The 144,179-nt window shown below is 39.7% G+C and overlaps 6 protein-coding genes and 1 pseudogene across 6 annotated transcripts; 5 read left to right on the top strand and 2 right to left on the bottom strand.

Annotated features, from left to right (window-relative positions):
* Positions 1-32,947: 32,947 nt before the first annotated feature.
* LOC149384675 (Pentatricopeptide repeat (PPR) superfamily protein) lies at positions 32,948-36,534 on the bottom strand. Its single transcript, XM_089625866.1, has 2 exons — positions 33,360-36,534; positions 32,948-33,120 (listed from the first exon to the last, which is right to left on the bottom strand). Exon 1 carries the CDS (start codon positions 36,419-36,421, stop codon positions 33,404-33,406), a length of 3,018 nt encoding a protein of 1,005 aa, XP_089481992.1. The 5' UTR covers positions 36,422-36,534; the 3' UTR covers positions 32,948-33,120; positions 33,360-33,403.
* A 7,765-nt stretch (positions 36,535-44,299) lies between these two features.
* On the top strand, positions 44,300-50,506 carry LOC149384674 (RNA helicase family protein). Its single transcript, XM_089627027.1, has 23 exons — positions 44,300-44,471; positions 44,548-44,677; positions 44,781-44,855; positions 44,975-45,064; positions 45,193-45,272; positions 45,360-45,429; positions 45,507-45,592; positions 45,820-45,889; positions 46,040-46,135; positions 46,228-46,333; positions 46,499-46,545; positions 46,640-46,723; positions 46,860-46,913; positions 47,189-47,289; positions 47,631-47,721; positions 48,142-48,306; positions 48,400-48,489; positions 48,826-48,897; positions 49,010-49,108; positions 49,281-49,367; positions 49,480-49,533; positions 50,002-50,081; positions 50,181-50,506. Exons 1-23 carry the CDS (start codon positions 44,368-44,370, stop codon positions 50,326-50,328), a joined length of 2,079 nt encoding a protein of 692 aa, XP_089483153.1. The 5' UTR covers positions 44,300-44,367; the 3' UTR covers positions 50,329-50,506.
* Positions 50,507-54,086: 3,580 nt separating this feature from the next.
* On the top strand, positions 54,087-67,894 carry LOC149384672 (sodium/calcium exchanger NCL1-like). The gene is made up of 7 exons (XM_089626123.1): positions 54,087-54,336; positions 55,611-55,823; positions 55,908-56,086; positions 56,640-56,761; positions 66,557-66,821; positions 67,077-67,391; positions 67,616-67,894. The coding sequence occupies exons 1-7, from the start codon at positions 54,087-54,089 to the stop codon at positions 67,862-67,864; spliced, it is 1,593 nt and encodes a 530-aa protein (XP_089482249.1). The 3' UTR covers positions 67,865-67,894.
* Positions 60,192-65,900, bottom strand: LOC149384673 (uncharacterized; annotated as a pseudogene).
* An 852-nt stretch (positions 67,895-68,746) lies between the features above and the next one.
* LOC149384671 (uncharacterized) lies at positions 68,747-70,531 on the top strand. The gene has a single exon (XM_089626122.1). It carries the CDS (start codon positions 68,747-68,749, stop codon positions 70,529-70,531), a length of 1,785 nt encoding a protein of 594 aa, XP_089482248.1.
* A 1,791-nt stretch (positions 70,532-72,322) lies between these two features.
* LOC149384670 (uncharacterized) lies at positions 72,323-72,790 on the top strand. The gene has a single exon (XM_089626120.1). The coding sequence runs from the start codon at positions 72,323-72,325 to the stop codon at positions 72,788-72,790; it is 468 nt and encodes a 155-aa protein (XP_089482246.1).
* Positions 72,791-84,598: 11,808 nt separating this feature from the next.
* On the top strand, positions 84,599-89,150 carry LOC149384669 (sodium/calcium exchanger NCL1-like). The gene is made up of 7 exons (XM_089626861.1): positions 84,599-85,111; positions 86,404-86,616; positions 86,701-86,879; positions 87,461-87,582; positions 87,689-87,953; positions 88,210-88,524; positions 88,749-89,150. Exons 1-7 carry the CDS (start codon positions 84,745-84,747, stop codon positions 88,995-88,997), a joined length of 1,710 nt encoding a protein of 569 aa, XP_089482987.1. The 5' UTR covers positions 84,599-84,744; the 3' UTR covers positions 88,998-89,150.
* Positions 89,151-144,179: the final 55,029 nt, after the last annotated feature.

The following is a 144,179-nucleotide window of genomic DNA, read 5'->3' as shown; positions in this document are numbered from 1 at the left end:
GTAAACCTCAGATACTCTCTCTCTCATCTCGTATTTTCACCCATCGCCGTCGATCTTTTTCATCTTCTCCGGTCTTCTTCTTCCACATTTCTTTTCCCCTCCGCGAACTCGTGACTGAGCTCGTGGTTCCTTGGTTTCAGCGAGATTAAGCGTTGATTGGGAGGAAGTGAAAGAGTCTCTGAGTGCTCTGAAATTCGTTCAAGCAAGGTAAAACTTAAAACTCCTATCAGCCTTGAATCTGAGATTAGGTATTTAGTTTTGGATATTTGAGGCTTTTCGTTGTGTTTCTCTCCTGGGTCTTAGTTGTTGATTTCCGGGGCTGAGATTGTTGTCTTGATGGCTGGAGTTCTCGTTTCAGATTTCTGGGTTTTAATTTAGGGCTGAGAAGTGTTTTGTGCTTTGGTTTGGTTTTATTGTCTCTCGTTCACTTATGGCCGTGTTGGTGTTTTTCTCTCTCTCTCGTCTTACTTATGACCTTTGGAATTCTGAGACTTTGGATTCGAGTTTCAGTTTGGTTTGATTGCTTGAATCTAAGCCTCGCTCTGGATATTTGTTCTTTATGCGTTTGTTTTTTCAGACTGGTTTAGTTGGTTTTGAATCTGATTTTTGGTTTGATTATATTTGTTTTGAATCTGAAATAAAACTATTGGAGAGGCTCTAACAGCTCAGAGATCAACACCGAGCTTAGTCACTATCGCCCCCATATTTTGCATCCGTGGCCGGAGTGGGTCAACTTGATGGAGCTCCTCCTGAGCAGAGGCTACTTCGGCGACGGCGACGAAACGCCTCTCCAAAATGGTGAATTAGGTCGCAGGGAATCAAATCTCATCCGTACGGCCTGCCTTAACTTCTCTAGGGATCGCTTCGATATCATAAGGTAATCAGTGAGACTTGTTGCTTCTTTGGCTTATCACACAACCTGTTTGATATTTTGCCTGAATCATAAAATGTTTGCTATGTATGTATAAAAAAAATTGTTTGCTAAGTTATTTCACCTTTTGAACCAATGCTTTAAGTCATATGCGTTGTGCTCTTCTTCACGACGCTTTAAGTCAAAGTCTCGAATTGTGTTCACCGTTTCTAATGCTAAACTCGCTATCATCCCAACGAGTCTTGTGACTTAAGGCATCGGCAGAAAAATTCACATTCCAGATATGGTATTGTCGGTTTTACCTCGTAGTCTTCCATGTATTCAATCCACCTCCACTGTCTCGTGTTCAAGTCGCATTACGTTACTAGATTCACCCTATTCGTGGTATTGAAAACTCTTTCTTTCTCTCTAAGATCCATTGGAGTCTCAACTGGTTCTTGACTTTTGCACATTCATCAAGGTTTTTTTTAATGTTTGTTTGTCAATTTCAATTCTGATTTAGTGAAATTTCTTTTACGGGTCAACCTTAGGACATATGAGTCTGACTCCCATAGGGAAAGGGCTTTGCAATCGAGAAATGCTGCAAACAGGTATGAATTCACACTGCTTGTTTTTCCCATAATGTTTAATTCTTGCATATGATTCGAGCTACTTTGTTTTTTTATTTATAAAAAAAAAAAATTGATTGGTCATACTTCCCCTAGCCGTTTTCATGGATCTATTTTTTTTAGGTATAGCAGTTTAGGTTGTTGGGCCGCCCTGTGTGTGTAGGTTTTTTTTTCTTGTTTTTGTTTTAGTTCCAGTCAAACGGTTGGGGCAGCTTAAGCAACTCTACAGTTTTCCTAAAAAAACTATATGTATTAATATTTACATATTTTTATATACTTTTGGCTTGAATTATATGTGTTGTTATAGTATATCAAAGTGATTACAGTGTTTCTTATTTTTGCTACTTTTTCATTACTGATATTAACTCTCTTATTTTGTCGAGGTGTATGGAGTGACAAGTTGTCCATGCCAACAAGCTAAAAGAAACACAAGATCCATAAGGTATGTTTCTCTCTTCATTTACAAGTTAATTTATTTGCCCTGTTATATATAGAATTTACTTATTTATTATCTCTTAATTGCCAAAAGAACTCTTTTTTCCCCCAAATTTTGTTTCAAATCATTGAATCAATAAGCTTTTCTACAAACTTCTACTCTCAAACATGTATGTTCTTTTGTACTAAAGAGATCAAGCATGGATGGTCTGTTTTCCATTGTGGTTGGGACTACTTTCAGCACAATCAGATACGTTGATCTCCTAGATAGATACTTTCATGGATTACTAAAGTGATTTAACTTTCATGTATTTTCAAGGTCTATTATTCTTTTATATATACAAACAAATTATTGATAAACCTCTGTGCCTGATCGCTTTATTCTTAGTTATCTCAGTCCTTACACCATGGCTAATAAGTATCCATGAATACAAATATTCATTGCATTAAACCGACTCATTAATTACTGATCTTGATGCTTCTTGTAAGTTGAAACTGTGAAGGATGCTTTTCTGCAGGTTATTATCAAATAAAAACATCCGCGTTATTGCAGCGTTTGGTTGCCCAAATCTAGACCGTAAAGTCGTCAACGCTGGGAAGCGTCTGAGGGCACATGTTGGCGTTGACGAAGGGGATGTATGTTCTTATCATCATCATCATAAAGGGGATGTATCTGAGCCCATATTGTTTGCTCGTTTTCCTTAAGTTCAAATGCGTTTTACTAGACTTGCAGGTCATGCAATTTGAGAGGAAACAGTGGCAGGGCCTTTGTGAAGGCACGTGAAGACGAGGAATCTGGGCACAAGAAGGGTATATCGTCTCTTTCCAAATCTGAGGATGGTTCGCACTTCATTACCGGCTCTCTTAATAAATCTGCCAAGGTTGGTGGTTTTTTTTTTTTTTTTTTAAACGATGTAATTTTATGTTCTACATAAAAAATCTCTAAGCCAGAAGGTTGACCTTTTTTTGGTGTTGTCTTGTAATTGTGATATTGATTTCAGCTTTGGGATTCGAGAACCCCAAAGCTTATCAAGACTTATACTACTGAGCGTCCTGTCAATGCAGTTGCTATGTCTCCGCTTCTTGATCATGTAATTGTTTTTCTTTAGCCATTAAGAGTTTGTGTTGTCAATCAAGCTTATTTCTTTCTTTAGTTTTATTTATTTATCCTGCCTTGAAATTCGTAGGTTGTTCTTGGAGGCAGCCAAGATGCTTCAGCTGTGACTACAACTGATCACCGTGCTGGAAAGTTTGAGGCCGAGTTTTACGATAAGGCAAGTTCTTCCATAAGTTAACTAGTTTTTGTCGTGTTGAAAAACTTGCAAAAACACTCTATATATTTCATAAGCTTCAGTAGATGATGTTATGATTTCGTCTCATCAGATTCTGACAGAATATATTGGAGGAGTCAAAGGACATTTCGGACCAATTAACGCTATTGCTTTCAACCCTGACGGTAAAAGGTATGTTCTCTTATTCTAAACCAGATTGTGTAGAAAAATGAGGTGACTTGTACTCGTGTTTAGATAAAGCTACGTTCAGGAAAAGTCAAATTGTCTGTTTGCGAAAGGTTAAAAATTAGAGCTGTTCCTATAGCCTTCGGTAAAGCTTTGATACTTAGCCAGCCCTTCAATAGACCAAATTGCAGACATTAGTGTTTACGTTCCATGTCATGGCTATATTAGATATTAAAAATGTTTGTTTTAAGCTTTTATGTCATAACTTGTTTTTTATATGGTTTCTCTGATTCTCTGCTCTCAAGGTTGGCGACCAAGATAAAAAGCTCACAGAGGGAATTAGACTTTATGTTGTCCGGTCCAGCCACTCTCCCCGGTGAAACTTTATTGCGTTTCGTTTAATTATTTTTTTTCATGTGAATGGGTATATTAATTTTGCATGCTAATGAACTGATATCAAAACATGCTTAATAGCTTCTTTGGCCAAGTATGCAATAAATTAGACATGAATTTTATTTGTATGACACTATAATGATATTGATTGATGATTTAATGGAATATGAGATTTATTTGGATATCATGTGTTTTTTTAGATATTCATTTATGTATTTAATTTTATATTTATTTAAATATATTTTTATTTTAAAAAATTGCTCTACATAAATAAGATGTAGTCTATATTGTTAAAATATAATTTCATGAATATAAACTACAATTAAAAAATGTAGTCTTCCAGAGAAAAGACTGGAGTCATAGCCAAATAGAATAGACTTCAGTGCAATAGATGACACAAAAACACAATAGTCAGTCAAATTCAATTAATTAAAACTACTTTCTAAAGTTGTAGTGTTTATGCACTCTTAACTTCAACAACTACATTTTAAAGATGTAGTCTTCAACAGAAAAAACTGGAGTTGTAGGCAAAGAGATAAGACTCCAGTGCAATAGATGACACAAAAACGCCGTAGTCTGTCTAATTAAATCAATTAAGACTACTTGTTAAAACTGTAGTGTTTTTTTCTTATGTAATTGAGTTATATATAACTACATCATAACGCTGTAGTATTTATAGATGAGACTAGTAAGACTACATCTATAAAATGTAGTTATATATTTTAACTACAGTCTTATAAAACAGATACACTACGGCCAAAAACTGGAGTCATAATCAAAGAGATAAGACTCCAGTGCAATAGATGACAGTCAGTAAACTGTAGTTAACTTAAAATGACTACGGCGTTCGGCAGTAGTTAGAGGCCAAATTTCTGGTAGTGAAGGCCCAATAAACTTGTTATGGTCGAGTGATTATATGTCATCATATGACAATGTCAAAAAATTTATTGACATAAATTTTATCCTTTGTCCAAAAGGACAAAAATACATTTTAGACAGTCTTTGTAAAACTTGTCTCGTTCTTGTTTTGACTTAGCTTCTAGTTTAACCATTCCTACTCGATATGATTTGTGATAGTGACCTTATGGATCCAAATGAACAAAGCTTGAGCTAAAATGCTTGGACTCAAAAGTTCACAAACCTTTTCGAAGTTTAGCTTAATGTCAACTAACTCCACTAAAGAGTTGACACTGAGAATCTCTCGGTTCAAATGAATTTCTTTTATACTCCAGAATTCAACTTAATTGTGATGAGCGGATCCACTGAATATTATCTATGTTTACCCTTCATGAATATCATCAGCTAGTTGAGATATACAAAAATTACCATTTTACCCTTCTAGTTGTTATTTCCTCAACTCCTTTGTCGCTTGTGAATAAGTTAGAAACAATGTATTGACGAGGAGCTAACAAGTCACATTGTTTCATCTAAAAGAGTCATGACTCAATTTGGACACTGGCAAATTCATTTATTCACATTCCAAGGAACAAAGCATGAGGTGATATACATTGCATTTTAGCAATCTTGTACATGAATTCCATATCTATGAGATCTTCACAGAGTTACTCATGACATCTTCATAACTTAGTACTTCACCAATAGGCCCTGTTAAGAATCACATAGTGAATCCGGATTCTGACTTTCTCAAATGAGAATACGTAAGCTATGAAATGGCATGTCTCATTTCAGGATTGAGGTAAGCATGATGCAATTTATACGTAGTGACTTCGAGACATAAGAGGTTAAATGGTTTGTTCTTATCTTGTCTCTAGAAATGCACTAGTCAATTCAGTACCTTCGGAAGATACCTAGAAGAACTGTAGAGTCTTAAATTCTCAATGTCCAATAACCAGACATCATAGGTTCTCCTAACAATCGTACTGAGATCAATAGTCCTTTGATCCTTACATTGTGAATATATTGTTTTAAGCAAACCATGAAGAGTTTGTTCATGCAAATCTGCATTTGTCTCTTCATATGTTGTTAGGTTTGTGTAAGGACTAAAGACGGTAGATTATCATAAAGCATCAAACAGACAAGGAAGAATGCATGAACGTTTCTACTTTTATTAATGATTCAGCAGTTGCAAGCAATAGCCTTCGTGAGACTTCATTACATCAAATGTACATAAGTAAAGACTACAACTCTTCTTGTGGGCACCATTGACAATAAACTCCCACTTGACTCATAGAAGATGTGTGTAGTCCTTCATGCCTAATCCCTCCCAATGCTGGTCGAAGACCTTGTTCGCTAGGGCCTTGGTGAATGGATCTGCCAGGATGTCCACCGTTGAGATCTTCTTCACCTCCACGTCTCCGCGCTGCACGATCTCTCGAATCAAATGGTATTTCCTCTCAATATGTTTAGAGCGCTTATGGCTTCGAGGTTCCTTTGAGTTAGCGACAGCCCCACTATTATCACAATAAATGGTCATGGGCTCGTCGACGTTTGGAACAACTTCCAAATACTTAAGGAATTTTCTAAGCCATACAGCCTCTTTGGATGCTTCACAAGCAGCCACATATTCTGCTTCCATTGTGGAGTCAGCAACGCAAGATTGCTAGAATCCTTATCCGCTTGAAAATCGAAGTCGGTATATCCCGTCATAGTTAGGTCAGTACCCGAATATGTAAGCATCAAGTTCCTATTTCTTCGAAGATACTTAAGAACATGCTTAACAGCAATCCAGTGCTCGGATCCATGGTTGGATTGAAAACGGCTAACTACGCCAACTGCGAAGCAGATATCAGGTCTAGTGCAAAGAATAGCATACATGAGACTTCCTATGTCTAAGGCGTAAGGAATTTTTCTCATGTCTTCAATCTCTTGTGCAGTCTTGGGAGACTGGTCCTTAGAGAGTGAGACTCCATGCCTAAAGGGTGTTTGGCCCTTCTTGGAGTCTTGCATCGAAAGGCGATCCATCACCTTATCAATATAAGATGCTTGAGAGAGCGACAAAGTCTGGTTTTTCCGATCTCGAAAGATTTGGATCCCCAGAATGTACGCGGCTTCTCTTAGATCCTTCATATCGAATTGCTTTTCCAGCCAGACCTTAACCTCAGATAACTTACCCACATCATTACCTATGAGTAATATATCATCGACATATAGTACCAGAAACACAACTTTACCTTCGTGCATTAACTTGTAAACACACAGCTCATCTATTGACTGCTCGAAGCCGAAGCTCTTCAAAGTTTCATCGAATCAAATATTCCATGACCTAGATGCTTGCTTTAATCCATAAATGGACTTAAGCAACTCACAAACCTTGGTCTCTTGACCTTCTTCCACGAAACCGCCTGGTTGAGCCATATAAATGCGCTCACCAAGATTGCCATTTAAGAAGGCAGTCTTGACATCCATTTGCCATATCTCATAGTCGAGAGGTGCAGCTATAGATAGAAGTATGCGGATGGATTTAAGCATCGTGGCTGGCGAGAAGGTTTCTTCATAGTCAATCCCTTCTTGTTGGGTATAACCCTTAGCCACAAGTCGTGCTTTGAACGTCTCGACGTTCCAATCCGGACCCCTTTTCTTCTTGTATATCCACTTACACCCTACGGGTTTAATCCCTCCAGGAAGGTCTACAAGTTTCCAGAATTTTTTGACATACATCGATTGCATTTCAACTTTCATGGAATGAAGCCAAAGGTTTGATTCAGAACAAGCCATCGCTTGGCTATAGGAAACAGGGTCTTCCATGTCAGAGACGGCTACGAGAGTGTCTCCATAAGACATGTACCTGTCAGGCTTTTGATTAGCCCTCCCACTTCGTCGAAGTACTACTTGACGAGATTCTGATGAGTGAGGTTGTGTTTCAGTTGGGGTAAGAACAGTTCTTACAGGTGAGGTAGAAGCTTCATCACCCAACTTTTCTTCAAGCACAATTTTGCTTCTAGGTTTTACATCTTTGATAAAGTCCTCCTCAAGGAAACGAGCATTCGTGCTAAAGAAATTATTATCGTCCTCGGGACTATAGAAAGTGAAACCTTTGGTTTCCTTTGGATATCCAACAAACAGACACAATTCTGACCTACTAGCCAACTTGCTAGTCTTTTGCCTCATCACGTGTGCAGGGCAACCCAAAATTTTGATGCGGCCAAGATTTACTTTACGGCAAGTCCATCGTTCATAAGGAGTACCAGGAACCGTTTTAGACGGAACTTGGTTCAGAATGTAAGCGGCTGTTTCGAGGGCATATCCCCAAAAGGAAAGAGGGAATGATGAGTAACTCATCATTGATCTAACCATCTCCATAATAGTTCGGTTTCTTCTCTCTAACACTCCGTTTTTTTTAGGTGTGCCAGGTGAGGTAAGCTGAGAAGTGATACCTTCTTCTTTAAGAAATTCATCGAACTCTCCAGACATATACTCACCTCCACGTGCATGTTGACTGAGAGGACCACATACATCAGAATGTACTAGTTCCAGCAACTCATTGGCTCTTCGACCCTAATCGGAGAAAGGTCGCTTAGTCATTTTTCCTTCTATGCAAGATTCACAGGTAGGTAGTGAACCTATTGCAGAGGCTTGGAGTGGACCGTCCCTCACAAGTCTCTTAATCCTGTCTAGACTGATATGACCAAGTCTTAAGTGCCAGAGATATGTTGATTTTATTAGATCGGAGGATTCAGATAGTTTGATCCTCTTTGGCTCCCTAACTAGATCATTATCTATTTCAGTGTCTAAAAGAGAAGGTTGAGTGGGATAAATGTAAAAAAGACCATTCTTCATACATGCATCAGAGACAAAAGAATTATCAAGAAACAAAATACGAATTCTATTCTTAATGAACTTTAAACAATAATCTTGCTCAAGAAGACGAGCAACAGATATTAATTCTTTCCAAAGAGGAAGGAATGAAATAAATATTATTCAAGTTTAAAGTGCGGTCTTCAAAAGACAGCGCATGGATCCCACAGCCTTCGCAGACACCAGGCTCCCATCACCCCATTTGAAACAGAAGTCGCCTTCCTCTAAGCTTTTGGTTTTCTTGAAACCAGTCAAGGAACAACAAATATGGTTAGTAGCAGCAGAGTCAAGAATCAACGTTGATACATTATCAGCTGCTAAGCATGCTTCAGTAATTAGTACAATACTATGTTCCTTTGCTTTGAGATAGGCAGGATAGTTCTTCTTCTCGTCCTTGTGAGGTCTCTTCTTAGATCCAGAGGCGGAGGCTTTCTGCTCAGTAACATGTGCCTCTCCTTGATTCCTCTTTCTCTTAGTGAGACCTTCAGCACTGTGAAGCTCATTCATTAGCTCGGTAACAGTGTACTCTAGCTTGTTCATGGAGTAGTTCAGCTTGAAGGTATCGAAAGATTCGGGGAGAGTTTCCAAGATCATATCTATTTTGATCTCCTCGTCAATCTCATATCCTAGGATTTCGATCTCATTCAGGTAACTAATGATCAGCATCATATGGTCCCTGACAGGAGTCCCAAGCTTCATGCGACAGTTCATAAACTGTCTGACTGCTTGTGCTCTGGCCTGATGCCCTTGCCCTCCAAACATCTCATGGAGATTGTAGATCATGTTCGCGGTTGTCTCAATGTCACGATGTTGCTGTTTCAGCACATTGTTCATAGATGCTAAGATATAGCACCTCACAATCTCATTGGATCGGAGCCAGGCCGCCAAGGCGTCTTTGTCCTCTTGAGTCGAATCATCATTCGTTTGAGGAGGACACGGGCTGATGAGTACCCATTTTTTCTTGGTAAGTATTATGTCGAGGTTACGTTTCCAATCTACGTAGTTCTCGCTTTCGAGTTTGTTTGAGGAAAGGATGATCGAGAGAAGGTTGAGAGACATGTTGCTGAATTAAGTTGAAACAAGTTTATGATTAGTCTTTGGTTTAGGATTTAAGTTTTTAAGATTTGATAAAATCCAAAGATGTTATAAACGAAATGATAATCTACTCCCTCAAGAGAAGGCCGCAAAAAATCTCCTTTTATAAGTAAATGACACATCATTAATGCTTAACCAAGATGTCAATACACCAATTTTGACTAGCCACCTTTTAAATTGGTTTGATCACTCACATCCTTTCGCAGAGCCTCAAGGGAGGATTACTATGGAGATAGTCTAAGTGTGCAACCAACCACTTAGTCCAAAAGGTCAACTTTGAAAAAAAACAATCCCCCAAGAGGAGGCCTTGCCTTCATCGTCTCACTCTCAGACGTAGCTCATTGAGCAATGATCGAAGCAAAAACGCCATGGAGTACTCCCATTGAAGAGAGGGCCACAAGAGTGACTCTTAGTCTCACGTTAATTGCTTCTTACATTAGTGTTGGGGATCGTGGGTTACAAATAACAAGTATAACCCTCCCACTTAGTTTTTGGAGTTGGCACATCGTCTTTATAAGTTCAGAAACAAATTTCCTAGTTATAGAGCGGTAGAGTGGACTACTAGATATGAATCATAGATCTTCATGTTCAAGGAAGAGCAGTGTTAGTGCATAAAGGCACAAGGTACATACTCGGACATTTTCCTATTTTCTATTCGGGAAAGTGCATGATGGAAGTGTGAACTTCAACTCACTCGAACACTTGAAAGTTTGAAATTACACATCTTTTATTTTTCGGCTTGTCTACGAGGAGACCTCCCACTCAAATTTTCAAGAGCATATGGATTTTGAACATATTTGATATAGATATAGTTTTGAAAACATTTTGAAAACTTATTTGATTTGGATGACAAAATATTTTCAAGTTTGAAAGCGAAAACGGTTTTTCAAAATTCAAACTAGTTTTGTAAAAATTCAATTTCAATTAAACTTTCAAAAATCAAAACATTTTAATCATTCACATTATGTTTATTATCTTATAAAAAAACAATTTTTCTCAAAGAAATTTTCTCATTAGAGTTCTATAACTCATGGTAGTGGGTTGAAAATCCGGAATTCTAAAAACTGGACTTTCGGAACAGCCGCGCACCTCGGAGTAAAATCGCCATAACTGGTGGCTCCGATTGTTCTTTGTACCTAAAACCAATTGCATTGGAAAGAGGACAAACAGACCTTTAATTTGATTCTAGAATCATTAAATTTAGAATTATTAGCTGAGAGTTATGCCACTTTTACTGCGGGTTTTCTCGAGCTCGAAGAAAACTAGAAATAATTAAAGTTCGGACTTTGAGTGCGAAAAACGAATCGAGTGTAACGGAACGTTTTAGGAAGTTTTTAAAGCTTTTATATGTGTTTTATTAACATGGTAATGACATAGTATAAAAGAAAATAACAACAAACATAAAACGAAACGAGTAAATAAACGAAACTGGCAAGACAATATAACTAGTCACAAAATTACTCGAAATTTTCTCAAACTTCAAAAACACGTTTTTCATTATAAAAAAGTAAAAAATTTTAGAACTGATTCTAATGTCTTTTAATAACATCCCAAGGTCATAGAAAATCAACATGATTTTTAATTTAAAGGCAAGAGCAATAAATTAAAAAAAAATCTAAGAAAACAATTCTAACTTGTCACAAAATTAGTCAACTTTCGAAAACGATTTTCAAGCTCATAGTTTTAATCACATGTGTTGGAATTGATCTAGGGTTTAAGAAAAAGTTTAACGCTTCGGTAAGCGGCGGAATTTTAAAAAATTTCTTTTACAAGTAAAACAGTTTTTACTAACCTAGACAAAGTGCAAGCACATGTAAATAAAAACTATTATGAGCTATGAAGTTTACTAACCTTTCTTGAAGCTTGAACTTTGAGAAGCTTTTGGAAAGTTTGCAACGCTCGTCTCCCCTCGCAGCATGTCTCTCTTTCTTTCCTCGGCAACTCGAGCAACCACGATAGTTTCTATCACTAAATCAATCGAAATAAAAGGAATCAGTGAGTGGGCACTTTTAAACACTACGACTTAAGAACGAGTCTTGAAGTCGCAGAGCTAAACTCTAGATCAAGTGAGGACCTAGGTGCCAAAACAATAAAATGAAATTGACTAGAGAGAGAGAGAGGAGAGGGGCGGCCAAGTTCTAGAGAGAGAGTCTCTCAAATCTCTTAAACTTGGATGAATGAAAGTGTGGAATGAGGCTCCTATTTATAGGAGAGGTCTTACCTTCAATAAGGTAGTTTCCTCTTCTATAGAATATCACATATTCATGAGCCAATTTCCCTTTTCCTTCAAAGAGTCACACGGCCAAGACTTGCCAAGCAAGTCCTTGGATTTGTTTCCTCTTTTATTTGCTTCTCTCTTGACTCATTTGGGCGCCCACCTTGGTTTCCCCTTAGGGGAAATTTGTTTCCTCTTTTTCTTTTGGCAAGTATCTTGATACATTTATGCACAAAATATTCTCTCTTTATTTGGGTATGTTGGGCGCCTATACCATCTAGAAAAGGCTTCTAGAAGCTTTTCCATTTGTTCATAACAACATGAAAAAGGCCCATTAAGAATTTTCAATAAAATTCTTATGAAATGAAATTAATCCACAAGGTCCAATTAATCTTATTATGGCCGAGTGTTACTTGTCATCAAATGACCATGTCAAAAAATTTATTGACATTCATTTCATCCTATGTCTCAAAAGACAAAAATACCCTTTTGACAATTTTCGTTCTTGTTTTGACTTAGCTTCCAGTTTAACTATTCCTACTCGATGTGATTCGTGATAGTGACCTCATGGATCCAAATGAACAAAGCTTGAGCTAAACACTTGGACTCAAAAGTTCACAAACCTTTTCCAAGTTTAGCTTAATGTCAACTGACTCCACTAAAGAGTTGACACTGAAAATCTCTCGGTTCAAATGAATTTATTTTCTACTCAAGAATTCAACCTAATTGTAATGAGCGGATCCACAGAATATTATCAGTGTTTACCCTTCATGAATATCATCAGCTAGTCGGGATTTACAAAATTACCATTTTACCCTTCTAGCTGTTGTTTCCTCAACTCCTTTGTCGCTTGTGAATAAGTTAGAAACAATGTATTGACGAGGAGCTAACAAGTCACATTGTTTCATCCAAAAGAGTCAGGACTCAATTTGGACACTGGCCAGTTCATTTATTCACACTCCAAGGAACAGAGCATGAGGTGATATACATTGCATTTCAGCAATCTTGTACATGAATTCCATATCTATGAGAACTTCACAAAGTTACTCATGACATTCTCACAACTTAGTACTTCACCAATAGGCCCTGTTCGGAATCACATAGTGAGTCCGAACTCTGACTTTCTCAAATGAGAATACTAAGGTGTGAAATGACATGTCTCATTTCAGGATTAAGGTAAGCACGATGCAACTCATACGTAGTGATTTCGAGACATAAGAGGTTAAATGGTTTGTTCTTATCTTGTCTCTAGAAGTGCACTGGTCAATTCAGTACCTTCGGAAGATACCTAGAAGAACTATAGAGTCTCTAACTCTCAATGCCTCATAACCAGACATCACAGATTCTTCTAACAATTATACTGAGGTCAATAGTCCTTTGACCCTTAGATTGCGAATATATCGTTTTAAGCAAACTACGAAGAGTTTGTTCATGCAAATCTACATTTGTCTCTTCGTAAGTTGTTAAGTTTGTTTATGGACTAAAGACTAATGTTTTATCATAAAGCTTCAGACAAGGAAGATTGAATGAACGTTTCAACTTTATTAATGAATAAGCAATTACAAGCAAGAGTCTTCATGAGACTTTATTACATCAAATGTATAAAATAGAGATTACAACTCTTCTTGTGGGCACCATTGACAACAACATGTACATGCATATCTTTGACCATAGCTCTGATACCATTTGTTGGAAGTGATCTAGGGTTAAGAAAAGATTTAACGCTTCGACCAAGCGGCGGAAATTAAAAATTTCTTTAAAACAAGTAAAACGATTTTACTAACCTAGACAAAGAGCAAGTACATATAAATTAAAACTATTAATGAGCATTATATGTTTACTAACCTTTGAGAAGCTTGAACGTTGAGAAGCCCTTGAAACGTTCGTCTCCCCTCACAGCACGTCTCTCTACTTTTCTCGGGAACTCGAGCAACCACGAAAGTTTCTATCACAATAATCACTTGAGAAAGAAAGGAATTAGTGTGTGGGCGCTTTTAAACACGACGACTCAAGAACAAGTCTCAAAGTCGAAGAGCTAAAACACTAGATCAAATGTGGATCTAGGTGCCAAAACAAAAACGAAAGGAAACTTAGAGAGAGAGAGAGAGAGGGAGAGGGGCGGCCACAAGGTCTAGAGAGAGAAGCTCTCAATCTCTAACTTATGTTAAATGAATAAAATGAGAGGAATAAGGCCTCTATTTATAGTAGAGGAATTACCTTCAACAAGGTAGTTTCCTCTTCTATAGAATATCACATATTCATGAGCAAAATTGCCTTATTTCCATCTTGAGTCACACGGCCAACTAGGCTTCTAGAGGCCTTGGATTTAATTCCTCTTTTGTTTTGCTTCTCCCTTGACTCATGTTGGCCGAAATCCCCTATTCCTTATATAGGAAATTTGTTTCCTCTTTTTTTTTGGCAAGTATCTTCATACATTAATGCACAAAATAATCTCTCTTTTTCTCCTTTGGGTTGGACGGCCACACATCTAGAATGGGCTTCTAGATGCTTCTTCATTTGTTCATGACAACATAAGAAAACGCCCATTAAGAATTTTCAAGTAAAATTCTATTAAATGAAATTAATCCACAAGGCCCAATAAACTTGTTATGGTCGATTGATTATATGTCATCATATGACAATGTCAAAAAACTTATTGACATTCATTTCTTCCTTTGTCCAAAAGGACAAAAATACCCTTTAGACAATTTTCGTAAAACTTGTCTCGTTCTTGTTTTGACGTAGCTTCTAGTTTAACTATTCCTACTCGATATGATTTGTGATAGTGACCTCATGGATCCAAATGAACAAAGCTTGAGCTAAAATGCTTGGACTCAAAAGTTCACAAACATTTTCGAAGTTTAGCTTAATGTCAACTGACTCCACTAAAGAGTTGACACTGAGAATCTCTCGGTTCAAATGAATTTATTTTCTACTCAGGAATTCAACTTAATTGTGATGAGCGGATCCACTGAATATTATCTATGTTTACCCTTCATGAATATCATTAGCTAGTCGGGATTTACAAAAATTACCATTTTACCCTTCTATTTGTTATTTCCTCAACTCCTTTGTCACTTGTGAATAAGTTAGAAACAATGTATTGACGAGGAGCTAACAAGTCACATTGTTTCATCCAAAAGAGTCATAACTCAATTTGGACACTGGCAAGTTCATTTATTCACATTCCAAGGAACAAAGCATGAGGTGATATACATTGCATTTCAGCAATCTTGTACATGAATTCCATATCTATGAGATCTTCACAAAGTTACTCATGACATCTTCATAACTTAGTACTTCACCAATAGGTCCTGTTAAGAATCACATATTGAATCTGAATTCTGACTTTCTCAAATGAGAATACGTAAGCTATGAAATTGCATGTCTCGTTTCAGGATTGAGGTAAGCATGATGCAATTCATACGTAGTGACTTCGAGACATAAGAGGTTAAATGGTTTGTTCTTATCTTGTCTCTAGAAGTGCACTAGTCAATTCAGTACCTTCGGAAGATACCTAGAAGAACTATAGAGTCTCCATCTCTCAATGTCTCATAACCAGACATCATAGGTTCTCCTAACAATCGTACTGAGATCAATAGTCCTTTGATCCTTACATTGTGTATATATTGTTTTAAGCAAACCATGAAGAGTTTGTTCGTGCAAATCTACCTTTGTCTCTTCATATGTTGTTAGGTTTGTTTATGGACTAAAGACTAACGTTTTATCATAAAGCTTCAGACAATGAAGAATGAATGAACGTTTCAACTTTTATTAATAAATAAGCAATTACAAGCAAGAATCTTCGTGAGACTTTATTACATCAAATGTACATAAGTAAAGACTACAACTCTTCTTGTGGGCATCATTGACAACAAGATCCTACCGGGGCTCAAGAGGTTCCGCACGCTGACTCTTAGCCTGAAGACAACTCTCGCCAGGACTCAAGAGGTTTCGCCCGCTAGCCTTCAGTTTGAAGGATCTAGGCGGAAATGAGGAAACCTATTTCATTTCTATGGAACCCAAGGCCTATAAATACCCACCTTGACACACAAACCAAGGTAACGAACATTCGAGCCCCGAAGCATTGCCTGAAGGTCTAATGAAGCTAGTTTCACTTGAAATTCACTCTTAAACACTCTAAAACCTCATAATTAATTCATCTCAACCCTACTAATTTTGAGCATTAGAGAGGTAATCAAAGATACTTCCTTTGAGTCCCTTTGAAGTTCATCTATGTTCTTCTCTCTTTCAGGCAATTCGACGAACGGGTTTCCCGGCCATCTACAAAGAGGAATCCAATCCTCAAGTCTTAAGCACCCTCGGCTCGAGCACGATCACTTTGTTCGGCCTCGGATCGAACCGCTCGCGCAGTTAAATCTTTATCCGAAAACGAGCGACAATAGTTTCCTAAACAACACCATAGGCTCTGTAGCCACCTACATAGGATTCTCGAATTTCACGAATTTCATTTTAGAGATGATTTGTCATTGTGACAACATACAGACCGGTGGTCGAAGTAACCCCTTGCTTGGGGGGAGTTACTCAAATCCTTGGTTTGTGTGGCAACTCCTATTCGTGGGAGACACATGGGGTACATTAGGCTGAGAGCTCAGGCGCTCCCTAAAGGCTTCTCCATGCACATTGTGTTTGGCAGCCAGATGATCCTTCATATCTTAGTTCGCGGCACGCAGGCGCAAACTTTGTCTTGGACATCTCATCCTTCGTCTATCCTGGCTTTCCACAACGCCTTCTCTTTGATCAAATCGGTCATGGGCCGAGCGTCGGGAGTTTCCTTCCTGGAAAGTGACAGATACGTTTCTTGTCTTGGGCTGAGGATTCGAAGACTTGGCTATATTCGTGACGGGGAATCCCCCGTTCTTAGGAAGAGAAGTCTCGATATCTTCAAAATCCTCAAGACCCTCGTAACTAGGATAGTCGTCATGATCCTCGTCATTGAGGTTTTTAGGGCCCTTGTTGGGAATCCCATCTATTTGTATAGGCTGTTTCACAGCCACTCGACTACGAAGCCTAGTATTAGCCTCTTGAAGCTCGCAAATATTCTCCTCCGTCTCGCAAATACATGTGTCCCGTACATTTCAAGTTGGAGATGGTGAACAACTCGAGCTCTCTTCGGGGAGAGACTCTTCAACACCATGCACTTGAGAGCGCAAGAAGTATTTGGAACTGCCCGCTGCGTTATTGGGATTTTTTGCCTCCCTCAGAATGTTCAGGTTGTTGATAGTTCATCTTTTCTCTAGTTCGAGAAAAATTGGATTTTCAGAAGAAGAAAGAAGAAGGAGATGGGAGGGATTTGAGGTTGTTAATTTGGAAAGTCATCTCCTTTTAAGACTTCGGGCGGTTCGACCTAAGGCCGTACCAAGTAGTCGCACTTGAACCGAGTTCGTGGTGAGCGCGAGTGCGTGCCTGAGCCCATCTTCTTTGGATGGGCTTGTTTTATCTCTTGGGCCCAAGTTGGGCTTTTTCTTCAGGCTTGGCCCAATGGGCTTTGACTTGAAATTCTTCCCAATTCGTGATGAACTTAATGATTTTGGTTTTCCGAGAACAACTAACAACTATTACCATTATTCAAGCATTCACATAACTCCATATTCATTCCCGCATTATTGTGTATTAATACCAAGAAATCAAAGATTGAAGTGAGACTATTCATGTATAAATAAATATATATATATATATATATATATATATGTACACATGATGACGCACAACAATTGTTAGCGTGTGGTTGCTATAATCACCATTAAGTTGTATTTCATGAGCTTGAACGATGTGGCGAGGCCCATTTGGTATGGAAATGGTCCTTTAGAAACATGGTTGGCCTAATTAAGGGCAAGAATGAGAATCAACAATCAGTCTCGTGTGAGATCCGGATAATCCAATAGGATAAATCAAATGACTGAAAAATCGAATTAGGCTGGAGAGGAGTCATCAGCTCGCAAGTAGATGACTGTTGAAATCCAGAGCGTGTCCTCTCAAATGACCCAAAGTAGCTATTTAATCATTTTACTATAATGCAAAAATGAGCATCTAATACTTATGTTTTTACGCAATATTATAGGTAAAAATCCATCAAGGGTAAAAATATTCCTATGTGTGATGAGAATGCAAGGGCAGCCTGACGCCACACTTTGTTAAGCTTTTAGCTTGACCCTCACTGTCTCAGGCTTTCCATTGCATTAGGAAAGTTGTAACAAATTGTCTCGACACTTAGCCTTTATGGAAAATAAACTTAAATAAGAGATTACAAAATTGAGTAGGTTCCTGGCGTCGGACGGGGGTCCTAAGGCGGCACACTATGTTCTTCTAGGTGGAGTTGGTCGTGGTCACCATAGGTGGGAGCTCGTCTCCGGGTCGGTGGACTGGGCTCACCATCTTGTCTTCTTCATCCTCCTAGGTCGTCTTTCTGTCCACGGCCTGCACGTAAAATGTTAACTATAGAAATCCCAAAGCTAATGAAAGCCCAATACACGAGTCCAAAATTGAAGGCCCAAGCCCGGTAGAAAAATTGAAGTCTTGGACCGCGCGAGTAACCCCAAGAACCTCGGACCCAATGACCGACCTCCCACGTGCCAAAGTCTCGCGAGTCACACACGAGTGCATCAAAGTCCCATGCGCATACCCTTTGGACGGGCAAGCCTCCCATGCGTCAAAGTCCAATGTGATGTCCTTCGGTCACGCCTGACCTCCCTCCCATCAAAGTCTCAGGTACCGAACCTCGGGCGAGCCGACCTTTCGTACACCAACGTCTCGCGGGCTGGTCGCCCTTGCATCAAAGCCCCACTCGCCGGCCATAGAGCGGACCAGCCTCCCACGCTTCAGAGTCTCAAGGAGTGGCCTCCCGTGTGCCAAATGCGTGCATTACAAAGTCTCACGCGCCCACCTTCCGCGCACCATAGTCCCGTGTGCCGGCCCTAGGGTGGGCTATCCTCCTGAGTCTCGCGGATTAGCCTCTCGCGCGCCAAACTCCCTCGTGCCCAAGTCTCGCTCGCCAGCCTCCCGTATGTTAGCCCTCAAGGAGGCTGGCCTCCCGCGTGCTAGCCCTCAAGGAGGCTGGCCTCCCACATAAAAACTCATGCAAGGGTCCTCCTCACCCCCAAAAGGCGCACGAGCCTGAAAAATATGGGCACTAATCTTGAAAACTGTGTCGTGCATTGACCCACCCAATTCTTGAGGTAAAGCTACTTTGAAAAAACATTGTCTCTCTCTCTCACCTCACACTTCTCTCTAGAGAACTCTCAAGAGATAGAAAATGACTCCACCTCATATTATAATCCGATTGATGTTGAGCGTTGGAGTGTGCAGCGGGAGAAAATCCTATGCGCCTCTTGGGCTCATTTCTCTCTATTTTCTCAAGCGATAAGGAGTTGAAAACCACTTTTTGACGAGACAAAAGTGACAAGGCAGGAGATTTTACCCCTCCTTTGGTCCATGTGTTAACATAAGATCCGTAACTAGATCGAATTGTGTTTGTCTCTAAGTGATAATCCATTTTTTTGGCATTAAGACGCATACAAATAACGTGGTCTCTACTTTTTTTTCCTAACAGCATCGACCTTGAACTTTCATTTTCTTACGAATTTAGTCATTTCGTTTATTTTTTTTTTTATATTCCATCTATTTTTCTCATATGACTGACATTATCCTTTATATCTAAAATAAATCCCCAAAATACTATAGTTTCTACAGTAATTCTTAATATACCTTTTAAATTTCTAAATTATCATATATATCTAAATGGAATTCCCCAAATACTATAATTTCTACTATATTTTTTAATATACCCTTTAAAATTAAATATATACGGACATGTGGATGTACTTTATTGTCACTTTATTTATTTATTTTTCCTCTCTTTTGTATATAATTGCGTTTGTTGTCAGGTTTCACTACTTACAATAGATTTATTTATGACTACTGGTTTATTTAATTTTATTTATTCATGAAAGTTGGGGATTTTTTTTTTACATTTTTTAAAATTTAGTACAGCACTACTTGGGTATAAATATAATTAGTCAAATCAACACTTTAATTCTAATTCACCTAAAATCTATAAATTAATGTTAATGTTTACTTACTAGAATTTTCATATTTTAAAGTTATAATGAGTGTTAAATTCAAAATGGTTAATTTGGACTAAACTTATATATATATATATATATATATATATATATATATATAAATCTTTCGCTAATTTTTAAACACGACACTTAAGAATTTAACCATTTATCATTTATTTTATATTATATATTTATTCATATATGTGACCAATTAACACAATTTTATTGCTAATTCATTAAATTAACTCATGATTAAGTTTTTAAGAAGTTAATTCTCTAACTATTTCTTGTACATACAACTATAAAAGCGTAATACAAAAAAAAAAAAAAAAAAGAGAATGAATTTATATATATATGGTCAAGTTTTTTTCCGCTATACATAAATATTTTTAAAGAGAAAGACATGTCATCGTAATGTTTATTTGGTTCTTTTCTTATTGTTATGCATAAAAAAAATCGAAATAACATATGTGTTGTTCTTTCAAATCTTAGTTTGTTTTCTTTTTTGATAAATAAAATTAAAATATATTATTTATTGTTAATTATTCATTTTGGATTAGGTCGAAAACTTAGATATTTATCCGAGATCTCTATGATAATAATGATAACCTTCCTAAAAAAACATAATAATAACCATTAAAGTAACAAATGTTTGTTGCAACTAGTCAATCGCCTATCTCCTTATAAGGATCTAGCCCAAGTTACATTTTATTAGGAAAATAGTCCACCGGGTCAAGTTAATTAAATTAACTGAAAACTTAATTTAATTAATTTCGGCCTGATCGACTATTTTCTTAATAAAATAAAACTTGAACTATTTTTTAAAAAAAGAGTGGGATATTGGACTACTAGCCTAATTGCCCCTTCAAGTAACTACTAGCATTTGTCATATTTAAAATGCCATTCAAATTTGAACATCATTATTTTGAATTTTTTAAAAGCTTTATAAATCTTAATTTGCTTTGCTTAATGTATACTCGTACAAGCAATAATTAATTACTCCATTACTAAAATAATTGAAGTTTTTTTTTTCTTCCGTACATCTAAAATTTTAGGCTATTTATTTATGACAATTTATTAACTTTTCTTTAGCTACATCATCTATAAAATTTATTGTTTATCATATTTTGCGCAATAAATTTTAAGATATTTTTATTTACTAAGAAAATAATAAATAAATATAAACCGCAAAAGACCCATGTGACTATTTAAATAAGGAATAAGTGATAAAATAACAAAAAAAATTCAATTATTTAATATTTTTAATAATTTTATCCGAATATTTATTTAAACAATCTCTCTCTTCACAGACACACAAAGAAAAAAAAAAGTTAAAAAAGAAAAGGAAACCGCCAATCGTTATGTCATCTCCATTTTCTCTAAAAAATTTATTCTGGTCTTTACTCTTTACAATATTAATTAAATAGGTAAAGAATAAAATTTTGTGATGTCCTCAGAACACTTGCCACCGTCAAATGTTCATATCAAAAACCTCTCGTCTCACTCTTCTGCTTCTACATCTCCCCCTCTTCACCATAATGTTGACTTCTCCGATCCAATTTATCTCTCCCGAGTGCTGGAGATTAATTGGGGGCTTTAAGAAAAATTTAAAAATTAGACATGTTAAAAAAAACTACATTTATAAATAAATGGATCAATATTTACATGTCTGATCAAACGTAGTGGATGAACAAACTAATTGCATAACCAAATGATAGTTACTCTGAAATTCTTAAAGCAACTCGTTCTGTAACCAACACAATCGCGCAACTATTTTTGATCTGATTGCCTATTCCAGAAAGATGAAGAAAGGAGAGTAAGACTCACGGAGTGACACTCGGAGAAGTCGGAGATGCATTCTGCGGTGACGAGAAGGTCACCAAGGGCGTCGAAAGCGTCACCGCCAAGGCCGAAATAAAGGTCGTCATCAACGAGGACGTCATAAATCAAATCAAAAATTTGATTGCTATTTTCACTTCACAAACAACAATAAAATTAATATGAACCAAAGCATAAATCAAATCAGGAATTCGCACTTATCATGAACTAAAAAAAGTTATTTGAGTCAGATCAGAGAGAGAGAAGGATCGAATGAGTTGAGGGCGGCATAGTTTTTGAAGTAGCAGTTGTGATTCGCCATGGATTGCACATCGCTGTCGTCGAAGCTGCCGTCGAAGAACGCATTGCCTTGCTGGATCGCGCTGCAGTTTGCGATTGCGACTCTCTGCAATTGCGATTTTTGATTTAGCGATTCATCGTCGGTGAATTGAATTGACCTCATCCGATAGGTTTACGCGCCGAGGTTTGGCAATCCGGCGGCCGTTCGAGCGGTGTTCGACGGACACAATCAAGATGAAGGGGACGAAGGATTGAAGGAGGAGAAATGACGATCGAAGAAGTTGTAATGTGGGAGACAGAGGATGAATATCCTATGACAATTTGGAGAAAATGGTATATTTGGTAAGTCGGGATAATATTGGCTATTACTTTAAATTTAAATAAGTTAATAGTTTGGCTATAATTTTAAACTCCTCCTTATGCATAGGCTAGTTATTACCAAATAAAAAAAAATATGATTCTTAGTACATGTGCAACACACGACAAATCACCAATTATAGTGTGATTTGTTCCCACGCTATTCTAGATGGAAAATATATAGTGTGATACAGTATCCCATTATATTTGTTGGTATGATATTGTATCACACACGCTATAACTTTTTTTTAAAATTTCTTTTATTAATATATTTAACTACCGAATATTTATATATATATATATATATATATATATATTTACAAAAACATGTAAATTGGCTACAAAAACACGTTGAATCAAAATTGAATTAAAATAAGATTGGTTACAAAATTAAAATTAAACAAACCAAATAAATATAAAACTAAAATTACTTAATTTAAACGTCATAATTAAAACTTAAATATAATTTAATAACCGGAGAATTTATTTAATTATTTATTGACATGTAAGAAATAATCTTAATTAGTTAATAAAAAAAATATACGAATTATAATTATTTATTATAATATTATTAATAAAGATGTTATTAATTTTTAATAATATAGTAGTGAAGAATAGTGTATTTTTACTGTGAAATTTGGTCTTTGGAAAAATATTTGGTGCTAAAAACATAATAAAATAGTGTGATTTCAACATCAAATTTAGTGTTAGGATCTCTAACCAATCTCTAGAAAGAATCGAAAGAGAATAGCTCTTATATTTCGGACATAAGAGCATCTTCAATGCAAGCAACTAAAGTTGCTTTATCACTTATTTGGCAATACCATGTCATTTTCATTTTTGCATTTTAATATTATGAGTTGTAATGATTATGACAAAGTAGTCAATTCTGGCACCAATGTCAACTATTTTTTAATATAAAAAAAATAATAAAATACTAAACACATCAATGTCTTGAATAGAGTGGGACCCACTTTTGGTGCTACCACCATTGGAGTATTTTTAGAGCATCTCCAATGCAAAGAGTTGTCCACCTTTAACACCTCATCAAAATAATATTATTTAATTGTATCTCTCTTCCACATCACTAAATTGGCAACTTTTGACAAAATCATTCCAATGCTAATTGCTTTAAAAGTTGCTCACCATAATTAATTTACCTTTTTTTATTGTTTACAATTTATTTTTTATAATTTAGATTCATATGATAAATTAAAAATTAAATATAATTAATTAAAATAGAAGATTGCACAACAACAAAAATTAAAAAAATAATGACTCATATAATCATAATTTTTTTTATTAAAATTAAAATCATAACATTCAAGACTTTAATATATTAGTCTTAATATAAGTACACATTCTTTCATGATCCTTCTTTTGCTCTGGAGTCATGTACGATGTGTTAACAATGAGATAATCCATATACTGCTTCATCCTACTATTTTCTTCCTCTTTCCCTCTTATCTCCACCAATTTCTCCAATGCTGCTGCTTTCCGTGTTTGAGCTTCTAAGAATGAAGCATTAGTATCGTGTTTGCCTTTTCTTTTTTCCTTTCTCTTGGCCGCCTTTTGGCCGGTCGGGCGAACTTCATGTACTTCATCATTACTCTTTTCTGGATTGGACGATGAACTATAAGCTCATGCTTCTGAAATTTTTGTTCTCTTTACACCTTCTCTTTGGTGAATTGCGTTCCATTTAGGCTCGTCCTTCAACAATCTCCAACAATAGTCAAGCGTAAAAGTAGAGTTGTTATTTTATGACATGTACATTTGGTGCGCATTCTCAATAATCTGTTCATCTGACCAACCACTATGGTGTGCTTGTTGTACTCGTTGATAACACCCATTAAAACGTGCCACCTTTTGATTCATCTTTGTGTTGTCAATGGTGCCCACAAGAAGAGTAGTAGTGTCTATTTATGTACATTTGATGTCATATAGTCTTACGAAGACTCTTGCTTGTAATTGCCTATTTATTAATAAAAAGTTGAAACGTTCATTCATTCTTTCTTTGTTTGAAGCTTTATGATAAAACCTTAGTCTTTTAGTCCATAAACAAACTTAACAACTTACGAAGAGACAAATGTAGATTTGCATGAACAAACTCTTCGTAGTTTGCTTAAACCTTTGGCTTGACGCCATGAAAGTTGAAATGCACTCGATGTATGTCAACAAAGTCTGGAAACTTGTAGACCTTCCTGAAGGGATTAAACCCGTAGGGTGTAAGTGGATATACAAGAAGAAAAGGGGTCCTGATGGGAACGTCGAGACGTTCAAAGCACGACTTGTGACGAAGGGTTATACCCAACAAGAAGGGATTGACTATGAAGAAACCTTCTCACCAGTCGCGATGCTTAAATCCATCCGCATACTCCTATCCATAGCTGCAGCTCTCGACTATGAGATCTGGCAAATGGATGTCAAGACAGCCTTTCTGAATGGCAATCTTGACGAGCGCATTTACATGGCTCAACCAGACGGTTTCGTGGATAAAGGTCAAGAGACCAAGGTTTGTGAGTTGCTTAAATCCATTTATGGACTAAAGCAAGCATCTAGGTCATGGAATATTAGATTCGATGAAACTGTAAAGAGCTTCGGCTTTGAACAGTCAATAGATGAGCCTTGTGTTTACAAGTTAATACACGAAGGCAAAGTTGTGTTTCTGGTACTATATGTCGATGATATACTACTCATTGGTAATGACGTGGGTAAGTTATCTGAGGTTAAGGTCTGGCTAGCAAAGCAATTCGATATGAAGGATCTAGGAGAAGCCGCGTACATTCTGGGAATCCAAATCTTTCGAGATAGGAAAAACCGGACCCTGTCGCTCTCTCAAGCATCTTATATTGATAAGGTGATGGATCGCTTCTCGATGCAAGACTGCAAGAGGGGTCAAACACCCTTTAGGCATGGAGTTTCACTCTCTAAGGACCAGTCTCCCAAGACTGCACAAGAGATTGAAGACATGAGGAAGATTCCTTACGCCTCTGTCGTAGGAAGCCTCATGTATGCTATGCTTTGCACTAGACCTGATATATGTTTCGCCGTTGGCGTAGTTAACCGTTTCCAATCCAACCCTGGACCCGAGCACTGGATTGCTGTTAAGCATGTTCTTAAGTATCTTCGAAGAACTAGGAACTTGATGCTTACATACTCAGGTACTGACCTGACTATGACGGGATATACCGACTCCGATTTTCAAGCGGATAAGGATTTCAGGAAATCCACTTCGGGATCTGTGTTCATCCTTAATGGTGGAGCTGTTGTGTGGAGAAGTATTAAGCAATCTTGCATTGCTGACTCCACAATGGAAGCAGAATATGTGGCTGCTTGTGAAGCATCCAAAGAGGCTGTATGGCTTAGAAAATTCTTTAAGTATTTGGAAGTTGTTCCAAACGTCGACGAGCCCATGACCCTTTATTTTGATAATAGTAGGGCTGTCGCTAACTCAAAGGAACGTAGAAGCCATAAGCGCTCTAAGCATATTGAGAGGAAATACCATTTGATTCGAGAGATCGCGCAACGCGGAGACGTGGAGGTGAAGTAGATCTCTTTTAGATCTATTCACCAAGGCCCTAGCGAACATGGTCTTCGACCAACTTCGAGAGGGATTAGGCATGTAGGACTACTCACATCTTCTTTGAGTCAAGTGGGAGTTTGTTGTCAATGGTGCCCACAAGAAGAGTAGTAGTGTCTATTTATGTACATTTGATGTCATATAGTCTTACGAAGACTCTTGCTTGTAATTGCCTATTCATTAATAAAAAGTTGAAACGTTCATTCATTCTTTCTTTGTTTGAAGCTTTATGATAAAACCTTAGTCTTTTAGTCCATAAACAAACTTAACAACTTACGAAGAGACAAATGTAGATTTGCATGAACAAACTCTTCGTAGTTTGCTTAAAACGATATATTCGCAATCTTAGGGTCAAAGGACTATTGACCTCAGTATGATTGTTAGAAGAATCTATGATGTCTGGTTATGAGGCATTGAGAGTTGGGGACTCTATAGTTCTTCTAGGTATCTTCCGAAGGTACTGAATTGACCAGTGCACTTCTAGAGACAATATAAGAACAAACCATTTAACCTCTTATGTCTCGAAGTCACTATGTATGAATTGCATCATGCTTACCTTAATCCTGAAATGAGACATGCCATTTCACACCCTAGTATTCTCATTTGAGAAAGTCAAAGTTCGGACTCACTATGTGATTCCGAACAAGGCCTATTGGTGAAGTACTAAGTTGTGAGTCTGTCATGAGTAACTTTGTGAAGTTCTCATAGATATGGAATTCATGTACAAGATTGCTGAAATGCAATGTATGTCACCTCATGCTTTGTTCCTTGGAGTGTGAATAAATGAACTGGCCAGTGTCCAAATTGAGTCCTGACTCTTTTGGATGAAACAATGTGACTTGTTAGCTCCTCGTCAATACATTGTTTCTAACTTATTCACAAGCGACAAAGGAGTTGAGGAAATAACAGCTAGAAGGGTAAAATGGTAATTTAGTAAATCCCGACTAGCTGATGACATTCATGAAGGGTAAACATATATAATATTCAGTGGATCCGCTCATCATAATTAGGTCGAATTCTTGAGTAGAAAATAAATTCATTTGAACCGAGAGATTTTCAGTGTCAACTCTTTAGTGGAGTCAGTTGGCATTAAGCTAAACTTGGAAAAGGTTTGTGAACTTTTGAGTCCAAGTGTTTAGCTCAAGCTTTGTTCATTTGGGTCCATGAGGTCACTGTCACGAATCACATCGATAGGAATAGTTAAACTGGAAGCTAAGTCAAAACAAGAACGAAAATAGTCAAAAGGGTATTTTTGTCTTTTGAGACAAATGATTAAATGAATGTCAATAAATTTTTTGACAAGTTCATTTGATGACTTAATGTCACTCGGCCATGACTTGATCATTGGGCCTTGTGAATTAATTTCATTTCATAAGAATTTTATTGAAAATTCTTAATGGGTTTTTCTCATGTTGTCATGAACAAATGAAGAAGCTTCTAGAAGCTCCTTCTAGATGAGAATAGGCGCCCATAATACCCAAGGAAAGAGAAAATATTTTGTGCATAAATGTATCAAGATACTTGCCAAAAGAAAAAGAGGAAACAAATTTCCTATGCTTGCCATAAGGAAATTCGGCCAAACAAGCCAAGAGAAAGTCAAAGGCATGGAATAAAAGAGGAAACTAATCCCTTGTGGATGTGCATGAGGTGGGCGCCTATGTTGATAGGAATGGGTAATAAAAGATTGCTCATAAAGGCTTGGAAAATAAGAGGAAACTACTTCTTTCCAAGGCCAACCTTTCTCCTATAAATAGGACCCACATTCCTCTCATTCTATTCATCCCACACAAGTTAGAGATTGAGAGACTCTCTCTCTAGACATTGTGGCCGAAAATCCTCTCTCTCTCTCTCTAGTTTATTTTCGATTTTTCTTGTCTTGGCACCTAGGTCCTCACTCGACCTAGTGTTTAGCTCTGCGACTTCGAGACTCGTTCTTAAGTCGTAGTGTTTAAAAGTGCCCACTCACTGATTCCTTCTTTTCGAGTGATTTAGTGATAGAAACTTTCGTGGTTGCTCGAGGTGCCGAGGAAAGAAAGAGAGACGTGCTGCGAGGGGAGACGAGCGTTGCGAACTTTCCAAAAGCTTCTTCAAAGTTCAAGCTTCAAGAAAGGTTAGTAAACTCTTAGCTCATATTGATTTTTAATTACATGTACTTGCTTCTTTGTCTAGGTTAGTAAAAACTGTTTTTACTTGAAAAGAAATTTTTTAAAATTCCGCCGCTTCCCGAAGCGTTTAATCTTTTTCTTAAACCCTAGATCAATTCCAACACTTTGTCCAATGATCTTTGCACTGTTTTTCTGATCTCTGTGGCTCTTTTCTTAGACGGTCTTTGTTGAAGTAGTCGGCAATCCGATTCCAAAAACTTGTTGATGTTTGGTCATTCCCAATGACGGCATCTTTAGACGTATTAAGCCATCCGCTTATCAGGAGTATGCTTGCTTCTTGGCTCCATTTCACGTTTTGTTTTCCTCTACGCCTCGGTTCTTCTTCATGTTGCATCACTGTGGTTTCCAACCCTTCTGCGATAGGTGTAGTTTGACTTTCGGAGACGGGTGTTGATGGTGTTTTAGGGGGAGGTGTTTTGTGGACATATGGTGATGTGGGTTGTGGAGGGGATCCAAAATTTATGGAAGGGAAAGAAGACATAGAAATTTGAAAATTTGGGTGCATCAAGTTTGGAAGTAGATAATTTGGTGAATTTTGTGAGAACTGAGAATATGGAAAGTTGAGATTTTGAAAGTTTGTAGATGAAGAATTAAGAGAATTGGGAGAATTGTGGCAATCCATTTAAGCAATTAGAGAATAGTGAGAAGAGTGATGAGAATGATGAGTTGTGAGTTGTAAATGGAAAGGAGAATGCTCCTTTATAAAGGATAGGAGTAGTGTAATATGGAGAGAACATCTCTTCTTGGGAATATGAGAAAATTAAACATGGTGGGTAGGAGTAGTATGTACAATTAAATATGGTGGATAAAAATAACAATTTCCTAGAATTGATAATAGTTTAAAAAATAAATAAGAAAATTGCATCATGAAAAAACATAATTTTTATTCATATTAAAATAATGCTAGACATTTTTATTAAATAAAGACAACAACATATAAAATTTAAATTTCTAATTAGAATTGTCTCCAAAACGAGACCAAATATGCTCTACCAAGTCCGCCTGCAAATTACGGTGCATGACTCTGTCGTGAATTTCTGTATTTTTTTGAAGTATCGTTTGAAAATCAGAAACTGGTCCTTGTGATACTTCAACCGTTGTGGTGCCGGCGGAACCTTCATCATAATTAATGTTAAGCATTCCTTCATATGTATCCCGTTCGTCCTCAACAATAATATTGTGCAATATAATGCATGCATACATAATATCTTTAAGAACATCTATTTGCCAAAAACGCGCCGGTCCTCTGACAATGGCGAATCGAGATTGAAGTACTCCGAACGCCCGCTCCACATCTTTGTGTACTGCTTCCTGGCATCGCACAAATAATTTTATTTTCTCTCCTTGAGGCAATGGGACAGTTTTAACAAACGTACCCAACTCTGGATATATACCATCTGCTAGATAATAACCGTTGTATTGTGTGCCATTTACGGTAAATTGAACTCGTGGAGCTTGCCCTTGTAAGATGTTGGTAAATAATGTGGATTGATTCAACACATTGAGATCATTATTGGATCCCGGCTCACCAAAAAATGCATGCCAAATCCAAAGATCTGCTGATGCGACTGCTTCGAGCATAATCGTTGGAGTACCATAATCACCTCGTGTGAATTGACCTTTCCATGCAACAGGACAATTCTTCCATTCTCAATGCATACAATCAATGCTTCCCAACATGCCAGGAAATCCACGTGCCTCCCTTATTTGAAGTAAGTGACGAACATCGTCCGCGTTGGGCCTTCGCATATATTGGTCACCAAAAATTTCATTTACTCCCCGGACAAAATTGACAAGACATTCGATAGCAGTACTTTCACCGATTCGAACATATTCATCAACATAGTCTACGGGAGCTCCATAAGCCAACATTCGAATAGCTGCAGTGCACTTCTGTAGCGGTGAAAGCCCTCTTCTCCCGATTGCGTCTCTCTGCATCTGGAAATACGTCGAATAAACACCAAGGGCATGCACTATGCGTTCGAATACATGTATACGCATTCGAAATCTTCTCCGAAATTGATCTTCTGTGTACACCGGGTTATCCGAAAAGTAATCGTCAAACAAACGCTGGTGTCCTTATTCACGACGCCTATCCAAGTACGCTCTCGTACTTTGTTGCCTTCTTGAGCTACCACCAACAATGACGTCTTTGTAGTACGTTTCATCATATTCTTCTGTACATTCTGCTATTATGACATCGTCTACATTCATATTTTCATAGGAATTATGAGAGTTTGATGAATCCATGTTTTGTGTGTAGAATACTATAATAACAATAGAGCAAAATGTAATAAATATATATGAGAGATTTTTTTAGAGAGAAATATTTGAGAATTGAATAAAAGGAATATGAGAATATAGTTTTCATTGAAGTAGACATAGTGTCATATATATAGCAATAATATTCAAATTATTTTTATTAAATTTCAAATTTCCTAAAATTGAAAATATGAAAAAGATTGGAAACATACAAAAAAATTGAGAATATACAATAACAAAATTGGGAAATATGAAAATAATTGAAAATATAAAAAAAAATATATATATATATATATATATATATATATATATATATATATAAAAAAACAAACCAGGATGAAGTCAAATAAAAGTAGTTAATGCATATTGCAACTACTTTTTTAACGTGTAACATTTGTTTTTTTTTTAGGGACTAACATTTGTTTTCAATTACTGTTGTTGTGTAACATTTTTCTTGCATGCAACAATTAACGTGAGATTACAAATGAAGTCATATAGAGTTGGTAGATGGAAGTTGGTGGATAGGAGTTGGTGGAGTTATAAAATAAAAAAAATAATAATAATAAAATATTCATTTGGCACCAGTGCCAAATTGTGAGCATCTGTCAAGGAATTGCCAAAATAGCTCCTTTTTTTATATTGACTCCAATGGGTAGACAACTTTGAGTGTCATCCATGTCACCCATATGCAACTTAAGTTGTCACCCGTTGGAGATGCTATTATGTAAGATACCACAAATATTGATATGGATAAAAATAAATAAACAATATTATTTTTTATGATGTGTAAAGCAACTTTAGTTGCTTGCATTGGAGATGCTCTAAGGAGTCAAGCCAAAGAACCATGTTGAGGTTAACACTATCGATGAGTTGGTTGGTTGACGTTCCAATCTTCCGTTCCTAATCCTCTATATATTCCAACATGTAGCCAAGACTCCTACTTTGACAATTGCAATCGACTTTGGGCCTCTCCTCTGATTGAGGTGCAAAGCAAATAAGTCAGTGACCGAAAAGAAAGAGTGCTATGGTCTAACTCTAACATATCGAGAAGCCACTTGCATACCTCCTTGGCTAGTCTACACTCTTGAAAAAGATGGTCCAAATTATCCCCCGCGTTCAGGCACAACGGATGGCAGCTAGGTTGGAAGGTTAGGTGAGGATTTCGACGTTGAATAACATCCTCCGTGTTCACTCTTCCCAAGGCAACTAACCAACCGAATAATTGAACCTTACTCATAATCGGAGACTTCCAAATGAGATCAGCAAAAGGCGTGATAGGGATGGACGCGCAGGAGGCTATGCTACGCCTCATTGACCCGACCAAAAACTCCATAGTGTCCGAAAGCCAAGCACGGCGATTAGCAATGCCCTCCCAGATCTCGATACCTTCAAGTGCCTCCAAGAGTTCGGTAGCTTCGGTTACTTCTCTCATCGTCAGGTTTCGAGGGAACTGAAAATTCCACGAAATATGATCATATGACTTTCTCCGGATCGTGAAACGAGACTTGCAACGGGAACCCCTTTGAGCGGGGATAGGCGCCGCAAGGCGAGAAAGCATTCAGCCAAAATGCACTCCCCACACCACTTGTCTTTCCAAAATCTGATAGATGTCCTATCACGCTCTCTTTAATTGCACTTGTACCTATTAGAAGCCTTCTTGAACCGCGGTCACCGAGCACTTACTTGTACCGTCCCCTATTATTTTTTTGTAGTTGATTGTGAAGGTGCATTATTTCTCTGATTCTCAGTCTAGAAAACCACCAAGCAAAAATTAATTCTCATCTGGATTAGTTTTTCTAATATTTTCTAGCCTTTTAACTTAATAAGTCCAAGTCTAAGTTGTTCTAGTCTTAGTAGATCTAACAATAATCGCACTAGGCATTTGAGAATACTTGAAAATAATATTGCACAAGGCGTTACTGAGACACTCGAGTTAATACTTATAATGGAATGTGGCTGGAAGTTTACCATGAACATGCTTGACTGACGCTCGGAGCAAGAGTCATGTTCCTTCAATGGCCACCGATGTAGTCAATCCTCGTTCTTTCTGAATAGCATTTTAAATGGACCGATCAAAATAAAGGATTTGTCATGTTTTAAAAATCTGGTTTAGCGTTTTCTTTTAAGTAAAAGGAAAAACCTTAAAATTCAATTTCCATTCACATGAACAATTCACATATAATAGTCATATTATTGAAATGTAGCCAAGGGTGCAAGATGATCCAGAATAAACAACTCACGTATTATGAAACATATGCAAAGAAAGGCAAAAAAAATAATAATAATAATAAAAATTAAAAAAGGAGAATCTAAAGATCAACACCATACTCCGTCCTCCAGGGTCAGTTGCATTTATCAAATTGCAAAATCATCCTTATCAACATATACTGTAGTCTTCACTCTTTCTTTTCGATCCCGTGCGACATATTGTAGATCCCTCTCCCCTGAAAAACAGCAAGCATTATAATTAAAACAGAAAACAGGTAATTATATCAGAATGTCTCTCATCAACAAGACGTAAAAATAAAAATAAAAATCGAAAGTGAATTGGACAACTTACGATAAGGAACAAGGAGGAAGCTGCGAAAGCAATGGGAATGGCAACAGATGTGACCTTATCAAGTCGTCCTTTCAGAGATGTATGCTTGTGAATGTTCTGGAACAGATTTTGCTGCTCCAACAGCTGCTCACGTGGCCTGAACGGTGGTTCCACTGCATCTACATTTTGCTGTACAATCCGGAAAAAAAAATAATAAATAAATAAAATAAAAAATTTAAACATAAAAAGGGGCCATTTTGCGTATTCAAACCCATACACACTTGAAGATAAGGCAAGCTAAGGAGGCATTGGAAAAAATATATACGTAAAATTGATGTCACCACTCATAAGAATAATCAATCCTAAACTAAGAAAGGAAGAATAAGAAGACATTTTCCCAATGTCGACATGGATTTGGAATAAATTACCTCACACACCAATTTTGCACAGGGAATTGAAACGGTGTCGCATCCTAGATATCTGGCTCTGAGCCATCCGTCAGATCTTCGGGTCCAGGAAGAGAATCATTCGACGCCGGGTCTGACTTGAAAGCGAATCTCATCTCCTGGCTCGCCAGGTTGGCGAGGTCGAGGCGGTTGGCACTCTTATAGGCGTCTACGATAGCCTTGTACAACGACTCGTTCTGCTCGATCTCTTCGTATTTCAACAGGCTGTAAATCCTCTTCACACCTTCAACCATGCCGGCCCGACCATAACACCGAACCAGATTGATGTTCGTCACCACATCCGGCTCCACACCCAAGTCCTGCATCTTCAGGAAGATGTTCAGAGCCTTCTCAGTTTTCCCGGCTGAACCGTACGCGTATATCGCCACATTGTACGCTGACAAGTCGAGATTAGCGTCCGCGTTCACAAACACTTGGCAGAACTCGAGGGCCAAAACGTGCGAGCCGACAACCGAGAAGACCGACGTAAAGATCGCTTGGCGAGCATAAGGCTTGCCTTGCTCGTAAGCCGATTCGAGCTGAGCCACTGCTTCGGTCGAGAAGCCTCCTTTTTTCAGCACCGTGAACAGTACTTTGAAAGTCCATTTATCGGGCAAGAGCTTCAGACCGACCATCTCCTGCAATAGCTCTCCGCACTTGCTTAGCTGTCCACTTGCAGCGTAGCACGACATGACCGAGGTGAACGAATCGCAGTCATTGACCAACCCTGAGCTCTTCATTTCCTCGGCCAATCGAACGGCTTCGTCAAAAGTCGCCGTGCTCTTGTAAAGATCCATCATGATCGCGAAAGACGAGTCGTCCGCGAGATTCCTCTCCCTCAGTTCTTCGAACAACGCTTTGGCCTCGGCCACCATTCCGAGGGCCGAGTAGAAGTGGATCATGGTGTTCGACGCAACGACGTCGGGACCGCATTTCAAGCCTCTCATTCTTTCGTACAGCGCTTTCGCTCCTTCCAAGCACCCGACTTTACCGTAAGCCTTTATCAAGGACGTCAAGACGATCGGGTTCGCCGAGAGCCCGGAATCTTCCATGTGGCGGAAGTACTTGCACGCTTCTTCAACACTTCCGGATTCGGCGAACCCATCAATCAAAGCCCCGTAGACAAACTCGTTCGGTTTCACTCCCGTTCTCAACATGTTTTGGTACACACCGACTGCATCCGAGAGCTGACCGAGCCGCGAATGGCAAGCGATGAGGGCCGAGAAAGTGGGACAGCTCGGTTTGAACCCCATTCCCTGCATTTCGCTCAGAAGCACTCTGGCCTCCTCGGCCGAGTCTGCCTTGGAGTACATCTGAACAAGAGAATTGTAAGTGCACTCGTCGGGCCATATCCCATGGTTTTTCATCCCCTTTATGAGATCCGACGCTCTGTCGTAAAGCTTCGCGTTCCCATAGGCTTTCACCATGATGTTGAAATCGACGACACTCAATTTCTGTCGCGCCGAATCTCTCTTCCCCAAGAACACTGCCTCGGCTTCAGCCCAGAGTCCCTTTTCGGCGTACGCGTCCATAACCGCTGCGTAAGTCTTCGAGGACAACTTCCCGCCTCTCTGGCATTTGTTGAAGAACGACTTTCCTTCGCCAACAAGCCCATTATCAATGTACATCTTCACCACGCCAGGAACGGATTGTGCATCGACAGGTGCCCCGGTTTTCTCCATATCCTCGATCACAATCTCCACGTCATGGACCATGTTCCTCTGACACAACATGTGAAGAACGACAGTATGTGTGACCACATCCGGATAAAGACCCACTTCTCTGATCTTCCTGTAGAATCCAAGAGCTCTATCGACGTCCCCGGCTTCAGCGTACAAAGACAAAAAGATGTTGTAGGTCTTCGTGTCCGGAGATACATGCTTCTCTTCCATCTTAGCCAGCAAAGCCTCGGCCTCGGACAATCGGCCGTGACTCCCACAAGTGAAGATCATCGTGTTGAAAGTGATGGCGTCCATAGCCACGCCAGACTTCAACATTTCCCCGAAAACGTTGGCCGCGTCTTGAAGCCGCCCAGCTTTTCCGTATAAATCGATCAGAGTATTGAATGTCGAAGTGAGCCGAGGCTTCTTCCGAGTCGAATCTTCGGTGTCGGGCTTGGGATTCGGATCTCTGCCACCTGTCCTGAAAAGCTCGGTGGACAAGAAATGCTTGAGACCGACGGGGTCAGAGCCAGATCCGGAACTATCGGCCATCGAGTCCAAATCAAGATCTTCAACCTCGACCCTTCCATCGCACCAGCCCTTGTAGAACCTGTGTGCCCTATCGAACTCTCCGCCGTTCTTCAAGACCCGGACCACAGTGTTCATCGTCACATCGTCCGGGAAAATTCCCCGGATCCTCATGTGCTTGATCCACAAGAGGGCTTCTTTCACAAGCCCGGATTTTCCATAGATGTCGACGAGAACCGCATACGTGTTGTTGGTCGGGAAAACCCCTTTCTTTGCCATGTCAACCCAGCAGAGTCTGAGCTCATCCCATTTTTGGGCTCGGCCAAGCGATCGGAGCACGACGTTGTAGTGGATCACGTTTGGGACATAGTCTTTCCGCGACTTGAACCACTCAAAAACCCGTACGATCTTTACCCAACTCCTCTGCTCCTTCAGAATCACGGTCTGTTCCTTGGCGCTCAGACTCTCGCCAATTTCGCCGAGTGTCTTCTCAATATCATCATCCGATTCCAGTGACCGCAAAACCAGAGGCAAAACCCCGCCGTACTTCTTCTTTCTGCCATTGACTCTGCTCGGAATAGAAACCGTTTTCGAGTGTTGACTATGGGCATTATGCCCTGCGAAAACCCCAGAACCTCTAGAGTCGGATTTCCGGGCACCAGGAAGATCGTAGAGCTGTCTCTTTGCTAAGTTGTGGTTATGGAGACTAAACCCTAGAAAAACCCCAGGTGTGAAATGAGTGAAGTGAGGAGTGTGAAGCTTACTTGGAGGGAAAGTATGAGTTTGAGCTTGCATAGAGGATTGGATACACTCTTGGCCTAATTCTCTGCATGTGTAGCTCTGGCAGCGAAGCATTGCCGAGTTTCGAATCTGGATTTTCGCGTTAGGGTTCGAAGGGTTTTGGGGTACGATACGAAGAAAAAGAAGAGCGTGTTTCACATTCCTCCAACACTAATTTTGGGTCATTTTTTTTTTATTCAGTAAATGTCGGAACTATATCGAATAACTAATTTTTGAGGAACAGATAAAAATTATGACTATGTATAATATTATATAGATCAAGGATCGAAATACCGTTATCGTTACCGTTACCATTCCGAGCTTCAGAATTTACTGATAACCCCTGGTACCGTAAAGAAATACCGGGGAAAGCAAGAAAAAAAAAATAAACTGGTACCGTTGAACTTACTGTTACCGTTGAGGAATACCGTCAAATATCGTATTTACCGAGAGGAATCTAGAAAATAAATATACAAAAACATACAAACTACGTAGGATAAAATTTATAAAATTAAAAATAGTGTACAATGTTTCAACACATTATCAAATTACAAACACAACAAAAACTAAGTTCAATAGTACAAAGTACAAACCAAAATGATAAAGTTCAACACAATCCACTAAATACTATAATTCAACAAATTCAACAAATGGTTGTAATTGGAAGACCCGTCATCATACGAGGACTCCGTGCCTTGAGGACCAGTTGATATCGATCTGAAGTTGTAAGACAAGTCATCATCGTCATTGCTATACGTAAATGACATGGACACAAACTCTAAAATTAAAAACAAGTCATAAGAATTTCGTCATAAATCAATAAACAAGTTCAACATAACCTTAATCATCACTAACTAATCAAAAAATTACAAAATAATTCGGATTAATTACAAAAAAAAATTAAACATGAACACAAACTCTAAAATTAAAAACAAGTCATAACAATTTCGTCATAAATCAATAAACAAGTTCAAAATAACCTTAATCATCACTAATTAATCAAAAAATTACAACAAAATTCCAATTAATTACAAAAAATTAGAAAACATGAACACAAACTCTAAATAAACACTACATTCATGTTCACAACTACCAATTTATACTTAATCTTCAAGAATTATCAACAAATTAAAAAAATTAAACTCAAAATCATCAAAAAACAAGAAATGGTCGGGAAACTCACCGGGATCTGGGCAAACCGGCAGGATACGGTGACTTTTGGCCTTCGCCGCGTCGGGAAGCGCTCGGGACGGCGGGATCCGAGCGGAATTTCTGGAAGTTTGGTCTTGCTCGTGTCGGAATTTCAGATCCTCTTTCCCGTCTTATTTTTTATTTTTTTGGGAGAAACCCGGGATTTATACCCGGTTTTTTTATTTTTTTTAACTGAACCGGACCGGGAAGTTGGAACCGGGTTCCTCACTGGTTCCCGGTCCGGTTCCCCCGGAATCACCGGAATATTCTGGTTTTGAACGTTCCGGTGACGGGGAGTTCAAAAAAGGGGGATCCCGACCGGTTCCCCCAGGATTTCAATCCATGTTATAGATGGCTGTCAAATATATATATATATATATATATATATATAGTAAATAATTAGTATGCTCAAAAGTCAAGAAAATGAGGAAAATATTTAATTACCTTATATCTATCATGTTGATCAATATACTCATAAATACATATAGTTAGATGAATGAAAATTTCATCCCGATTTCTACATTCACTCTTCTACATCTACACATCTCTCTCTCTCTCTCTCTCAAATCTCTTTGCCTACAATTATTAGTGTTGAAAGTAATTATTAATTTCGATTTTTGCTTTGATTTTTATGACACGTTATCAGCACGATCAGTCTCATCAGTAAGATCAACTCGGAGATATAGTACTCTAAACACTAAAATTCGTATAATTATTATTTATTGTATAATACCAGATTACTATACACGGCGGGAGGCTCTGTCACTTTATGATAATATGATGTGATTTACAATATTTTAACTTAATTAGTGTATGACATCATAATACTATATACGGGGAGACTCTATCACCTTATAGTAAAATGATGTGAACTACATCAAATAATATTTGTAATTAATATCAATTTTCTATACACAAAAGGTTCTGCCACCTTATAAAAAAATGCTATTAAATACAAATTTATTTTAACTGCTTTTTTTAATATTTTACTTTGATTAACTATGTCATTTTTATACTCGTACATTTACATCTTGTTTATTACACTTTGTTATACTTAACTATAATTAACTTTACCACAAAATTAATAAATATCAAACGGTAAATTAATAAATACCAAACAGTAATATAACGGTCATAAAATGGCTACATTTTATCTTATAAATACATATATATATTCAACTCATTTTAACCATACCAAAAATCCATATTTTCTTCTACCACATATATTTTTCTCACTCGAAATACTATTTTTCAGCTTACGTCTCGTTTGATTCTAGTTTTTATTGTTGTTATGCCCACGTTCTCAGTTCCGATAAAACAAGGTGCACGTCCAGCGAGCGATGCGTAAAGGTGCCAGTGACTAAGGAAGAAACTATCAAACTGCTCAAGCCTTAAGAAGACCCAATTACAGTCCTCCGAAGCGAGACACACGTTGGAGCATCGGACGAGAGATCTCTCGCTGGCCCTCCTGCCTTGGCCGGCAATGCCTCTCGGCTGGTCCTTCGGCCTTAGCCGACCACACACGCCCGACCGCCCCTCCTGCCTCGACCGGCTTGCCTTGATCGGCCATGACTCTCCCGACCGGCCCTCTTGCCTCTACCAACCCATTTTCCTTGGCCGACTATGACTCTCTCGATCGGTCCTTATGCCTCTGTCGGTCGTCTGCCTCGCTCGAACATAACTCTAGATCGGCCCTCCTACCTTGGCCAGCCATGACTCTCGATTGGCCCTCCTACCATCAGCCATGGCCTTTTGTGCGCCGGCCATGACTCTCGGTCGACCCTCCTGCCTTGGTTGGTCATGACTTTCCCGGTTGGCCCTCCTGCCGGCCATGATTCTAGGTCGGCCGTCCTGCCAGGCATAACATCTGGCCCTCTTGTCGGTCATAAACTCCCGGCCATGCCTCTTGCCGGCCATGATTCTCGACCTTACTGCGTTGGCCTCTCCTTGACATAGTCGGTCGGTCACTTGACACTGGCCATGGCTCTCGGCCTTGCCGCACCGGCCTCTTCTTGTCACAGTCGGCTGGTCACTTGACACAGTCGCCCGGTCACTTGACACCAACCGGCCTTCTTCTACCCCAACCGGCCGGCCCATTAACACATGGCCGGCCAGGCCACCTCCTTGCCACCCAAGGCAATGACTAGGAGTCCTTAACTCATTTGAAGCCTATAAATACCCCATCTCCGCGAGGGGGAGGGAACGAATTTATATACACCTAAAACTCTCATTGAGCCTGCTCTTGAGATTTCATAAGAATCCAACGCAATCACAATAATGTTGAGTTTCGGAGAGGTAAACAGAGGCAACACCTTTATTTTCATTTGATAGTTCATGTTTCTTTCATCTCTCAGGATCTACTACAATTGATGGAGCAAAACCTAGAGACTAAAACCAAAGCTCTAGCGAAGATTGGAGTTGAAGAGATTCATACCATTTGGACCTTAGCGCGGTCACAGCGTCTGGCCCTGGATCGAACCACGTTGGTTCTTAAGTGTTGATCCATTTTCGAGCATTAACATTTTGGTGCTAGAATGATGGGATTATCTAATAACAACCACGAATTTCCTCGACATCACCTCAGTCTGCAAACATGACAACTGACATCCCACAAACGACTTCTGGAGCGGCTAACAATCGAAGCTTGGGAGTGGCTGCCATTAGCCAAAATCCTTGAGCAAACGAGCTCGAGGTACAACTTGCGTTCCCGTGAGCAAAGGAACACCAGTACCCTCCCAAAAAGGAACACGAGCCAGCCACGAGCTCAAGGCTCTTAGGAAGACCGCGAGGCTATGGTGGAGGAGATTGACCGACACCTTACTGGTCTCCTCAAAAATCCCGGGGTAGACAGAGCTCTCATCGTTAACCTACTCGGTTACATGGTGCAAAGGCCTAGCAAGGCTATGGAGATAGAGCACGAGGTGGCTCACAATGAACTTGACCCAGACAATGTTGGAGAAATCGAGTACGATGAGTCGTACTCCGAGACTGACCTCGAGCACCTGGAGAATGGCCGAGAGGAGCCAAATGTCGTACAAAACGTTGTTGGCCCCTCTCACCGCCTAAACCCCAAAAGGGTAACAAGACCAGCACTTTCATTGTCAAGAGGAGGAGGCTCCCGACTCTCGGCCCTCGACAGATTAGGACCAAGGGAGAATGGAGCGAATAGCCGCGACGCGCAAGAGAAAACACGTTCGAAGAACACCAACTAGCCTCGCACCACAAGTGGAGATCTAAGGGAGCACATTAACGGTAAGCGCAAAGATCTAGGAGGAGACCTTAGACAAAGACTTAGCTCCCGGAGAGGCGCGTCTGGAGTCCTACAACTGGTAACGCCCCCGCGGTGAATCTCGTAGACCAAGCGTCCAACGAGAGGAGGCAAGTAACTCCCCCGGAGGAAACTTTAAGCTGCCTAACCTGACTCTCTACAATGGAAAAGGAGACCTCATCTATCATGTGCGACAATACAAGACCTGGATGCTCATGCAAAGGCAAAACACCGCAACCATGTGTCAAGCGTTCTGCCTCACACTCACTGGACCTGGTTTTGAATGGTTCAACAGCGTGAAACCTGGGAGCATCCACTCATTCCAAACCTTGAAAGAGGCATTATTGACCTGCTATGCCACATCCATGATCCAAAAGAAGGCCTTGATGTATCTGTGGTCAATCCAACAAGAAAGCAGCGAATCCCTGCGTAAGTACCTCAACCGCTTTACAGAGGAGTCAAATAAAGTCGATGGATTTGACGATGGAGACGCAATAGCTGCCATCATCGAGGGGCTAAGAATGAGCGACTTCCTAAAATCCCTGGTCAGCCGCGTGACGCTGAGCATGCGTAAACTAATGGCGAGAGTCAAAAGCTACATGGGAGTGCAAGCACATCTTGTCGATTTTGTTGAAAAACAAAATTAGAAATGTTCCAGAAAAGTACATATTGTCATGTTGGAGGAAGGATTTGAATATGCGTCATTCAAGGATCAAGGTTCATTACGACAAGTGGATGAGAAATTTAGAGACCAAGCGGTATGATAAATTGCAAAAAAATGTTTGATGAAATTGCAAATTGGGTTGTTACTTTAGATAAGAATTGTGAAGTGTTATGGCACGTACTACACGGCTTGCCTCGAACAAACTTTAAGAGTTGCAACTCTCTTGTCTGTCTAATTAGCCTATGGGAAATAGCGTTAAGAGTTTTGTGGTTGTTCGAAGATATGGAAGGCCAGCTCAAAAAAGAAAACAATTTATAGTTGAGAGAAAAAAAGTTTCAACGAAGAGGATTAAAGACAAGAAAGAATCTTACAAAAAAAGAAGAACGTCAAATGTATTATAAAGATATAACTTTACACTTTTTTCTTTCAAATACATTATGCTTAAATAAACTATTGTTGTGCAGACATAGAGTCTGATGATTGTTATGAAGTGGACATTACAAATGCAAACACTATTTCGTCATCTTTCACTCTTATGCATATGGGTTCAATGGATAGCACACACTGTAGTATATGTGTATTTCTTATAGTCATTGGTTTTATTCTAGGTAAATACTATATTTGTCATTAAATCGTTTTAGGCGAAGCATTGTGAGGTCATTGCATGCTATCCTTCGCGTGCAATGTCATCAACCAACAGTGACGGAGCCAGAAAAGACCATCAGGGGGGGCTAATTTGAAAAAAAATTTCAGGGGGGCTTGATTGTAAAAAATTTATAAAAATTGGGCCAAAAGTATAAATTTTCAAAGGAAAAAAATGTAATTTTTTTTTTAAATGAGCAAAAAGTGCAAAAAAATTTTTTTTGAGGGGGGCTTAAGCCCCCCCTGGGCCTTAGCTGGCTCCGTCACTGTCAACCAAGTTGCAGTAGTGAGTGTGTAATCAATTATCTAATTATTACGAGTATTTCTATCTATCTTATCAAAGTCACTTTGGGGACTATGGACATAGTAACTGAAGCTCTCACAAATCCAAATAATTAGACGAAACTTCTAGAATTATAGTCATTCGATTCATCAATCTCGGCGTCACACCACAATATGAGTCGAGACTGTACTCTTCTTGTTTCTAAAATTATATTTTACTCGATGCTTATGAGCGTCCATTGATATAGTCGGTTCATGAGCTCAATCTTCCAGGTTCAACTCGTAACGAGAAATGTCATTTATCCCGTTTTACCTTTCTTAATACATATGAGCCCTAAACACCGTTGCTTCCCCAGCGAAAGATTTTTCATACGTACTTATTACGAATCAGTTATGGAATCAACCCTTAGCTGACTGAACATTGATCTTCTATCAGGAAAGCTGTATTCTGTATCTGTGAATCATTTTCCACTCAGATCATATCCTGAATTCCCACGAATCAATAATGCTAATAATGTAAACTTTCTATTATATTCAGTTACTATCTTCAGTGGACAATATTCATAACATATACTTTTATAGTGAGAAATGATTGTGAACATGTTGCTCGTAATCATTCTAATATATTTTATTTTGGTTGGTTGTTTATTTGCTAAGAAAGGATTGTGTTTTTCTGAAAGGTTGTTTGAGTTTCTGAAATCTTTTGGTTGTGAAGATACTGCTTTGATTTAACTTTTTTTTTTTTAGTTTTTTTATTTCAAGACTTGTAACTAATTTTATGTTCAGCTCAAATTTTATGGTAGACTTATAGAGAAAAGTGTCATTTGTTGACAATTATGTCAATGAATCATGTCGATTGTTGACATATATGTCAATAAATCATGCCGATTGTTGACATTTATGTCGACAAATTATGTCATTTGTTGATATCTATATCAACAAATCAACCAATTTTGCAGTGTTGTCATTTGTTTCATATTTATGTCAACAAGTCATGTCTTTTGTTGACATTTATGTTAACAAATCAACAAACTTTTCAGTGTTTTTATGTATGTATTGATATATATATATATATATATATATATTAACAAATTGTGTCATTTGTTGACATATATATGTTAACAAACCCAAAATTTTTGACATATACGAGACTCTGAGAAAAAAAATTAGGAAAACAAGTAATGAAGAAAAGAAAGGAGTAAAAATAGACGCAAAAGAATTTCTCACCTTTTTTTATTAGTAAAATTGTCTAAATTATAGTTTGGGAAAATATCAGGAATATCCATCGTGTTTAATCAAAATGCGAGATTTATCCCATCTATTTTTAGAAATATCAGACATATCCCTTCAGTTTAATATAAATGACGTATACCTCCCCTAAAAAAATATTATATTACAAATATCACCCTTTTCGTTTATTTTTTATAAAAAAATAATTTGAACTCCCCAAAAAACCCTTAATAGAATAAATTTTATTTACTATTTTATTAAAAAAAAAATTCAAATCTCTCTTTATAAAAAAAATCCTTAACTTTTTATAAAGAAATTTTTAAATTTTAAATTTTTTGTATATAGAATAGAAAATAAAAAAAAATTATTTCATTAAGGGTATTTTGGAGAGTTCAAATTATTTTTTTGTAAAAAATAAACGAAAAAGGATGATATTTGTAATATAATATTTTTAGGGGATGTATATGTCATTTATATTAAACTGAAGGGATATGTCATATATTTCTAGAAATAAAGGGGATAAATATCGCATTTCGATTAAACACGAGGGACACTCATGATATTTTCCCTTATAGTTTTGGTTGAAAATGAATTTTTTTATATTAAATAGTAGTAAAATTTTCAATTTCTCTTTAAAAAATTTAAATAGAATGATTATTTATCAAAATTTGACAATGAATACTACGAAAGTGAGAGAGCTTCTTTGAGCTCTCGCTGAACAGAAGAAGCGAAGGGAAAAAAAGAATGTCGAAGTTTTGGAAGCCGGGAACTGAGAAGCCAAGCGTGGTGGAAGATGAAGAAGGCGGTCTCCTTTTCTTTGCCTCCTCATCCTCTTCTTCATCTTCGCGGTATTCTTTCTCACTTCTCTCTCTCTCTCTGGCCGTTTCTTTCAAAGTAATCTTGTACTCTGTTCGGGCATGGAAGCTTGGGACATTCGAGACAGAGGCTTCCAGTGTACAAGTACCGTACGGCCATTCTGTATCTAATCGAAACTCACTCCACCACCATCGTTGTCGGCGAGACCGGTAGCGGCAAAACCACTCAGATTCCTCAGGTTTTCTTTTTATTTCTTCCTTTATCTAATTTGTAATATTTTTTCCTGTTTGTATAATTAAGACTTGAGACCGAGACTTTTCTTGGGTTTTTGAAAATCACAGTTCCTGAAAGAAGCTGGGTGGGCTCACGGTGGCCGTCTCATTGCTTGTACACAGCCCAGGCGATTGGCCGTACAGGTGAGTGTTTTTTTTTTTTTTTTTTTTTTTTTTTTTTTAATAAATGTATAGCAACAGTGTTAGGAATGCTGAGAATGAGTGTAATTTGACAAGCTCGCATTCATTGTTGTTGGCCTCAGGCTGTTGCTTCGAGGGTGGCTGAAGAAATGGGTGTCAAGCTCGGAGAGGAAGTTGGCTATGCAATTCGATTTGAAGATCTCACTACAAATGTTTGACACTCTGAATTTAATCAATGACTTACTATCTATTTCCTATTATTATATGTGTATGCATCTCCCATGGAAGCCCTATTCCGATGTTGTTGTTCGTTAATGGGTTCCTGGTTTCGGTAGAACAGGGTGTGACGATGATCAAATTCCTCACTGATGGTGTTTTACTTCGAGAAATGATGGACGATCCTCTCTTGACGAAATACAGGTATTTTGGTCAATAATGATTTCTATAATGCTTGTTGCTTTATTCTCATCACTTCTTATTAACATCATTTCTATGTTATTATTGCAGCGTCGTAATGATAGATGAGGCTCACGAAAGATCTATATCGACTGACATTTTATTGGGTCTGATAAAAAAGGTATCTCTGTTTGGACTATGGACCCTTAACCAAGTAGTTTGGTTCCTCTGATATGATTCTGGGTTCTCATTTTGTAGATCCAACGGCGCCGGCCTGAGTTACGTATAGTGATCTCCTCTGCTACAATTGAAGCAAAGTCGATGTCGTCGTTCTTCAACACAAGGTTTGTTCTGAGTATTTGATCTAATGCCGTGTGTTTTTAATTGGGGATCTTTGGGTGAAAGGTAATGATATTGAAATATTCGTTCTTAACTGATTTCAAATGTGTAACATAACACTGCTCTGCTATGCTCGGTTGGTTGGTAGATGATTGTGTTTATATCACCATTGTTGATATTCGAACATAAGATATCTGTATTAATAAATTTATTTTGCGGTGTTATAAAACAGCAAAAAACGTCGAGAAATCGAAGGCAAGGTTCAACGGCCTAGGCTAGATCCAGCAATCCTATCAGTTGAGGTATTATTTTACCAGGATCATAGCCTCTCTTTCTTCCACTTGCTATAGTGTTAATATTATATATTTTCTGTGAATGATAATATTTTAGAGTGAGGTTTGATGATCATGGATGTTGTAGAGTAAAAATTCATTAAATCTGTGCTGTTACAGGGTAGAGGGTTCAATGTACAAATTCACTATGCCGAGGAATCTGTCTCTAACTATATTCGGGCTGCTGTTTCGACAGTATTGGAGATCGATGATCAGGTACTGATATGAGTTTTAAAGCCTGAATATGAACGTTTTTATTTTGGGAGGTTTTAATCAATCGAAATCCTTACAATTCTTGTGTTGCTCAGGAGCCAATGGGAGATATTCTGGTATTTCTTACCGGTCAAGATGACATTGATTCTGCTGTAGATTTGCTAACAGACGAAATTCAAAATTGTGGGAGAAAGGCTTCAGGTGCAAAAGTTATACGTCTTTAAACTTATTTACTATTTTTTATTAGGAAAATGATTCGGAAAGAATCGTGATACTAAACCTCAATTTTTCTTTCCTTTAATTTTGTCGTTTTGTTTTACAAAATGGGCAGTGAAGTAATTGGCTTTCAAAATGTTCTTTTTTCAGGGCTGGTTATTTTGCCTCTTTACTCTGGTCTTCCACGTGGTCAGCAGGTTCGTAAACGTATTTCTCCGCGTTTCAGATAATTCGATCATTTGATTACTTGTACATCAGAACAGCTCATGTATATTGCCCTTTTTGTTTTAGGAGCTTGTGTTTAATCCGACTCCTAGAGGTAAGAGGAAAGTAGTGATATCAACAAATGTTGCCGAGACATCCTTAACCTTGGAGGTAAACATTTGAAAAAGAATAAAGATGCCCAAAAAAGAAAAGAAAAAGAAAGGAAGTTTTAGTACTACTTAGGACGAAAAGGCCGTTCTAAAGGGATATGGACTTGATTGTCACTTCGATCTTGTGTTGTGTGCAGGGAATTGTGTATGTTGTTGACAGTGGATTCTCAAAGCAGCGCTTCTACAATCCCGTATGTTCAGTGCAAGCTTCTTTGGGTTTCATTTTCGTAAAATGCTATAATAGTTTTTTTTTTTTTTTTTTTTTTTTCCCTGCCCTAACCACCCCCCCCCCCCCCCCCCCAAATGTTCACTCAAGTCTTGTTTCATAGGACTCTAGTTCAGTGGATTAAATGTCTTCATAGGACTCTAGTTCATAGGACTCTATTTCCTTTGCGGTGAAGTAAAATTTTTCTTTTTAGATGTCTTTGGCACTATGTTCTGATTGAAATCACTCTTATTGAACCAGGTTACAGATATTGAAAATCTTGTGGTAGCACCAATTTCAAAGGCTTCTGCGAATCAAAGATCCGGTAGGGCTGGCCGAGTTCGCCCCGGGAAATGTTACAGGTGTCACTCGTTATTATCTAGTCGCATATAATCTTCAATAGTTTTTTAGTTTTGTAGGTAATAGGTGTCATTACAAAAAAAATTATTTGTACAAGACAAAATGCTAGAAAATCAATGGAGGACTAGCTTGCTAAGAAATTTAGTTTAGGGACCCAAATGCCACTCGTGTAATAGCTCAGGGAATATTTGCAGTAGAAAGCTTTATAATTAATCAGAAAAATTATCTACCAATGTTAATTTTCTTAAGCACATCATTTTAGTCCTTGGAAATCTTTATGCTTTTCAAAGGTTATTCTGAAAATGATGGTTTGACCATAAGAATTTGTTCGTGACTGAGACAGGCTTTATACCGAAGAGTATTTCATCAAAGACATGGCCACCGAAGGGATTCCTGAGATTCAACGCTCTAATCTCGTTTCCTGCGTCATTCAGGTAAGCGATCATATACACATATCTACACTCATTAATTGCATGCAAAAATTCCACATTTAAAAGAATTTGGCACGTGATATTTCTTTCATCCTTAATAATCCACAATATCGTTTTTGTCTCTCTGAATAATGAAAATTAATGGTCCCAACAATAACCCTTTCCTTTAAAATCTGAGCTAAAAGCTAACGTGCTTCTCCCAATTCAATATAAAGGCAAGAAAACGTTGTCTTAACAAACATCATTTTTGTTGAATCATCATGCTGTCCTATGTTATTCTCAAGACTACGTGTACTGAATACCCGAGTGCTAATATTTAAAGATGTATTTTTTAAAATATTCCTGGCAATATTCATAGTTATTTTCCTTCTTTGGCAAGTGTGCTCGTACCAACTCTCCAATATTTGTATTCTTGTTTCTCAGTTGAAATCTCTGGGCATAGATAATATTCTGGGCTTTGATTGGCCAGCGTCTCCTTCCCCTGAAGCAATGGTTCGAGCACTTGAAGTACTTTATTCACTCAGAGTTCTAGACGACGATGCTAAACTTACTTCTCCAGCTGGATTTCAAGTTGCAGAGTTACCATTAGTATGTTAAATAATATGCAAGTGTTGTCGCAGCACTACTCTCTTTTTATTTATTTATTTATTTATTTTGCATTCCAATTGAATATTTTAACAGGACCCAATGGTTTCAAAAATGATATTGTCTTCAAGTGAACTTGGATGTTCACAGGAGATGATAACTATCGCCGCCATTCTCTCTGTTCAAGTGAGTTTTATTGTATATTCGTAAATTATTGTGATAAAGAATATCCTTTTTGTATGTATCTCCAAAAGATAAAAACAAAAAGGTTGCTTGATAAGAAGTATGTAAGGATTATCTGGAACAGTAATGCTGAAAATTTGGGTACATGTTAAAAGATTTTATACACCTTCCAGTAATAAACATATACTAGTAATGTGGGTATTACCAGACGGGTGGCCGGCTTAACATTCAAAGAAATAGTTATACAGGTAATCCAAATAGAAGTAAATTTACCCTAATGAATTTTCTATTTCTTATTTTATAAAAGGGGTAAAATCTAATTACTAAGTCATTGTGTAGACTATCTGGGCCTCTGGGTGGGGAGCAAATAAGGATCTTGATGAAGCGAAATTGAGATTCGCCGCTGCTGAGGTATTGAGCTTTTTATCTCACGATTTTAAGTTTATTTTCTTGATTGTCTGGTTAAAAAATCTTGTTTTTACCTGATTACTTAATTTTTGTTTTATTTTGCAACGGCTTGCAGGGTGACCATGTGACGTTTCTGAATGTCTACAAAGGATTTTTACAGTCTGGTAAATCTTCACAGTGGTGCCATAAGAACTTCGTGAACTATCACGCCATGGTGGGTCATTCTCAATATCTAATCTGGTCCTTTGTTTTTATTTCTTATTCATTTCTTCAGGGACACTTACTACAGAATGATGATCAGTTCATGGTATACATGTCTTCATGTTTATTTTATTTTAATTTAAACGATATCTAATGTGATTTTGTTCAATTTTGGCTGTTCACAGAAAAAGGTTATAGAAATCAGAGAACAACTCAGAAGAACGTCTCAGAGATTAGGCATTGCCTTAAAATCCTGTGAAGGAGATTTGCTGGTAATAAATTACATTACATTTCAGCAGACTTAAAAGTAAATGAATGACAAGTTGATGAGCTTTTTTATATGATATTATCATTCTAATTAGTGTCTTACTATGTTTCTTACAGGCACTGAGAAAGGCAATTACTGCCGGATTTTTTGCAAATGCATGTCGTTTAGAGGTGAGCTAAATTTTTATTTTATTTTTATTTTTAGTGCAGATTATCACTGAGTGATAAATTTTGTGTTGAAAAAACTAAAAATATCACTGTTGATTTTGTAGCACTATATATTATTATTATTATTTTGTAAATATCATACTGTTTAATGAAATCTATCATCTAAGAAACTTAAAACATGTTTGCCAACTTAATAAATAATTTGCTTTAATGATAAACTAACCTTGAAAACACTAAATCAAAATTTAAAATTTTGGATTGTTATGATAGTTTTTAAAATTATAAATAAGTTATTAAGTTTGTATGTTTGCGTGTTGGATTTCACAAAAGAAGTTTATATTTTTAATGAAAGGACTAAAATGTTACAAAATCAATAGTTTGAGGACTATTCTGCTCACACTGGAGCAATATCTACTATAAAGGCCTAAGGTATCGGAATATTGACTTCTTGTGTCTCTACGATTGATATAGGCGTACAGTCACAACGGGAAGTACACGACTATTAGAGGCTCTCAAGAAGTTTATATTCACCCATCATCTGTGTTGTTCAGGTAAGTAACCAAAAAAAAAAAATGTATAGATATTTGTTATGAAACTGATTGATCTGTAACGTTTTTTTTTTTTTTTTTTTCCTTCTTCTGATGGTGTAGAGTTAATCCAAAATGGGTAATATACCATTCACTCGTATCAACGGACCGGCAATACATGCGAAATGTAATATCTATAGACCCCTCTTGGCTAACTGAGGCTGCACCACATTTTTACAATTTTAACCGTCCTGCTTCGATGCCTCATTGAACTCCTCTGCGGCAAGAGATTTTTCGTTGGAATTCAATGTATTCTTGGTTGAAATCTTTGGCATCTAAAATCCTATGTTTTTTATTTTTATTTTTATTTTTAACGTTTGACCTTTTTCAGACATTTAAATACCCCATATGCATCATTTTCTCTATAAAAAATGTATATTCCAGTGATTTCGTTAAAAATATATTTTACAAATATATATATATATATATATATATATATATATATATATATAAAATAAATATATTTTATATTTGTGTGTATAGATTTAAAGCTAGAGTATGCATAACCTTTTTCATTTAGAAAAGAACTTACTATGCGCGCACATATATAGCTAATTTTTTTTTTTAGCAAAATAGCCAAGATTTTATAAACTTTGATACATGGTCAATTCTATTTGTTAATTGACAAATATATCCTTTCCTATTATATTGCTTCCAACACACCTAAAAAAACATAGCAAATAATTAGCTAACTAAACCAGAAAAACTAGTGTCTTCGTCTTTTTGGCGAAATCAGAGCGCCAATCGATTTTCATGCAGCAGGATCAGAGATGAGAACGAACAAATTGATTTCACTAGTGTCGTCGTCCAGTGGTCTGGTCCTAGCGGCTCAGCCGCAACTAATGCAGCCTTCCGTTTGGTTGAACCATGTGAACATAGAATTCGGCAATGTCACGTTTGTCGGAGTCATGAAAAAAATATTTAGCAATTATAAGTCTTCTCTCTCTCTCTCTCTCTCTCTCTCTCTCTCTCTCTCTCTCTTTGTTTGAATGAGCTGATCTTTTCTCCTTTCGGATCAGTCTCTGAACTCCGATTTTGATTTTGAATTTGATTGTGAATTCTGATTGTTTTGTTGTGTTTCATCTTTGCCTTTTGGAATCGATCGATTGATGTGTTTCAATATGGCGTGGAGCAAATCGTGGCGCAAAGGCCATCGCCGTGGACCCAGCTTGTCCGCGGCAGAGAATCAAAGCAAGAACATGTCTCCTGAACCATAACCAGATTCAAATATTAATATTCAAAAATATGTTAATATGTGTAGATAGTTGTAGATAATAGTTAATAACAGTTGTAATTACTGATTTTGCGCAACTGTTGCAGAAAGTGTTATAACAAAAAGTACAACAGTTGCTAAAATTTAGAGATATGAAAAATAAACGATATGAGTGTGAAAAAAATAAATAGACATCATAATTGGTAGCCCACTTTGGCAAGTCGTGCCTACATCTGGATGATGTTTGCCCGGTGGAAAGCAATTTACTATGATAATGTAGTACAATAAAGATTTACACTCAACGACTCTCTCACTAGCTACCCAACGTACATATATCCTCTTCAACAACAGCTTAGGCTCCCCTGAGCTCGAGATCCCCTCGATTCCCACAGAATCTCTCCCGAGACTTCTAACTGTTTTTTCCAAAAATTTCAATGGAAAACCTAACCTCTTGCTTCTAATATAATCACCCGAATATAGGCAACAAAGAAGAGATAAAAGACACCTTAAAAGCTTGAGCACATGTCGTTCTAAGCTCAGCTAATCACTCTAATAAATCTCTCAAAAGACGTGAGTGAGGACTGTGTTATTTTGACGTATTTATAAAGAAAACTAGTTCAAAATGCATCTTGAAGTCGAATTAGGAGCACCAGCTCATTATCTCATCAGTCCACGCAGGAATCCTACTTCAAGTCGGAATTGCAAAACCCACAAGTCAATGGGCCAAGACTATTGCACAAGACTGTTACAACACTTGTAACGAAGTCCAATGCTATCCGAAAATATAATCCACGATTCTATAAATATTTAGCCAACATTAAATCGCCAATTAATTTGACAACAACATTTACATTATCTATAAAAAAATGGTGTACTTTTTTGTCGATAAAGTAATAAAAAATCAAGGAAATTATCCCGTGTCCAACCACACAAACACATAAATCTAGGAAACATAATGAGTTTTGAGGGCTGAGGCAAATGAAGGAATGAGAGATGAGGAAAAGAGGAGAAAGAAGGGGTGTTTAGAATTTTTATTTATTTTTGCTATTTTGTATCGAAATTTGAAAGTTTGACTAGTATGCAAACTAATAATTTTTTTTAATAATTCAATTTTACATTATACATTATATTATCAATAACTTAGAATATTTAAGCACAAATTACAAGATATAATATTCAAATGTTAATAATGCGTTTCCTAGAGATTGAACATTCGCCTTATCGTAGAGATCACCTCAGAAACAATAGGTCTTGACACCTAAACTAAGTCTTGTGCAAACTAATAATAAAAAATTGCTATATAGTTACAGGGCGGCAGGGCCCTGTCTAATATATAGTCCGCAATAAAGTTAATATTTATGCGTTAAGATTATTATTGTTACTATAATAACATCTACTAATGAGATTATAACTGTAATTTTTTTTTTTTTTTTTTTTTTTTTTTTTTTTTTTTTTATCGAGGAAATCATTTTTTTTATTTTCTTTTAAAAAATATTTTGATATTTCTTACGAAACTTTAAGATCACATTTCACCGAAATTGCCATTGCATGCATATTGATGAAATATCTTCATGGAACTCCTATCCGAATCTTTCTTTTACTTTTCCATTAATGACTATACCCACGTTTCTATTAATCTTCACGGAAGTTTGGAGGAATTTTCATCGTTGGCTCATATTTTTAGCACGTTCTAGCTTGATTGGCTTTCTTTTAACGTACGGTTGGTATTGCCATTATTATTCTTTCTTTGAATCTTCCGTATATTTGATTGGTCAAACATCACAAAAATTTAACAAATTAAAAAAAATTAACAAAGCCGCCAGCTAGGTTTACACATTCGCGTTTGGACTTTTTTTTTTTTTTTTTTTTTTTTTTTTTTCATATCACTTTCCTCTAACAAGTTGTACTACCTACTACTGGTCACGTTACGTAAACGACCTCCGCAAAATGTTACATTATTTATCACAAAATATATACAATTTTTTTTTGTTTTTTGTTTTTTGTTTTTTTTGTATTAGTCTAACAAAATTTGCTCAAGCTGTAACGTCCTTTCTAACACCAGGTTAGACTGTTAGCCAATCAATAGTATTCCATGTTTAGTTGAGCATTTTAATACAACAATTATCAATATATATATATATATATACATACATACCGAGCTTTTTAGGCCGTTGAAAACATCATCATGAATGGCTTTTCTTAAGATGTTGGATATACAATCCTCAGTATGATATATAAATATAGCAAGTTGATTTTGCATTGCGATTTTGACTTCGAATTTACACACACACACACACATGTATGAAGTTTTGTCCAACTCTCTTTTGCGACCATTATTGCGATTCTTCTAATTCAGTTTGAAGCAGAAAGTCCTCATCATTATTTTTAACAATAATAAAATTGCTTGGCTCAGAAATGAAAAGAGCCAGGGCCGGCCCGAACTCATCGGGGCCCTAGGCGAATAAATATTTTGGGGCTTTTTGATAACAATAAAAAATTAAATATATAACAAAATTAGTGAAAATTTAATACATAAATTTTTTTTATAACAATAACATTAAATACAGAAATTTTTTTGGGGCTCATCCAAATATGAGGCCCTAGGCGTGGGCCTAGCCCGCCTTAGCCCAGGGCCGGCCCTGAAAAGAGCTAATCTCTTCATAACCACAATCCTCATACTTACCGCCTCAACAATCCCTTACGGAAATGGTCGTACCGTGAGAACCGACAGCTCAGCTCTCGACTATGGGATTGAGATGAGGATAAACGACAACAACCTGATATCAACGACGGTGATGTGTGAGGCCACGCACGGGTTCTTGCCATGCACGACGACGATGTTGGGTCTTCTGTTCATGATAACCGTGTACGAGGTTTTGCTGTCGTTCGGAGAAAAATATATCTCTTCCGGCTCGGATCTTTTCTTCGAGACCTTCGGATCCGGGATTTTCGGGTCGGGCCTTTTTCACTTGCTCGGTACTTTTCCACAAGTAGGCTTGATTCTTGGTAATTACCTCTCTCTCCAATAATTCTTTGTAATCTTTTTACCGATATTAAAGAAAAATCTTAATCAAAGACAAATGTACTATGTTTATAAAACCAATTTTCCGCTAGGATTATTACTTATAGTATGACATAAAACGAGATATTTTGTTCTAGCTTAATTTATAGTTCATGTAATTGATCTTTTTCTGTATTCGTTGGCCTTAAGCGCTTTTTTTTTTTTTTTTTTTTTTTTTTTTTTTTTTTTTTTAAGGTTTATTCCTAGGAAAATTAGCGACTATATGATAGAAAATCTTCTATGCATAAAATATTGTAATATGTTAAAAACCATTTTTTCTACTAGATTACAACTTATAATATATATATATATATATATATATATAATAATAATAATAATAATAAGTTTTAGTTGATGAAGTCGGTATTTTTGTTGTGTTGGTTTATGGACCTAAAACCCATTATCCAAAATTTGATATATATAATGTCATTGACCGACCGTTTAAATGAAAAGTAAATAGCTGAATAACAAAGAACATGTATATATTGACCGTAGTGTATGATTTGTTTCCCTACAGAGATTTATTTACTTAATTGCATCCTTAAATGGATAACTAATTACTCATAGAAAACTATTTTTGTACAGTTCCGGAAAATAATAATGAAATTTCAAACATCTTGGGAAGAAATTTTGTTTTACTTTTGCGTGAAAATTGCTCAACCCAGCTGGATTTCACAAAAAAAAATAAAAATAAATAAAATACAAGAAGTCAAAAACGTCGAACGGCAATAAGTATTGAAAGATAAAATTAAAATAAACAAAGGTACGTATAAACAGATAGACACATGGGGGTTATTGACGAGGACATGTGATTATCCTACATAGAATATTGGTTCCTTATATCACAGCTTTTCCTGGGTTATTTATGAAGATTTGTTAGTAAATCTTTTTATAATGATTAGTGTTCTCAAAGGGATATTGAAATTATGGATAATAAAACAAACATATTCAACTGTCTAAATTTTCGGAAACAGCCATATCAAAAGAAGTCTGCATAAGATACAAATATAAATAAAGCATTGGAAAAATATGTTTTTTTTATATTTGATTTGTTGTTGAATTTTTTGACCTAAAATCACAACTTTATTAAATTTAGCCCTATTGACATCAATTATATTACATGTAACGTACGTATACTTCATGAAGTTTATTAGTTGCTCACCACAACTACCTTAAACTAACCGTGGTAAATTATAACGATAAATATTAAAATTCTCAGTGAGTGGAATAGCCTCGAGTTCAGATTCCGTTGAAGAGCAAGTAGGAATAAGCATGGGTCTACTCGTCGGAAAAACGACAATGTCCCTCACACTAATTTGGGGACTCGTCGTCGCTTTTGGCAGCCAAGACATGACGTCACGTCCTCAAGAAAGCACACGTAATTCAATATCGGATTTCAAAGAACCAAATGCCAAACCTTTCACCTTAACAGGTATTATGATGTTTTGATGTATCATCAAACGATAATTTAATAAGTTTTAAATGTTTTTTGACATTCATTTTTTAAAATGTGCAGGTTATGGAGTAACTTCCGACGTGGAAACGAGTCACACTGCAAGAGTAATACTTGCTTCCCTAATCCCGTTTTTCATTCTTATGATGTCCAAATTCGCTTCGACTTCTGGGAGTCGAGTGGTCATCCTAATTTCTCTCATCGCCACCATTGCGCTTCTCTCATCTTTTTTCATCTATCAGGTAATTTCACTAATTTCTTGTAGTGCTATTAAAATATTGTATCTTGCGGTGAGATATATGATCGCCTTTGTAAGAGATCCGATAGAGTCAGCTAGAAAAGAGAGTGACCAAGTTGGCCTATGAGTGAAAGGCATAGATGATTGGTTAGCTGAGTTGGTTAGAAATAGAGTCAATACTAATTTTTATTTATATTGAGGACACAGTTGAACAATTAATGAGAATTGCTAACAGAGAAGGTTTTCTCTCTTTTTTGTCATATATCTCCAATTAAATTATGACATAGAAGAGGTGTATGATTTAAAAATACTATAATACACTTTATCGAGAAAAGAAAAGAAAAAAGACAGATAAATCGGATTCGTGTGTTTCAAGTACGATGGACGTATCATCATGTCTCTCAATTTTATAAAAATTATCAATATATCCACACAAAAAAAAAAAAAAAAGTAAATTAGACACACCCAGTTATAGATATCTTTTGCTAATACTTTATTGCTATTAAAATGTTTCTCAGACGCATGATAAGATCTAAAAAAATGTATTGTTGTTTCAGGGGTTTCGACCATGGATTCAGGAGAGAAGACTAGAATTCGTGCTGCGAAAGTACATACAAAGAAACCTTCTACAAAACCTTCTCACAGCCGGTCGAAGGCCGAACATTCCCGTGATCCGCGAGTACGTTAACTAATTAAGTCAAATAGTATATATTATTCTATTTTTAGTTTATTGTCTAAGTCGTCGGCTCATATATATATATATATATATATATATATATATATATATACTTATGTTGACCTGTAAAATTAGTACAACAATATCTCACGAAAATACACAGACTCCGAGTACGAGGACTCCGAGTACGAGGACTCCGAGTACAGAGATGATTTAGGCAAAACTTTCTCTTTATATAGACGAATCTAATACAAGAGATGAATGTTTTCTAGAGGTTCAAAGTGAAAGAAAGTAAGTAAAAAAAAGGTCCTTAGTTCTGTGCCGCAAGCTCCTATTTATACTTGTCTGGTGTAGCTTTGTGGTTGCGGGCTCTGACGGTTATTCTGGGGAACGTGGGGTGATCAATCCCACGTTCTAGACGGTTTTTGGTAACTGCTGATTCCCTCTCGCTGAGGTGGACGGTTATTAATATTTGCACGATTCCTGAACCGTCAAGGTGTGCGTTTAAGTATTTGAAACATGTTTTCTTTTGGTTTGACTAGTCTTTGACCTACGGTCTTCTCTTCTCTCCGAAGTTCTGATCGGTAGGTTTCGTTCTTACCTTATGAACGGTTCGTTCCTTTTCAATGTACAGCCCTTAGGTCTATTCTACCTGAGCTTGATGCTGGATTCTTCATTCTACTCGGGGGTCCGACTACCCTACTCGGTATCTGACTACTTTATCCCGTAACAGCAGCCCTCCAGTTTCTTAGTATTTTTAGCAAAAATGGTAAGGAACTATTTCGGTTAATTGATGACCGTGTTCATTTTTGCTTGTTCGTCTCGGAATGACCCGAGTAGAATTCTATATTCTTTTCTTTTTTGCAGGATATCGTACGACGTCGTTTGTCTCTGGTACTGTTGAATCATCGCGTCTTTTCGCTTCGACGGTCAGATATGTTCGGCTTCTTGGACAAGCTTAATCCCAGCCGTTCGTGTGGTCTTTATATAAGGCCTTTTCCGAAATTTTGACTTCATTTTGCCTTTCGTCTCAAATTTCACTCTCAGAGCGTTCTCGGCTTGACCTGCCTATTCGGATTGTGCTCTCAGTTCTCTTGTTTTTTTCTGCTCAGACCTTCCGACCTTCAATTTGTGGGTAAGGTTTCTTTATCCTTAATCCGATATATATATATATATATATATATATATATATATATATATATATATATATATATATTTTGTTTTAAAGTCGTTACTCGGTGGTCTGTACTTTCCTTTACTTCTCGTATTCGGACCCTCCGGACTTTAGGGATCATAGTTTCTCAACTTCCTTAGGGCTATGGGAGGGCTCACGCGTCCTGACCTGAGTTTCGACCCCCGTGTCGTTCGGTGATCGGAACCCGACCCCGATAATGTTATCTTGTCGGATGGGACCGTCCCGTAATTGCTTATGAAGAATCATGCGTGTATCCTATATATGGGTCCGAGAGGGTTGATATCGAGGCAAGGATTTTTGATTCGTCTTCCCTGTCGTGTAGGGATACTATGGTTTTGGAGATATCGTCTTTGTCCGCTTCTTTGAGGGTTTGAGGGGGAGCGAGTCGGAATCTCGTGATACGACGAGCCTTTCTCTTTCGCAAGACCGAGGAGAGGGCTATTCTCAAGGCACTCCGGGTCCGAGCGGGAGGACATTTGGGGTCGATCTCCCGGAGGAAGAGGATGAGGCCTTGGTTTTTGAACGGAAAGAGGGCCAGTTTTCGGCCAAGGTTTGGACTTCTCGGGTTACCGAAAAATATATACAAGAACTGAGGGAGGAATTTGAGATAGCAGAAGGAATTATCATCTCGGCACCTTTAGAAAATGAGAGGGCCGATCAGCCTCCTGCCGGGAAGATAGCGTTCAACAAGGCTATCTTGAATTTGATCGGAGGATTACCGATGCATCCTCTCATTTCTCAGTTCGTTTCTGACCTGGGTTGTTCTCCTACTCAGCTCGTCCCCAACGTGTATAAGATTTTTTTTGGGATGGCCGTGCTATGGGCGAGAGTTTACGATCGCCCCGTCACTTTACAAGATTTTTCGCAGTATTATTCGTTTAAGTCGGCTCCCGGACAACATGGTTATTATTATGCTCGGGCCCATGATGACCAATCTAGGGTGGTTACTCGTCTTCCTTCCAGCCAGAAAAATTGGAAAGATTACTTCTTTTGGGTTGAAGGGAACGCTTCCTACGATAGGTGTCCCATAAGAGCTTCGTTCTCGGAACTGGGTGTGACTCTGGTTCAAAATTCTTATTTGATAAACTGGACCAGATTTTCTGTTCTAGTTTCCTTATATGTTTTATGTTTGGTTCCAGGTTCCCTTCCACAGTATCCCGAGGACGAGCGACCACTCCACTCAGAGATCTTTGATATTTCGGAGGCTGATCGATCGACGTTTGTGTTGTCGGACCCAGACTTACTCGAAGAATACTATTATTATCCCTACTCAAGTGAGCATTCTATTCGTCTCTTATCAAATCGCATATGTTCCAATCTTTTCTCGTTCTTACTTTTTGTTTCTTAACAGAGATTGCACAGATGGCGAAGAAGAGAGCCGCTCCCGAACAGGTTCCTCCTAACCCGAAACGTACTAATGCTTCCAAGACTTTGGCTGCTAGTAAGTGGGCGACCGCGTCTGCTTCAAAGGTTTCGGAACTTCCGAGCTCTTCTCCGGTGAAAAGCCTGACCGAACCTTCTTCTGCATCCGACCACCTGACTCCGATCGTTACCTTCCTTCACGAGCATCTTCCTGCCGAGAAGGTCCAAGCGGTTCTCGGGTTTGAGCCTTTAGAGAGGTTTAACCAGGTCACCGACTCCGTGGTTTCGGTACGTTTTTATTCACCTAGTCGGTATCTCTTTTCTTTCCTTGACAAATTTTATAACTGACCTTTTTGATTACCACAAAGTTTCGTTGGTGTGGTCGGCCTTGTCGGACTACTAGGCTCCGAGCTTACATCTTTGAGACAACGGAACGATCGTTTTCTCAAGGAGAGGGATGCGGCCAGGGACGAAACGGTGAAGATCCGATCGGAGCTTACGCGGAAATTCCAAGCAGATCTTGAGGCTGCTCGTTTAGCAGCGGTGGAAGAGTACAAAGCTTCCGAGGACTATCGCAACATGCGCAATGACCTTTATACCGCCGGAATAAACGAAGCCGTTCGGATCCTCGGTCCGAAGAATCCTACTCTGGATACTACGGATCTTGATGAGGATTCGGAGTCAAGAGCTAGTGACGACGTGGATGGAGGAGGCGACCAGGAGTAGAATTTTATTTTATTTTGCATTCTAATTTCTGTTAACCCGCTCGGGTCTTGAACAATTGATCCGTGGTCGGATCTTTTATTATGTAATTTTTGTTAACCCGCTCGGGTTTTGAACAATTGATCCTTGGTCGGATCTGTAATCCATGTTAATTTATCTGCGTTTCTGATTTTGGCGAAAATAGAGTAAAAAGTATTTCTGAACTTTGGCAAAATAAAGTATAACTAAGTATATTTCAAATTTTAAGTTTTGTAAACAACTGTTTGCTAATTATCCTGCCGCCTAGTTTATTTAGCCGTAAATTATAAAAACCATGTGATTTAACACCGAGTAGAGAAACGAAAGATAAATAACTTCTGGAAATCACAAGTATGTGCGACCAAGCCGCTTTTTGAAATTGCAAACACAATACATGCGACCAAGCCACTTTTTGAATGTTTAAAAATTGGAAAACTTAAACGTAAAATCGGCGAAGGTGCTCGGCATTCCAAGGGTTTTTCTCCATATCACCGCTCAACTGTTGTAGTCGGTATGCCCCGTTTCCGAAGTCTTCTCGGATGATGTAGGGTCCTTCCCAGTTTGCGTTGAAGGCTCCTTCTTGGTGGATTTTGGTGTCGAGAAAAACTCTTCTGAGGACTTTGTCGCCGACTTTGAAAGATCTTGGTCGGACTTTCCTGTTGAAATACCGAGTAACTTTATGTTGGTTAGCGAGATTTCTTAATCTGTCTTTTTCTCTTTTTTCTTCTAGCAAGTCTAGGCTAATTTTTAGAATGTCGTTGTTTACCTCTGTCGAGTAGTTTTCTCTTCTCACTGTTGGTATCATGACGTCGGTCGGGATGACCGCGTCGGAACCGTATGCGAGGGAGAAAGGCGTTTCGCCAGTTGCAGAGTGCTCGGTGGTTCTGTATGACCAGATGACTTCTTGGAGCATATCCACCCACTCTGACTTCTGTTCGCCTAACTTCGTTTTTAGGCCGTGTTTGATTGTTTTGTTGACGGCCTCCACCAATCCGTTGGACTGTGGTCTGACTGGAGTAGAAAAAACCTTGTTAATGCCATATTTTTCACAAAAACTTTTGAAGGAATCGCAGTCAAACTGAGTTCCGTGGTCGGATACAATTTTGACTGGTATTCCAAACCGAGTAATAATATTTTTCCATACAAATTTCTCAATTGCATGAGCTGTTATTTTATTTAAGGGCTCGGCTTCAACCCATTTTGAAAAATAGTCGATGGCTACAATCGCGTACCTACATCCACCTCGGCCTGTTGGCAAAGCTCCGATCAAATCTATTCCCCATTCTGCGAATGGGATCGGGCATGAGAGGGAGATGAGTTGATTAGGAGGAAGCCTCGGGATGTTAGAGAACTTCTGGCATTTGACGCATTTTTGTGTCATGTGCCGAGCATCGGATTTTAGCGTTGGCCAGTAGAGTCCTTGCCGGATGATCTTTTGTGCCAATGCTTTGCATCCGATGTGACTTCCGCATATCCATTCATGGATTTCTTTGAGAGTATATTCAGCTTCGTCTTCGTCTAGACATTTGAGGAGAGCCTGAGAAAATCCTCTTTTGTAGAGATTTTGACCTTCTAGGAAATACCGAGCAGCTCTGAATTTCAAGCTTCTAGCCTCATTTTTATCTTCGGGCAGAGCTCCGTGCTGCAAGTACTCCCTGATCGGAGTTTGCCATGACTTTCGTTGATCGACCTGAAGCACATGGGGAGCTTGCTCAATGCTAGGTTGCCTAATCTTGATGACTGGGATTGACTCCGAGTCGGATCCTTGGGTGGCGAGCTTCGCTAATGCATCGGCCTCTTCGTTCATGGCTCTGGGGACTTGGGTGATTTCGCAAAGTTCGAATTTGCTTGCCAGGTTTCTGGCTTTCTCGGCATATAGCGACATCTTTTCGCCTTTTGCCTGAAATTCAAATTTCATTTGATTAACAATTAACTGAGAATCCGAATACACTTTGAGCTTTTTGATTTCTAAATCTTTGCTATTTGTAGCCCATGTATCATAGCTTCGTACTCAGCTTCATTGTTTGAAGCATTGAAATCGAATTTTAAAGCGAATTTTACCTTGTCTCCTTCTGGACTGGATAGCGCAATCCCGACCCCGGATCCCTTTTCGTTGGCCGCTCCGTCTACGTACATGTCCCAAATTGGGAAATCAACTGGTCTGTACGTGAATTCTGCAATGAAGTCAGCTACTGCCTGTCCTTTGATTGCTGGTCGGGGGCTGAAGCGTATATCATATTGTGTCAGCTCGATCGACCATTTCATTAGCCTTCCGGACACATCAGGTTTTTGCAGCACCTGGCGTAGCGGGAAATTGGTAAGGACTGTAATCGGATGTGCGAGGAAATAGTGTTTCAGCTTCCGAGAAGCGGTGATGAGGGCGAAGGCTAGCTTTTCGAGTTCCGGGTATCTTCCTTCCGCCTCGTTGAGACGTCGCGAAGTATAATAAACCGGGACCTGGTGCTTTCCCTCATTCTTGATTAACGCTGAACTCACTGCATGCTCCGATACGGCTAAGTAAATTTCCAGGGGCTCTCATTCCTGTACTTTTCTTAAAGTAGGAGGCCATGCCAAGTGCTCTTTTAGAGAGCCGAAACTCTCATTGCATTGCTTGGTCCATTCAAATTCCTTGGAGCCTCTGAGCGCATTAAAGAAGTGAATACTCCGATCGGTTGACCTCGAAATAAAACGGCTTAATGCAGCTATGCACCCTGTCAACTTTTGCACTTCTTTTATGTTCCGTGGTGGTGTCATGTTCCATAAGGCTGTGATCTTCTCTGGATTTTACTTCGATGCCTCGTTCATGAACGATGAAACCTAAGAATTTACCTGCAGAGACACCGAACGTACATTTTAGAGGATTCAATTTCATGCGATATTGCCTTAAAAGTTCGAATGATCTTCTAAGATCGTCCGTATGTTCATTTGTTTTTCGACTCTTAACCAGCAAATCATCAATGTATGCTTCCATCGTAATCCTGAGTAATTCAGCGAACATACGATTTACTAATCTTTGATATGTTGCTCTAGCATTTTTTAACCCAAAGGGCATTACTGTGTAACAGTATAGTCCTCGGTCAGTTATAAATGCCGTTTGATCCTGGTCGGGACCATACATAGGGATTTGATTGTAGCCAGAGTAGGCATCCATGAAGCTTAAAATTTCATGGCCTGCTGTGGCGTCTACTAACTGATCTATTCTCGGCATAGGGAAACTATCTTTTGGGCAAGCCTTGTTCAGATCCGTAAAATCCACACAAGTTCTCCATTTCCCGTTAGGTTTCTTGACCAGGACGGGATTGGCTACCCATTTTGGATATTTAGTTTCTTTTATTGATCCGATAGAAATTAGCTTATCTACTTCTTCTTTTAAGGCTATATACCTTTCGGAGTTTAAAGCCATTCTCTTTTGTCTAATAGGTTTTTCTTTAGGATCTATATTTAACCTATGACACGCCATTTGAGGATCTATCCCCGTCATGTCGGACTGTGACCAGGCAAATATGTCTAAGCTATTAGACAAGAGAGTAATTAAATTATTTTTGGTACCTGATTCAAGATATTTTCCAATCTTGAGCTTCTTCTTAGGTTGTTTTGGATCCGGAGTGACTTCCTCGACTTCATCTCATGGGCCAATCTCTTCTCGGCTCGGAAGGCGTGGGTCGAAATCCGAGTCGATCATCATAACTTTGTGGACATCTTTGTCCTGACTCTTTTTGAGGTAATTTGCATAACAGCTTCTTGCGATAGCCTGTGTACCGACTACTTCACCTACCCCGTGCTCGCTAGGAAACTTCATTTTCAAATATTCCACAGAAGCGATAGCCCCGAGGGACTGCAAGGTTGGCCTGCCAATGATCGCGTTGAATGAAGATTTTCCGGGGACCATCACCCACGTTGTGTTAGTGGTTTTACTCCTCGGGCTCTCTCCTACAGTTATTGGGAGTTGGACTACTCCCTTAGGCTGGATTGAGTCTCCTGTGAAACCGTAGAGATTTTCAGGAGAGGGAGCTAATGCGTCTTGCTTAAGACCCATTTTGTTGAATGTGTCTTCATAGAGCACGTCGACGGCACTCCCAGTGTCCACCAATATTCGGTGTACATTCCTGTTACCGATAAGAGCTGATATGACCAGTGGATCGTTGTGAGGAAACATCACCCACCGAGCATCTTCTGCTGTAAAGGTGATAGGCTCCGAGCTAGGTTTGGCTATCTTGTTAGGCCTTTGTTCGGCTGTAAACAAGATTTGTCGGGGTCCCGCGTAGGCCTCTCTTACATAGCTCTTTTGAGCGCTCCTTGAAGTTCCTCCCACATGTGGTCCTCCGACTATGAGCGAGATTTCAGCATATGCTTCACCTTTTTGATCCTCTTGATCCCCGTGCTCGGCCTTGAATTTCTTCAGCGCTCCTCTTCGGATCAGAGCTTCTATAGCTTCTTTGAGGTTGAAGCAGTCAGCAGTGCGATGACCGATGTCCGCGTGGAAAGCACAATATTTTGTTTTATCTCTCCTTGAGATATCTTTCTTGATTGGCCTTGGCTTAGGGAAATCTTCTTTGTCCTGTGTAAGACTAAATATCTCCTCTATCGGGGCATTGAGTTTATGATATTTATCAAACTTACTGGAAAAAGGCTTCAGAGGTCCTGCTCCAGATCGGCTCTTCTTTGGTGGGCGGTTATCCTCAGAATGTCGCTCCCTGTGCTCTTCTCGGAAGCTCTTTGGTGGCTTTGCTTTTCTTGCCGCCAACCTTGCTTCCTCCGCGTTGATATACTTCTGAGCTCTCTTCAGGAAATCGTTGTAGTCCCTTGGACTAGTCTTCTGAAGTGACCACCAGAACTCCGATTCTGTTCGGACGCTGGAGGAGATCTTGAAGAGCTTAAAGTCTTCATTCAGATCGTCAACCTGAGAGCTTGCTCCGAGTAGCGATTAATAAAATCTTTCAATGACTCGTCGTGGGCTTGTCTCACCGCTAGCAGCCTTTCTTTGGGAGTTTTTCCTGAGCTTGAGCCGACAAATTGTTCCATGAATTTTCTGGATAACTGCTTCCAGGATCCTATGGAGTTTGGCTTTAGTTTTCTATACCACCTCTTGGCTGAGCCAGTTAAAGTGATAGAGAACGCTCTGCACATAACTTCTGGTCCGGCCCCTTGCAACATCATCCAAGAAGAAAAGGTGTCTAGATGGTCTCCCGGGTCGGTCTTTCCATCGTATACTGGGATGCTTGGCATCCTGAAACGATCAGGCAACGGGTGTTCTAACACGTGTGCTGTGAAAGGGGAGACAGCTTCTCCAACTTTCGGGATAGACTCCTTCTGATCTAGGGCCACCTCTTCGATTCGACGCTCCAATCTTCTAAAATTTGTTTTGTTGGTGCTCGCGCTGTCTTCAGTTTCCGAGCTTACCATGCTATTTCTGAAAGTGTTTGAATGACCTTTGTCCATAGTGGGCTGGTACCGATCAGGAATCTTTTCCTGACTGGACTGCTATTTCTCGGATTCAGAGTCATCTTCCATCCTCTCATACCGATCTTTAGCATGTTTCCGAGATTTCTTAACATGCGGATCCTGCCCGACGGGTTCTTTCCCTGATCGGTGTGCGGGTTCTTCATCTGGGATCACTACCGCGCTTCGCAGTGTGACTTTCTTTGCCTGCAGCCTTCTCTTCAGCTCCCTGTTATTCGCCTCTAAGACCGAAAGACGCTCTTGCATCTGTCTGAATTGTTCTTCGAGACTAGGTTCCGGGAGAAGTTCAGCTATTTCTTCCAGGGTGAGAGGCAAGGTGTGATTGTGATGTTCTATCTCCGTCTCCTGGCCGGGGACAGTGATCGGGGTGGATGAACTAGCCATATTCTTCAGCTGTGTCCCCTCCTTCTAGCGCCAACTGTTGACCTGTAAAATTAGTACAACAATATCTCACGAAAATACACAGACTCCGAGTACGAGGACTCCGAGTACAGAGATGATTTAGGCAAGACTTTCTCTTTATATAGACGAATCTAATACAAGAGAGCAATGTTTTCTAGAGGTTCAAAGTGAAAGAAAGTAAGTAAAAAAAAGGTCCTTAGTTCTGTGCCGCAAGCTCCTATTTATACTTGTCTGGTGTAGCTTTGTGGTTGCGGGCTCTGACGGTTATTCTGGGGAACGTGGGGTGATCAATCCCACGTTCTAGACGATTTTTGGTAACTGCTGATTCCCTCTCGCTGAGGTGGACGGTTATTAATCTTTGCACGATTCCTGAACCGTCAAGGTGTGCGTTTAAGTATTTGAAACATGTTTTCTTTTGGTTTGACTGGTCTTTGACCTACGGTCTTCTCTTCTCTCCGAAGTTCTGATCGGTCGGTTTCGTTCTTACCTTATGAACGGTTCGTTCCTTTTCGATGTACAGCCCTTAGGTCTATTCTACCTGAGCTTGATGCTGGATTCTTCATTCTGCTCGGGGGTCCGACTACCCTACTCAGTATCTGACTACTTTATCCCGTAACAACTTATATATATATTTGCAGGATATTTCACATGATTGACCAGGATAAAAACTCGTACATATCTACATCCGAGCTAAAAGCATTGAACTTGGGTATCCAAATCGAAGTAACCGGGTTGCACGACCATGACTTCGTAGCGAAAGTCATGGAACAATTCGACTCCTCTGGCGACTCTAGAGTAACCGAGGACGAGTTTGTTGTGGGGCTCTCGAACTGGCTTATCGCGACCAAGGACGAAGAAACAGTACGTAAGCGCAAACGAAAGCTCTTTATAACCAAAGAAAAGGTAATACAGTGGTTATATATTAATAATATTTCCATCTACTAAGAATCCTTCATAAATAAAGATCGAAAGAACATCTTAATTAACATTGTTTACAAATCACGAGTCGTTTTGATATGGAATTTCATAATATTTTGGTATCATGTGTTACTCATGCCGATTAGTTTTTAAATAGCAGTATGCTATTGGAAATGTAATCTATTAATTAATTGTGTTTCATAATTTTTTTTTTTTTTGCTCTTTCGCTTTGGCAACAAGGCTAGTACTAACACAAGCGAAGAGCGACAACGGCTGATAGCTCGGAAAGAAGGGGTTAGAACAAGACGCCGCAATGAAGTCTGGTTGAACTATGCAAAAGCGGCTCTTCTTATAGTATTCGGAACCGCCATAACAATCATATTAGGACAACCTTTAGTGCAAAGTATCGCGCAATTCTCCGTCGCTGCGAACATTCCTTCTTTCCTCATCAGCTACGTTGTTATTCCCTTGGCTTTGACTTTTAGACAAGCCCTCAGGGCCGTCAAGTCATCAAGGCACAAGACTGAGAAGGACATATCCTTAACACTATCTGAGGTATATGCTACTTAATCAACAACTAATTATGTCTTTGTTGATATTGTTGTCAAATTTTGGATGGGCTCGAAAACCTCGCTAGCAAAAAAATATGATTTTCAAGAGATGTAGTTCTAACTCTATCTTGGATTTTCTGTGTATATCTGTATAGTTTTTGTTTTCATATTTTATTGCTTTAGTGTCACTGATTTCTAACATTTTTTTTTATTTATCTTCGCCTGCAGATTTATAGTGGGGTGTTCATGAACAACATGGTAGGATTGTTCGTTTTCTTGGCGCTCGTTTATATCCGAGACTTGACTTCGGATGTCTCGGCCGAGGTTTTGATTGTGGTGGTCATATGTTTGGTGACCGGTCTGTACACAAGTTTCAACACCAAATTCCAGTTCTGGACTTGTATTGTGGCCTTTGCTTTGTACCCCGTTTCGCTTCTGTTCATGTACTTCCTTACCGCTGTTCTTGGATGGGCTTAGAAGTTCGATGAACAACTGAGAAATATAAAATTAAGTCGCACTTCTTTGTATACTAAATCTTAGTTTTCTTTTCGTCCTATAAGAAAATTATTTAGTCTGTTCTGTAATGTTACGCTAGTGTAGAAAAGAGTCCAAAATTCTTTTAATTTAATTTAATCAATATTCTTACCTGCAATCAATACGCGTGAAGTGGCTATTTTAACATAAGCCACACATTTGAGATTCCGTCAAACTATTGTCCGGAATTAAGAAAAAGGAGGGTCGCAAGTGCTTTTTAAATTTCAGGGATAGTTTGTGCAAAAATAAATTGAATATAGACCAGTTTGCTATTTCCTGTAAAATTCAGGGCTGCAAATATAAATAAGCCTATCAAATTATAGTGGTATACAGAGATGTGCACATTTCATCTTTGTGTTACTAATTCTTAGTTTGATTTTCCTCCTTTTAGGTCTCAATGTATCATTGAGGTAGGAATATTATTTTTCTCGCCTGTTATGTTATGTTAATGGGGCTCACTTCACCGACAATTGCCCTCAAGCCAATGACGTACATACCGAGCAAGCCAACTACGTCAACAACTACAATAACCGGGGCCAATATCATAACGCCAACAACAACTACAACAATGGAGGTCGAAACAACAATTACAACAATCAAGGATGGAGAGGACCTCAACAACAACAACAAGGGTTCGGGGACAATCGACCTTCACCGGCGTACCACAACCAAAATCAAGGGCAGCCATAACAACAACGGGGGTTCCAACCTCAACAACAACCAATTCAGCCCACACCCAAGATCGAGCCAAATGACATGTTCCTAGCATTCATGAATAGGACAACGGAAATCATGCAAAATCAAGAAACCACGCTCCAAAATCAAATGGCGTTGATCCGGAACATTGAAACACAAGTGGGTCAAATTGCTCAAGCTCAAAGCAATAGACCACAAGGGAACCTTCCAAGCAACACCAACGTCAACCCGAAGGACCAATGCAACGCAATCACTCTTCGCAGCGGGTTAGTGCTTGAAAACTCAAACAAGGGGAAGGAAAAAGAAGGAGACGGTGCATCATTATCAACACCACCACAACCCATGCCTACCTCCTCGACTCCCTTGCACGCCCCCGTGCCATTTCCTCAACGGCTCAAGAACAACAAGCTCGACGAGCAATTCGGGCGGTTTGTTGAGATTCTCAAACAACTCCGAGTCAACATTCCGTTCGCCGACGCCATCGTACAAATGCCGAGCTATGTGAAGTTCATGAAAGACATCCTCTCCAATAGGCGCCGGATCGACGATTGTAGCACAATCACACTTTCCGAGGAATGCAGTGCTATAATCCAAAGAAAGCTTCCACCAAAAATGAAAGATCCGGGAAGTTTCACCGTACCATGCGCCATAGGGGACCTCTACTTCGAAAAGGCGTTGTGTGATTTGGGAGCTAGTATCAACCTCATGCCATTCTCCATCTTTCAAAAGCTTGGCATCGGAGAAGTGAAATCCATGCGAGTGACACTCCAAATGGCGGACCGGTCCATCAAATACCCAAGAGGCATCATCGAAGACGTCCTTGTCAAGGTGGATAAGTTCATCTTCCCCGCTGATTTCGTGGTGCTAGACATGGAGGAAGACACAAATATCCCTATCATATTGGGAAGGCCATTCCTAGCTACCGCAGGAGCCTTGATCGATGTCCAAAAAGGCGAACTCAAGTTAAGGGTGCAAGATGAGGAAGTCGTCTTCAACGTTTTCAAAACCATGAAATACCCGAAAGAAAGCGACGATATATTCCTGGTCGATTTTTGTGATGCGGTCATTGACGACCATTCTTGCCGCTCGGATGAGCCCCTTGAGGTATGTCTTCTTAACTCGTGTGATTCCGCTAACGAAATCGTTACTTGTGCAGCCTTAGAATATGCGAATTACATGGATGGGTTCGAACCCAATAGAAGGAAGTATTTCGAGGAGCTAGGAGAAAGCCCGAAGCCACGCAAACCATCCATGGAGGAGCCTCCGGAGATCGAGCTCAAGGAGCTGCCTTCTCACCTCCGCTACGCCTTCCTTGGAGCTGAGAAGACTCTCCCAGTCATCATATCCGACCACCTCACCGGCGAGCAAGAAGACAAGTTGTTGCGAGTGTTGCGATCCCATATACCGGCAATTGGATGGACTCTTTCCGACATTAAAGGAATTAGTCCATCTTTTTGCACGCATCGCATCCTCATGGAAGACAACGCCCGCCCCTCCATTGAACATGAACGAAGGCTCAACCCGGCAATGAAGGAGGTGGTGCGCAAAGAGATATTGAAGTGGCTCGATGCCGGAGTAATCTACCCAATCTCCGACAGCTCGTGGGTTAGCCCGGTCCAATGCGTTCCAAAGAAAGGTGGAATGACGGTGATTCGAAACGACAACAACGAACTTATCCCGACTCGCACCGTCACCGGCTTCCGAATATGCATGGACTATCGCAAGCTCAACACCGCCACCCGGAAAGATCACTTTCCTCTACCCTTCATCGACCAAATGCTTGACCGCCTTGCTGGTCACGAATACTATTGCTTCCTCGACGGCTACTCCGGATACAACCAAATCGCCATCGCCCCCGAAGATCATGAGAAGACAACATTCACGTGTCCTTACGGCACATTTGCTTTCCGGTGAATGCCCTTCGGCCTATGCAATGCACCGGCCACTTTCCAAAGGTGCATGATGGCCATCTTCTTTGACATGGTCGAACGCACTATAGAGGTATTCATGGACGACTTCTCTGTTTTCGGTGCTACTTACGACGTTTGCCTCGAGAATTTGTCTAAGGTGTTAGATCGGTGCGTGGAAGCCAACCTTGTGCTCAATTGGGAGAAATGCCATTTCATGGTGAAAGAAGGGATTGTTCTAGGCCATCGGGTCTCCGCACAAGGGCTGGAAGTAGACCGAGCAAAGATTGCCACGATCGAGAAACTACCTCCACCAATCTCGGTCAAAGGTCTGCGGAGCTTCTTGGGGCATGCGGGCTTCTACCGGAGGTTCATCAAAGACTTCTCGAAAATCACAAAACCTCTTTGTGGTCTCCTCGAGAAGGATGCAAAGTTCATCTTCACCAACGAGTGCATGGAGGCATTCATCACGCTCAAGAACAAGTTGAGCACCTCCCCGGTGATACTGGCACCTGATTGGAGCGAGCCGTTCGAGATGATGACCGATGCGAGCGATTTTGCCGTAGATGCGGTTCTTGGGCAGCAAAGAGGAAGAGCCTTCCACACAATCTACTACGCAAGCCGAACCCTCAACGAGGCCCAAATCAACTACACCACCACCGAGAAGGAGCTCCTCGCGACGGTCTTTGCCTTTGACAAATTCCGACCTTATGTCATTGGCAACAAGACCATCGTCTACACCGATCATGCGGCAATCCGACACTTGATGGCGAAGAAAGATGCAAAACCGCGGCTCATTCGATGGATTCTCCTCCTCCAAGAATTCGACGTGGAGATCAAAGACAAGAAAGGGACGGAGAATCTCGTAGCTGACCACCTCTCACGCCTAGAAGACCTCACTCACATCCATGACCAAAAGGTGCCTATCGACGACAATTTCCGAGACGAAAAATTGCTAGCAGTGGAGAAGGTGGCAACACCATGGTACGCCGACATCGTCAACTTCTTGGTGACCAACAAGATGCCTCCGGACTACAACCACCACCAGAAGAAGAAATTCCTCTCCAACGTTCGACGATACTATTGGGAAGAGCCGATCCTTTATCGGCAATGCGCGGATTCCATAGTCCGCCGGTGCGTGCCCGACGACGAGATGCTCTCCATACTCAAGCATTGTCATTATCTAGAGTGTGGAGGACATTTCGGGCACAATCGCACGGCGGCAAAGGTGCTTCAAAGCGGCTTCTTTTGGCTGAACCTTTTCCGAGATTGCCGTAATTTCGTCGTGTCATGCGACCGATGCCAACGGACGGGAAACATCTCAAACCGGAATGAGATGCCATTGAAGAACATAATGGAGATAGAGTCGTTCGATGTTTGGGGGATAGACTTCATGGGTCCATTCCCGCCCTCCTATGGAAACAAGTACATCCTACTCGCGGTCGATTACGTGTCCAAATGGGTGGAGACAAAGGCTACTCCAACAAGCGACGGGAAAGAAGTGCTTCGCTTCCTCAAGAACAACATCTTCACACGCCATGGCACACCGCGAGCAATCATAAGTGACGGAGGTTCCCACTTTTGCAATCGTCAATTCGCTGCGCTCATTGCAAAATATAGTGTCACTCACCGGAAGGCATTGGCGTATCACCCTCAATCCAACGGTCAAGCCGAAGTCTCTAACCATGAAATAAAGAAGATTTTAGAGAAGACGGTGGGAAGCTCGTGCAAGGACTAGGCTCACAAGCTCGACGATGCTCTATGGGCGTACCGAACATCCTTCAAAACTCCCATCGGTATGTCCCCTTACAAACTAGTCTATGGCAAGGCGTGCCATCTTCCGGTAGAGCTCGAGCATAGAGCGTTGTGGGCGATGAAGTTTCTCAACTTTGACCACGAGGCAGCCGGGAAACAAAGACTCCTTGAACTCAATGAACTCGACGAGTTCCGACACGAAGCATTCGAGAACGCGAGAATCTACAAGGAGAAGACGAAGGCATGGCACGGCAAACATATCGTGTCAAAAGAGATCAATCCGGGACAACAAGTCCTCCTATACAACTCCCGGTTGAGACTCTTTCCCGGAAATCTCAAGTCAAGGTGGTCCGGACCGTTCACCATCACGAAAACATTCGCATCCGGCATGTACAAGCTCGAGAGTGCAAGTGGCGAGAGATTCATGGTGAATGGGCAGCGAGTGAAGCCGTACTATGGCGGCATGTTTGACAACGAGAGAACGGTGGCGTACCTCGACATCATCGCATGAAATAAATCGGTATCCCGTCAAGCTATTGACGTTAACTAAAGCGCTTCGCGGGAGGCAACCCGTGTTTTCTTTCATTGCATTACGTTGATTTAACTTTGTTAAGATTTTTTTTAATTTATTTGTTTATAAAGAAAAAAGAGCCCAGCGAATATTTCCAGAGTGTTACGCGCGGTCCCGAAAACACACTTTTAAAAACGTGAAAAATCTTTCCCCCCTCATTTCTTCTCCAAAAATTTTCTCAACCTTTACACATTTTCTCTCCAAATCTCAAAATTTTCTCGAAATTAAACACAAGTTTAGAGAGCTAATCACGTGTATATCACATCATATTCAACAAATTTGTGTTCCTCTCTTTGATTTCACCCTCATTCCTCCATTCATCTCCAAAAATTACAAGGTAAGATTTCTAAATTCGAATTTTTTTTTGGAGAATTCATGTTGCTTGGACGTTCTAGGGTGTTTGTGATGCATGTTAGGTTGTGGAAATTCCATTTGGGTGTTCATAATTTAAGTATTTTGTTGAAATTGGCATGCACACTAGGTGTTCGATGAAATACCCGAGTGAAAATCCTTGCACGAAAATAGACATTTGAGATGTGATTTTTGAAATTTGTGTTGAGGGGGGTAGATAAGTTCTTGATATAACCATTAGCTCCGACACCGTTCACTTATTACATGCCTATTTGTGTAGATGCACCGAGCGTCATCATCGCGTACTCAACCCAAAAGAGTTCGTCGAACGGGAGTCGCACTACCTCGACCATCGACTTTGCTCGAGGGTGCGGGAGACGTGTGGGACGTAATCTCCAAAAAGGGGTTGATTCCCCCTAGAGCCCACTCGACAATGCGGAGACATGGTGGCTCAAATCGAGGCCCTTGGGTGGGGAAACTTGTGCAACATCACTACTCCGGCCTCACCGAAACTTGTACGGGAATTCTACTCCAATCTCTCGGTGACGGAAGGCAATGTAGTTCGGGTCAGGAACGTGAGCGTCAACATCTCGCCGGCCGCTCTCAACGCATATCTCGGCATCCCGGAGCCCGAGAATGACGACTACTTCAACCTCACGATCCAACCGCAATGAGAAGAGTGGATCCGTTTGCTTGCCTACCCCGGTGCCACGTACAAGACGAAGACCGTGCACGGGCAACTAGTCCTAAGCTTCCTCCCAATCTCGAGTATCAACCGCTTCGCCAAGGCGTGGCAATACTTCATTTGCGCCTCAATTCTCCCAAACTTGCGGCCACACCAACTCGACCATCAACGACTAGCTCTATTGGTGTGCATCGTTACAGGCAAAGGGATCAACATCGGGAGGCTCCTACGAGAGAGATTCTTGTTCTACGCGAGACGTGACACCGATGTCACACTTGGCCACGGCGGGCTAATCACGTAACTATTCCTCGACGCCAAGCTCAAGATTCCAAACTCCGAGCAACGTGCACCGTTTGGAGCCCCGATCAATGAGGAGAAGATTATGAAGCTTCCGCAATGGAAGCATGGGCAAGCACACCCACGCGGCTGGGGATTTATCGATGTTCCGGAATGCTATCAAGTGGGCCCCAACGCCTCTATCTTTGACGAGCCCGACGTCGAGCAGCCACCGCCACCGGGCCGAGCCGAAGGACCACCGGCGGGGAACCAAGATCTAATGGCCATGATGAATAACTTTGCGTAACAATTAGGCCGCATCGACGACAATGTGCTCACCCTCGGTAACCGGACCAACGTGCTTGGGAGCTTCCTCAATGATTTCGGGGAGCGCGCACGGGAGCGGGACGAATTTCATCGGAGTGTCTACAACCAATGGACGTCTCACCAACACCAGTATTACGCCCCCCATCCCGATGCGAATGCCGGTGTCTATCCCGACATCCCCGTCTACCCGGCTTACCCACAACGCCTCATGGAGCCATATCCTTTCTATCCTCCATGGGAGCCAAGCCAATACGTTCCTCCCGAAGCCGACGATGACAACGATGACAATGATGATGAGGACGAGGACGAGGAGTATGACGAGAACGAGTAGGGGAGTTCGACCACCCCCACGAGGTATGTACTTTTCTCCCATTCTATTTACATTGAGGGCAATGTGTTTTTTAAGTTTGGGGGGGGGGGGGGGGGGGAGTTTTTCTTGTCTTGCGGGGTGTGTTTGTACATAAATCGGACAGTTTAATTTTTTTTTATTTTTTTCTTTTCTTTGTGTGGTTTCTAGTAGAATTTATGCTCAATTGCCAATGATTCACTTGTGATAGCCAATGATATTAAAATCTTCAATCATAGATAGTGAAAATAGACCCATGTGCTACCTTGTGTGAAAGAAGTTTAGTGAGCTAGGTTGTTGCCAAAACTAGTCTTAAATTTTGTATGTCTCGAAGCTTAGGAAACCTTGAGGAGTAGTCTAGCCAATCGTTTGAAAGAAAACACCAAACACACTAGAACTCTCTCCGATCCCTAATCGAAGCGAAATTGAGTGCACATTGATCTAGCGAGGATGATTTAGGCATTAGGTATAGCCCGTCAAGCCAAAAAGCCAACCCATGTTTGTTTATTCTTTAGATCCCACTCACAAAAGGCCAAACACTATCTATTCTCGATACTTAGTCAGAAAAAAGCCGAGCCGATAATTTGAAAATCCCACAAAGAACCCCATTGACTTTAGCGACTCTTGAGTGACATGAGTGAATTTTTTCTATTTTATGACATGTTCTCCGACTAGTCTCTATGTGTTTTATAGTCCGTTAGACACCACGCCGGTGATTAGTTATTTTTAATTTTACTGTTATATATATATAAAAAAAAAGAGAAAAAGAAAAATGCTAAAAAAAAAGTGTGTTATGTTGGCGTGGTGTTCTATGTTTTTTTTAGAGACTTGTCGTTTGTTTTTGTTGAGTCGAAGTTTGGGGGGACAAACACGGGAAATAAAAGCACTACGTAAAACGTTCTCGTTGGGCGGAATTTGATGTCAAGAACGTAGGGATGGGTGAGTGAGTGAACTTCATGTGAGGGTTGTATTTTCGGGTGAGATTTGAGTCGCTAAAGTTGATGTTCAAGCCACTAAAATTTCCTTTCCATACCTTTGACCTTACCTTGAACATTACAAGCCTTTTAAGACCTAATTGACGAGCTAGAAATGAGGTGTGCACATTAGAAGAGAGAAGAGAGAAGAGGGGGCATATGGTCGTGTAAAATTGAAACTAATTCCTATTCTTTGTCGATTTTGTGTTCTCTTGATGACGGTTGGAAAGACTATGAGACTAGGATTCCGAAAGTTCACGAGATGGTAAGTATTGTAAAATAGGTCTAAGGTGACATGAGCTCACAAGATTTCTTTCACATTTGGTAGTCGGTTTAAAAACTTGAAAATGTGGGTTTTCATGTCTATATAAATTTGAGTTGAGGCATTGACAAGTCTTTGAGGAAATTTTTGAGCATTAGAATTCTATCCACATAGTTCATCTTTCTTTCTTTTTCTTTTGATTCGTGTGTGTTTCATTTTCTTTTGTTACTCGAGGACAAGTCACAGTTTAAGTTTGGGGGGATTTGATAGGTGCATTAATCACGCGTAAACTCCTATCTTTTGAGCTTAAATCCAACGAGTTCTCAAGGATTTTTATTATCTCTAGAGTGTTTTTGATGGATTTTCAGATCTATATGGGTTTTACTAGTGTTTGGAGTCTCAATATGGGAAAATAAGCTAATCGGAGTCAAAACGGAGCAAAAACGAAGAAAAGAAGCGTCAAAAACATTTTTGACAACTCCGCGCGCCGCGAGGTCCATTTCGCGCGCCGCGCGGAGTGGGAATTCTGCAGCAAAAGCCACAGAGTCTTACACGCGAACCGCGCGGAAGCGAAATGAAGGACCGCGCGGCACGCAGGGTAAAGCTCGCGGCGCGAGGTCATTCTGACAGACTTCGTTTATTTCAATTTTTTTAGCGATTCTCAGCCATTGGATGAGATTTGAAGGCTTAGATTGCTCCGAAAATAAGCCCATTCAACCTTAAAAAGACAAATCAATTCAGAGGAAGGCATGCATGGAAGATGATTTTGTAGAATCTATCAAGAACATATTTTTCTTTGTCTTAGCTTTTCTTTAGTTTTTCTAAATTTTTCCAGACTTGTTCATACTTTGTGGCTCCAATTTGAAGAGAATGAGAGAGCTGCAGAGTTCTACCGTTGCTACAATCTAATCAAGTGTTCTATTCTCTAACTCTTACTATTTTTAATTCAAGTTTTTCATATGATCATGATGTCTCTTGATGTGTTGTTCTTGTGTTCATCTTTAAGTATTTTTATTGTCATAGTGATTAATATGAACTAATCTCACGTAGGGCTATGGTGTAGCGGGTTCATTACGAATGTAGGATTTATGATATTAGAATTGTTAGGTTGTTGTTTTTCTCATCACTTTTGCTTAATCCAAAACTATGCTTAATGCTTGTATGAATGTCATGAACTCATGCTTGTTTTATGTTCAACTCTAATGCTTGAGAAAGATTAGGTTGTTTTGTTTTCGTGTGGATTACTAGAATTCATTCCTAGGCTAGATATAGCTAGGTTGTTCTAGACTCGTGAGAATACTCTTGTTTTATGCTAGCCGTGCTTGTTAGGAGTTGAGATCGAAAGATGATATTCCGGTATCGGTTTAGGTTGTTAGATGCTTGAGAGAGATCTATCAATTCTATTAAAGTGAGTATGAGTAGTGAAAAGTATGAATCTCAATAGCTTGTTTCTTTTCCTAATTCAGCGAATCTAAGTTGTTTTGTGAACCCGTGAACCATAGTCCTTCCCTTTAGCCATTAGAATTTTTTGTGCATCTAGTTATTTAATTTTGTGACATGTTAGTGAATTTTTGTGACAACAATTCCATCAACTATATTTAGTTCTATATTAGCTTGTGATTATCGGATTCCTCAATTTAGCTAGTCCTCGTGGGATCGACTCCTTCTTACGATTTATTACTATTGCGACCACGTGCACTTGCGTGTGCGAGAAAATTTGCAACAAGGACTTTGTCTACTATGGAAACTTGTCATCAGCTTATAGGGCATATGTGTCGAAAGTGGATCAAATCAGCATTCCAAACAGTGTGCAAGAGGCGTTGAAGAATCCAGGATGGAAAGCTGCCACGTATGTATGAAGAAATAAATGCCTTGGAGAAGAATGACACATGGGAACTTACTGCACTACCACCGGGAAAGAAAACAGTGGGATGCCGATGGCTCTTCACCGTGAAGCACAACGCTGATGGAAGTGTTGAACGTCTTAAAGCTCGGCTTGTCGCTAGAGGCTACACTCAAACCTATGGAATTGACTACCAAGAGACCTTTGCTCCGGTGGCCAAACAGAATACCATACGTGTTTTGTTGTCTCTTGCTGCAAATTCCGATTGGCCTCTACATCAACTCGACGTGAAGAATGCGTTTCTCAACGGAGAATTGTCCGAAGAAGACTACATGGATATACCTCCAGGATTTGAAGATCAACACACACGTGGGAATGTTTGCAAGCTCAAGAAGAGTTTATACGGTCTCAAACAAAGTCCCCGAGCCTGGTTCAGCAGATTCTCCCAAGTCCTCAAGAAATTCGGGTATTCTCAAAGCCAAGCAGATCACACCTTGTTCTCCAAGTTATCTCAGGATGGGAAGATAACCATTTTGAGTGTATACACTGATGATATCGTACTCACCGGAGATAATCACGAAGAAATAATAAGCTTGAAGAAAATCCTAGCATCTGAGTTTGAAGTTAAAGACCTCAGAAATCTCAAATATTTCCTTGGTATGGAAGTATCAAGATCACATAAGGGAATTTCAGTATTTCAACGTAAATATACGCTAGAATTACTTGAAGAGACTGGAATGACTGGATGTAAACCAGCAGAGATGCCCATGGAACCGAAACTCAAGCTGAATGCAAGTGAAGAAGAAGATTCAGTGGATAAAGGAAGGTATCAACAACTAGTTGGGAAGTTAATTTACTTGGCAAACACCAGACCGGACATAGGTTTTGCTATGAGCCTTGTAAGTAGATTCATGTGTAACCCCAAAAAGCCCCACATGGAAGCAGTATTCAGAATTCTGAGGTATCTCAAGAGCTCTCCCGGGAAAGGCTTGTTCTTCAAGAAGAATCCGAGCCGGAGCATTGAAGTCTACACCGACGCTGACTATGGAGGATATCAGACAGATCGACGATCAACATCAGGGTACTGTACGTATATCTGGGGCAATCTTGTTACGTGGAGAAGTAAGAAGCAAGCAGTCGTGTCTAGGAGTAGCGCTGAAGCTGAATTCCGATCGCTTACTCATGGAATTCGTGAAGGGGTTTGGCTCAGGCGAGTACTGGAAAGCTTGAATGTCCAGATCACCCAGCCTATCCTTCTCCATTGCGATAATGAAGCTGCAATAAGCATCGCAAAGAATCCTGTCCACCATGATCGTACCAAACACATTGAGCTAGACCGGCATTTCATCAGTGAGAAGATCGAAGCTCAAGAAGTCAAGCTACAATTCATTCCTTCACGATTCCAGATTGCTGGTATCCTCACAAAGCCATTACCTTCTACCTCGTTTCATAACTTGTGCTGCAAGCTAAACCTTATCAATATATATGGCTTAGCTTGAGGGGGAGTATTGAATAAGTCATCCTACTCGGTCTCAGCTATAGGAGAAAAGTTAGCTGTATTGTTAGTTATTATTTCCCTGTATTTTTTCCCAGTTTATTTCCGAGTATTAGCTTATTAGTTTTCTTATTTGTTGTTGGTTAGTTATAACGTGTAAGCATATAAATATGCGTGAATAATCATCAATAAAGATTAGATCTCTTTCTCCATTTGATTATCTGAAACTTCAATAACTTTGTTACTATTATTGTTATTTTGAGGAAACGGAAAATAACTTTGGTGATGAGGGTGTTGAAGATGATTATCTACAACACTGCTCGCCGAAGAATTAGAAGAGGACGAAGAAACAAAAGGACTAAAATGCACTTGAATAGCAGTATTTTGTTGGTCTCTCAAGATCTTCTCAAGCTCGGCCACTCCAGGGCCTCTTTTGGGAACTCTCTTCCGAGAAATCACTTTCTTGGTGTTTTTATTAGTGCTGCACATTTTGTCTCACTGTATTTGACAGAGAACGATCAGCCATTTGAGTTTGTGAGCATACAATTGTATTAAACAAAAAAAAAAAAAAAAAGAAGGCATGTGCACAGAAGAAATTTTTAGGTGTATATATATATATATATATATATATATATATACATACACATGTATAGAGAGAGAGAGAGAGGGGAAGAAAATGAAATGAAATGAAATAAATTAAAGTAACAAAAGTCCGAAATTTTTGTGGTCGTATTAGCTAAAAATACAAATGAAAAGAATTTATTCAAAGTAGCCGGAATACGAGGAAAGAAAATCTCGAACAGAAGATGATATTGAATTTTACATATTTCGTGTGAATCTAATAATTGATTATTTGTAATATTGAAACGTTCTTACGAGGCTCTCGAATTACCTTGCTTGGTTTTAGCCAAAGAAGATCTTTGTATTTGTGTTTTTTGAGCTTTGCCCGTGATTTTCTCACCCTCAACGTATTGTGTCTGATTGAAAACCTCACTACGAGATATATGTACTTATATATATATATATATATATATATATATATATATAATATAATTATACTGTTTTCATATCCGGGTACGGAAATCCAAGTATTTATCGAATTGTTCTCATGTTTTCTCGGTTTTCACATCCGAGTCTTTCTCTTACTGAAATATGGTACTGTATTCTGATGTGTGTATATACATATATATATATATACATATATATATATACATATATATATATATATATATTTCCATTTTTGTAGCGTTGTTGTTGTTTTTATTTTTGCAGTTTTCATAGGCACATTTATTGATGGGATTTCAAATACTTGGTCTATATCTAAATGAGCTATGCACAGCTGGCATTGATTTGTCCATGATGTTTAGTCTTTGCTTTGGTTAGTTTGCTCAAAATCTCAGATGTGGCATGCAATATACTCAATGCAATTAAGTATGATGTCAACTTATATTTATTCCTTCTTATAATATTATTTAATAAAATATAATCACACTTGAGGCATGCTGGATTACGCGTAATTTTATTGGAATTTATATATGGATTTTATTCTACGTTAGTTTGTGTTTATTTGTAATTACAAAAAAAATTGAGAATCGAGTTAAATATGTTAGTCATATTGTTAATAATAGGCGGAAAAAATAATTAAACAAAATTGAATAAAATTATTAATATAAAGATAAATTACATATTTTCCACCTCAACTCTTACACGTGTAACGACATGCCCCCTCAATTTGAAAAATAGCATCCGTGCCCTTGTAATTCTGCATTGATAATAGCACCCACTTTCTGTTAACTTTTATTAATGGCCATCCAATGTTTAGTCAATTTGATCATTTGACCCACTTATTTGTGATATTACCTAAATACCCATATAAAAATACAATAAAACATTAATAAACAACTAAAGAAAAAAAAAGATTTTTTTTTTTTTTTTCTCACTCTTCCACCACCATCTTCTTTTAATTTGTACAAATCAATATTTTTTTTCCCCAAATTTTAGCCATGGCCATACACTTCTCCAAATAAACCAGATAAAACCCATTTTCATGCCAAACAATTGCAGAATCAAAAGAGAAGAGAACACTACATCAAAGCTAAGCGGTGGTGGACGTCGACGCTGATGTGGCATCTTGCTTCCTCAATCTCGTTCAATTTCTCTTGCAAATACGGGAAGTGAAATCATCATATGTGAAGCATAGACCTCGGGGCTTAAACTTGTAGATGATACCTTAAGACCTTGAGTAACTGATGAAAGCATGGCAGTAATGCAAGCTGTGAATGCATACAAGACTTTGCCAGATATGTCTTCATTTTAAATGCCTGAATCTCGACCCCTTCCTCACCTGAACGTCTGAAACACCGTGACATCACCGCCGAATGAGAAAGCCAGTCAGTGCAGGAGCCAAATTTGCCCAACCACCTCCCATTTAAAAAGGAAAAAGAAAATCCTAATTACTAAAAAAATTCTTTGTTCTCAAGCTCCAAAATAGGAATCATCTAACGATCCTCCAATTTCACGTCAATGTGTTCGATAATATCTCTCTGATGATCGTATGAGATTCTATAATAGTCAAAGCGTTAAGGTCTTCGCGTGGTTCCTATTGTCGCCGAGCTTTTATGGGTTTTAGCGATGTCTGAGCTTTGCCGAGGCCGAGTTTCAAGGGTTTGAACAGAAAGAGTGTTGGAATTGATCTAGGGTTAAGAAAAGAATTATCGCTTCTAACAAGCGGCGGAAAATAAAAATTTTCTTTAAACAAGTAAAACGTTATTACTAACCTAGACAAAGAGCAAGCACATGTTATTATTAAAACTATCTAAGAGCAATTACGCGTTTACTAACCTTTATGAAGCTTGATCGTTGAGAAGCTTGTGGAGGTTGAATCGCTCGTCTCCCCACGCAGCTCGTCTTTCTTCTTTCTTCGGGAATTTGAGTAACCACGAAAGTTTCTATCACATAAATCACTCGATGTAAGAAGGAATTAGTGTGTAGGCATTTTTAAACACAACGAATCAAGAATAAGTCTTAGAGTCGAAAAGCTAAAACAAACGCTAGGTCAAATGTGGACCTAGGTGCCAAAATAAAAACGAAAGGGGAGAGAGAGAGAGAGAGAGAGAGAGAGAGAGAGAGAGAGAGAGAGATGGGCGGCCACTATTTTAGAGAGAGAAGCTCTCAATCTCTAAAATTGTGGGATGAGACAATAAGAATGAGGGCTCTATTTATATGAGAATGAATACCTTCAAAAGGTAGTTTCCTCTTTTGTTTCCTCCTTAGTTGGCTGCCCGTCATAGTTTCCTCATAGAGGAAATTTGTTTCCTCTTTTTCTTTTGACAAGTATCTTCATACATTAATGCACAAAATCAACTCTATTTCCCTCTCTTAGGTTGGACGGTCAATGAGATTCTAGAAGGAGCTTCTAGATGTTTCTTCATTTGTTCATAACAACATAAGAAAAACCCATTAAGAATTTTCAAGTAAAATTCCATGAAATGAAATTAATCCTCAAGGCCCAATTGACTCATTATGGCCGAGTGAATCAAATTCATTGTCATCATATGACAATATCAAAAAACTTATTTATTGACATTCATACCATCCCTTGTTCAAAAAGACAAAATTACTTCCGAAAAACAATTGTAACGAAATCGAAAAATATAATCCACGATTCTATAAATATTTAGCCAACATTAAATCGCCAATTAATGTAATAACAACAGTTACAACATGTATAATAATGGTATATTTTTTTTGTCCATAAGTAATAAAAAATCAAGGAAATTATCCTATGTCAAACCACACAAACACGGAAATCAAGGAAACATCAGAATGAGTTTTGAGGGCTGAGGCAAATGAAGGAATGAGAGCGGAGGAAAAAAGGAGAAAGAAGGGGTGTTTAGAATTTTGATTTATTTTTGCTATTTTGCATCAGAATTTGAAAGTTTGACTAGTTTGCAAACTAATAATTTTTGTTTTAATAATTCAATTTTACATTATACATTATATCATCAATTATTTTGAATATTTAAACACAAACTACAAGATATAATCTTCAAACGTTAATAATGTGTTCCTAGAGATTGAACCTTTGCCTTATCGCAGAGATCACCTCACAGACAGTACGTCTTGACACCCAAACCAAGTCTTTGGAAGTGCAAACTAATAATTTAAATTTGCTGTATAGCTACCTGTCTAATATATAGTCCGCAATAAAGTTAATATTTATGAGTTAAGATTATTATTGTTACTACAATAATATCTACTAATGAGATTATAACTTGAAAAATTTATTATAATATTACAGTTACCACATGAAATTTGATTTCTCGGAAAGTGTTTAAAAATTTGAAAAATATGATTTCGTTGGACCAAAGTATCCTTGATGTAGGTCTAGCTACAACTAAATCATAGTTTATTTATTTATTTTTTTTTTTTGAGGAAATCATAGTTTTTTATTTTCTTTTTAAAAATATTTTGATATTTCATGCGAAACTTTAAGATCACATTTCACCGAAATTGCCATTGCATGCATATTGATGAATATCTTCGTGGAACTCCTATTCGGAATCTTTCTTTTACTTTTCCATTAATGACTATACCCACGTTTCTATTAATCTTCACAGAAGTTAGGAGGTATTTTCATCATTGGCTCATATTATTAGCACATTTTAGCTTGTTGGTATTGCCATTATTATTCTTTCTTTGAATATTCCGTATATTTGATTGGTCAAACTTCACAAAAATTTAACAAATTAAAAATAATTAACAAAGCCGCCAGCTAGGTTTTACACATTCGCGTTTGGACTTTTTTTTTTCATTCATATCACTTTCCTTTAACAAGTTGTACTACCTACTACTGGCCACGTTACGTAAACGACCTCCGCAAAATGTTACATTATTTATCACAAAATATATACAATTTATTTATTTATTTTTTTGGTATTAGTCTAACAAAATTTAATGTCCCTTCTAACACCAGGTTAGACTGTTAGCCAATCAATAGTCCCTTCTAACGTCCCTTTTAATATCAATTATCTATATATATATATATATATATATATATATATATATATATGCATACCGAGCTTTTTAGGCCGTTGAAAACATCATCATGAATGGCTTTTCTTAAGATTTTGGATATACAATCCTGAGTATGATATATAAATATAGCAAGTTGATTTCGCATTGCGATTTTGACGTCGAATATATATACACGCACACATGTATGAAGTTTTGTCCAACTCTCTTTTGCGGCCATTATTGCGATTCTTCTAATTCAGTTTGAAGCAGAAAGTCCTCATCATTATTTTTTACAATAATAAAATTGCTTGGCTCAGAAATGAAAAGAGCTAATCTCTTCATCACCACAATCCTCATACTTACCGCCTCAACAATCCCTTACGGAAATGGTCGTACCGTGAGAACCGACAGCTCAGCTCTCGACTATGGGATTGAGATGAGGATAAACGACAACAACCTGATATCAACGACAGTGACGTGTGAGGCCACGTACGGGTTCTTGCCATGCACGACGACGATGTTGGGTCTTCTGTTCATGATAACAGTGTACGAGGTTTTGCTGTCGTTCGGAGAAAAATATATCTCTTCTGGCTCGGATCTTTTCTTCGAGACCTTCGGATCGGGGATTTTCGGGTCGGGCCTTTTTCACTTGCTCGGTACTTTTCCACAAGTAGGCTTGATTCTTGGTAATTACCTCTCTCTCCAATAATTCTTTGTAATCTTTATACCGATATTAAAGAAAAATCTTAATCAAAGACAAATGTACTATGTTTATAAAACCAATTTTCCGCTAGGATTATTACTTATAGTATGACATAAAACGAGATATTTTGTTCTAGCTTAATTTATAGTTCATGTAATTGATCTTTTTCTGTATTGGTTGGCCTTAAGCGCTTTTTTTTTTTTTTTTTTTTTTTTTAATATTTTTTAAGCTTTATTCCTATGAAAATTAGCGACTATATGATAGAAAATCTTCTATGCATCAAATACTGTCCTATGTTAAAAACCAATTTTTCTACTAGATTACAACTTATAATATATACACACACACACACACACACACACACATATATATATATATATATATATATATATATATATATATATATAGTTAATAATAAGTTTTAGTTGATGAAGTTGGTATTTTTGTTGTGTTGGTTTATGGACCTAAAACCCATTATCCAAAATTTGATATATAATGTCACTGACCGACCGTTAAAATGAAAAGTAAATAGATGAATAACAAAGAACATGTATATATTGACCGTAGTGTATGATTTGTTTCCCTACCGAGATTTATTCACTTAATTGCATACTTAAATGGATAACTAATTACTCATAGAAAACTATTTTTTACAGTTCCGGAAAATAATAATGAAATTTCAAACATCTTGGGAAGAAATTTTGTTTTACTTTTGCGTGAAAATTGCTCAACCCAGCTGGATTTCACAAAAAAAAAATACAAGAAGTCAAATACGTCGAACGAAATCAATAAGTATTGAAAGATAAAATTAAAATAAACAAAGGTACGTATAAACAGATAGACACATGGGGGTTATTGACGAGGACATGTGATCATCCTACATAGAATATTGGTTCCTTATATCACAACTTTTCCTGGGTTATTTATGAAGATTTGTTAGTAAATCTTTTTATAATGATTAGTGTTCTCAAATGGATGAAATTATGGATAATAAAACAAACATATTCAACTGTCTAAATTTTCGGAAACAGCCAATCAAAAGAAGTCTGCATAAGATACAAATATAAATAAAGCATTGGAAAAATATGTTTTTTTTATATTTGATTTGTTGTTGAATTTTTTGACCTAAAATCACAACTTTATTAAATTTAGCCCTATTGACATCAATTATATTACATGTAACGTACGTATACTTCATGAAGTTTATTAGTTGCTCACCACAACTACCTTAAACTAACCGTGGTAAATTATAACGATAAATATTAAAATTCTCAGTGAGTGGAATAGCCTCGAGTTCAGATTCCGTTGAAGAGCAAGTAGGAATAAGCATGGGTCTACTCGTCGGAAAAACGACAATGTCCCTCACACTAATTTGGGGACTCGTCGTCGCTTTTGGCAGCCAAGACATGACGTCACGTCCTCAAGAAAGCACACGTAATTCAATATCGGATTTCAAAGAACCAAATGCCAAACCTTTCACCTTAACAGGTATTATGATGTTTTGATGTATCATCAAACGATAATTTAATAAGTTTTAGATGTTTTTTGACATTCATTCTATAAAATGTGCAGGTTATGGAGTAACTTCCGACGTGGAAACGAGTCTCACTGCAAGAGTAATACTTGCTTCCCTAATCCCGTTTTTCATTCTTATGTTGTCCAAATTCGCTTCGACTTCTGGGAGTCGAGTGGTCATCCTACTTTCTCTCATCGCCACCATTGCGCTTCTCTCATCTTTTTTCATCTATCAGGTAATTTCACTAATTTCTTGTAGTGCTATTAAATTATTGTATCTTGCGGTGAGATATATGATCGCCTTTGTAAGAGATCCGATAGAGTAAGTTAGAAAAGATAGTGACCAAGTTGGCCTATGAGTGAAAGGCATAGATGATTGGTTAGCTGAGTAAGTTAGAAATAGAGTCGATACTAATTTGTAATTATATTGAGGATACAGTTGAACAATTAATGAGAATTGCTAACAGAAAGGTTTTCTCTCTTTTTTTGTCATATATCTCCAATTAAATTATGACATAGAAGAGCTATAATTTAAAAATACTATAATATACGTTATTGAGAAAAGAAAAGAAAAAAGACAGATAAATCGGATTCGGGTGTTTCAAGTACGATGGACATATTTCTTCAAAAAAAAAAAAGTACGATGGACATATCATCATGTCTCTCTATTTCATAAAATTATCAATATCCACACAAAAAAAAAAAAAATAGTAAATTAGACACACCCAGTTATAGATATCTTGTGCTAATACTTTATTGCTATTAAAATGTTTCTCAGACGCACGATAAGATCTATAAAAATGTATTGTTGTTTCAGGGGTTTCAACCGTGGATTCAGGAGAGAAGACTAGAATTCGTGCTGCGAAAGTACATACAAAGAAACCTTCTACAAAACCTTCTCACAGCCGGTCGAAGGCCGAACATTCCCGTGATCCGAGAGTACGTTAACTAATTAAGTCAAATAGTACATGTTATTTTATTTTTAGTTTATTGTCTAAGTCGTCGGCTCATATATATATATATATATATATATATATATTTGCAGGATATTTCACATGATTGACCAGGATAAAAACTCGTACATATCTACATCCGAGCTAAAAGCATTGATCTTGGGTATCCAAATCGAAGTAACCGGGTTGCACGACCATGACTTCGTAGCGAAAGTCATGGAACAATTCGACTCCTCTGGCGACTCTAGAGTAACCGAGGACGAGTTTGTTGTGGGGCTCTCGAACTGGCTTATCGCGACCAAGGACGAAGAAACAGTACGTAAGCGCAAACGAAAGCTCTTTATAACCAAAGAAAAGGTAATACAGTGGTTATATATTAATAATATTTCCATCTACTAAGAATCCTTCATAAATAAAGATCGAAAGAACATCTTAATTAACATTGTTTACAAATCACGAGTCGTTTTGATATGGAATTTCATATTATTTTGGTATCATGTGTTACTCATGCCGATTAGTTTTTAAATAGCAGTATGCTATTGGAAATGTAATCTATTAATTAATTGTGTTTCATAAATTTTTTTTTTTTTTGCTCTTTCGCTTTGGCAACAAGGCTAGTACTAACACAAGCGAAGAGCGACAACGGCTGATAGCTCGGAAAGAAGGGGTTAGAACAAGACGCCGCAATGAAGTCTGGTTGAACTATACAAAAGCGGCTCTTCTTATAGTATTCGGAACCGCCATAACAATCATATTAGGACAACCTTTAGTGCAAAGTATCGCGCAATTCTCCGTCGCTGCGAACATTCCTTCTTTCCTCATCAGCTACGTTGTTATTCCCTTGGCTTTGACTTTTAGACAAGCCCTCAGGGCCGTCAAGTCATCAAGGCACAAGACTGAGAAGGACATATCCTTAACACTATCTGAGGTATATGCTACTTAATCAACAACTAATTATGTCTTTGTTGATATTGTTGTCAAATTTTGGATGGGCTCGAAAACCTCGCTAGCAAAAAAATATGATTTTCAAGAGATGTAGTTCTAACTCTATCTTGGATTTTCTGTGTATATCTGTATAGTTTTTGTTTTCATATTTTATTGCTTTAGTGTCACTGATTTCTAACATTTTTTTTTATTTATCTTCGCCTGCAGATTTATAGTGGGGTGTTCATGAACAACATGGTAGGATTGTTCGTTTTCTTGGCGCTCGTTTATATCCGAGACTTGACTTCGGATGTCTCGGCCGAGGTTTTGATTGTGGTGGTCATATGTTTGGTGACCGGTCTGTACACAAGTTTCAACACCAAATTCCAGTTCTGGACTTGTATTGTGGCCTTTGCTTTGTACCCCGTTTCGCTTCTGTTCATGTACTTCCTTACCGCTGTTCTTGGATGGGCTTAGAAGTTCGATGAACAACTGAGAAATATAAAATTAAGTACGCACTTCTTTGTATACTAAATCTTAGTTTTCTTTTCGTCCTATAAGAAAATTATTTAGTCTGTTCTGTAATGTTATGCTAGTATAGAAAAGAGTCCAAAATTCTTTTAATTTAATTTAATCAATATTCTTACCTGCAATCAATACGCGTGAAGTGGCTATTTTAACATAAGCCACACATTTGAGATTCCGTCAAACTATTGTCCGGAATTAAGAAAAAGGAGGGTCGCAAGTGCTTTTTAAATTTCAGGGATAGTTTGTGCAAAAATAAATTGAATATAGACCAGTTTGCTATTTCCTGTAAAATTCAGGGATGCAAATATAAATAAGCCTATCAAATTATAGTGGTATACAGAGATGTGCACATTTCATCTTTGTGTTACTAATTCTTAGTTTGATTTTCCTCCTTTTAGGTCTCAATGTATCATTGAGCTAGGAATATTATTTTTCTCGCCTGTTATTGTGAATATAAGTGCAATGCCACATTAGCGAGCTGGGCGAGCTGAGTTGAGCGAGATGGTCGAGCTGCGAGTTAGGCGATCTGAGCTAAGAAGCTGGACGAGCTGCGAGTTAAGCGATCTGAGCTAAGGAGCTGGGCGAGCTGATAGCGAGCTGGCCAAGAAACGGTTTATAACTAACCTGAGGCAGCTTGGGCGACACGTCAGCACTGGATCGTTCTATATAATCTTCTGTAATCGCTTGCGTTAGTCAAGTCATTCATTCTGTATTGTATTCATGAGTTTCTGAGAGAAGAGAGAGAGAAAAAACAGAGAATCGCAAACAAGGGTTTGACGATCTAGAATGTTTGTCTCGACGGTGATCGAGTGATCTTCTTGTAAACTCCGATTGAATATAGTGGAAGCAAATAGGGAAATCTCATCCCTGACTGGATTAGGATCCGAATTGGATCTGAACCAGGATAAAATCTGTTTGTGTTCTTTTTCGCTTATTTGTCTGTTTTCGTGATTGCTTGCATCTTAAGGTATCTCGTGTGTTCAAATCGTTGTTCTGGTTTGGTTTTAGGGATCGTTTTTTCAACAAACTGGTATCAGAGCCTCACCGCGAAGCCACGCTGAGGAAGACGTAGACGATCGAAATCAAATCAAGCACAATCGTCATCGATCACGAGACGCGATCAAATCTTTCGCAGACCTAACATCGGAAATCTCAAGATTGGCGAACAATGTCTACATTCAAGTCAGACATCGAGAAATTTGATGGCAAGAACGATTTCTTGCTATGGAAGGAAAAGATGACAGCACATTTGGGAATCCTAGGGCTCGATGACGCGCTCAAAGGACTCGCCAATGTATCATTGAGCTAGGAATATTATTTTTCTCGCCTGTTATGTTATGTTATGTTACGCTAGATATAAATTGTAGAGAGCCCAAGTTTTTTCATTTCATTTAATGTCATTTACACAAATATAATATTCTTGCACACAGATTTGGACTGCTTATCAATTACAATTATTATAAGAAACGCAATGCTCATCGCATGAGCGGTTATTAAAGGAAAAATAAAATAAAATAAAACAAAATTATTGAAAGGCTGAACAATTGTGGTTAGCCTTTCACGTGTTCTTGCTTCTAAAAATAGTTAAAAGATGAGGTTCATCAGCATCAATGATCGATGCGACGATAAGTTACTCATAAAATAAAGTAATTTTCTAAACTAGGCTGGTGAGATTGATATTATCTATATTATATATATTTGGCACCCAATTAAGTACTAGATAGTTTGAGATTGAGATCAATGCCGTCTTGTCCAGATTTATTGCTTTTCTTGACCGTGTTCATTTCGAAAATCGCTCCTTTCGTGACCGTCTGATCGTTTGACGGAAAGAAGCTGAAGAAGGGCTTTTTCGGATCAGATGATGCACTTGATCTTTTGTTCACACACTCCATAGTACTCATCATGTTGCCCTAATTCATTTTATTTAAAACAAATAGTTTAGAACTCAAAAAAAGTTACCTGAAATACTAATTAATAGTCTATTATTATTTAATTAAATTACCTGATATGGAATAAAATCAAAGTTAGGGATCATGACTGGCGCAACTACTCCATTATTTGTTGGCGAGTATTCGCACTCTTGAGGGACGTACCATTTCGCTTCTCTGAGAGAGAGAGAGATAAAGAAAAAAAAAACAGAGTACTAAAATGTTAGATTGATATCCGAATTTTCGAATGAAGAATTATGGAGACACACAAGACATATGACCTTGGAATTGGCATGGAATTAGGGTTGGAATTGAATCCGAGGCAATCGCGAACAGGGACTGACTTTTCTGATTTTTGCTTCTTATTGTTATTATTATTTGAAAGAGAGGGTTGGCGGTGATTATTGTCCACCGTTAGAGGACGTTTCGAACCCACAAAAAACTGAGATAATATCCCAAAAATACTGATCAGTCTTGATTTCATATGATGAAAAACATTCATAAATACAAAAGAGCTTATACACTGAGGATATTATAATAAATACTTAATTCCAATTTAATCTAATATATGTTTCTAAACTATGAGCAAGACGGCTCAAATTGTTAATTTTTATAACAGTGTAGTTATTTTTAATAAACAAATATTACCTAGCTATTACTTAATTACAAAAAAAACTGTCACGTACAAAACTAAAAACACATGTTCCAACTTAAATTATTTGTTAATTTATATAAAAAGTTAATTAAAAATTTAATATATAAACACTTATAAAAATTAAACAATAGATTTTTTTTTTAGGAATCCCGTATTGAAAGTGAATGAGAATTAGTTTTGAGATTAAACTTTATGATACTTTCACATTTTTATATAACTTTTGTTATAATGATATTTTCAGAACTATAAATATTATATTTGTAATTTAGTTAATAGTTTTCATTGAATAAAAATAAAAACTAAAATTTATATAGACTAAAATACTAAACCCAATCAATAATATTAAGAGTAGCTTTTCAAAAAAGAAAATTAGTCTGACCATAATACTACCCCATAAGTAAATATTGTAAGACTATTTGCGAAAACAGTCTATTATTCAATGTTTGAGATAAACTATATATTGAATGTTGGAAATAAAATATATCTCATGAACATGCCTTTGGTTGTGGAGGTCCGATTGAAGTGTTGTTTGTAAGCAACGTTTGGGTCGAAGGTTGCTCTATTATTGGATGCCATAATCCCGCATGCGACGAAATCATTGACCCCGGAATATTATTCATCTGAAAAAACAAAAAAATCAATCACCGACTTATAAAAAATAATATTTACATAAAAAAATGTGCATGAAGAATTTAGAATATACGTACCATGGAAGAAACAAATCCCTCGCCAATCTCCGGCAGAAACAAGCCTTCACTATGAATGTATTTTCCTACTATATTATTAATATTAGTATTCTCAGCTAAAGAATAGTTACTACCAATAACTTTGTTACTACTATTGTTATTTTGAGGAAACGGAAAATAACTTTGGTGATGAGGGTGTTGAAGATGATTATCTACAACACTGCTCGCCGAAGAATTAGAAGAGGACGAAGAAACAAAAGGACTAAAATGCACTTGAATTGCAGTATTTTGTTGGTCTCTCAAGATCTTCTCAAGCTCGGCCACTCCAGGGCCTCTTTTGGGAACTCTCTTCCGAGAAATCACTTTCTTGGTGTTGTTATTAGTGCTGCACATTTTGTCACACTGTATTTGACAGAGAACGATCAGCCATTTGAGTTTGTGAACATACAATTGTATTAAACAAAAAAAAAAAAAAAAGAAGGCATGTTCACAGTAGAAATTTTCAGGTATATATATATATATATATATATATATATATATATATATACACACACACATGTATAGAGAGAGAGAGACAGGGGAAGAAAATGAAATGAAATGAAATAAATTAAAGTAACAAAAGTCCGAAATTTTTGTGGTCGTATTAGCTAAAAATACAAATGAAAAGAATTTATTCAAAGTAGCCGGAATACGAGGAAAGAAAATCTCGAATAGAAGATGATATTGAATTTTACATATTTCGTGTGAATCTAATAATTGATTATTTGTAATATTGAAACGTTCTTACGAGGCTCTCGAATTACCTTGCTTGGTTTTAGCCAAAGAAGATCTTTGTATTTGTGTTTTTTGAGCTTTGCCCGTGATTTTCTCACCCTCAACGTATTGTGTCTGATTGAAAACCTCACTACGAGATATATGTACTTATCTATATATATATATATATATATATATATATATATATATATATATATATATATATATTATATAATTATACTGTTTTCATATCCGGGTACGGAAATCCAAGTATTTATCGAAGGAAAAATATCTAGAGTATCCCTCGTGTTTAATCGAAATGCGAGATTTATCCCCTCTATTTCTAGAAATATCAGATATATCCCTTCAGTTTAATATAAATGACATATAGCTCCCCTAAAAAAATGTTATATTACAAATATCACCCTTTTCGTTTATTTTTTTACAAAAAAATAATTTCAACTCCTCAAAATACCCTTAATAGAATAAATATTTATTTACTATTTTATTTAAAAAAATCAAAATCTCTCTTTATAAAAAAAAATCTTTACTTTTTATAAAGAAAATTTTCAATTTAATTTTTTTGTATATAGAATAGAAGATTAAAAATTATTTCGTTAAGGGTATTTATGGGATTTCAAATTATTTTTTTGTAAAAAATAAACGAAAAATGGTGATATTTGTAATATAACATTTTTGTAGGGGATGTATATGTCATTTATATTAAACTGGAGGGATATGTCTGATATTTCTAAAAATGGAGGGGATAAATCTCGCATTTCGATTAAACACAAGGGATACTATTGATATTTTCCCTTTATCGAATTGTTCTCATGTTTCCTCGGTTTTCACGTCCGAGTCTTTCTCTTTCTGAAATATGGTACTGATGTGTGTATATACATATATATATATATACATATATATGTATATATATATGTATATATATATATATGTATATATATATATATATATATATATATATATATATATATATATTTCCATTTTTGTAGCGTTGTTGTTGTTTTTATTTTTGCAGTTTTCATAGGCACATTTATTGATGGGATTTCAAATACTTGGTCTATATCTAAATGAGCTATGCACAGCTGGCATTGATTTGTCCATGATGTTTAGTCTTTGCTTTGGTTAGTTTGCTCAAAATCTCAGATGTGGCATGCAATATACTCAATGCTATTAAGTATGATGTCAAATTATATTTATTCCTTCTTATAATATTATTTAATAAAATATAATCATACTTGTAACGACATATTTTCCACCTCAACTCTTACACGTGTAACGACATGCCCCCTCAATTTGAAAAATAGCATCCGTGCCCTTGTAATTCTGCATTGATAATAGCACCCACCTTTTGTTAACTTTTATTAATGGCCATCCAATGTTTAGTCAATGTTTTGATCATTTGACCCACTTATTTGTGATATTACCTAAATACCCATATAAAAATACAATAAAACATTAATAAACAACTAACGAAAAAAAAGATTTATTTTTTTTCTCACTCTTCCACCACCATCTTCTTTTAATTCGTACAAATCAATATTTTTTTCCCCAAATGTTAGCCATGGTCATACACTTCTCCAAATAAACCATATAAAACCCATTTTCATGCCAAACAATTGTAGAATCAAAAGAGAAGAGCACACTACATCAAAGCTAAGCGGTGGTGGACGTCGACGCTGATGTGGCATCTTGCTTCCTCAATCTCGTTCAATTTCTCTTGCAAATACGGGAAGTGAAATCATCATATGTGAAGCATAGACCTCAGGGCTTAAACTTGTAGATGATACCTTAAGACCTTGAGTAACTGATGAAAGCATGGCAGTCATGCAAGCTGTGAATGCATACAAGACTTTGCCAGATATGTCTTCATTTTAAATGCCTGAATCTCGACCCCTTCCTCACCTGAACGTCTGAAACACCGTGACATCACCGCCGAATGAGAAAGCCAGTCAGTGCAGGAGCCAAATTTGCCCAACCACCTCCCATTTAAAAAGGAAAAAGAAAATCCTAATTACTAAAAAAATTCTTTGTTCTCAAGCTCCAAAATAGGAATCATCTAACGATCCTCCAATTTCACGTCAATGTGTTCGATAATATCTCTCTGATGATCGTATGAGATTCTATAATAGTCAAAGCGTTAAGGTCTTCGCGTGGTTCCTATTGTCGCCGAGCTTTTATGGGTTTTAGCGATGTCTGAGCTTTGCTGAGGCCGAGTTTCAAGGGTTTGAACAGAAAGAGTGTTGGAATTGATCTAGGGTTAAGAAAAGAATTATCGCTTCTAACAAGCGGCGGAAAATAAAAATTTTCTTTAAACAAGTAAAACGTTATTACTAACCTAGACAAAGAGCAAGCACATGTTATTATTTAAACTATCTAAGAGCAATTACGCGTTTACTAACCTTTATGAAGCTTGATCGTTGAGAAGCTTGTGGAGGTTGAATCGCTCGTCTCACACGCAGCTCGTCTTTCTTCTTTCTTCGGGAATTTGAGTAACCACGAAAGTTTCTATCACATAAATCACTCGATGTAAGAAGGAATTAGTGTGTAGGCATTTTTAAACACAACGAATCAAGAATAAGTCTTAGAGTCGAAGAGCTAAAACAAACGCTAGGTCAAATGTGGACCTAGGTGCCAAAATAAAAACGAAAGGGGAGAGAGAGAGTGAGAGAGAGAGAGAGAGATGGGCGGCCACTATTTTAGAGAGAGAAGCTCTCAATCTCTAAAATTGTGGGATGAAACAATAAGAATGAGGGCTCTATTTATAGGAGAAGGAATACCTTCAAAAGGTAGTTTCCTCTTTTGTTTCCTCCTTAGTTGGCCGCCCGTCATAGTTTCCTCATAGATGAAATTTGTTTCCTCTTTTTCTTTTGGCAAGTATCTTCATACATTAATGCACAAAATCAACTCTATTTCCTTCTCTTAGGTTGGACGGTCAAGGGAATTCTAGAAGGAGCTTCTAGATGTTTCTTCATTTGTTCATAACAACATAGAAAAGCCCATTTAGAATTTTCAAGTAAAATTCCATGAAATGAAATTAATCCTCAAGGCCCAATTGACTCATTATGGCCGAGTGAATCAAATTCATTGTCATCATATGACAATATCAAAAAAATTTATTTATTGACATTCATACCATCGCTTGTTCAAAAAGACAAAATTACTCTATAGACAATTTTCGTAAAACTTGTCTAGTTCTTGTTTTGACTTAGCTTCTAGTTTAACTAATCCTACTCGAAATGACTTGTGACAGTGACCTCATGGATCCAAATGAACAAAGCCTGAGCTAAAATACTTGGACTCAAAAGTTCACAAACCTTTTCAAAGTTTAACTTAATGTCAACTGACTTGGACTAAAGAGTTGATACTGAGAATCTCTCGGTTCAAATGAATTTATTTTCTACTCAAGAATTCAACTTAATTGTGATGAGTGGATCCACTGAATATTATCTATGTTTACCCTTCATGAATATCATAAGCTAGATGGGATTTATAAAATTACCATTTTACCAATCTAGATGTTATTTCATCAACTCCTTTGTCGCTTGTGAATAAGTTAGAAACAATGTGTTGACGAGGAGCTAACAAGTCACATTGATTCATCCATTTCACTAGCCAGTTCATTTATTCACATTTTAAGGAACAAAGAATGATGTGATATACATTGCATTTCAGCAATCTTGTACATGAATTCCATATCTATGAGATCTTCATAAAGTTACTCATGATATCTTCATAACTTAGTACTTCACCAATAGGTCCTATTTAGAATCACATAGTGAATCCAAACTCTGACTTTCTCAAATGAGAATACGTAAGCTATGAAATTGTTGTCAATGGTGCCCACAAGAAGAGTTGTAATCTTTATATTGTACATTTGATGTAATAAAGTCTCATGAAGACTCTTGCTTGTAATTGCCTATTCATTAATAAAAAGTTGAAACATTCATTCAATCTTCCTTGTCTGAAGCTTTATGATAAAACCTTAGTCTTTAGTCCATAAACAAACTAAACAATTTACGAAGAGACAAATGTAGATTTGCATGAACAAACTCTTCGTAGTTTGCTTAAAACGATATATTCGCAATCTAAGGGTCAAAGGACTATTGACCTCAGTATGATTGTTAGAAGAATCTATGATGTCTGGTTATGAGGCATTGAGAGTTGGAGACTCTATAGTTCTTCTAGGTATCTTCCGAAGGTACTGAATTGACCAGTGCACTTCTAGAGACAAGATAAGAACAAACCATTTAACCTCTTATGTCACGAAGTCACTACGTATGAATTGCATCGTGCTTACCTTAATCCTGAAATGAGACATGTCATTTCACACCTTAGTATTCTCATTTGAGAAAGTCAGAGTTCGGAGTCACTATGTGATTCCGAACAAGGCGTATTGGTGAAGTACTAAGTTGTGAGAATGTCATGAGTAACTTTGTGAAGTTCTCATAGATATGGAATTCATGTACAAGATTGCTGAAATGCAATATATATCACATCATGCTTTGTTCCTTGGAGTGTGAATAAATGAACTGGCCAGTGTTCAAATTGAGTCTTGACTCTTTTGGATGAAACAATGTGACTTGTTAGCTCCTCGTCAATACATTATTTCTAACTTATTCACAAGCGACAAAGGAGTTGAGGAAATAACAGCTAGAAGGGTAAAATGGTAATTTTGTAAATCCCGACTAGCTGATGATATTCATGAAGGGTAAACACTGATAATATTCTGTGGATCCACTCATTACAATTAGGTTCAATTCTTGAGTAGAAAATAAATTCATTTGAACCGAGAGATTTTCAGTGTCAACTCTTTAGTGGAGTCAGTTGACATTAAGTTAAACTTGGAAAAGGTTTGTGAACTTTTGAGTCCAAGTATTTTAGCTCAAGCTTTGTTCATTTGGATCCATGAGGTCACTGTCACGAATCACATCGAATAGGAATAGTTAAACTGGAAGCTAAGTCAAAACAAGAACGAAAATTGTCAAAATGATATTTTTGTCTTTTGAGACATAGGATGAAATGAATGTCAATAAATTTTTTGACAAGTTCATTTGATGACTTACACTACAGGAAATACCACATTTAGCGACGAAACTATTAGCGACGACTTTATCGTCGCTAATAAATCGTCGCTAATCACCCTTTTAGCGACGATATTATCGTCGCTAATTTTTTGGGGCGAAAAATGTTAAAGTTTGGCGGCAAAGATAATTAGCGACGACTTTATCGTCGCTAATTCTTTTTTGTCGTCGCTAAGTTCGCGGGGAAATAATTAGCGATGAAAAATTCGTCGCTAATGATTTCTGAATTCATTTAGCGACGATAATATCGTCGCTAATAATGTTGAATTAATTTCGAATTTTAAAGAGGGAAAAATCCCTCAAATTTAATTAAGACGAAAACCTTTAGCGACGATTTTATCGTCGCTAAATATTTTTTTATCGTCGCTATAGAATTAGCGACGAAATAATCGTCGTTAAATGTTTTCGAATTTTGACGAATTTTAAAGAGGGAAAAATCTCTCCCATTAAATTAAAACGAAATGATTTAGCGACGATTTAATCGTCGCTAAAGATGTGAAATTTACTATTAGCGACGAAGAAATCGTCGCTAAATGCCTGGTTCAATTAAGTTCATTTAGCGACGATTTGAAATCATTTAGCGACGATTTAATCGTCGCTAAATGTCTTTAAATACCAGATTGCGACCCAGTTCCCTCATTCGCTCTCAAGCCCTAAAAAATCCTCATTTTTCTCTCTGGTTTCTCTTCCTCCGCCGTGCGCCTCCTCCGCCGTGTGCCGCCGACGCAGTCGACGCCGTGTCTCTCTCTCCTCACATGTCTCTCTCTCCTCACATGTCTCTCTATCCTCACATCTCTCTCCTGTCTGCAGCTCCTCCGCCGCCGACGCCGTCGCCGCTCCACCACCGACGCCGTCCTCGTCCTCGTCCGCCCCGGTCCGGCAGCGCTGCTCTTCCTCGTCCTCGTCCACCACCGACGCCGTCTGTATTTGTCACAGTAATTTTTTTTTTATAACTTTATATATATATATATTAGTTATTTATATAATTAATATATTAGTTATATATATTAGTTATTTATATATATATATATATATATATATATATAACTTTATATAAATAAATGGAATTGTATTAATTAGTATATAGTTATTTATATTAGGTAATTTAAATTAGTTTATAGATTTAATTAGTTTAAACTAGTTATTTATATTAATTAGTTTACACAAATATTTAAATTAGTTATAAATTTTAATATTAGGTATAAATATTTAAATTAGTTATAAATATTTATATTAGGTAAAATTATGTAAAAACATGTAAAAACAATTAGTTAGTTTATGTAACTTAAATGGAATTGTATTTAATTCTTGTTACAAATGATTAATAATGTGAAATTAATTAGTTGATATGGATTATGAATTAGTTATAAATATTTAAATTAGTTATAAATATTTAATATTAGTTATAAATTAGTTACAAATGAACTAGTTTATATTAATTAGTTTACACAAATATTTAAATTAGTTATAAATTTTAATATTAGGTATAAATATTTAAATTAGTTATAAATATTTATATTAGGTAAATTAGTTGATATGGATTATGAATTTTAATAATCGAACCACTGAGGTTTGATTTATTGTTAGTTTTAGGATGTTTCTATGCAGGTTTTAAAGTTAAAGGCTTGATGCTGGGTTGTTAAGTTTATAGGGGAGGTTCTGCCGAAATTTCGGTAGGATCGTGAATTTTGTTTTGAATTTCAGATGGCTGCGGCTACAGGAGCTGGAGGCAGCGGAGGCGGGGATGACTTCTTAGCCCGTCTCCCGAATTATTGCCAGTCAGCGCCCGTACGTGATGGCGTCGAAGAAGAAGACGAGGATATCGAACCGGCCGTGGGTGGGCCGACGGTCGGGCTTCGATCTGAGCGTGCACGGCGCCCCGGGGTGAAGGAAGTCGTTGTTTATAACGAGGAGTTTCAGTCGTTCTTGCAGCCAGAGCGCGAGATGGATCCGGATCTCGCGACGTTCGCGAACACGCTCGGGTTGGTCGTCCGAGACAAAATCTCGCCTACGGTCCCAAGGTGGACGAATGCGAACGTGGGGCCGGCGAAGGAGGCCGAGATCCGAGCAGCGATTCGAGACAAGTACGACATTCGAGTCGATGGTGATGCAACCGGGAAGAAGAAGGCGATTGTCGATGCGGAAATCATTCGAGACGCGAAGACTCGTCTTCGCGATTGGAGGCATACCTTGCGGTCATGGTTCGACATCGACTGCAAGAGCAACGTACAGGTGGCGCGGTCGCTGAAACCGAGGACCGTTAAGCTCGACACCGAATGGGAGACGTTGATACAACGATATACGAGCGATGAGTTTAAGGTAATCAAATCATTTATGTTAAATATGTGTTTACCCTTTTATTAAACGATTTGTTATTTACGTGTACGTTTACTTATATTACAGGCCATACAAACGAAGAACAAGGCGAATCGCGCGAAGAAGAAGATGAAGACTCGACAGGGGACGATTGGGTTCTCGACCCACCGCATGAAGAACGTAAGTTTTATGTTTATATAATACATCAAATCGTTAAAATTATCTAACACTTGAAGTTTTGTTTACATGCAGAAGAGCGTCGAGACAGGCGCTTTCGAGAGTTTGTTTGCGAACTACAAGCGCCAACATCAGTCCGACAAGTCCGAATGACTGACTCCTGAAGCCTCCGCACGTTATGTAAGTTTACATTTATTTTTCTTATTATTCGATTAATATATACTAACTAGTTAATTATATCAGGATCGACTGGTCGCTAGGTTCAACACGTTGCGAGCGGAGGCTGAGCACCAAGGAGCGGACGTTGATATTTCCGTCCTAGAGCAGCAGGTGATCCGCGATATTATGGGTTCGCGGACTGATCACTTGACCGGCGTCGGACGTTTGGTGCCACAGGGAGCACGGATGGCGGCTGAAGTCGCCGAAGTCTACGGTTCGGAGGCTGGGACGTCGCAACCAAGATATATCTCGCAGGAGGTGTTGACATCGACCCTCGCCGCGTTCGCCGAGACAATACAGAGTCAGGTGCCCGGCCTCAACCATAGCTCGTTCATGTCCCAATTTCCGCAGAGTTCGCAGCAGGCTCCGTCATCCCACAGCCAGCAGACTCCGACGGCCGGCGTCCACACTCCGAAGGCCGGCGTCCACACTCCGACGCCCGGCGTCCACACTCCGACGGGCGGCCAGCAGAGGACTCCCGACGCCAGCCAGCAGACGACGCCCGGCGGACCAAGTCAGTCTACTCCGACGCCGCAGCCTGCAGAACTTCAGCGCCACCAAAAGAGCGTTTCACGTCGAGGAGGGGGAAAACGAGCGGCGGGACGACAAAGCAAACGTCGCGACTAGTGTTTTATTAGATATTTTGTGTATAGTAGATTATTATTTACATATTTCTCGATAACCGAAAACGTACGTAAACGGATTTGATATATTTCTTGATTTGGATAATATAATTTAGTTTTTATTTGATTTTTCATTTTAGAATTTCATTTTAGAATTTCATAAACAAAAAACCATAAAAAATAAATAATTAATGACGAAAAAAATAAAAAAAATAATAATTAGCGACGACAAAGTCGTCGCTAAATATTATTACACAGAAGTAATTAGCGGCGACTTTGTCGTCGCTAATTCACGCGGGAAATTTTCGCGCGTGAATTAGCGACGACAAAGTCGTCGCTAATTACCTGTTTCAAAATGGAAAAAAACTTCTCGTCACGACATTTAGGGACGACATTATCGTCGCTAATATCGTCGGTAAATATTTAGCGACGAATAAATCGTCGCTAAATATATTTAGGCACGGACATTTAGCGACGATAATAATCGTCGCTAAATAGATTTAGCGACGATTATAGGGTTATTACCGACGAAAAAAATCGTCGGTAATTGTCGTATTTGTTGTAGTGTTAATGTCACTCGGCCATATTAAAATAATTGGGCCTTGTGAATTAATTTCATTTCATAAGAATTTTATTGAAAATTCTTAATGGGCCTTTCTCATGTTGTCATGAACAAATGAAGAAGCTTCTAGAAGCTCCTTCTAGATGAGAAATGGGCGCCCAAATACCCAAGAGAAAGAGAATATTTTGGACATAAATGTATCAAGATACTTGCCAAAAGAAAAAGAGGAAACAAATTTGCATGAGGATGCTTAAGGGAATTCGGCCAAGAGAGAGACAAAGGCAAGGCATGGAACAACATAGGAAACAAATCCAAGACTTAATGAAGCCTATGTTGGCCGAGCATCTCAATAGAAAAAAGAGGAAATAGGCTCATTCTATAAAAGAGGAAACTACCTTATTGAAGGTGAGACCTCTCCTATAAATAGGAGCCTCATTCTTCTCATTTTTGTCATTCCAAAGTCTTAGAGATTGAGAGCTTCTCTCTCTAGACTTGGCCGATCCTCTCTCTCCCTCTCTCTTCAATTTCGTTTTATTGTTTTGGCACCTAGGTCCTAATTTGTCCTAGAGTTTAGCTCTGCGACTTCAAGACTCGTTCTTAAGTCGTAGTGTTTAAAAGTGCCCACTCACTGATTCCTTTTATTTCGAGTGATTTAGTGATAGAAACTATCGTGGTTGCTCGAGTTGCCGAGGAAAGAAAGAGAGACGTGCTGCAAGGGAGACGAGCGTTGCAACTTTCCAAAAGCTTCTCAAAGTTCAAGCTTCAAGAAAGGTTAGTAAATTTAATTAGCTCATATTAGTTTTATTTATATGTACTTGCTCTTTGTCTAGGTTAGTAAAAAACTGTTTTTACTTGAAAAGAAAATTTTTAAAATCCCGCCGCTTTGCGAAGCGTTAAACTTTTTCTTAAACCCTAGGTCAATTCCAACAGAAATGACATATCTCATTTCAAGATTAAGGTAAGCATGATGCAATTCATACGTAGTGACTTCGAGTTATAAGAGATTAAATGGTTTGTTTTTAGTCTTTCTCTAGAAGTGCACTGGTCAATTCAATACCTTCAGAAGATACCTAGAAGAACTATAGAGTCTTCAACTCTCTATGTCCCATAACCAGACATCATAGATTCTCCTTACAATCGTATTGAGATCAATAGTCCTTTGATCCTAAGATTACGAATATATTGTTTTAAGCAAACCATGAAGAGTTTGTTCATGCAAATCTACATTTGTCTCTTTATATGTTGTTAGGTTTGTTTAAGGACTAAAGACTATAGATTATCATAAAGCTTCAATCAGACAAGGAAGAATGAATGAACGTTTCAACTTTTATCAATGATTCAGCAGTTACAAGCAAGAGTCTTCGTGAGACTTTATTACATCAAATGTAAATAAGTAAAGACTACTACTCTTCTTGTGGGCACCATTGACATTAAACTCCCACTTGACTCAAAGAAGATGTGAGTAGTCCTTCATGCCTAATCCCTCCTGATGCTGGTCGAAGACCTTGTTCGTAGAGCCTTGGTGAATGGATCTGCCAGGTTGTCTACCGTCGATATCTTCTTCACCACCACATCTCCATGCTGCACGATCTCTCGAATCAAATGGTATTTCCTCTCAATATGTTTGGAGCACTTATGGCTTTGAGGTTCCTTTGAGTTAGCCACATCCCCACTATTATCACAATAAAGGGTCATGGGCTCGTCGATGTTTGGAACGACTTCCAAATACTTAAGGAATTTTCTAAGCCATACAACCTCCTTGGATGCTTCACAAGCAACCACATATTCTTCTTCCATTGTGGAGTCAGCAATGCAAGATTGCTTAATACTTCTCTACACAACAGCTCCACCATAAAAGATGAACACATATCCCGAATTTGATTTCCTGGAATTCTTATCCGCTTGAAAATCGGAGTCACTATATCCCGTCATAGTCAGGTCAGTACCTGAATATGTAAGCATCAAGTTCCTAGTTCTCTGAAGATACTTAAGAACATGATTAACATCAATCTAGGGTTGTATTAAAACCGGCTAACTACGCCTAATGCAAAGCATAGCATACATGTGTCTTCCAACGGCTGAGGCGTAAGGAATTTTTCTAATGTCCTCAATCTCTTGTGCACTCTTGGGAGACTGGTCCTTAAAGAGTGAGACTCCATGCCTAAAGGGTGTTTGGCCTTTCTTGGAGTCTTGCATCGAGAAGCGATCCATCACCTTATCAATATAAGATGCTTGAGACAGCGACAAAGTCCGGTTCTTCCGATCTCGAAATATTTTGATCCCCAGAATGTACCCGGCTTCTCCTAGATCCTTCATATCGAATTGCTTTGCAAGCCAGATCTTAACCTCAGATAACTTACCCACATCATTTACTATGAGTAAAATATCATCGACATACATTACCAGAAACACAACTTTGCCTTCGTGTATTAACTTGTAAACACACTGCTCATCTATTGACTGCTCGAAACCGAAGCTATTCACTGTTTCATCGAATCTAATATTCCATGACCTAGATGCTTGCTTTAATCCATAAATGGACTTAAGTAATTCAGAAACCTTGGTCTCTTGACCTTCTTCCACGAAACCGTCTGGTTGAGCCATATAAATGCGCTCGTCAAGATTGCCATTTAGGAAGGCAGTCTTGACATCCATTTTCCAGATCTCGTAATCGAGAGCTGCATCTATGGGTAGAAGTATGTAGATGGATTTAAGCATTGCGACTGGCGAGAAGGTTTCTTCACAGTCAATCCCTTCTATTTGGGTTTAACCCTTAGCCACTAGTCGTGCTTTGAACGTCTCGACGTTCCCATCCGGACCCCTTTTCTTCTTGTATATCCACTTACACCTTACGGGTTTAATCCCTTCGGGAAGGTCTACAAATTTCCAGATTTTGTTTGACATACATCGAGTGCATTTTAACTTTCATGGCGTTAAGCCAAAAGTTTGATTCAGAACCAGCCATTGCATGGCTATAGGAAACATGGTCATCCATGTCAGAGACGACTATGAGAGTATCTCCGTAAGACATGTACCTGTCACGCTTTTGAGTAGCCCTCCCACTACGTCGGAGTACTACTTGATGAGGTTTTGATGAGTGAGGTTGTGTTTCAGTTGGGGTAAGAACAGTTCTTACAGATGAGGTAGAAGCATCCTCACCCAACTTTTCTTCAAGCACAATTTTGCTTCTAGGTTTTACATCTTTCATAAAGTCATCCTAAAGGAAACGAGCATTCTTGCTAACGAAAGTCTTGTCATCTTCGGGATTGTAGAATGTGAAACCTTTGGTTTCCTTTGGATATCCCACAAACAGGCACAATTCTGACCTACTAGCCAACTTGCTAGTCTTTTTCCTTAGCACATGTGTAGGGCAACCCCGAATTCGGATGTGGCCTAGATTTACTTTGCGGCCAGTCCATCGTTCATAAGGAGTAAGGAACCGTTTTAGACGGAACTTGGTTCAGAATGTAAGCTGCTGTTTCGAGGGCATATCCCCAAAAGGAAAGAGAGAGTGATGAGTAACTCATCATTGATCTAACCATCTCCATTAGAGTTCGGTTCCTTCTCTCTGATACTCCGTTTTGTTGAGGTGTGCCAGGTGCTGTAAGCTGAGAAGCGATACCTTCTTCTTTAAGAAAGTCATCGAACTCTCCAGACGTATACTCATCACCTCTCTGATACTCAGTTTTGTTGGATTTGTGTTTGAGCAAATAGACAAAACCGTATCTTGAGTAATCATCGGTGAAGGTAACGAAGTATTCGTATCCTCCCCGTGCCTGTGTACTGAGCGGACCCCATACATCAAAATGTACAAGTTCCAGCAACTCAGTGGCTCTTCGACCCGTAGCTGAGAAAGGTCGCTTAGTCATTTTTCCTTCTATACAAGATTCACAAGTAGGTAATGAACCTATTGCAGAGGTTTAGAGTGGACCGTCCCTCACAAGTCTCTTAATCCTGTCTAGACTGATATGACCAAGTCTTAAGTGCCAGAGATATGTTGATTTTATTAGACCGGAGGATTCCGAAAGTTTGATCCTCTTTGTCTCCGTAACTAGATCATTATTTATTTCAGTGTCTAAAAGAGAAGGTTGTGTGGGATAAATGTAAAAGAGAGGATTCTTCATACATGCATCAGTGACAAAATAATTTGAAAAAGAAATACGAATTCCATTCTTTATAAACTTTAAACAATAATCTTGCTCAAAAAGTCGAGCAACAGATATTAGGTTTTTCCCAAAGGAAGGAACATAATAAATATTATTTAAACTTAAAGTGCGGTCTTCAAAAGACAGCGTCACGGATCCCACAGCCTTCGCAGACACCAAGCTCCCATCACTCCACTTGAAGCAGAAGTCACCTTCCTCTAAGCTTTTGCTTTTCCTAAAACCATTCAAGAATCAACAAATATGGTTAGTAGCAGCGGAGTCAAGAATCCACGTTGATACATTATCAGCTACTAAGCAAGCTTCGGTAATAAGTACAATACCTTTTTCCTTAGTTTTGAGGTAGGCAGGACAGTTCCTACGCTAGTGACCAGGCTCATTGCAGTGGTGGTACTTGTCGTTAGACTTGTCCAGGAACCTTCTTCTTTTAAACCTTAGGTTAGTTCTTCTTCTTGGCCTTGCAAGGTCTCTTCTTAGATCTAGAGGTGGAGGCAGCAGCATGTACCTCTTCTTGAGTTCTCTTTTTCTTAGTGAGTCCGTCAGCGGTGTGAAGCTCATTCATAAGCTCGGTAACAGTGTACTCTAGCTTGCTCATGGAGTAGTTCAGCTTGAAGGTATCAAAAGACTCGGGGAGAGTTTCCAAGATCATATCTATTTTAGTCTCCCCATCAATCTCAGATCCAAAGATATCCAATTCGTTTAGATAACTAATGATCATCATCATATGGTCTCTAACAGGAGTTCCAGCCTTCATGCGACAGTTCATAAACTGTCGGACCGCTTGTTGCCTTGCTTGACGCCCTTGCCCTCCAAACATCTCATGGAGATTGTAGAGCATGTCGGCGGAAGTCTCGATGTCACGATGTTGTTGTTGCAACACATTCTTCATTGATGCTAAGATATAGCACCTCGCAATCTCATCGGATCGGAGCCAGGCTGCCAAGGCGTCTTTTTCCTCTTATGTCAAATCGTCATTCGTTTGAGGACAGGGGGTGGTGAGTTGTTGTCAATGGTGCCCACAAGAAGAGTTGTAGTCTTTATTTTGTACATTTGATGTAACAAAGTCGCACGAAGACTCTTGCTTGTAATTGCTTATTCATTAATAAAAAGTTGAAACGTTCATTCAATCTTCCTTGACTAAAGCTTTATGATAAAACATTAGTCTTTAGTCCATAAACAAACTTAACAACTTACGAAGAGACAAATGTAGATTTGCATGAACAAACTCTTCGTAGTTTGCTTAAAACAATATATTCGCAATCTAAGGGTCAAAGGACTATTGACCTCAGTATGATTGTTAGAAGAATCTATGATGTCTGGTTATGAGGCATTGAGAGTTGGAGACTCTATAGTTCTTCTAGGTATCTTCCGAAGGTACTGAATTGACCAGTGCACTTCTAGAGACAAGATAAGAACAAACCATTTAACCTCTTATGTCTCGAAGTCACTACGTATGAATTGCATCGTGCTTACCTTAATCCTGAAATGAGACATGCCATTTCACAGCTTACGTATTCTCATTTGAGAAAGTCAGAGTTCGGACTCACTATGTGATTCCGAACAGGGCCTATTGGTGAAGTACTAAGTTGTGAGAATGTCATGAGTAACTTTGTGAAGTTCTCATAGATATGGAATTCATGTACAAGATTGCTGAAATGCAATGTATGTCACCTCATGCTTTGTTCCTTGGAGTGTGAATAAATGAACTGGCCAGTGTCCAAATTTAGTCCTGACTCTTTTGGATGAAACGATGTCACTTGTCAGCTCCTCGTCAATACATTGTTTCTAACTTATTCACAAGCGACAAAGGAGTTGAGGAAATAACAGCTAGAAGGGTAAAATGGTAATTTTGTAAATCCCGACTAGCTGATGACATTCATGAATGGTAAACATAGATAATATTCAGTGGATCCGCTCATCATAATTTGGTTGAATTCTTGAGTAGAAAATAAATTCATTTGAACCGAGAGATTTTCAGTGTCAACTCTTTAGTGGAGTCAGTTGACATTAAGCTAAACTTGGAAAAGGTTTGTGAACTTTTGAGTCCAAGTGTTTAGCTCAAGCTTTGTTCACCTGGGTCCACGAGGTCACTGTCACGAATCACATCGAGTAGGAATAGTTAAACTAGAAGCTAAGTCAAACAAAAAACGAGACAAGTTTTTTCGAAAATTGTCAAAAGGGTATTTTTGTCTTTTAAGACATAGCATGAAATGAATGTCAATAAATTTTTTGACAAGGTCATTTGTTGACTTAATGTCACTCGGCCAAATTAGATTTATTGGGCCTTGTGGATTAATTTCATTTCATAAGAATTTTATTGAAAATTCTTAATTGGCCTTTCTCATGTTGTCATGAACAAATGAAGAAGCTTCTAGAAGCTCCTTCTAGAGATATGTTGGGCGTCTACTACCCAAGGGAAAGAGAGAATATTTTGTGCATAAATGTATCAAGATACTTGCCAAAAGAAAAAGAGGAAACAAATTTCCTCTATGAGGAAACACGTATTTCGGCCAAGACAAGTCAAAGGGGAAGCAAGAATAAAAGAGGAAACAAATCCAAGGTGTCATGAAGGCACATGTTGGCCATGTGACTTGGATAGAAATGGGAAATAAAGGGTTGCTCATGATAGCTTGGAAAATAAGAGGAAACTACTTCTTTCCAAGGCCAACCCTTCTCCTATAAATAGGGCTCTCATTCCCCTCATTTTATTCATTCCACATAAGTTAGAGATTGAGAGCTTCTCTCTCTAGACCTTGTGGTGGCCGATCCTCTCTCTCTCTCTCTCTATTCAATTTCGTTTTATTGTTTTGGCACCTAGGTCCTCATTTGACCTAGTGTTTAGCTCTACGACTTCAAGACTCGTTCTTAAGTCGTAGTGTTTAAAAGTGCCAACTCACTAATTCCTTTTCTCTCGAGTGATTTAGTGATAGAAACTTTCGTGGTTGCTCGAGTTGCCGAGGAAGGAAGAGAGACGTGCTGCGAGGGGAGACGAACGTTGCAACCTTTTTCCAAAAGCTTCTCAACGTTCAAGTGTCTAAAAAGGTTAGTAAACTTCTATGCTCATAATAGTTTTTATTTACATGTGCTTGCTCTTTGTCTAGGTTAGTAAAAACTGTTTTACTTGAAAAAGAAAATTTTTAAAATTCCGCCGCTTACCGAAGCGTTAAACTTTTTCTTAAACCCTAGATCAATTCCAACATGAGTACCCCATTTGTGATTGTCCATGGTAAGGACTATGTCGAGGTTACGTTTCCAGTCGACGTAATTTTCCCCTTTGAGTTTGTTCGAGGAAAGGATGGTTTAGAGAGGGTTGAGAGACATTATGCTGAAAAGTTGAAACAAGTTTATGATTAGTCTTCTGGTTTAGGATTTAAGTTTGTTTAAGTTTTTAGGATGAACAAGACAGGAAAAATCCAAAGGTGTTATGAACGAAATGACACTTTACTCCTTCAAGGGAAGGCCGCAACGAGTCTCCTTTCATAAGTAAATGACTCATCATTAATGCATAGCCAATATGTCAATACATCATATTTTATTAGCCACCTTATAAAAAAGTTTGATCACTCACATCCTTTCGTAGGGCCTCGAGGGAGGATTACTAGGGATGAAGTCTAAGTGTGTAACCAACTGTTGGAATTGATCTAGGGTTTAAGAAAAAGTTTAACGCTTTGGTAAGCGGCAGAATTTTAAAAATTTTCTTTTAACAAGTAAAACGATTTTACTAACCTAGACAAAGAGCAAGCACATGTAAATATAAACTATTATGAGCATAGAAGTTTACTAACCTTTCTTGAAGCTTGAACTTTGAGAAGCTTTTGGAAAGTTGCAACGCTCGTCTCCCTCGCAACACGTCTCTCTTTCTTTCCTCGGCAACTCGAGCAACCACGAAAATTTCTATCACTAAATCACTCGAAATAAAAGGAATTAGTGAGTGGGCACTTTTAAACACTACGACTTAAGAACGAGTCTTGAAGTCGCAGAGCTAAACTCTAGGTCAAATGAGGACCTAGGTGCCAAAACAATAAAACGAAATTGACTAGAGAGAGAGAGGAGAGGGGCGGCCAAGTTCTAGAGAGAGAGTCTCTCAAATCTCTTAAACTTGGATCAATGAATTGTGAAGAAAAGGGGGTCCTATTTATAGGAGAGGTCTCACCTTCAATAAGGTAGTTTCATCTTCTATAGAATATCACATATTCATGAGCCAATTTCTTCTTTTCCTCTATGAGATACTCGGCCAAGGCAGCCTTCTAGAAGGCATGATTTGTTTCCTTTTTTTTGTTCCTTGCCTTGCCTTGTCTCTCTCTTGGGCGCCAACCTCATTTCCTCTTAGGGGAAATTTGTTTCCTCTTTTTCTTTTGGCAAGTATCTTGATACATTTATGCACAAAATATTCTCTCTTTCTCTTGGGTGTGTTGGGCGCCTATTATACTCTAGAAAGGCCTTCAAGAAGCTTTTCCATTTGTTCATGACAACATGGAAAAGGCCCATTAAGAATTTTCATTAAAATTCTTATGAAATGAAATTAATCCACAAGGCCCAATGACCAAGTCATGGCCGAGTGTTATTGAGTCATCAAATGACCTTGTGAAAAAATTTATTGACATTCATTTCATCCTATGTCTCAAAAGACAAAAATACCCTTTTGGCAATTTTCGTTCTTGTTTTGACTTAGCTTCCAGTTTAACTATTCCTACTCGATGCGATTCGTGATAGTGACCTCATGGATCCAAATGAACAAAGCTTGAGCTAAACACTTGGACTCAAAAGTTCACAAACCTTTTCCAAGTTTAGCTTAATGTCAACTGACTCCACTAAAGAGTTGACACTGAAAATCTCTCGGTTCAAATGAATTTATTTTCTACTCAAGAATTCAACCTAATTGTAATGAGCGGATCCACATAATATTATCAGTGTTTACCCTTCATGAATATCATCAGCTAGTCGGGATTTACAAAATTACCATTTTACCCTTCTAGCTGTTATTTCCTCAACTCCTTTGTCGCTTGTGAATAAGTTAGAAACAATGTATTGACGAGGAGCTAACAGGTCACATTGTTTCATCCAAAAGAGTCAATACTCAATCTGGACACTGGCTAGTTCATTTATTCACACTCCAAGGAACAAAGCATGAGGTGATATACATTGCATTTCAGCAATCTTGTACATGAATTCCATATCTATGAGATCTTCACAAAGTTACTCATGACATTCTCACGACTTAGTACTTCACCAATAGGCCCTGTTCGGAATCACATAGTGAGTCCGAACTCTGACTTTCTCAAATGAGAATACTAAGGTGTGAAATTACATGTCTCATTCCAGGATTAAGGTAAGCACGATGCAATTCATACGTAGTGACTTCGAGACATAAGAGGTTAAATGGTTTGTCCTTATCTTGTCTCTAGAAGTGCACTGGTCAATTCAGTACCGTTGGAAGATACCTAGAAGAACTATAGAGTCTCCAACTCTCAATGCCTCATAACCAGACATCATAGATTCTTCTAACAATCATACTCGGGTCAATAGTCCTTTGACCCTTAGATTGCGAATATATCGTTTTAAGCAAACTACGAAGAGTTTGTTCATGCAAATCTACATTTGTCTCTTCGTAGGTTGTTTAGTTTTTTTGTGGACTAAAGACTAACGTTTTATCATAAAGCTTCAAACAAACAAGAAAGAATGAATGAACGTTTCAACTTTATTAATGAATAAGCAATTACAAGCAAGAGTCTTCATGAGACTTTATTACATCAAATGTACAAAATAAAGACTACAACTCTTCTTGTGGGCACAATTGACAACACCAACCACTTAGTCCAAGAGATCGACTTTGAAAAAAAAATCCGCCGAGGGGAGGAATTGTCTCATTGTCTAACTCTCGAACGTAGCTCATTGAGCAATGATCAGAGCAAAGCGCCGTTGAGTACTCTCATTTAAGAGAGGACCACGAGGGTGACTCTTAGTCTGGCGACAATTACACTTTTCATTAGTGTTTGGGATCATGGGTTGTAAACAACAAGTATAACCCTCCCATTTAGTCTTTAGAGTTGGCACATCGTCTCTAATACATTTCGGAAACATGCTTTCCTAGTGCTTAGAGAAATAGAGTGGACTTCTAGAAAGGAATCTTAGATCTTCACGTTCAAGGAAGAGCAGTGTTAGTGCATAAAGACACAAGGTACATACTCGGACATTTTCCTATTTTCTATTAGGGAAAGTGCATGAGGGAAGTGTGAACTTCAACTCACTTGAACACTTGAAAGTTTGAGATTACACATCTTTATTTTTTCGGTACGTCTTTGAGAAGACCTCCGACTCAAATTTTCAAGAGCACATAGATTTTGAACATATGTGATATAGATATAGTTTTGAAAACATTTTGAAAACTTATTTGATTTGGATGACAAAATATTTTCAAGTTTGAAAGTGAAAACGGTTTTTCAAAATTCAAACTAGTTTAAAAAAAAAATTCAATTAAATTTTCAAAAATCAAAATATTTTAATCTTTCTCATTATGTTTATTATCTTATGAAAAATAGTTTTGCACAAGGAAATTTTCTCATTAGAGTTCTATAACTCATGGAGTGGGGTCCGAAATCCGGAATTCAAAAAATCTAAAAAAAACTGGACTTTCGGAACAGCCGCGCACCTCTGAGTAAAATCACCATAACTGGAGGCTCCAAGATCCTTTTGACCTAAAACCAATTGAATTGGAAATAGGACAAATATACCTTTAATTTGATTCAAGAATCGTTAATGTTTCGAATTCTGAGCAGAGAGTTATGCCACGTTTCCTGTGGGTTTTTCTCGAGCTCGAAGAAAACTGGAAATAATTAAAGTTCGGACTTGAGTGCAAAAGAATCAAGTGTAATGGAACGTTTTAGAGAGTTGTTAAAGCTTTTATATGTGTTTTATTAACATGGTAATAACATAGTATAAAAGTAAATAACAACAAACGTAAAACGAAACGAGTAAATAAACGAAACTAGCAAGACAATATAACTAGTAATGAAATTACCCGATATTTCTCAAACTTTAAAAACACGTTTTTCATTATAAAAAATTAAAAACTTTTAGAACTGATTCTAATGTATTTTAATAACATCCCAAAGTCATAGAAAATCAACATGATTTTTAATTTAAAGACAAGAGCAATAAATTAAAAAAAATCTAAGGTAACAATCCTAACTTGTCAAAAAACGAGTAATCTTTCGAAAACGATTTTCAAGCTCATAGTTTTAATCACATGTACACGCTTATCTTTGATCATAGCTGTGATACCATTTCTTGGAATTGATTTAGGGTTATGAAAGGATTTATCGCTTCTAGCAAGCGGCGGAAAATAAAAATTTTCTTCAAACAAGTAAAATGTTTTTACTAACCTAGACAAAGAGCAAGCACATGTTATTATTAAAACCATCTAAGAGAGATTACGCGTTTACCAACCTATATGAAGCTTGATCGTTGAGAAGCTTGTTGAGGTTGAATAGCTCGTCTCCCCACGCAGCTCGCCTTTCTTCGTTCTTCGGGAATTCAAGTAACCACGAAAGTTTCTATCACATAAATCACTCGAGGTAAGAATGAATTAGTGTGTGGGCACTTTTAAACACAACGACTCAAGAATAAGTCTTTGAGTCGAAGAGCTAAAACAAACGCTAGGTCAAATGTGGCCCTACGTGCCAAAACAAAAACGAAAAGGGAAGAGAGAGAGAGAGAGAGAGAGAGAGAGAGAGAGAGAGAGAGAGAGAGAGAGAGAGAGATGGGCGGCTACTATTCTAGAGAGAGAAGCTCTCAATCTCTAAAATTGTGGGATGAGAAACAATGAGAATGAGGGCTTTATTTATAGGAGAAGGAATACCTTCAAAAGGTAGTTTCCTCTTTTATTTCCTCATTAGTTGGCCGCCCATCATAGTTTCCGCATAGGGGAAATTTGTTTCCTCTTTTTCTTTTGGCAAGTATCTTCATACATTAATGCAAAAAATCAACTCTATTTCCCAGTCTTAGGTTGGACGGTCAAGGGGCTTCTAGAAGAAGCTTCTAGATGTTTCTTCATTTGTTCATAACAATATAAGAAAAGCCCATTAAGAATTTTTAAGTAAAATTCCATGAAATGAAATTAATCGTCAAGGCCCAATTGACTCATTATGGCCGAGTGAATCAAATTCATTGTCATCATATGACAATGTCAAAAAACTTATTTATTGACATTCATACCATCCCATGTCCAAAAAGACAAAATTACCCTCTAGACAATTTTTGTAAAACTTGTCTAGTTCTTGTTTTGAAGTAGCTTCTAGTTAAACTAATCCTACTCGAAATGACTTGTGACAGTGACCTCATGGATCCAAATGAACAAAACTTGAGCGAACATACTTGGACTCAAAAGTGCTTATTGTCAACTGACTCAACTAAAGAGTTGATACTGAGAATCTCTCGGTTCAAATGAATTTATTTTCTACTAAAAAATTCAACTTAATTGTGATGAGTGGATCCACTGAATATTATCTATGTTTATCTTTCATGAATATCATCAGCTAGATGAGATTTATAAAATTACCATTTTACCCTTCTAGCTGTTATTTCCTCAACTCCTTTGTCGCTTGTGAATAAGTTAGAAACAATGTATTGACGAGGAGCTAACAAGTCACATTGTTTAATCCAAAAGAGTCATTACTCAATTTGGGCACTAGCCAGTTCATTTGTTCACATTCCAAGGAACAAAGCATGATGCGCTATACATTGCATTTCAGCAATCTTGTACATGAATTCTATATCTATGAGATCTTCATAAAGTTACTCACGACATCTTCATAACTTAGTACTTCACCAATAGGTCCTGTTTAGAATCACATAGTGAATCCGAACTCTGGCTTTCTCAAATAAGAATACGTAAGCTATGAAATGACATGTCTCATTTCAGGATTAAGGTAAGCATGATGCAATTCATACGTAGTGACTTCGAGACATAAGAGATTAAATGGTTTGTTCTTATTCTGTCTCTACAAGTGCACTGGTCAATTCAGTACCTTAAGAAGATACCTAGAAGAACTATAGAGTCTCCAACTCTCTATGCCCCATAACCAGACATCATAGATTCTCCTAACAATCGTACTGAGATCAATAGTCATTTGATCCTTAGATTGCGAATATATTGTTTTAAGCAAACTATGAAGAGTTTGTTCATGCAAATCTACATTTGTCTCTTCATATTTTGTTAGGTTTGTTTGAGGATTAAAGACTATAGATTATCATAAAGCTTCAAACAGACAAGGAAGAATGAATGAACGTTTCAACTTTTATTAATGATTCAGCAGTTACAAGCAAGAGTCTTCATGAAACTTTATTACATCAATGCCGCATGTCGTTACACGTGTAAGAGTTGAGGGGGAAAATATATAATCAATCCTCAAAATAAATAAACAACGAAACTAATATAATAACATGTAGACATGAAATATAGTAAAATAAATAAGCTAAAACAATTAAACCGAATATCACTAAGAAATCGGTAAAGGAAGAAAAATGGAGAACACGTCGAGACTTGTTTGACAATTTTATTAACGTGTTACTGTTCTCACACCGAGTGTTGGAAAATATGAGCAACCGCCTCCTAGAATACAACGTCGTATGAGATGAACAAAGTACCAACTTGTTCAACTCTGGAAAACTTGAACATGCGCCAGAAAATTACCACCAACACCGAGAAAATTGAGGGAAAAGAGAGAAAGAATTTTTGTGTGTTTAGCTTCTGCCTTTCAGCCCTTTCAGCCATTGCTTGGATCTTTTTCTCTGCTCTAAGTGAGGACATGTTCTACCTTTTTATAAACTCAAGATCATTGCGGTTTTGGATCCAAAACCGTTGCACAATGCCCATCAAAGCCAAAAAAAGATTGTTGAAAAAACGTCCAACCTTAATGCTACGAACATAACCATCAGCCCATTAGTACAAGGTTAAAGGTGCATTAAGAAGGAAAAAGTCTGTAGCTACATCAAAATAATTAATGAAGGAAATCAGCCAAAAAATCTTAAGACTTATTAAGTTAAGCCAACAGGCTCAGCTCTCCCTCCTGGACGAACGACGGCGCGCGTGTATGGTGGACATAGGCTCGCCTAAGCCCTTGGTCATCTACAAAACTAAGTCACTTTGGGAACTCAAACTCTTTCGAGCAAATTAGCTATATAAGCTCACACATTTGTCTATTCCCGTTCCATGTGAGGCCCTTGTAAATGTACAATCAACCACAACACATATAATTTCTTTCACAATACTTTGATGTTTTTCAATACACTTTTGAGCATCAATTTCTCATTCATCTTAACTTTTATTATCGAAAATAAATAAACCGATCTTATACATCTTGCAATAAGAAATAAGAATCAGTCAAAACATTTCAATTACGTTGAGTGGACCCCACTCGAATATTTTTCATAAATCAACCAATAATTTAATATTAAATACTTTTTAATATAAATAAAATAAACAAACTTCCAACAGAATATAGGTTAACTAGGAACTAATGCAAGATATCAACCTAGGATTGTACGCATACTTTTTTTAGAATTTTATTCATTTTTTTTACTCCTTAAAAAGTTATAAGCCATAGCTAATTAGCATATGATTAAGAAACCTGGTTTGATTTGCAAAATATGTAGTGTACATGCATCGATGACTCGGCATATAATATACCTTGAAAGGACATACAGTGTTTAGTTTACATAAATTGTACGTGGAAATTGGTCTATTTACTAAATACGTCTCAGTATCCAAAATTAAAAGGAAGAAAAATTAAATGAAAGAATAAGTAAAGATATCTGAAATGGAATGATAAAAATATTTCCCCAAGAGTTTCCATTGAAAGTAGAATCTTTCAAGGCCCTGAACGTTTATTTTAAAATGAATAAAAAGGAAATTTTATACTTTCTAGGGAAAATGACTTCCAAACATGCCCATGTTGGCTAAACAAGACCGATAATATGATGATCTCACGTAGTTATATATTATGAGAAATCTTAACATGAATTTTTTTTTTTGTTCACTTCTCTTTTTTGTCGTTTTTTATTAAAAAATTATTCCTTTAATTGATCTTAGTAGGTTACAGGCACGGATCCGAATATGTTTTGAAATTCCTTAATATAAAGTTTCATTAATGTGGTTATACATCTTTATTTAACCTATAGTAGTCGCATTAAGTATATTCTGAATCGAGTAAAATTGAGACATATATAAGCTGAAGATATCCTTTTGAAAATTGGTCCCTCGGATCCGAATGGATATGATCAAGCCAAAAATGTCATTTCAGATTCCATGAATATACACATGACATGGCTGTGAGAAGTTGGTGAGACTAGCTTTACACTCAAAATCAAGATCATTGTAGGATTCTGCAAATAACATTTCATGCGATTTTTCCTTTAAAGTACACTTTTCTCCATTACCCTTTCCAGCCATATGTTTAGGATGAACTATTTTCAAACAAATTTCCTTAGATTTCTTATAAATTAAATTTAAAAGATTCCTCATATGTTTTAATAGTTCGCGATGAGTGATGAATGAAATCAAAGACAAATAATTATGTGTACATAATTTTTCTTTCCCCCGATATAATGTTACAAATGTAATATAAGTTAAATACAGGGAAAGATGACATTTATTAACATGATTTAGGGGATTCGTATTGACTTTTATTTTAAAATAATTGTTTTAAAAATAAATAAATAAAAAACATTTATTGATCTCAATTTGAAATTGGTTTGGAAATGTCATGATAAATATTTTTAAAAAAGCATGTAATGAAGAAAAACAGAAATACAGCCCTGAAAATATATGCTATAAACAATAGAGATTACGAATTAAGCTGATCATAATTCATTAAGGATTGTATACACTACCTCTAGTTATCAATCTCAACATTTTATAGAACCACCTGTCTAATATTTAAACAAATTTCAGACTTCTTCACTCCTAATACCTTAACTTTAAGAAAAATCATATCCATTAGTAGGCCACTTTAAAGTTTAAATTCTTCTTCACTCCACTATTATTTTGTTTTTAAAAATTAAATAATAGTTCACACGTGGAAGTTTTAAATCAATGAACAGTTACAATAATATCTGTTACCGATCCGTCTCGGCCCGGTAGATCGACGACAGCCACGCTGGCGGCCGTCCTGAGACTCCCCCGCCCGCGGCCGACTCAGAGCCGGTGCCCGTCCAAGGCCAGCCCAGAGCCGGCGCTCGTCCAAGGCCGCCTCAGAGCCGGCGCTCGTCCAAGGCCGCCACAGAGCCGGCGCTCGTCCAAGGCAGGCTCAGAGCCGGCGCCCGTCCAAGGCCGCCTCAGAGCCGGCGCTCGTCCAAGGCCGCGTCAGAGCCGGTGCTCGTCCAAGGCCGGCTCAGAGCCGGCGCTCGTCCAAGGCCGGCTCAGAGCCGGCGCTCGTCCAAGGCCGCCTCAGAGCCGGCGCTCGTCCAAGGCCGCCTCTGAGCCGGAGCTCGTCCAAGGCCGGCTCAGAGCCGACGCTCGTCCAAGGTCGCCTCAGAGCCGGCGCTCGTCCAAGGCCGCCTCAGAGCCGGCGCTCGTCCAAGGCCGCCTCAGAGCCGTCCCTCCTCTCCAAGGCCGCCTCAGAGCCGTCCTTCCTCTCCACGGCCGCCTCAGAGCCGTCCCTCCTCTCCAAGGCCGCCTCATAGCCGTCCTTCCTCTCCAAGGCCGCCTCAGAGCCGTCCCTCCTCTCCAAGGCCGCCTCAGAGTCGTCCTTCCTCTCCAAGGCCGCCTCAGAGCCGTCCCTCCTCTCCAAGGCCGCCTTAGAGCCGGCCCTCGGCCAAGGGGACGCCCAAAGCACCCCTTTGTCGCCTATAAATACCAGGGCCCCTCCCCTAGTCCAGGTAATCCATTCTTGAGTACTGAAACGCTGTCGAACTCGTACCTCGCTCGTTTCTCTCAAGTCTCGGCCTCTAAACACTTAAACCCTCTATATCCACCTCAATCCTACTAATGTTGAGCGTCGGAGAGGTAAACAGAGGCACCCCCTCTGTTTCCCCTTTGTAGTTCACACATCTTTCTGCTTGCTTTTCAGGTGCCTGGACGAGATTAACACCACCAACAGCTAAGGGACGGCTTGAGATACCAAGCCCGACACGCTCGAGTCAAGGCGAGGCCACTTGGTCCGGCTTTGGGTCTAACCGCGTTTGAACGAAAAACAATGACAACATTTTGGCGCTAGAAGGAGGGGATCTCTCGACCTTGGCGACACATTCCCTCTACCACTCTTCTTCATCCTTCAACGGCAAAACTCTCGATAGATGAGTCAATTGCCCGTCACCTCCGTGGGCGCCCGAGCGACTAGCTCGAGGCACAACCTCCAAAGCTCTGCGCACCGTCTCGAAGGGCAACCTCATGATAATGAGAGCCAGTCCCTAGACCCGGCGAATGACCCCGAGGCCGCAGTCCGAGAGGACACGGCTCGAAGGCTCGCCGAACTCCTAGGCCGCCCCGGCGTCACCTGCGCGCTCATCGCCGACCTCCTCGACTCCAACAATGTCGACGACGCCAACCACGAGACCAACCTCGACCACGTTGTTCACGAAAGTGGGCGCACGCGCACGCCTCCAAGGGGACACCCTCGGGCGACCGCGTCAAGACGTCAACTTTCTGATGAGCACACGCACGCGCCCTCGAGGGGACACCCTCGGGCGACCACGTCAAGGCGTCAAGTGTCGTGTAATACCCGAGGACGCTCAGTCTTGAGGTCCCGAAAGGGACGCTCCGAGCTCACCATCCGCGTCCAAAATCCCCGAGGAGATGACGACGTTGATGGCCGCAACGTCCGTCGAGGACGTCACTCGAATGGCATATCCTCGCCCAAAGTGATAGGGACGGCCAATGGAGACTTGAGAGACCACCTCGAGTCCTGAAGGGAATCCCGTGGGTGCGACTTGAGAGAGAAACTCAACGCCCGACGCGAGACCGTGAGGGAAGCTGCCTTGGGACACCAACCACCCAACGTTGCCGACCGTGCACCAAACAAGAAGCGTGCCGCCACACTCATGGCACCGGCCACCGGTCTAAGCTCGCGAAGAAAGAGGCGTAGAAACGGTCGAGTCCTTAATGACCATCCTTCTCCAGCCTCGAAGCAGCCCTTCGTCCCACTCAACACGACGCCCAGCCGGATCCTGAGCTTATACAGGGAAAAACTAGGATCTCCGCCCCCGCTGAAGACGGACCCCGCAACGAGGGACAAGAGCAAATAGTGCGAATATCACCATGACCACGGACACGCAACGACGGAATGCTACCAGCTTAAGAAGCAAATTGACTCCCTAATTCGAGGTGGGGACCTCAAGGAATTCGTCGCGTCTGCTAGCAAGCCGTGATTGTCAAAGCTCTCGCCCTTAAACTCACGCCCGAACTCTCTCGACTTTGTAATCGCTTCATTTCAATTATGTAATTTTCCTTTTTCAAAGATGGCCAAGTGCCATAACAACCTGTAACGACCTCCCTACTGCAATAAAAAGTTATTTTACACATGTCAACGCACACTATTGTACACCTCCAACGCGAGAGTTTCTTGGTCCTCGTCTCACAAACACAAGAAACTCGGGGGGCTAATAGGGAGCAATAATAGGGAGCAACAAAAACAACAAACAAAAACAAAAGTATAGCAAAATCTCAAGGGGCCGATGGTCAGGCCCGAGGTCCCAAAGAGAAACACACCCCGTACATATCTCTTCAAGTCGAGTTCACTCCTCGAGTCGAGTACCGAGTCCACGAGTCGACTGATACTCCTCATGCCGACTCTTCACGTAACTCCTCGAGATAAGTTCATTCCTCGAGTCGAGTTCGAATCCACGAGTCGACCATACTCCTCGTGCCGATTCTTCACGTAACTCCTCGTGCAGACTCCACACGAGTCCTCGAGTTGAGTAACAGATTGTTGGGATTTCGAGCTCGTCACTTCGCCAAGTCGAGCTCGTCAGTTCGCCAAGTCGAGCTCGCCACTTCGTCTAGTCGAGCTCGTCAGTTCGCCTAGTCGAGCTCGTCAGTTCGCCTAGCCGAGCTCGCCAGTTCGCATAGTCGAGCTCGCCAGTTCGCCTAGGCCGAGTTCGCCAGTTCGCCTAGGCCGAGCTCGCCACTTCGCCTGGGCCGAGCTCGCCACTTCGCCTGGGCTGAGCTCGTTAGTTCGCCTAGGCCGAGCTCGCCAGTTCGCCTGGGCCGAGCTCGCCAGTTCGCCTGGGCCGAGCTCGCCAGTTCGCCTGGGCCGAGCTCGCCAGTTCGCCTGGGCCGAGCTCGCCAGTTCGCCTGGGCCGAGCTCGCCAGTTCGCCTAGGCCGAGCTCGCCACTTCGCCTCGCCACCTCGCCTTGTCGAGCTCGTCACCTCGCTTGGTCGAGCTCGTCACTCCGCCTGGTCGAGCTCGTCACCTCGTCTGTCGAGCTCGCCACTTCGTCTAGTCGAGCTGGAGCGACTTCATCACTTCGTCCAAACGTCTTTGGATTCGGTTCATCAGTTCACTCAAACGTGTTGGGCTAACTCTCTCGAAACAGAAAACAAATAATAATAATAGTAAAGTCTCAAGGGGTCGATGGTTAGGCCGGAAGTCCCAAAGGGAGACTCCTCACGAAACTCCTCGTGCAGGCTCTACATGAGTCCTCGAGTTGAGTCCCGAGTCCACGAGTCGACTGATACTCCTCGTGCCGACTCTACATGTCTCCTCGAGATGAGTTCATTCCTCGAGTCGAGTTCGAGTCCATGAGTCGACTGATAATCCTCGTGCCGACTCTTCACGTAACTCCTCGTGCAGGCTCTACATGAGTCCTCGAGTTGAGTCCCGAGTCCACGAGTCGACTGATACTCCTCGTGCCGACTCTTCACGTCACTCCTCGTGCAGACTCTACACGAGTCCTCGAGTTGAGTCCCGAGTCCACGAGTCGACTGATACTCCTCGTGCCGACTCTACATGTCTCCTCGAGATGAGTTCATTCCTCGAGTCGAGTTCGAGTCCACGAGTCGACTGATACTCCTCGTGCCGACTCTTCACGTAACTCCTCGTGCAGGCTCTACATGAGTCCTCGAGTTGAGTCCTGAGTCCACGAGTCGACTGATACTCCTCGTGCCGACTCTTCACGTAACTCCTCGTGCAGACTCTACATGAGTCCTCGAGTTGAGTCCCGGGTCCACGAGTCGACTGATACTCCTCGTGCCGACTCTACATGTCTGCTCGAGATGAGTTCATTCCTCGAGTCGAGTTCGAGTCCACGAGTCGACTGATACTCCTCGTGCCGACTCTTCACGTAACTCCTCGTGCAGGCTTTACATGAGTCCTCGAGTTGAGTCCCGAGTCCACGAGTCGATTGATACTCCTCGTGCCGACTCTTCACGTAACTCCTCGTGCAGGCTCTACATGAGTCCTCAAGTTGAGTCCCGAGTCCACGAGTCGCCTGATACTCCTCGTGCCTGTTGGAATTGATCTAGGGTTTAAGAAAAAGATTAAACGCTTCGGGAAGCGGTGGAATTTTAAAAAATTTCTTTACAAGTAAAAACAGTTTTTACTAACCTAGACAAAGAGCAAGTACATGTAATTAAAAACTAATATGAGCTAGAAGTTTACTAACCTTTCTTGAAGCTTGAACTTTGAAGAAGCTTTTGGAAAGTTTGCAACGCTCGTCTCCCCTCGCAGCACGTCTCTCTTTCTTTCCTCGGCACCTCGAGCAACCACGAAAGTTTCTATCACTAAATCACTCGAAAAGAAGGAATCAGTGAGTGGGCACTTTTAAACACTACGACTTAAGAACGAGTCTCGAAGTCGCAGAGCTAAACACTAGGTCGAATGAGGACCTAGGTGCCAAGACAAGAAAAAATCAAAAATAAACTAGAGAGAGAGAGAGAGGATTTTCAGCCACAAGTTCTAGAGAGAGAGTCTCTCAAATCTCTTAAACTTGGATGAAAAATGAAATGTGAGGAAATGAGGCTCCTATTTATAGGAGAGGTCTCACCTTCTATAAGGTAGTTTCCTCTTCTATAGAATATCACATATTCATGAGCCAATTACCTCTTTTCCCACTTGAGATGCTCGGCCAACATAGGCTTCAATAAGCCTTGGATTTGTTTCCTATTTTGTTCCAAGCCTTGCTTTGTCTCTCTCTTGGCCGAAGTTATGCTTTCCTTCTAGAGGAAATTTGTTTCCTCTTTTTCTTTTGGCAAGTATCTTGATACATTTATGCACAAAATAAACTCTCTTTCCTTGGGTATTATGGGCGCCTATTCTCATCTAGAAGGAGCTTCTAGAAGCTTCTTCATTTGTTCATGACAACATGAGAAAAGCCCATTAAGAATTTTCAATAAAATTCTTATGAAATGAAATTAATTCACAAGGCCCAATAATCAAGTTATGACCGAGTGACATTAAGTCATCAAATGAACTTGTCAAAAAATTTATTGACATTCATTTCATCATATGTCTCAAAAGACAAAAATACCCTTTTGACTATTTTCGTTTTTGTTTTGACTTAGCTTCCAGTTTAACTATTCCTATCGATGTGATTCGTGACAGTGACCTCATGGACCCAAATGAACAAAGCTTGATCTAAACACTTGGACTCAAAAGTTCACAAACCTTTTCCAAGTTTAGCTTAATGCCAACTGACTCCACTAAAGAGCTGACACTGAAAATCTCTCGGTTCAAATGAATTTGTTTTCTACTCAAGAATTCGACCTAATTATGATGAGCGGATCCACTGAATATTATCTATGTTTACCCTTCATGAATGTCATCAGCTAGTCGGGATTTACTAAATTACCATTTTACCTTTCTAGCTGTTATTTCCTTAACTCCTTTGTCGCTTGTGAATAAGTTAGAAACAATGTATTGACGAGGAGCTAACAAGTCACATTGTTTCATCCAAAAGAGTCAGGACTCAATTTGGACACTGGCCAGTTCATTTATTCACACTCCAAGGAACAAAGCATGAGGTGACATACATTGCATTTCAGCAATCTTGTACATGAATTCCATATCTATGAGAACTTCACAAAGTTACTCATGACATACTCACAACTTAGTACTTCACCAATAGGCCTTGTTCGGAATCACATAGTGGGTCCGAACTTTGACTTTCTCAAATGAGAATACTAAGGTGTGAAATGGCATGTCTCATTTCAGGATTAAGGTAAGCATGATGCAATTCATACATAGTGACTTCGAGACACAAGAGGTTAAATGGTTTGTTCTTATATTGTCTCTAGAAGTGCACTGGTCAATTCAGTACCTTCGGAAGATACCTAGAAGAACTATAGAGTCCCAAACTCTCAATGCCTCATAACCAGACTGTTGGAATCGATCTAGGGTTTAAGAAAAAGTTTAACGCTTCGTTAAGCGGCGGAATTTTAAAAATTTTCTTTTTAAGTAAAACTAGTTTTTACTAACCTAGACAAGAGCATGTACATGTAAATAAAAACTAATATGAGCTATTAAAGTTACTAACCTTTCTTGAAGCTTGAACCTTGTAGAAGCTTTTGGAAAGTTGCAACGCTCGTCTCCCCTCGCAGCACGTCTCTCTTTCTTTCCTCGGCACCTCGAGCAACCACGAAAGTTTCTATCACTAAATCACTCGAAAAGAAGGAATCAGTGAGTGGGCACTTTTAAACACTACGACTTAAGAACGAGTCTCGAAGTCGCAGAGCTAAACACTAGGTCGAGTGAGGACCTAGGTGCCAAGACAAGAAATAATCGAAAATAAACTAGAGAGAGAGAGAGAGGATTTTCGGCCAAAGTTCTAGAGAGAGAGTCTCTCAAATCTCTTAAACTTGGATGAATGAAAATGAGAAGAATGAGGCTCCTATTTATAGGAGAGGTCTCACCTTCAATAAGGTAGTTTCCTCTTCTATAAAATGAGCCAATTTCCTCTTTCTTTTCCTTGAGAAGCTCGGCCAAAATAGACTTCATTAAGTCTTGGAATAGTTTCCTATTTTGTTCCATGTCTTGCCTTGTCTCTCTCTTGGCCGAATTCCATATAGCATCCTCATGCAAATTTGTTTCCTCTTTTTCTTTTGGCAAGTATCTTGATACATTTATGCACAAAATATTCTCTCTTGGTTGGGTATGTTGGGCGCCTATGTCCTTCTAGAATGGGCTTCTAGAAGCTTTTCCATTTGTTCATGACAACATGAAAAATGCCCAATAAGAATTTTCAATAAAATTCTTATGAAATGAAATTAATTCACAAGGCCCAATGATCAAGTCATGGCCGAGTGAAACATGTCATAAAATGACCTTGTCAAAAATTTATTGACATTCATTTCATCGTTTGTCTCAAAAGACAAAAATACCCTTTTCACTATTTTCGTTCTTGTTTTGACTTAGCTTCCAGTTTAACTATTCCTATCGATGTGATTCGTGACAGTGACCTCATGGACCCAAATGAACAAAGCTTTAGCTAAACACTTGGACTCAAAAGTTCACAAACCTTTTCCAAGTTTAGCTTAATGCCAACTGACTCCACTAAAGAGCTGACACTGAAAATCTCTCGGTTCAAATGAATTTATTTTCTACTCAAGAATTCGACCTAATTATGATGAGCGGATCCACTGAATATTATCTATGTTTACCCTTCATGAATGTCATCAGCTAGTCGGGATTTACTAAATTACCATTTTACCCTTCTAGCTGTTATTTCCTCAACTCCTTTGTCGCTTGTGAATAAGTTAGAAACAATGTATTGACGAGGAGCTAACAAGTCACATTGTTTCATCCAAAAGAGTCAGGACTCAATTTGGACACTGGCCAGTTCATTTATTCACACTCCAAGGAACAAAGCATGAGGTGACATACATTGCATTTCAGCAATCTTGTACATGAATTCCATATCTATGAGAACTTCACAAAGTTACTCATGACAGACTCACAACTTAGTACTTCACCAATAGGCCTTGTTCGGAATCACATAGTGAGTCCGAACTTTGACTTTCTCAAATGAGAATACTAAGGTGTGAAATGGCATGTCTCATTTCAGGATTAAGGTAAGCATGATGCAATTCATACATAGTGACTTCGAGACATAAGAGGTTAAATGGTTTGTTCTTATATTGTCTCTAGAAGTGCACTGGTCAATTCAGTACCTTCGGAAGATACCTAGAAGAACTATAGAGTCCCCAGCTCTCAATGCCTCATAACCAGACATCATAGATTCTTCTAACAATCATACTGAGGTCAATAGTCCTTTGACCCTAAGATTGCGCATAAATCGTTTTAAGCAAACTACGAAGAGTTTGTTCATGCAAATCTACATTTGTCTCTTCGTAAGTTGTTAAGTTTGTTTATGGACTAAAAGACTATGGTTTTATCATAAAGCTTCAGACAAGGAAGATTGAATGAACGTTTCAACTTTATTAATGAATGAATAGGCAATTACAAGCAAGAGTCTTCATGAGACTTTATTACATCAAATGTTCAAAATAAAGACTACAACTCTTCTTGTGGGCACGATTGACAACAAACTCCCACTTGACTCAAAGAAGGTGTGTGTAGTCCTTCATGCCTAATCCCTCACGATGTTGGTCGAAGACCTTGTTCGCTAGGGCCTTGGTGAATGGATCTGCGAGGTTGTCCACCGTTGAGATCTTCTTCACTTCCACGTCTCCGCGCTGCACGATCTCTCGAATCAAATGGTATTTCCTCTCAATATGCTTAGAGCGCTTATGGCTTCTAGGTTCCTTTGAGTTAGCGACAGCCCCACTATTATCACAATAAAGGGTCATGGGCTCGTCGACGTTTGGAACAACTTCCAAATACTTAAGGAATTTTCTAAGCCATACAGCCTCTTTGGATGCTTCACAAGCAGCCACATATTCTGCTTCCATTGTGGAGTCAGCAATGCAAGATTGCTTAATACTTCTCCACACAACAGCTCCACCATTAAGGATGAACACAGATCCTGATGTGGATTTCCTGGAATCCTTATCCGCTTGAAAATCGGAGTCGGTATATCCCGTCATAGTCAGATCAGTACCTGAGTATGTAAGCATCAAGTTCCTAGTTCTTCGAAGATACTTAAGAACATGCTTAACAACAATCCAGTGCTCGGGTCCAGGGTTGGATTGGAAACGGCTAACTACGCCAACGGCGAAACAGATGTCAGGTCTAGTGCAAAGCATAGCATACATAAGGCTTCCTACGGCAGAGGCGTAAGGAATTTTCCTCATGTCTTCAATCTCTTGTGCAGTCTTGGGAGACTGGTCCTTAGAGAGTGAAACTCCATGCCTAAAGGGTGTTTGACCCCTCTTGCAGTCTTGCATCGAGAAGCGATCCATCACCTTATCAATATAAGATGCTTGAGAGAGCGACAGGGTCCGGTTTTTCCTATCTCGAAAGATTTGGATCCCCAGAATGTACGCGGCTTCTCCTAGATCCTTCATATCGAATTGCTTTGCTAGCCAGACCTTAACCTCAGATAACTCACCCACGTCATTACCAATGAGTAGTATATCATCGACATATAGTACCAGAAACACAACTTTGCCTTCGTGTATTAACTTGTAAACACAAGGCTCATCTATTGACTGTTCAAAGCCGAAGCTCTTTACAGTTTCATCGAATCTAATATTCCATGACCTAGATGCTTGCTTTAGTCCATAAATGGATTTAAGCAACTCACAAACCTTGGTCTCTTGACCTTTATCCACGAAACCGTCTGGTTGAGCCATGTAAATGCGCTCGTCAAGATTGCCATTCAGAAAGGCTGTCTTGACATCCATTTGCCAGATCTCATAGTCGAGAGCTGCAGCTATGGATAGGAGTATGCGGATGGATTTAAGCATCGCGACTGGCGAGAAGGTTTCTTCATAGTCAATCCCTTCTTGTTGGGTATAACCCTTTGCCACAAGTCGTGCTTTGAACGTCTCGACGTTCCCATCAGGACCTCTTTTCTTCTTGTATATCCACTTACACCCTACGGGTTTAATCCCTTCAGGAAGGTCTACAAGTTTCCAGACTTTGTTGACATACATCGAGTGCATTTCAACTTTCATGGCGTCAAGCCAAAGGTTTGATTCAGAACAAGCCATCGCTTGGCTATAGGAAACAGGGTCATCCATGTCGGAGACGGCTACAAGAGAGTCTCCATAAGACATGTACCTGTCAGGCTTTTGAGTAGCCCTCCCACTACGTCTAAGTACTACTTGACGAGATTCTGATGAGTTAGGTTGTGTTTCAGTTGGGGTAAGAACAGTTCTTACAGATGAGGTAGAAGCTTCCTCACCCAACTTTTCTTCAAGCACAATTTTGCTTCTAGGTTTTGCATCTTTCATAAAGTCCTCCTCGAGGAAACGAGCATTCGTGCTAACGAAAGTCTTATCGTCCTCGGGACTATAGAAAGTAAAACCTTTGGTTTCCTTCGGTTATCCTACAAACAGACACAATTCTGACCTACTAGCCAACTTGCTAGTCTTTTGCCTCAGCACGTGTGCAGGGCAACCCCAAATTCGGATGCGGCCAAGATTCACTTTACGGCCAGTCCATCGTTCATAAGGAGTACCAGGAACCGTTTTAGATGGAACTTGGTTCAGAATGTAGGCGGCTGTTTCGAGGGCATATCCCCAAAAGGAAAGCGGGAGTGATGAGTAACTCATCATCGATCTAACCATCTCCATAAGAGTTCGGTTTCTTCTCTCTGACACTCCGTTTTGTTGAGGTGTGCCAGGTGCGGTAAGCTGAGAAGCGATACCTTCTTCTTTAAGAAAGTCATCGAACTCTCCAGACATATACTCACCACCTCGATCAGATCGAAGGGTTTTGATCACTTTGCCAGTTTGCTTTTCCACTAAAGCCCTAAACACCTTAAATACGTTAAAGGTCTCGGATTTGTGTTTAAGCAAATAGACAAACCCATATCTTGAGTAATCATCAGTGAAGGTAACGAAGTATTCGTATCCTCCACGTGCCTGTTGGTTGAGCGGACCACATACATCAGAATGTATTAGTTCCAGCAACTCAGTGGCTCTTCGACCCTTATCGGAGAAAGGTCGCTTAGTCATTTTTCCTTCTATACAGGATTCACAAGTAGGCAGTGAGCCTATTGCAGAGGCTTGGAGTGGACCATCCCTCACAAGTCTCTTAATCCTATCTAGACTGATATGACCAAGTCTTAAGTGCCAGAGGTATGTTGATTTTGTTAGATCGGAGGATTCAGAAAGTTTGATCCTCTTTGGCTCCCTAATTAGATCGTTATCTATTTCGGTGTCTAAAAGAGAAGGTTGAGTGGGATAGATGTAAAAAAGACCATTCTTCATACATGCATCAGTGACGAAAGAATTAGAAAAAAAAATACGAATTCCATTATTTATAAACTTTAAATAATAATCTTGCTCGAAAAGTTGAGCAACAGATACTAGGTTTTTCCCAAAGGAAGGAACATAATACACATTATTCAAATTTAAAGTTCGATCTTCAAAAGATAGCGTCACGGATCCCACAGCCTTCGCAGACACCACGCTCTCATCACCCCACTTGAAGCAGAAGTCGCCATCCTCTAAGCTTTTGCTTTTCCTAAAACCAGTCAAGGAGCAGCAAATGTGGTTAGTAGCAGCGGAGTCAATAATCCACGATGATACATTATCAGCTACTAAACAGGCTTCAGTAACAAGTACAATACCTTTTGCTTTGGTTTTGAGGTAGGCAGGACAGTTCCTACGCCAGTGACCAGGCTCGTTGCAGTGGTGGCACTTGTCTTTAGACTTGTCCACCTTCGGAGCCTTTGGCGCCTTCTTCTTCGTTTGAACCTTAGGTTGGTTCTTCTTCTCGGCGTTGCGAGGTCTCTTCTTAGATCCAGAGGTGGAGGCAGTAGCATGTACTTCTCCTTGAGCCCTCTTTTTCTTAGTGAGTACCTCAGCGGTTTGAATTTCCTTCATGAGCTCGGTAACAGTGTACTCTAGCTTGTTCATGGAATAATTCAATTTGAAGGTATCAAAGGTTTCGGGGAGAGTTTCCAAGATCATATCTATTTTAGTCTCCCCATCAATCTCAGATCCAAGAATCTCCATCTCGTTGAGATAGCTAATGATCAGCATCATATGATCTCTAACGGGAGTTCCAGCCTTCATACGACAGTTCATGAATTGTCGGACCGCTTGTTGCCTAGCTTGACGTCCTTGCCCTCCAAACATCTCATGGAGATTGTAGAGCATATCGGTGGCAGTTTCATAATCACGATGTTGTTGTTGCAACACATTGTTCATCGATGCCAAAATGTAGCATCTCACAATCTCATCGGATCGAAGCCAGGCCGCCAGGACGTCTTTCTCCTCTTTCGTCGAATCATCATTCGTTTGAGGACAGGGGGTGGTGAGAACCCATTTGTGCTTGTCGACAGTAAGGACTATGTCGAGGTTACGTTTCCAGTCGACGTAATTGTCGCCTTCGAGTTTATTCGAGGAAAGAATTGTAGAGAGAGGGTTGAGAGACATATTGCCTATAAAAGTTGAAACAAGTTTATGATTAGTCTTTGGTTTAGGATTTAAGTTTCATTAAGACTTTTGTAAAATCCAAAGGTGTTATAAACCAAACGATAATTTACTCCCTCAAGAGAAGGCCGCAAAAAATCTCCATTTATAAGTAAATGACACATCATTAATGCTAAGCCAAGATGTCAATACATCTATTTTGACTAGCCACCTTGTAAATTGGTTTGATCACTCACATCCTTTCGCAGAGCCTCAAGGGAGGATACTAGGGATTGAGCCTAAGCGTGCAACCAACCACTTAGTCCAAAAGATCAGCTTTGAAAAACAATCCCCCAAGGGGAGGCCTTGCCATCATTGCATCACTCTCGGACGTAGCTCATTGAGCAATGATCGAAGCAATAACGCCTTGGAGTACTCATATTTAAGTGAGGGTCGCAAGAGCGGCTCTTAGTCCCACGTTATTGCATCTTTCACTAGTGTTGGGGATCGCGGGTTACAAACAACGAATATAACCCTCCCACTTAGTTTTTGGAGTTGGTTCATCGACTCTTATAATTTCGGAAACAAATTTCCTAGTTAGAGAGCGACAGAGCGGACAACTAGAAGAGAATCCTAGATCGACATGTTTAGAGCAGTATTAGTGCATAAAGGCACAAGGTACATACTCGATCTTTTCCTATTTTCTATTTCGGGAAAGTGCGTGAGGGAAGTGTGAACTTCAACTCACTCGAACACTTGAAAGTTTGAGATTACACATCTTTTTATTTTTTTCGGCTTGTCTACAAGGAGACCTCCCACTCAAAATTTCAAGAGCATATAGATTTTGAACAGTTTTGAAAACATTTTGAAAACTTATTTGATTTGGATGACAAAAATTTTCAAGTTTGAAAGTGAAAACGGTTTTTCAAAATTCAAACTAGTTTTGTAAAAATTCAATTTCAATTAAACTTTCAAAAATCAAAACATTTTAATCTTACACATCATGTTTATAATCATATGAAAAACATTTTTGCTCAAGAAAATTTTCTCATTAGAGTTCTATAACTCATGGTAGTGGGGTTTGAAAATCCGGATTTCTAAAAAACTGGAGTTTCAGACAGCCGCGCACCTCGGAGTAAAATCGCCATATCTGGCGGCTCCGATGTCCTTTTCAGCCGAAACCGGTGGCATTGGACAGAGGACAGACAGAGCTTTAATTTGATTTAAGAATCATTAAATTTAGATTTTTGAGAAGAGAGTTATGCCACTTTTAATGCGGGTTTACTCCAGCTCGAAGAAAAAGAAATAAATTAAAGCTTGGTCCTACTTAGGTGCGAAAAAGAATCAAGTGTAACGGAACGTTTTAAGATGTTGTTTAAAGCTTTTATTTGTGTTTTATTAGCAAGGTAATAACAAGGCATAAAAGAAATAACAACAAGCATAAAACGATTCAAGTAAAAATAAGAAACTAGCAAGATAACAAAACTAGTCACAAAATTTTACTCGAAAAATCTCAAACCTTTAAAACACGTTTTTCAATATAAAAAATTAAAAACTTTTAGAACTGATTCTAATGTGTTTTAACATCATCCCAAACTCATAGAAAATCAACATGGTTTTTAATTTAAAGGCATGAGCAATAAATTAAAAAAAATCTAAGATTACAATTCTAACTTGTCACAAAATTAGTAAACTTTCGAAAACGATTTTCAAGCTCATAATTTAAAAACATGCACATGCATTCCTTTGACCATAGCTCTGATACCATTTGTTGGAATCGATCTAGGGTTTAAGAAAAAGTTTAACGCTTCGTTAAGCGGCGGAATTTTAAAAATTTTCTTTTTAAGTAAAACTAGTTTTTACTAACCTAGACAAGAGCATGTACATGTAAATAAAAACTAATATGAGCTATTAAAGTTACTAACCTTTCTTGAAGCTTGAACCTTGTAGAAGCTTTTGGAAAGTTGCAACGCTCGTCTCCCCTCGCAACACGTCTCTCTTTCTTTCCTCGGCACCTCGAGCAACCACGTAAGTTTCTATCACTAAATCACTCGAAAAGAAGGAATCAGTGAGTGGGCACTTTTAAACACTACGACTTAAGAACGAGTCTCGAAGTCGCAGAGCTAAACACTAGGTCGAGTGAGGACCTAGGTGCCAAGACAAGAAATAATCGAAAATAAACTAGAGAGAGAGAGAGAGGATTTTCGGCCAAAGTTCTAGAGAGAGAGTCTCTCAAATCTCTTAAACTTGGATGAATGAAAATGAGAAGAATGAGGCCCCTATTTATAGGAGAGGTCTCACCTTCAATAAGGTAGTTTCCTCTTCTATAAAATGAGCCAATTTCCTCTTTCTTTTCCTTGAGAAGCTCGGCCAAAATAGACTTCATTAAGTCTTGGAATAGTTTCCTATTTTGTTCCATGCTTTGCCTTGTCTCTCTCTTGGCCGAATTCCATATAGCATCCTCATGCAAATTTGTTTCCTCTTTTTCTTTTGGCAAGTATCTTGATACATTTATGCACAAAATATTCTCTCTTGGTTGGGTATGTTGGGCGCCTATGTCCTTCTAGAATGGGCTTCTAGAAGCTTTTCCATTTGTTCATGACAACATGAAAAAGGCCCAATAAGAATTTTCAATAAAATTCTTATGAAATGAAATTAATTCACAAGGCCCAATGATCAAGTCATGGCCGAGTGAAACATGTCATAAAATGACCTTGTCAAAAATTTATTGACATTCATTTCATCGTTTGTCTCAAAAGACAAAAATACCCTTTTCACTATTTTCGTTCTTGTTTTGACTTAGCTTCCAGTTTAACTATTCCTATCGATGTGATTCGTGACAGTGACCTCATGGACCCAAATGAACAAAGCTTTAGCTAAACACTTGGACTCAAAAGTTCACAAACCTTTTCCAAGTTTAGCTTAATGCCAACTGACTCCACTAAAGAGCTGACACTGAAAATCTCTCGGTTCAAATGAATTTATTTTCTACTCAAGAATTCGACCTAATTATGATGAGCGGATCCACTGAATATTATCTATGTTTACCCTTCATGAATGTCATCAGCTAGTCGGGATTTACTAAATTACCATTTTACCCTTCTAGCTGTTATTTCCTCAACTCCTTTGTCGCTTGTGAATAAGTTAGAAACAATGTATTGACGAGGAGCTAACAAGTCACATTGTTTCATCCAAAAGAGTCAGGACTCAATTTGGACACTGGCCAGTTCATTTATTCACACTCCAAGGAACAAAGCATGAGGTGACATACATTGCATTTCAGCAATCTTGTACATGAATTCCATATCTATGAGAACTTCACAAAGTTACTCATGACAGACTCACAACTTAGTACTTCACCAATAGGCCTTGTTCGGAATCACATAGTGAGTCCGAACTTTGACTTTCTCAAATGAGAATACTAAGGTGTGAAATGGCATGTCTCATTTCAGGATTAAGGTAAGCATGATGCAATTCATACATAGTGACTTCGAGACATAAGAGGTTAAATGGTTTGTTCTTATATTGTCTCTAGAAGTGCACTGGTCAATTCAGTACCTTCGGAAGATACCTAGAAGAACTATAGAGTCCCCAACTCTCAATGCCTCATAACCAGACATCATAGATTCTTCTAACAATCATACTGAGGTCAATAGTCCTTTGACCCTAAGATTGCGAATAAATCGTTTTAAGCAAACTACGAAGAGTTTGTTCATGCAAATCTACATTTGTCTCTTCGTAAGTTGTTAAGTTTGTTTATGGACTAAAAGACTATGGTTTTATCATAAAGCTTCAGACAAGGAAGATTGAATGAACGTTTCAACTTTATTAATGAATGAATAGGCAATTACAAGCAAGAGTCTTCATGAGACTTTATTACATCAAATGTTCAAAATAAAGACTACAACTCTTCTTGTGGGCACCATTGACAACACAGACATCATAGATTCTTCTAACAATCATACTGAGGTCAATAGTCCTTTGACCCTAAGATTGCGAATATATCGTTTTAAGCAAACTACGAAGAGTTTGTTCATGCAAATCTACATTTGTCTCTTCGTAAGTTGTTAAGTTTGTTTATGGACTAAAAGACTAAGGTTTTATCATAAAGCTTCAAACAAAGAAAGAATGAATGAACGTTTCAACTTTATTAATGAATGAATAGGCAATTACAAGCAAGAGTCTTCATGAGACTTTATTACATCAAATGTACAAAATAAAGACTACAACTCTTCTTGTGGGCACCATTGACAACAGTGCCGACTCTACATGTATCCTCGAGATGAGTTCATTCCTCGAGTCGAGTTCGAGTCCACGAGTCGACCGATACTCCTCGTGCCGACTCTTCACGTAACTCCTCGTGCAGACACTACATGAGTCCTCGAGTTGCGTCCCGAGTCCACGAGTCGACTGATACTCCTCGTGCCGACTCTACATGTCTCCTCGAGATGAGTTCATTCCTCGAGTCGAGTTCGAGTCCACGAGTCGACTGATACTCCTCGTGCCGACTCTTCACGTAACTCCTCGTGCAGGCTCTACATGAGTCCTCGAGTTGAGTCCCGAGTCCACGAGTCGACTGATACTCCTCGTGCCGACTCTACATGTCTCCTCGAGATGAGTTCATTCCTCGAGTCGAGTTCAAGTCCACGAGTCGACTGATACTCCTCGTGCCGACTCTTCACGTAACTCCTCGTGCACGCTCTACATGAGTCCTCGAGTTGAGTGCCGAGTCCACGAGTCGACTGATACTCCTCGTGCCGACTCTTCACGTAACTCCTCGTGCAGGCTCTACATGAGTCCTCGAGTTGAGCCCCGAGTCCACGAGTCGACTGATACTCCTCGTGCCGACTCTTCACGTAACTCCTCGTGCAGGCTCTACATGAGTCCTCGAGTTGAGTCCCGAGTTTGCGCTCGCCGCCTAGCTCATGAGCCGAAAGGCAGCGAGTTTCAAATGGGTTTCAAAGGCTTGCGTCCGCCGGACGTATCTGGTCTAGCCAGCGTCCACGGGAAACCTCGCCACGCAAGTGTGGCATCGCGCTCGCCGCCCAGCTCGTGAGCCGAAAGGCAGCGAGTTTCAAATGGGTTTCAAAGGCTTGCGTCCGCCGGACGTATCTGGTCTAGCCAGCGTCCACGGGAAACCTCGGCACGCAAATGTGGCATCGCGCTCGCCGCCCAGCTCGTGAGCCGAAAGGCAGCGAGTTTCAAATGGGTTTCAAAGGCTTGCGTCCGCCGGACGTATCTGGTCTAGTCAGCGTCCACAGGAAACCTCGCCACGTAAGTGTGGCATCGCACTCGCCGCCCAGCTCGTGAGCCGAAAGGCAGCGAGATTCAAATGGGTTTCAAAGGCTTGCGTCCGCCGGACGTATCTGGTCTAGCCAGCGTCCACGGGAAACCTCGACACGCAAATGTGGCTCCGCGCCCACTGCCCAGCTCGTGAGCCGAAAGGCAGCGACTTTCAAATGGGTTTCAAAGGCTTGCGTCCGCCGGACGTATCTGGTCTAGCCAGTGTACACGGGAAACCTCGCCACGCAAATGTGGCTCCGCGCTCGCCGCCCAGCTCGTGAGCCGAAAGGCAGCGAGTTTCAAATGGGTTTCAAAGGCTTGCGTTCGCCGGACGTATCTGGTCTAGCCAGCGTCCACGGGAAACCTCGACACGCAAATGTGGCTCCGCGCTCGCCGCCCAGCTCGTGAGCCGAAAGGCAGCGAGTTTCAAATGGGTTTCAAAGGCTTGCGTCCGCCGGACGTACCTGGTCTAGCCAGCGTCCGCGGAAAGCCCGATCACACGAACGTGACACCAAGGCCCCCCGAGGCCCAAGCCGTGCTAATCGATCACGCCTTCATTGGCAGGTCGAGAAAATAAGCCACGCACAATAAAGTCGTGCAAATCGATCACGCCTTCATTCGTAGGTCGAGAAAATAAGTCACTTACAATAAAGTCGTGCTAATCGATCACGCCTTCATTGGTAGGTCGAGAAAATAAGACGCGCACAGTAAAACCGTGCGAATCGATCACGCCTTCATTGGTAGGTCTAGAAAATAAGCCACGCACGATCAACTTGAAACAAAAGTCGTCCCTGGCGACGAACAAAAGCCGCCCCTCGCGGCGCACAAAGGCCGTCCCTCGTGACGCACAAAGGCCGTCCCTCGCGATGCGCAAAGGCCGTCCCCCATGACGCAAACCCGAGAGCGTTCGTCCCGCATCCACATGAAAGCGTAGATTTTGAGTTTCCACTCGACCTACGCTCGACCGGAAACTCGGGGGGCTAATGTTACCGGTCCGCCTCGGCCCGGTAGATCGACGACAGCCATGCTGGCGGCCGTCCTGAGACTCCCCCGCCCGCGGCCGACTCAGAGCCGGCGCTCGTCCAAGGCCGCCTCAGAGCCGGCGCTCGTCCAAGGCCGCCTCAGAGCCGGCGCCCGTCCAAGGCCGCCTCAGAGCCGGCGCTCGTCCAAGGCCGCCTCAGAGCCGGCGCTCGTCCAAGGCCGGCTCAGAGCCGGCGCTCGTCCAAGGCCGGCTCAGAGCCGACGCTCGTCCAAGGCCGCCTCAGAGCCGGCGCTCGTCCAAGGCCGCCTCAGAGCCGGAGCTCGTCCAAGGCCGGCTCAGAGCCGGCGCTCGTCCAAGGTCGCCTCAGAGCCGGCGCTCGTCAGAGGTCGCCTCAGAGCTGGCGCTCGTCCAAGGCCGCCTCAGAGCCGGCGCTCGTCCAAGGCCGCCTCAGAGCCGTCCCTCCTCTCCTAGGCCGCCTCAGAGCCGTCCTTCCTCTCCACGGCCGCCTCAGAGCCGTCCCTCCTCTCCAAGGCCGCCTCATAGCCGTCCTTCCTCTCCAAGGCCGTCTCAGAGCCGTCCCTCCTCTCCAAGGCCGCCTCAGAGCCGTCCTTCCTCTCCAAGGCCGCCTCAGAGCCGTCCCTCCTCTCCAAGGTCGCCTCAGAGCCGGCTCTCGGCCAAGGGGACGCCCAAAGCACCCCTTGGTCGCCTATAAATACCAGGGCCCCTCCCCTGGTCCAGGTAATCCATTCTTGAGTACTGAAACGCTGTCGAACTCGTACCTCGCTCGTTTCTCTCAAGTCTCGGCCTCTAAACACTTAAACCCTCTATATCCACCTCAATCCTACTAATGTTGAGCGTCGGAGAGGTAAACAGAGGCACCCCCTCTGTTTCCCATTTGTAGTTCACACCTCTTTCTGCTTGCTTTTCAGGTGCCTGGACGAGATTAACACCACCAACAGCTAAGGGACGGCTTGGGATACCAAGCCCGACACGCTCGAGTCAAGGCGAGGCCACTTGGTCCGGCCTTGGGTCTAACCGCGTTTGACTCCTAAATCGTTGTCCGAAAAACAGCGACAACAATATCTTTTGTAATTTTCTCGGATGAAAATTCCTTAACACTCAAGTTTTTGTTTTTTTTTTTTAATTTATTCAATTGCCAATGTTTGATTTTTTTAGAAGAAAATTTTCACTAGATTTGTAGTTGATTCCATGATATATTTGCTGAATATTTCCCTTAATATTAGCAATTAGTTTCAAGAACTGTACGTATGTTATTTTGTGAACAAATAAGATTCTAAATGCAGTTATTTAACTTTTTATATTATGAATATTATTTTTGCTTATAAACAACTATCTGAGTCCCTTCTTTTAAAATGTAGTAATGGTATATTTGACTCCTTTTTTTCACTTGTCTCGTTATTCACATATACTTTCCGTTCCGGTAAGTTTTTGTTTATACTGGTCTATTATCCCTTTGTTATCAAATTTTTACTGGACACATGTACTAATAGTCCTTGCCAAATGCATTGAGATTTCTATTTTTACATATCTTGCGGATTTATATGTGTTTATGATGGTGCGTGTTGTCGGTCGTTTTCGGAAAACCCGAGACGCCAAGAAGACACGTCGCTCAAAGGGCCGATGGTCAGGCCGGAGGTCCTGAAGAGCGGCAAGTCTTCAAACCCTCGCCCAAACTCTTGACTCCTTGAGTCAAGCCTAGCCCCTCGAGTTGAGACTTGAGTCGGCTCCCCGAGTTGAGCCTCGCTCCTCGAGTTGAGACTTCATTCAGTCTCCTCGAGTCGAGCTTCGCTCCTCGAGTTGAGCCTTGAGTCAGTCTCCTCGAGTCGAGCTTCGCTCCTCAAGTCGAGCCGTGAGTCAGTCTCCTCGAGTCGAGCTTCGCTCCTCGAGTCGAGCCACTCTCGTCGAGTGGAGACCTTTATATTTCGCGTGGCAAGCATGGTATCTAAGACCCCTAAGGACCACACAAGAGTCCGACAAGACGGCCCATGCACCGCGCACCCCTCGCGGAAACCGCACGCACGGCACGTCACGTCGGCCAGCCAGGCACAGCAAGCCGCGCGCCGCGCCAGGGATACCGCGCGCCGCGCGAAGTCATGCCCGCGCCGCGCGCCCCATGCGCCGCGCATCCTGCGCCGCGCGTCCCGCGCGTTCCTAGTCCCACATGGACGAAAAAGAAGCCTTCTAAGGCCCCCAAACACCTATAAATACCCCTCTCATTGAGGGGAAAGTCATCCCATTCATTCTCAAGGAACTTGAGACTTCTCTCTGCTTCTCCGGATGCCATCCTTAGCCTGAAGCAGATTCTCCTCTATTTCTCGTTCTCAGAGATTCTGAAGCGCTTTCCGGGGACTCCCGAGTGCCGCCTCTCTTGATCGAACGATTAATCTTGAGCCCACGAGTGCTCTAACGGTTTTCGACTAAAAATCGCCTACGCGTCTAGCACCCTAGGCGCGTCCACCATTTCTGACAAGAAATCGCCTACGCGTCCGGCATTTCCAACTAGGAATCGCCTACGCGTCCGGAATCTCCGCCACAACAAGGAACTCTTCACTTAGAGTCTTCCACGTCTCCAAAAGAGAGAAAACACACATTCTCTCTCGCATACGCGATCTCCGAAGTTCTGAGACGTCGCCGAGGACTCCTCCGCGCCTCGTCTCCTTCGTTGAGCACGCCTCTCCACCAAGGCTCCGCGCCTCATACTGCGTCCTACACGCTTGAACTACGTTCTGACCTGATCCCACACACGGGTACGTAGGCAGCCGACACCCAAGGCACGGTCACTCCTCCTCCTCACCCCCTACCTCTCCCGAGAGGCGGGTTGATCGAAGAAAACCCTAGCTCGAGACTATCGAGTTCACACTCTTGGCCCGGGTGCGATCACTTGGTCCGGCCTTGGATCGAACCGCCCGAGGTTGTAAATAGTTGTTCATTTTCGTGCGACAATATTTTGGCGCTAGAAGGAGGGGGCTTCCCGACCTGTTCAGCCCGAAATCCCTTCTGTTCATCTTCTTCTTTTCTTCTGCGAACTCAGCTTTCTCAAACTTGAGAAACGATGAGTAGCCAACCACCCGTACGTTCTGAGGGCGTGAACAACCCCGAAAACGTCACTGGGACCAAGAAATACTTCTTGCGCTCCCGAGCGCATGGTGACGAAGAGTCGCTCCATGAAGAGAGCTCGACCCGCTCACCATCTCCATCTCCTGATAGCAGGGACAACCGCATCACGGAGCTAGAGGAGAGTATCCGCCGACTAAAGGCGAGAAACGCAAGGTACCACAGCCGACTGGCTGCGAAGCAACCTATGCGTGACACGATAATCCCCAACGGGGATCCTGAGAACCTCAACGAGGAAAGCCGCGACCGCGACCCTGATTACGAGGGTACTGGCGATTCGGTGGATATCGAGACTTCTCTCACAAAGGATGGGGAACACCCCGCCGTGTTTGAAGCCGGTCCTTCGAATCCCCTACCCCGGACAGGCGACGCGCCGGTTGCTTCTCAAGAGGGAAATTCCCGACGTTCGGCCCTCGACCGACTAGGTCAGAGGGAGAATGTTACGGAGAGTCAGGGCACGTGGAGAGCGCGCCGTCGCAGACGAAGCCTGCGCCTCCGTACGACTAGCCCTGATCTTAGGGATCACCTCACCGCCGAGACGAGCCTAGCAACGAGCAAGGCCACTCCCGTAAAAGACGAAACAGAGGGGGTCAGACTTCTAATAGCCGACCTCCGATGCCCCAAAAGCCACGACTTGCGGAAGACTTTAAGGGCTACTCGTCGTTCACACCGCTGAACACGCCGCCAGAGCGGATCCTGGCTTTGGCACGTGACAAGTTTACTCCCCCGGCTCCAATAAGCAAAGATCCCGCGACTCGCGATAGATCTAAATATTGTGAGTTCCATCAAGAATACGGTCACTTGACCTCCGAATGCTATAGTCTTAAAAGGCAGATCGAGGCATTGATCCAACGGGGTGAGCTAAAAGAGTTCGTGTTACGCATGATTATCGCTGCGGGCCCCACCTCGAACAGACCACAGTCTGGCAAGAGAGGAGGAACAGCCGCTTATGCCGACCGAACCATGGCTACTGCCAATGCCAATCCACAACTCCACGTTGTGACCACCATATTGGGAGGTCCACAAGATGGAGATTCAGCCCGACAACGGAAAAGATTCCTAAGGGCCATGGCTCAGGAAGGCGCTGCTATGCACGTCAACTTTACATATGAAGAACCTCCGTCCGTGCCTCACGAGACGATGTATTTCACCAATGAAGAGGCAAAGCGAGTTGTGCATCCGCATAATGACGCAATTGTGCTCAAAGCCCAAGTGGCAAATAACTTGGTGAAAAGAGTTCTCATCGACAACGGCAGTGCTGCCGACATAATTTTCAAGTCCACCCTAGAGCGCATGAAGCTCGGGGGGCTACGCTCAACTCCGACCCAAACGCCTCTATTCGGGTTCACTGGGGAGAGAGTCATGACTGAAGGCATCATCAATTTGCCGGTCACCTTCGGAACTCCCGGAGGCATTGAAGTCGTTCACATGGTTCCATTCCTAGTGGTCGATCAAGAGTCGCCCTACAATGTAATCATTGGGCGACCCACGCTGAATCGACTAAGGGCTATTACTTCAACATACCACCTACTGGTGAAGTTCCCTACCAAGGATGGAATTCGCACCATGGCTGGAGATCAATCCCAAGCCAGAATATGCTACATCCAAGGAATCGATGGAAAAACCGCTAGAAAGACGGTTAACACGATCTCCCGAATCAGAGATAGCGTCGAGTCGACCAAGGTCCTCCGCGAAATCCACGAAGACCTCTGCATGACACTCAAGTGCAAGGCGCCGACGTCTTCATCCCAAACAGGGAGGGACCCCACAAAGTCTGTCAAGTCATACATGACGAGACGCGCTACATCAAATACACGGACATCGATCCGTCGCCTGTGGAATGCAGAACACTTGAGAAAGTACTACCAGTAGCCAGCGCTTCCCCCCATTTTATTGCTTTGCTTTCCAACATTCAATAAGGCCTACGAGCCAATGTTTTAGGATTTCCTATTTTTGCAATATTAATAAAGTTCGATGTTTTTCTTTCAAAATCCACTTTATCAAAGATTTTCAATCATCAAAGATTACACTTGTAAACCCAAAACTCGGGGGGCTAGTGACATAGGCAATGGTAAGTACGCTCAAAATCCTCAAGAAAGTACGCTCCAAAAAAAGAAAGCACGCTCCGTAAAAAAAAACACCCAAACATAAAACGGGAACAAGCGCGCACGTAAGACGCCTCTGTGGCGCGTCGTAAGACATCCCCGAGATGCAGGCTAAAGACGCCTCCGCGGCGCGCCGTAAGCCATCCCCGAGATGCAGGCTAAGACGCCTCCGCGGCGCGCCATAAGCCATCCCAGAGATGCAGGCTAAGACGCCTCCGCGGCGCGCCATAAGCCATCCCAGAGATGCCGGCTAAGACGCCTCCGCGGCGCGCCACAAGCCATCCCAGAGATGCAGGCTAAGACGCCTCCGCGGCGCACCACAAGCCATCCCAGAGATGCAGGCTAAGACGCCTCCGCGGCGCGCCATAAGCCATCCCAGAGATGCAGGCTAAGACGCCTACATGGCGCACCTAAGACGCCTACATGGTGCACCTAAGACGCCTACATGGCACACTTAAGACGCCTACATGGCGCAACCAAGCCGTCACTCGTGACGCACCTAAGACGCCTACATGGCGCACTTAAGACGCCTACATGGCGCAACCAAGTCGTCCCTCGCGACGCGCTTAAGACGCCTACATGGCGCACCAAAGCAGGCTACATGGCGCACCCAAGACGCCTACATGGCGCAACGTAAGACGCCTACATGGTGCAACCAAGATGCCTGCATGGCGCACCTAAGACGCCTACATGGCGCACCTAAGTAGCCTACTAGGCGCATCTAGGCCATCCATTACGACGTGCCCAAGATGTCTAAAACAACGCACACAGCCGTCTCTAAAGACGCGCTCTGAGTCACCGCAAGGCGCTGCGTATGATGACTAATCGCAACGCACCTGAACTGCCATACAAGGCGCAGGTCGTGTCACCCTAGACGCGTCCACCATTTCTGACAAGAAATCGCCTACGCGTCCGGCATTTCCAACTAGGAATCGCCTACGCGTCCGGAATCTCCGCCACAACAAGGAACTCTTGACTTAGAGTCTTCCACGTCTCCAAAAGAGAGAAAACACACATTCTCTCTCGCATACGCGATCTCCGAAGTTCTGAGACGTCGCCGAGGACTCCTCCGCGCCTCGTCTCCTTCGTTGAGCACGCCTCTCCACCAAGGCTCCGCGCCTCATACTGCGTCCTACACGCTTGAACTACGTTCTGACCTGATCCCACACACGGGTACGTAGGCAGCCGACACCCAAGGCACGGTCACTCCTCCTCCTCACCCCCTACCTCTGCCGAGAGGCGGGTTGATCGGAGAAAACCCTAGCTCGAGACTATCGAGTTCACACTCTTGGCCCGGGTGCGATCACTTGGTCCGGCCTTGGATCGAACCGCCCGAGGTTGTAAATAGTTGTTCATTTTCGTGCGACAACAGTGCGGTCTACATTCTCCTATAAAAAAATCTAGCATGTTTTTATATATTTTAGTGGATACATTTGTCCGTGTTGTCAATTGTGTTATCATTTTGTTTTGTATATTTAGTATTTAGTGAAATTTGTTACCGCTCGGAATCAAGTCAACACTAATGAGCCGTTCGCGGTTCAACTTAAGGCTGGACCCCGAGGTTACACGTAAGATCACCGACCTCTTGAGGATAGTTGGGAGTTGCTCTTGCTTAAATCCTGTGAGAGGAAACAAACATGAACGAGAGAGGCGCGGAAAGTTTTCCTTCTTCGCGCTTTTCGACTCCTAACATTAGTATTATTGTAATGTTCATGTTATGGAAAAAAACGTCCTCTAAGCTCGGAAGCGTTTAGAGTACGTAGTCTTAGAGAGACTTTTGGTTTTCTCAGATTATGAATGACTTACTGAAATGAGGAGAAGGAGTCTATAGTTATAGGCATATGGGTTGAGTCTTGGTGTTCTTAGTAGATGAATTAGAGGACACTGTATAGGAAGGCTAAAAATAGCCTTCAAAGCCACGGCTAAAACATACTACTTAGCCCACTTTATATTCTTATATTAAACACATATATTGCTTATATGATATATATATATATATATATATATATATATATATATATAT

Source organism: Urtica dioica, chromosome 9 (assembly GCF_054948205.1).
Source record: "Urtica dioica subsp. dioica isolate 48M chromosome 9, U.dioica_male_clone48M_v1_H2, whole genome shotgun sequence".
NCBI lineage: Eukaryota > Viridiplantae > Streptophyta > Magnoliopsida > Rosales > Urticaceae > Urtica > Urtica dioica.
Note: the sequence above shows the minus strand (reverse complement) of the source record. Positions and strands in the feature narration are given on the sequence as shown.

Coding starts and splice junctions, on each gene's coding strand:
- LOC149384675 (XM_089625866.1), bottom strand. CDS start 36,421: ATGCTTCGCTGCCAGAGCTACACATGCAGAGAATTAGGCCAAGAGTGT.
- LOC149384674 (XM_089627027.1), top strand. CDS start 44,368: ATGTCGAAGTTTTGGAAGCCGGGAACTGAGAAGCCAAGCGTGGTGGAA. Junction 46,136..46,227: donor TATTGGAGATCGATGATCAG/GTACTGATATGA, acceptor TGTGTTGCTCAG/GAGCCAATGGGAGATATTCT. Junction 46,334..46,498: donor TTGTGGGAGAAAGGCTTCAG/GTGCAAAAGTTA, acceptor TTCTTTTTTCAG/GGCTGGTTATTTTGCCTCTT.
- LOC149384672 (XM_089626123.1), top strand. CDS start 54,087: ATGAGGATAAACGACAACAACCTGATATCAACGACGGTGATGTGTGAG. Junction 55,824..55,907: donor CAAACCTTTCACCTTAACAG/GTATTATGATGT, acceptor TAAAATGTGCAG/GTTATGGAGTAACTTCCGAC. Junction 56,087..56,639: donor CATCTTTTTTCATCTATCAG/GTAATTTCACTA, acceptor TTGTTGTTTCAG/GGGTTTCGACCATGGATTCA.
- LOC149384671 (XM_089626122.1), top strand. CDS start 68,747: ATGGCGTTGATCCGGAACATTGAAACACAAGTGGGTCAAATTGCTCAA.
- LOC149384670 (XM_089626120.1), top strand. CDS start 72,323: ATGTCCCCTTACAAACTAGTCTATGGCAAGGCGTGCCATCTTCCGGTA.
- LOC149384669 (XM_089626861.1), top strand. CDS start 84,745: ATGAAAAGAGCTAATCTCTTCATCACCACAATCCTCATACTTACCGCC. Junction 87,583..87,688: donor AACATTCCCGTGATCCGAGA/GTACGTTAACTA, acceptor ATATATTTGCAG/GATATTTCACATGATTGACC. Junction 88,525..88,748: donor TATCCTTAACACTATCTGAG/GTATATGCTACT, acceptor CTTCGCCTGCAG/ATTTATAGTGGGGTGTTCAT.